At 39.1% G+C, this 126,327-nt stretch overlaps 6 protein-coding genes and 1 long non-coding RNA gene across 13 annotated transcripts; 3 read left to right on the top strand and 4 right to left on the bottom strand.

Annotated features, from left to right (window-relative positions):
- Window positions 1-21,878: 21,878 nt before the first annotated feature.
- LOC131326282 (uncharacterized) lies at window positions 21,879-24,786 on the top strand. 3 transcript variants are annotated; one of them, XM_058359006.1, is made up of 3 exons: window positions 21,879-22,022; window positions 22,253-24,614; window positions 24,705-24,786. In XM_058359006.1, exon 2 carries the CDS (start codon window positions 23,570-23,572, stop codon window positions 24,431-24,433), a length of 864 nt encoding a protein of 287 aa, XP_058214989.1. In that variant the 5' UTR covers window positions 21,879-22,022; window positions 22,253-23,569; the 3' UTR covers window positions 24,434-24,614; window positions 24,705-24,786. The 3 variants fall into 2 exon arrangements, with proteins under 3 accessions (XP_058214989.1, XP_058214991.1, XP_058214990.1); XM_058359007.1 differs by having other exon boundaries at window positions 21,879-24,614.
- A 5,444-nt stretch (window positions 24,787-30,230) lies between these two features.
- On the top strand, window positions 30,231-35,878 carry LOC131326281 (zinc finger CCCH domain-containing protein 5). Of its 5 annotated transcripts, XR_009199960.1 has the most exons (7): window positions 30,231-30,773; window positions 32,387-32,536; window positions 32,636-32,773; window positions 32,899-33,086; window positions 33,637-33,718; window positions 33,973-34,059; window positions 34,135-35,878. XR_009199960.1 is itself a non-coding variant. In XM_058359005.1 (5 exons), exons 1-4 carry the CDS (start codon window positions 30,423-30,425, stop codon window positions 33,079-33,081), a joined length of 822 nt encoding a protein of 273 aa, XP_058214988.1. In that variant the 5' UTR covers window positions 30,231-30,422; the 3' UTR covers window positions 33,082-33,086; window positions 33,973-35,878. The 5 variants fall into 5 exon arrangements, 2 of the variants coding, with proteins under 2 accessions (XP_058214988.1, XP_058214987.1); XR_009199961.1 differs by lacking the exon at window positions 33,637-33,718; XR_009199959.1 differs by having other exon boundaries at window positions 33,973-35,878.
- A 2,834-nt stretch (window positions 35,879-38,712) lies between these two features.
- On the top strand, window positions 38,713-50,178 carry LOC131326279 (uncharacterized). Its single transcript, XM_058359002.1, has 3 exons — window positions 38,713-38,799; window positions 39,014-39,234; window positions 48,728-50,178. Exons 1-3 carry the CDS (start codon window positions 38,728-38,730, stop codon window positions 49,692-49,694), a joined length of 1,260 nt encoding a protein of 419 aa, XP_058214985.1. The 5' UTR covers window positions 38,713-38,727; the 3' UTR covers window positions 49,695-50,178.
- LOC131326280 (uncharacterized) lies at window positions 45,261-47,616 on the bottom strand. The gene is made up of 2 exons (XM_058359003.1): window positions 46,588-47,616; window positions 45,261-46,273 (listed from the first exon to the last, which is right to left on the bottom strand). Exons 1-2 carry the CDS (start codon window positions 47,567-47,569, stop codon window positions 46,239-46,241), a joined length of 1,017 nt encoding a protein of 338 aa, XP_058214986.1. The 5' UTR covers window positions 47,570-47,616; the 3' UTR covers window positions 45,261-46,238.
- A 1,870-nt stretch (window positions 50,179-52,048) lies between the features above and the next one.
- On the bottom strand, window positions 52,049-75,277 carry LOC131326278 (uncharacterized). Its single transcript, XM_058359001.1, has 8 exons — window positions 75,034-75,277; window positions 63,526-63,594; window positions 62,738-62,866; window positions 61,615-61,697; window positions 61,409-61,484; window positions 54,411-54,596; window positions 53,707-53,835; window positions 52,049-52,373 (listed from the first exon to the last, which is right to left on the bottom strand). The coding sequence occupies exons 1-8, from the start codon at window positions 75,106-75,108 to the stop codon at window positions 52,209-52,211; spliced, it is 912 nt and encodes a 303-aa protein (XP_058214984.1). The 5' UTR covers window positions 75,109-75,277; the 3' UTR covers window positions 52,049-52,208.
- A 12,767-nt stretch (window positions 75,278-88,044) lies between these two features.
- Window positions 88,045-89,833, bottom strand: LOC131326277 (uncharacterized). Its single transcript, XR_009199958.1, has 2 exons — window positions 89,422-89,833; window positions 88,045-88,401 (listed from the first exon to the last, which is right to left on the bottom strand). It is a non-coding gene; the product is annotated as an uncharacterized LOC131326277 (long non-coding RNA).
- A 4,382-nt stretch (window positions 89,834-94,215) lies between these two features.
- Window positions 94,216-125,343, bottom strand: LOC131326275 (cullin-associated NEDD8-dissociated protein 1). The gene is made up of 29 exons (XM_058358998.1): window positions 125,066-125,343; window positions 123,477-123,585; window positions 123,145-123,314; window positions 121,753-121,963; window positions 112,560-112,725; window positions 112,271-112,400; window positions 111,340-111,454; window positions 111,086-111,243; window positions 110,851-110,974; window positions 108,548-108,603; window positions 108,286-108,369; window positions 106,038-106,122; window positions 105,848-105,949; window positions 105,624-105,722; window positions 104,275-104,385; window positions 104,118-104,201; window positions 103,907-104,047; window positions 102,439-102,531; window positions 102,211-102,332; window positions 101,878-102,040; window positions 101,537-101,776; window positions 99,266-99,514; window positions 98,989-99,165; window positions 98,742-98,888; window positions 97,161-97,277; window positions 96,225-96,393; window positions 95,664-95,741; window positions 95,446-95,584; window positions 94,216-94,709 (listed from the first exon to the last, which is right to left on the bottom strand). The coding sequence occupies exons 2-29, from the start codon at window positions 123,510-123,512 to the stop codon at window positions 94,613-94,615; spliced, it is 3,663 nt and encodes a 1,220-aa protein (XP_058214981.1). The 5' UTR covers window positions 123,513-123,585; window positions 125,066-125,343; the 3' UTR covers window positions 94,216-94,612.
- Window positions 125,344-126,327: the final 984 nt, after the last annotated feature.

Here is a 126,327-nt window from a genome sequence, read left to right as displayed (position 1 = left end):
TTTTCATTTATTTAGGTTGTTCCACAAGTAAGGAACATGAGGCACATGCTATTTTCATATTTTGAGGACTGGAGCTTTTGCTTTGGGCGTGAGTAGGTCGAGAAGGAAAAAGTTTGAAAGAATAAATTGTTACTTATGGACTTTTGTCGCCTACGTAATGTAACTCAAATAAATAATTATATTTATTTAAAAGTATAATAAGATGTTATATGTTTTGTTTTTTCATTTTCCTCATTTTATGGTACATGAATAAAAAATATATGGTTGCTTTATTCCAAATAAATTCACAATGATGTAGGGATAGTGGTCCAAATAAGTATCTGGAAATTGATTGGATGAAAAAAATGCAAAATGTCCGAAAATAATTGGATGTAATGCCCCTAATTTGGGAAACGTTAAATAGCAATTTTATTGAATATCTAAATAAAGTTTGGCTCATTATTATATCATAACCTCCATAAGAGTACTTTCATTACAAAAGGGAGGGAAATAAGGGTTCCTAACTACAGCTCCGCTTGCTCCTCCCTCCTAGCCAGCTCTTCAACTCCAAAGGCCTCCAACGTGTATAGGTCACCTTGATCATCTACAAAATCTGACACATTATACCAGCGTCGCCACCAGTATAATATGTCAGGGTCACCAAAGGTAACACCATGAGCTACAAGAGCTCAATAGAATAATCCATACCCACTAACTCTTAACTTACAAGCAGTAGATCACAAAATTAACGATTTCTACATAATACAAACATATCTAATTGAAACAGTTAACAATGAAACAGCCACATTCGCTATTCAACAGTCATTGGTGTCCATGATTTATGAGTTTCTCCTATGCGTCATTTCGTAGACCATGTCACTGGTTTCACCTTTCATTTACCAAATCAACATTTTCAAAATCATTTTAACACACCCAACCTCGGTTCCGCCGTTCCGGTCTCCCGAGTATCCTCACAATGGTTCTGTCACACCGAGTTCCCATTGGCACGCAAAACTTTGCATTGGCTCCTCTCCGCGGATAACCAAGTCATATTACCAATGAGACTACCACATCTGGCCCCATTGGCAATCTTCACAATGGGCTACCAAGTCCGGCCACATTGTGGTTTTCACAATCCACGCAATGGGCTACCAAGTCCGGCCACATTGCGAGTTTTCATTCACACAACGGGCTACCAAGTCCGGCCACGTTGCGGTTTCCGCAAATCCACACAATGGCTACCAAGTCCGGCCACATTGCGGGTTTTCTTACACACAATGGGCTACCACATCCGGCCACATTGCGGTTTCAAAACATATCTTGCCATTAACACACCCTAGGTGTCATGTTTCTACTTTCTCAATATTCGTGTCTCGTTTTTATGCAAAGACTCCGCGGCAGGACTTTTCTCATACGTAATCATAAATCATTCATTGTAATCTTGAAACTAAACTAGCAAGATCATCCAACTCTATATTATTCTATCATGCTCATATCACAACTTAAAGCATGACGTCACATGTACGGACGCCTTTGGAGTGGATACCACTTATGCTTTATCACACATCAAACAAGTAATCCAAGTAATCATATATACATGCTCATAACCATCCTTAAGATCAAAATACAAATACTTCCATGCATTTCGATATACAAACAACATACAATATACGTAGAGTAGGTAAGTAGAGGCATTCTACCATTCTTCTTGGCGGTAGGTACGGCTACGAAAAAAGTAAGTACGTCGGACGGAGTAACTTCCTACGGTGAGCTTCCGGTAGCTTCGAAAGAGAAAGGTTTCTCTCGAAACTAGTTCTTGACCAAACTACTTAAACTTTTTGGATCGAAAGGGTGGTCGAGTGGTGGTTTAGTGGCGGCCTAGGATGAGTTTCTTGAAGAACTCAAGAAGAACCTCAAGAACACTAAGAACAAAATAAGAACAAGGCAAAAATACAAGACTATCTAGAGAGAAGTTGAAGAATGGAAGGTGTGAGTTGAATGGTGAGAATGAGGTGCTATTTATAGCAAAATTCTTGGCTATTACCCAAGGAATAAAAATTTTCCTAGCAATTATTGTCCAATGGGTAAAGGGGCAATTATGAAAGGTATGACCTTGAAAGACTAGATTTTGTACTTGGGTTAGATTTTTAGGAAGATTTGATGGAAGAAGAAGTGATGGTTCAAAGATTGGGTTGTAAGGATGTAAGAAAATCATGTAAATGTTGTAGGGAGATATTCCCGAACAAGTACAAAACGAGCCCGAGCACGGTCAAAGAAAAGGTCAACGTGCTATGGACCAGTGACATGAGAAGTCAATGGTCCAAAGAGATTGTACGATTCTCGGTATAGTAACACGAGACGTTATTGGACCAAATACAAGAAAAATGACATGAGATGCCACTGTTCAGGAAATTTGTTCGGCAAGAGAAAGCCGAACAGAAGGAGAACTCCTTAGAAAGGAGATGGTCCAAATCATTTCTAAATGACCAGTTACATGTGAAGTAACTAGTCCAGGCCATCTGTTCGGCCATGAGATGGCCGAACAAAGAGAAAAGACCTGTTAGAGAGAACACTCTAGAAGGGTCCAGAATCACTGGTATTCCGTTAAGGGATGAGATCCCAAGAATATAGGATCTAAGAAAGATACCCAATGAGAATGGGATGTTCGGTTTGTTATGGAAAAGAGTCCTACAAGGATTAAGGAAATAAACTGATAAGGGAACAAGAATCCAAGAGATCCTAGTTTTCCTATACGAGGTAGGAAACCTAGGGCAATATGGATACTTGGGCAGCAAGCATCCATAAATCTATAAATATGAGGTAAACCTAGAGGAAAAAGGTACGCAATACACTGCATTCTTATTGCTTTCCTATTGATAATTAGGGTTTGATCGCTAGTACGAAATACTAACAAAGGCATCGGAGGGCCTTTGCCACGAGAGGCAAAGGTGCACTCACTCCTTGTCTGTTTTGCAGGACAAGGGTTACGTTAACAAATTAGGGTTACGTTCAAGAGGCACGTGAAGCCGCTGCATTCCAGTGCTGTTCAGAGCACAGCTTGAATTTGTCCACCTACAATTGGCGCCGTCTGTGGGAAACGAAAGAGTTCCCTTTGAAATACGACCATGGTGGAAGTAGATCCAGCAACGCCACACGACCCAAAGGATGTGTTAATTGGAGGAGGGGATAAGTCTCCACCCGGGGCTCCAAGAAAGCCCGAAGGAGGGCACAAGAGGACCACGAGTAAGGGCCACCCCCCTACTATCCATGGCAACTCCAGAAATAGAGATGGAGAGACTGCATCGAAGTCCACGAGAAGGACTAAATCCCATCGAGGGGATGAATCGATTGCACACTTCAGAAGTATATACCGTAGCGAAGACGTTCTTGATAAGAAAAGACAAGAAATTGAGTATGCTCGTTTGATCAAAAAACGAGAACATGAAATCAGAGAACTAGAGAGAATCAGAGAACATCCGGAGGATTCTGGACTATCTCGAAGAAATTCTAGAGGCAGTGAATACGCTTTGGTACAGTACCAAAAGGCTCCTTCACGAGGAAGGAGGAGCAGAAGCAGAAGTCTGACCCCGAGGCGACATAAAACTTCACCACGAAAAGGGAGGAGCAAGATCCAGACACCCGAGCGAAGGAGGGTATCTCCAAGAAAGAGGAGAAGCAGAGGTCGAAGCTCTACCCCCGAGGAGGAAGGGAGTAGAAAACATCATAGGGACAGGTACGTGTAACAACGCCTCGAATTTTGGGTACGTTAAGAAGACCATTTATTGATAAAAATCTATAACGCCCTGAATTTTGGGTACGTTAAAAGGACATTTTATTGATAACATCAAATGGAGTCTGGCTCTTATTACAACAAATACTCTTACAAGAGTTCAATATTTACACAATGAAGGGGGGTCCTAAGGTTCCTAACTACAGCTCCTCCTTCTTCTCCATCCTAGCCAGCTCCTCAGCTCCAAAAGCCTCCACGGTGATCTGTTTACCCTGATCATCTACAAAGTCTGACACATTATACCAGCATCGCCACCGATATAATATGTCAGGGTCACCAAAAAGGCAACACCGTGAGCTACAAAGCTCAGCAGAGTAATCCCATACCCGCTAACCCATACTTACAAACAACAGGAAATAACACATCGATTTCCACATGATAGGTATAAACACAGTTTAATCAATGACACATCCACATTCGTTAATCAACTATCGTTGGTGTCCAAGATTTCAGAGTTTCTCCTACGCGACTCATCGTAGACCGTGTCAACATTTTCATTTACAAAACAACCTTTTAAAATCATTAGCATTGGCTCCGTACCGCGGATAACCAAGCCACACACTTTCAAAATCATTTGCATTGGCTCCGTACCGCGGATAACCAAGCTACACACCCAACCTTGGTTCCGCCGCGCCGGGTTCCCATTGGCACACAAAAATATTTGCATTGGCTCCGTACCGCGGATAACCAAGCTACACACCCAACCTTGGTTCCGCCGCGCCGGGTTCCCAAGTATCCTCACAATGGTTCCGCCGCGCCGGGTTCTCATTGGCACACAAAAATATTTGCATTGGCTCCGTACCGCGGATAACCAAGCTACACACCCAACCTTGGTTCCGCCGCGCCGGGTTCCCAAGTATCCTCACAATGGTTCCGCCGCGCCGGGTTCCCATTGGCACACAAAAATATTTGCATTGGCTCCGTACCGCGGATAACCAAGCCATACCTCACCATGGTTCCGCCGCTCCGGGTTCCCATGGGAACGCACACAATCTAAAACCCTCGGTTCCGCCGCTCCGGGTTCCCGAGTATTCCCACAATGATTCCGCCGCTCCGGGTTCTCATTGGGTTTTTCAACACACACCACACAATGGGCTACCATGTCCGGCCACATTGCGGTTTTCAAAACATTTCAAAAACCTTTTTCAAATGTTTCTTTTACACACGCACACAAGTCACATAATGCCACCCAAAACCGGTCATTATGTTGTTTCAAAATATTTCCTTCCTCGGAAAACATTTCTTTTAATTAACCACACCCTAGGTGTCATGTTTCTACTTTCTTGGTTCTCGTGTCTCGTTTACATTCAAAGACTCCGCGGTAGGACATGAATCTTTCTAACAAGATCATCCAATTCTATATTACTTTAACACGCTCAATCACCACTTATAGCATAATGCCACATATACGGACGCCTTTGGAGTGTATCACTTATGCTTTATTCAAAGCACAACGCCACATGTACGGACGTCTTTGGAGTGAAATCACTTATGCTTTATCACGTACCACAAGTAATACAAGCAATTCATATACTCATACTCATAACTATCTTAAAGATCAAAATACGAATACTTCTAAACAAACGATAAGTACGTAAATAAAAATAACCTACTTTATACTTGAGTAAGTAAATACATAGGGAGTAAGTAAGGATTTCCTTACAGTTCTTCTAGGCGGTAGTCAGCTACGGAAAGTACGTCGGTGGTCGGGCGGAGTAACTTCCTACGGTGGTCTCCGGTAGCTTCGAAAGAGAAAGGTTTCTCTCGAAACTTCTACTTGACTAACACTACTCTACTTTTGGATCGAGAGGGTGGTCGAGTGGCGGTTTAGTGGCGGCCTAGGTTGAGTTTCTTGAAGAACTCAAGAACACTCAAGAACAAAGAAAGAACACTAATTTTCTAGAGAGAGAAGTTGCTAGGTGAAGGTGTGAGTTGAATGAGAAGCATGGGGTGCTATTTATAGGCAAAACTCTTGGCTCTCCCCCTCTCTCTATGGCCGGCCCTCTCTCTCTCTATATCTCCCATGGATTTTGCTCCATTAAGTCATCAAATCAACCTTTCAACCAAGTCATAGCTTGTCCAATCCAAATCTTAGGTGTAAGGCTATGTAATCAACTAAGATCTTAGGCTTTTTAGGTGAATCTAGGTAATTATAATCTAGGTTTAGCTTGTAGTCAAGGTCTAAGGCTAATAAAGGCTAGGATTATGTCATGATAGTCCATCATAGGTTGTCATTAGGCATAAAAAGACTTAGGCCTAATATGGTAGCTTGCAAGGCTAGTTTAGTCCTTAGATTGGACTATGGGAGATTTGTTGGAAGGATAGGAGACAATGGTACAAGATTTGGGTACTAAACAAATATGGAAGTACAAATGGGGAGTTAAGTTTGGTTAGGGAAAAGATTCTCCAAGGATTGGAGAAAGATCAAGGAAGGATCATGGAAGGTCAAGAAAGTACAACAAAATCTCTCCCTCTCTCTCTCCTATCTCTCTCTCGGCTCTCTCTCTCCTCTCCCTCTCTCTGGGCCTCTCTCTCCTCTCTTGGTCTCTCTCTCCTCTCTCTTGCAAAGGTACACACACACACACACACACACACACACACACACACACACATATATATATATATATATATATATATACATATATATAAATGCAAGAAAGAATAAGAAAGGTACAAAGGTACAAGATTCTTTCAAATCTAAAAACCAATAAACAAAAATCCAATTAGGCACATGCCCCTTTAAATAAATAAACTAGGGTACTTTGTAATCTAGGTAGATCACACCTCCCATTAAACAAATCCAATTGGGTACAAAACCCCAATACAAAATAATATTAAGGGTACTTAGGAAAACTTAGGTTTTAAGGCTACTAAGTACTAGCATAATAAAATATTTGTACCTCATCCCATGGGGTTTTTGAAAAAGACTAGTTTATTCAACCCATGTACTTGGTGAAAGAATAAATCTATTACCCAATGGATAATAAATCCCCTAACATTTATTGTCCAATGGTCAATAGCTACTAGGAAACTTTTATTAGAAAAAATAATTAAAAGTACTTTTCAAAAATATTTATAAATGTCTATTCAAGTACTTTGCTCAAAACCCCTTTAATATAAAGAATTGAGTTTCTATTATCCAATGGATAATAGTTCCCCTAACTTTTATTGTCCAATGGACAAAGAATAAAACCAAATTAATAAAAAGAAATAAATAAGTAATTTCTAGGGTTGAAAAAGGTTGACTAGTCATATCAACTTTATTGGAAGATTCTCTAGTCACATCGGTACTTTATTTGGTCAAAAGACTCTATTATCCAAGGGTCACTAACTTCCCTAACGGTTATTACCCAATGGATAATAGTTTCCCTTGCGGTTAATAACCATTGGATAAAAGAGTACAAGTACCTTTTATTAAAATAAAATTTTGAAAAGACTACATGTACTTTTTATAATAAAAAGTTTATTATCCAATGGACAAAAATTACCCTTGTGGTTATTATCCAATGGATAATGGAGGGGTGGGAGAATCCCTAATAAACAAAGAATAAATGTACTTTGCTCATGAGTTTATAAACCCATTAAAATACTATATCCTTGTACTTATCAAAATATTTTAAAGGAAAGCCTATTGTCCAATGGACAAAGATTACCATAACCATTATGGACCAATGGGTAAAGGCAAAGGTTCAAAAGGTCCAAAAGGTTCATCTAGTAACTAGGTACGTTGGTTGCTCGGTTCCTCCAAGTAGTCGGTTGGAAACTAACTAAATTGGTCACGTAGGGTTTCTAGTCGAGACCAAAATCTAACTACAACGAAATTTACAAGAAAACATATAGCCACTCAAAAGAAAATAAGTAAATTAAATAAAATTCAAATATTTAATGAAATTTTTATCCAAGAAAGGACCAGAGGATGAAGCCATGACTGCACGAGAAGCAGCACGGAAAGCACTTCAGAATATAGCATCCTCCCCTTTTGCAAAAAAGTTACAGGAGGCTAGATTGCCGACCAGGGTAAAGCACGGAACATTCATCCTCTACGAGACAGATGCTGATCCCGTGGCCCATATACAGCATTACCAGCAAGCAATGTTTATGCATGAAGGGGATGACGCAATCATGTGCAAGATGTTCCCATCGAGTTTAGGGAAGGTTGCTTTGTCGTGGTTCCACAAATTGGGCTCACGCTCTATCCGAACATGGGTGCAGTTGGCCGAGGAATTCACTGCACGGTTCTTGATGAGTAGGAAAGCTCCCAAAACCTTTGAGAGTCTTACTTTTATGAAGCAAGTTGAGGACGAGCCGATCAGGACTTATGCAAAAAAGTACTGGGAAACCTTCAACGAGATTGAAGGATGTAGTGAAGAATACGCAATAGCCACATTCAAAACAGGCTTACCTGTTCGGGGGGAACTGCGTAAGTCTCTAAACATGAGTCCCATGCAGACATTGGCAAAATTGATGGAGAGAATTGAGCAGCACGCCAGGAACGAGGATGACATCCTACGAGAGGATGGAAAGTTGGCTGCCGAGCAAGTAAAGGGGCCTATAAAGAAAGCTGACAAGCCAGAGCCCAAAACTTATCGTGAAAGAAAAGATTATGGGCAGGCGAAGAAGGAGCAGTACAAGGATAAACAAGCCCCGGATCCCAAGTCATTCTTTTCAATAAACACGGTTTGGAAAGAGCCCATTTACAGGATTCTTTATCGAATAAAGAATCAACCATATTTCAAATGGCCCCCAACTCTTGGTGGGAATAAAGATGCAAAACGTGCCACGAATCAGCACTGCAGTTACCATAAGGATTGGGGTCACATGACTGAGGACTGTGAGATGTTTAAACGGCATCTTGATGATTTAGTCTCACGAGGTTATCTCAAAGAATTTATCCAAGAAGATGCCAAGGATAAAGACAAGGCAATGGAGTTGGATTACGAACAAAATCCAAAAGGGGTAATCCATATGATACATGGATTAGCCGAACCTTATACGAGAAATGAGGTGAGATTGCTTCAGAGACAAGTGAAACATGACCAACATGTAATGCAGTTGGGGAAGAAAAGAGGGCGCAACGAGGAGGCAAGCAACGAGGGCATAGTTTTTACGGATGAAATCTGGGAGGAGTCCAGGTACCTCACAATGATGCTTTGGTCATAACCCTACGAGTTGGGGAATATGATATGGAAAGAATCCTGGTGGATTCAGGGAGTTGCACCGAAGTGCTATACTATAATGCATTCAAGAAACTGGGGCTCACACAAGAAGATTTGGTACAATCAGTAACTCCATTGGTCGGATTTGGAGCAGGAGCAGTTTGGCCGTTAGGCAAGGTAACTCTGCCTGTTCGGGCTGGGACAGTGGTGCTACGAACCGACTTCTTAGTGGTGGATGTACCGTCTTCCTATAACGTGATTATAGGGAGAACATGGTTGCACAAGATGAGGGCAGTCTCTTCAACTTTCCATCAGATGGTAAAGTTCCTAGGGTCTAATGGGATTAAGCATATCAAAGGTAACCAAAAGATAGCTCAACAATGTTTGGTATCCATCATAAAAAGAGTCCATAATGCCCACCATGTTAATACTGTGGAAATTCCGGATCTGCCGACCATTGAGGATATTGGAAAAGACCCAACCGAAAGGGTAGTTGAGGATTTGAGGAAAACACTGATCAACGAGACTGATCCAGATAGGTATTTTCTAATTGGGGAATCACTGCCAGAAGAGGAAGAGAATGAACTGATAAGTTTCTTGAAAACTTATGTCGATGTATTTGCTTGGACACCAGAGGAGATGCCTGGGGTAAGTGCAGATGTTATTTGCCATCACTTGAATATAGATCCACAGCATAAACCGGTCATTCAAAAGAAACGAAGGGCAGCCGTACAACACGTTGACGCTGTAATCGAAGAAGTGGATCATTTGTTGGAAGCCAAGGCAATAAGGGAAGTTTATTATCCAGAATGGCTATCAAATACTGTTGTCGTCAAGAAAAAGAACGGAAAATGGCGTGTGTGTGTTGACTTCACAGATTTAAACAAGGCGTGCCCAAAGGATAGTTTCCCTCTTCCAAGGATTGATCAGTTGGTTGTTGCAACAGCGGGATATGGGCGGATGAGTTTTCTCGATGCATATCGAGGATACCATCAAATTGCAATGTTCGGGCCAGATCAGGAGAAGACGTCTTTTATTACACCACGAGGGTTGTACTGTTATAATGTCATGCCTTTTGGGTTGAAGAATGCAGGGGCAACGTATCAGAGACTGGCAACCATCATGTTCGGAAAATTGCTCGGCAAAACTATGGAGGTTTACATAGATGACATGGTGGTAAAAAGTAAAGCTGGGCAAGGCCATATTGCAGATTTGAGAGAAGCTTTTGAGATTTTGAGGAAATACAAGTTAAAACTCAACGCCTCGAAGTGTGCGTTTGGAGTCGGTTCTGGAAAGTTTTTGGGCCATCTTGTAACTCTAAGGGGAATAGAGGCAAATCCTGACCAAATAAAGGCCTTACAAAATCTGGAAAGTCCTCGGACAACGAAAGAAGTCCAACGATTGACCGGGATGGCAGCAGCTCTTAATCGATTTATTAGCCGATCAAGTGACAAGTGCAGACCTTTCTTTCAGCTGTTAAAGAAAAGGGAAGGGTTCGAATGGGGAGCAGAATGTGAACAAGCCTTCCAGAATCTAAAAGGATATTTGGCCTCTCCTCCCCTTCTTTCGACTCCAGAAACAGGTGAGTCTCTAATTTTATACTTAGCTGTTTCTGATCATGCTGTGAGTGCAGTACTTTTAAGAGATAAGGGATCCGAGCAAATCCCAGTTTATTATGTGAGCAAAACTTTGTTAGATGCCGAAACAAAGTATTTGCCCCTCGAAAAACTAGTCCTAGCATTAAGGACAGCAACAAGAAAATTGCCACATTATTTCCAGAGCCATAAAGTTGTGGTTTACACTGAGTTCCCATTAAAATCACTGCTCCGAAAGGCAGACTTCTCGGGAAGGATCTCGACTTGGTCCGTTGAGTTGAGCCAATATGACATCGACTATCAGCCGCGCACAGCAATCAAAGGCCAGGTATTGGCAGATTTTGTGGCAGAATTCTCACCTGCGGTTGCACCTTTGCCTCCTACGAGAAAGGAGTGTGAAGCAAAGTCTCCTGTAACGAAGAAACAGGCATTAGCCGAACAAAATCCCTTGGAATGGAAGCTGTTCGTTGATGGGTCAGCTTGCAATACCGGATCAGGTATAGGGGTAGTTCTTTTTCCCCCTGAAGGATCAATGTTGGAGCTATCAGTTCGGCTTGGGTTCAACGCATCCAATAACGTGGCGGAGTACAAGGCACTTTTAGCTGGTTTGAGAAGTGCAAAAACCCTAAGAGCCGAACATGTTAGGGTATATTGTGATTCACAGCTTGTAGTTCATCAGCTGTCCGGGCAATATGAAACACGGAGCGAGAAGATGGCGGCATATGTACAGGTGACCAGAGATCTGCTTGATACCTTCGAAAAGGTGTATATTGAGCAGATAAGTTCTGGAAAGAATGCTCATGCAGATTCATTGGCATGGTTAGCCGCAACTGTACCATCTGAGTTTAAAAGAAAAATAGCCGTGGAATATCTGACTGAGCCGAGCATTGGGAGAAGTATGGAGATGGTCTTGGACATGAACCAAGGACCAAGTTGGATGGACCCAATAGTGGAGTTTTTACGAGATGAAACACTCCTTTTAGACAAAAAGGAGGCTCATAAAATTAGGACCAAATCTGCTCGGTTCTGGTTATCCCCAAAAGGAAAACTATATAGGAAGTCTTTTACAGGACCATACTTGCTTTGTGTGCATCCTGAGATGGTGCAAAAGTTCCTCCACGAAATTCACGAGGGAACTTGTGGAAGCCATGCTGGTGGTCGGTCCATAGCCCACCGAGCAATCACCCAAGGGTATTGGTGGCCGTACATGCAAGAAGATGCTAAGGTGTACGTAAAAATTTGTGAGAAGTGTCAGAAATTTTCACCTATGATTCGAACACCAGCCGAGGACCTGGTGCCGCTAACAAGTCCCTGGCCGTTTGCTCAATGGGGAATGGACATAGTAGGTCCATTGCACAAAGCAACTGGGAATCGAAAATTCCTACTAGTTGCAACAGATTACTTCACTAAGTGGATCGAGGCAGAGCCATTGGCCAAAATCACTGAACCTATGATAGAAAGGTTCGTGTGGAAGAGCATCATAACTCGCTTTGGGGTACCTTATTCGTTGATTACAGACAATGGGTCACAATTTCAGAAGAAGTTCAAAACTTTCTGTGCCCAGTATGGGATAAAAAATTATTACTCAACTCCAGCCTACCCTCAAAGCAACGGACAAGCAGAGGCTTCAAACAAAACAATTCTTGATGGGATTAAGAAACGTTTGGATAAGGCAAAGGGGAAATGGCCCAATGAATTGCCATTGGTTTTATGGGCATACCGAACAACGCCTAGGAGGTCTACGGGAGAGACCCCCTATTCATTAGCATATAGAACAGAGGCTGTTATTCCGTTGGAAATAGGTCTGCCGACCAACAGGACCACTTTGGTTGAAAGTGGAGGAAATGACAGAGCTTTGGAGATTGAGTTAGACTTTGCCGAGGAACGACGAGAGCGGGCCCTGGTGCACTTGGCCTCATACCAAGAGCAGCTCATCAAAAGTTATAACAAGAATGTACACCCACGAGAGTTTGGTGTTGGAGACCTTGTGCTACGAAAAGTGCTCGGCAATACTAAAGTGGCTAATGAGGGAAAGCTAGGGGTACGAATAACGCCCTCTTGAGTTTTACAGTTTATGAATGAAGTTACTTTTTTAGTATAAACTGCAGTTCTCGTGGTATTTGTTTTAAATACTAATTACGAAATTAGTTTCCCTTATTCGTATTGGGGAGCAGGGTATAAGATATCTATTTAAAGTACGTGACACTTGAACACAAGTTCGAGACACTTGTGTAAAATTCGAACCATTTAAGTACGTGAAACTTAACACAAAAGTTTAAGTACGTGACACTTGAACACAAGTTCGAGATACTTGTGTAAAATTCGAACCATTTAAGTACGTGAAACTTAACACAAAAGTTTAAGTACGTGAAACTTAAACTCAAGTTTAAGTACGTGAAACCTTAAATCACTGCTTATCAACTTGTGAGACTTGAACGCAAGTACGAAACACTTGTGTAAGTACGTGAAACTTAAAGTGTGAAAACACTTGTTTGGAATTTAAGCCATGACATATTCAAAGTACGAGAAACTTAAACCCTTGCGATGCATACGAATACATGCATAGAACATACAAGAATATGCACGAACTTGGCAGCATACGAATATATGCATAAATACGTGAAACCTTCACACGATTAAATACGGGAACTTACAAATCAAAGACAAGTACGAAGTACTAAAGGAGTTTTACGAAACACAATATTCTGATCCACAGGTGGCTAAAACAGATTGTCAAAACACATAAACGATTGACTTTATACGTCTTCTGTGAGATCTTGGACAGCTGCAGGAGTAATTGTAGGAGCTACTGGAGCAGCCAGCTCTTCTGTGGTATTTTCATCTTCAATAGGACCACCACTGACTTCCTTTTGGCCAGGGTTGGTCATATCATTCTGTGGCTCCACTTCAGTAACAGGTTGTTCAGATGCATTCACCACCTGCTCTTCAGCCCTCTCCTCTACAATATCTTCCTCCCAGCCAGCAGCAGCACTCGGTAAATCCATATTGGTCCAAAGGGGAGATGATTCAGGAATCTCTGCTTTTGCAAGGCAAGCAGTCCAGGAAGCCACCCAAACTTGGTCCTGAATTCGAGGCATTTGGCTTGTGTAGCTTTCCGTGGCAACCTTGATTCCTTCATTATACCCTTTCTCAAAAGCAGCTTTGGCTTCAGTCTGGGTCGTCTCAAGCTCCTTCAAAGTTTGTGCAAGACTGTCCTCCGCCCCCTTCAGCTGTCCCTTTAAACCATCCGCTGTCCCTATAGCCAGGTTTCTTTCCCTCTCAAGCCTAATAATAGTACGTTGGAGCTTGGTATTCTCACTGACAAGTTTGGCACGTTGGGGCTCGGATTGGCTGAGTTTTTGAGCCATGGCCACCATTTTTTGCATCACCTGGAATGATCAGAACAGCTATGATTAAACTTAAATATCAAATACTATATACACTACAGTTCGCAAAGAGAAACTTTACCTTAGCGTTATGGGACATAAAAGAACTCAATAGGTTGTCAGGAGACATTGCAACTTCCTTTTGCATGTCCACAGGCAAAAGAAAGGCCTGGGACAATGCAAGTGCAGTCCCTTCAGTCTCAACAGAGTCCCGAGCAGTGATGGCTCGGTTCCCATGAGAGAAAGAGGGAGCCCATGCAGGTGCAGGAGACGAGGAAGAAGGTGGGGGTCTTTCTTGGGATTCCTCCACCCTTTGACGTTTTTCTCTGTGAATGGCTTCAATGTCTTCTGGGGAAAATCCAGGAGGAGCGTCAGTCTGAGTTTGGATGCGGCGGCCACGACCTTGACCCCCTTGGCCCCGAATAGTGCCACGACCTCGACCAGGGATGGTGAGAAGGCTGCCTAAATCAATTGGTCGGTTCATATCAGGAGGTGAGAGGGTGTTGCCGCTAGAAGAAGAATCAGATGTCGAGCTGGAAGCTTCTTCGGCAAGAGGAATAGGTTCGTCGGAGATTGGAGGTGTCCGAGAATGCCTCTCTTCTTGTTCGGGAACTGATCTTGAAGGACCAGCTACTGCAGGATTATCGGCTGCTCGGGTTCGCCGATCAATAAACCCACCGTAAGAAGCTTTGTAGCTGAGAAGTACTTGAGCAGCTCTTGCTCGGCCTGCAAGGTATGTCCCTTCGCCGTTGAATGCAAGTGCTCGTTTGAGATCAGCTACGTAAACTTGTGGGGTTATGATGTTATAACCACGGTTAATATTTGATGCTGAAACAAAGCAAAGCATAAGCAATTAGAAGCACGAAAAAGCTTTTCCTATGAAAAAGGACAACATATATGAAATTAGGGGAGAGCACTAACGTGGACTCCCGAATATGTGAGGGGCATGAAAACCAATCACTTGGTCGTCCTCGTCTCTGGGTTCGAAGTTGCCCGTAACGATCCGAAAGTCGTCGTCATCCCCTCGAGCAGAGTCAGGGAGTTCGAGAACGAGCTTCTTTCTAGAATCCCTACTTTTTAAATAATACGTAAGGGCATCCCCAGTTCTGGAAATGCTATATAGATGGTGGATATCGTACAAGCCTAGGGAGGTCCCTAACATTTGATTTAGGGCATTTATGCCCATAACTACTCGGAAGAAGTTAGCAGAAACCTGCATTGGGGAAAGCCTATAATATGCTAAGACTTGGCGGAGCAGAGGAGCTAAGGGAAACCTAACTCCGCCCTCAACAACAGCTACCACTGGAATGTGAAGAGTATCGAAATCGAAACTCTCACGGATGGCATCCTCAGGAGCCAAAACCATAGCTACGTTGTCAGGAATCCCATATCGAGATCTGAAACTAGCCATGGTTTGAGGAGTATTACAGTGTCTTCGAAATCTTCCCATTACTAGAGAGGTATTTGAGGTTCTTTTGAAGTAAAAAAAAGGGGACGATAAAACCCTAAAACGTGATCCTAAACAATCCACTAGAGAAATGGAGTTGTAAAGAAGAAGAAGTGATGACTTACGAGAATAGTCGATGGAATCCCTAAAAAGCAGAAAAGAAGAGGCCTTGAGATGATGAACAGAGCTTCAATGGCGGGGAAGAGCTTGAACCATTTTTTTTCCTGTAGAAGGAGTCTAAGAGAGAGATTGGGGTTTTTGAAAATGGGACGAAAACCCAAAAATACCCTAAAAATTGGTGGCATACGTGAAACGTCATCCCAGACGCCGTTTGAGCGTTCCGTTTTCCAATAAACACGTCTGTTCGTATTTAATGTAAAGCAATATGATGATTGACACGTGTAAAGGTTAGGGCTAAAAGTCTGTGGCGGCCACAAGAAAGGGTGATTTTTTCTAAAGCAACGTGATGAAACATTGCACCAATATATGAAATAGGGTGCAGAAAACAAAATGAACTTGCTCGGTTAAAAAGCTTTACTCGTCATCTGAGTAATATATAAACGAGCAAAGCTCGGGAGCAATTGTAGGGAGGTATTCCCGAACAAGTACAAAACGAGCCCGAGCACGGTCAAAGAAAAGATCAACGTGCTATGGACCAGTGACATGAGAAGTCAATGGTCCAGAGAGATTGTACGATTCTCGGTATAGTAACACGAGACGTTATTGGACCAAATACAAGAAAAATGACATGAGATGCCACTGTTCAGGAAATTTGTTCGGTAAGAGAAAGCCGAACAGAAGGAGAACTCCTTAGAAAGGAGATGGTCCAAATCATTTCTAAAGGACCAGTTACATGTGAAGTAACTGGTCCAGGCCATCTGTTCGGCCATGAGATGGCCGAACAAAGAGAAAAGACCTGTTAGAGAGAACACTCTAGAAGGGTCCAGAATCACTGGTATTCCGTTAAGGGATGAGATCCCAAGAATATAGGATCTAAGAAAGATACCCAATGAGAATGGGATGTTCGGTTTGTTATGGAAAAGAGTCCTACAAGGATTAAGGAAATAAACTGATAAGGGAACGAGAATCCAAGAGATCCTAGTTTTCCTATACGAGGTAGGAAACCTAGGGCAATATGGATACTTGGGCAGCAAGCATCCATAAATCTATAAATATGAGGTAAACCTAGAGGAAAAAGGTACGCAATACACTGCATTCTTATTGCTTTCCTATTGATAATTAGGGTTTGATCGCTAGTACGAAATACTAACAAAGGCATCGGAGGGCCTTTGCCACGAGAGGCAAAGGTGCACTCATTCCTTGTTTGTTTTGCAGGACAAGGGTTACGTTAACAAATTAGGGTTACGTTCAAGAGGCACGTGAAGCCGCTGCATTCCAGTGCTGTTCAGAGCACAGCTTGAATTTGTCCACCTACAAATGTACTCTCCAAATCTCTCCATCTCTCACTAGTACAAGGTACCTATATATATAACTATTCATATATAAGGATATTTAAGTACTATGTGATCTAGTCTAGGAAAGAGTAAGGCTTTCAAGTGTCAATCTAGAGAAGATATGATCAAGATTCTTAGAAATAAATTAAGCTAAGAAGTACTCATATCTGTAGATAACCATATATGTGTACCTAAAAATCTTAGTACAATATCTTTGGAGGTCAATGGCAAGTCTAGGTTTTCTATTATCCATGGGGTAAAAATTTCCCTAATATTTATTATCCAATGGGCAAAGGTTAGGAGTATGGTCTAGGATTCCTTTAGAAATTTAATAATGGCTATGAGCCTATGAGGTACATATACCTATATATAAATATATAGGTGTACTTAGCAAATCTAGGAAAAATAACTTTATAAGGTACATGTACCTATATATAAAGTTATTTGTGTACCTATGAAATCTAGTAAAATATCTTATAAGGTACATATATCTATGTATGTCCAAGTATATATAGAAGTACACAAGGTACTATGTAATCTAGTAGGATTTTCAAGTATCAAGATTTCCTAATAAAATAGTCCAATAGGCACATGCTCCACTTAGAATACTATATTTGTGCACCTAGTGAATCTATGGTAATAAATTTATATGGTACATATACATATCTTTAAGTATACAAGCACATGGGAAATCTAGGAAGTGACTTATTTAATTTATCCTAGTACTTGTTAGTAAACTAACTTTATTACCCAATGGGTAAAGTTTTCCCTAGCATTTATTGACCAATGGTTAAAGAGGTAAGATAATATATACTTGAATAATACCTAGAAATGACTATAAGTCCTTTAAGCATGCTTATAATAGTCTATGAAGTACATAGGACTATATATAATCTTATATATGTACTTAAACAATCTAGGATGGTACCTGGTGGAAAATCTAGATTTAGGCCTACAAGTCTAGGTTTGTCCAAGGGATAAAAGTTTCCCTAGTAATTATTGACCCAAGGGTAAATAAAGAGAAGAAAAAATAAAAATAAAAAATAAAAAATAAAAAATAAAAAAACACTTGGAAGACATAATGATTTTCTAGTCTAGGGTTGGAAAGGTTCACAATGCTCAAAGATAGTCAAAAGGTCCATCTAGGGTTAGGAGATTGTAACCAGGTGAATTGGTTGTTCGGTTTGTCCACCTAATCGATTGAAAAGCAATTCTACTTGCCAAGAAATAATTTTAACGGACTAAAATCTAATTATGATGGATTTTTAGAATTAAAAAGGAATTTTAAAAGAAACCAAGTAATTTAAAATAAAAATTCAAATATTTAACGAAATTTTTATTTACCAAAAAAAATTAGGGTCTTTACATTGGAAAATGCGCCGTTTGTTTTTTTTTTTTTTCCTTGCAATTCAATAGACAATGTTTTCATCCATGGGTATATTTGGAAATACAATTTGTAATCCTATCCCATGGTATTCCAATCAAACAAGGGATTGAGATTGGTAATCACAATCCCATTATTTAATTCTTACACAATCAAACACCCACTTGGGATTACACTCGGTATTATTAATCTCATTTCCTTTCTTTTTCTTTTCGTTTCCATAAGTTTCAAACGGAGCCTTAAGGCAATGGCTATACTTCCAATTGTTTTCAACCATTGGATTGTATGAGTGGATCTCAACTATTAATTGTCAAAAAATGTCATAGTAAGTGTAGCTATATAAATGTATAGCAAATTGGGCTAAGGTCCAAAAGAATGGATCCAATAAGACATTTAGCCCAAACTTAGTTTTTGAAGGGTGACGGATCCATTAAGGCGTTCTTGTTAGAGTCTAAGGTCCATCAATTGGCAAAACTACCCTTATTTATTTAACCTTCACCACTTTTGGACAAAACTCACACTCTCTCTCATCTGTGATTCAGCCTGATCAACGCTAGCGGCAGTGCGATGGGCGATTCAATCACGGTGGATGTTTCAAAACCTGTCAGAGCTTCGATTGGGGTCACCAAACTTCGAAATATTTAGTAGAATGTGCTATGGAAATGAGAAGTTGTTGAATTGTACAAATTAAGAAAGATCAATGGCTATTGAAGGCATTTTGGTGGTCACCGGAAGTCAAATGGTCTTTGGTGAGGCTTCTGAGCTATCGATAACGGTTGATTTTCATGATTTGTAAGCACCCATGGATCTTCTGCTCTTCACAGCGATTCTCGCTTCTTCAAAGCGCCATTTACTCCTCTTCTACAGACTTGAGATAAAGATGGAAGGGTTTTGGAATTTTGTGCGTGGGTGAACAATGCAATTAATGATCCAAAAGGAAAGGAAAAAAAATACAATAGCTTGATAAGCCTTGTTAGGGATGTCGTTTAACTACTCCATAATTATCCCTATCATTATACTTTTTTCTTTGCATATCTTTGGTACTAAACCAATGTTATTTTAATTCTCTATACTGATCTGTTGAATTTTTTTGGTAATGCAGTGAATGGATTGGACAGATAACCATATCTATTGATTTTATTGTAATTAGGGACGATTATATAAACCACATAGATAACATTGTTTAATGGTCTTTTTGGAGTAATATAGAATATAGATTTGAAAGAATAACCATATGTGTTGGTTTTGTTGTGATTATAAAGAGTACATATTTCGCCGAGATAACCTTAAATGTTCTTTTTGAAATAATATAGAATATAGACAGATAACCATATTGGTTTTATTGCAATTGTACAATGCACATTTTTTGCAGAGATAACATTATCTATTAGTCTTTTTGGGATAATATAGAGAATAAATTTGGACATATAACTACATCTGTTAATTTTATCGCTATTATAAAGAGTGTAGATTTTGCATACATAACCTTATGTTTAAATTCTTTCCACTGGCGGTGGAAAACTCCACTTTTTCATCACCACTTTTTTCAGTTCTACTGTGTTTTATTGTTGATCTGAACCATTCATCTTATAGACCCCACATAGTAGTGTATCCATGAAAAAAATAAACTTGATCAGATATCGATAGGAGTATCAAAAATTAAATTTTGCTTTGTAAAATGGATAGTTTATCTTTATTATTATTGATAGAAATCAGATCATCCATTTTATAAAGTAAAATTCAAAATTTGATATATCTATCGACTTTTGATGAAGTCGATTTTTTGTATGGCTATAATATATTGTGGGTCTTAAAATATGAACAATTCATATCACAATAATAGACACTCGGTGGGACCCATAATAGGCGGTGATGGAAAAGTGGAGTTTTACACCGGCGGTGGATAATTTTTTTTCTCTAACCTTACATGTTGATCTTTTGGACATAATACAGAGTATAGAGTAGGACAAATAACCATATCTATTGATTTCATTACTATTGTAGAGAGCTTGGGATAAGACATAGTGTAAATTCGAACAGATAACTGTATCTCTTGATTTTATTGTTATTATAAAGAGCACAAATTTTACATTGATAACCCTCTTTTTTTTTTTTTGGAATAATGCATAATATGGATTTCAAAAGAGAACCATATATGTACGAGGAATTTTAGGAAAATAGTACGAGGTGTGTTTTAGTTTGGTAAATTGGTACGACACATAAAGAACACATATGAGGTTATATATGTATTTTATGTACCACGCATATAACATTATTTGTGTGTGTTTAATTTTATTTTTAGAATGACATAGAAAAAACACAAAGTTATTTGTATAACTCCAATAAAATATGAAAGAGCCAAGTTACTGAAAGCAAAATCTCCACAATTGCCTATCTCGAGTTAGAATAATACATTAGAATGGTGTGTTTCAATATCTAAAATAACTAAATATTTTTTAAATAAGTATTTAATTTTTGAATTGAAGGTGATGTATTGTGGAAGAATGATTTGTGTTATAAAGTGAAAAATAAGTACTTAAAAAATAAAAACCTTAGCGAAACCGGGCCTGAGATTGTTTTTGCATAAATAAGAGAGAGAGAGAGAGAGAGAGAGAGGAGAGGAGAGGAGAGGAAGGAAAACCAAAAAGCCATCACGTGTCATCCTAAACATCAACTGATAGTATCAGATAGCCACATCTTCCCCTCATCAATTTCTTCATTATCTATCTAATGATCTAATCTCTAATTATATACATACAAACAATATACCTATATATATATATGCTCTGTATCACTCTTTCGTTTAGGATTATTCAATTTGCCGTCGAACCAGAGCCTTAACCTCCTGTCACTGCCGCCGTCTCCATCATTGACCACTGTGCTCGCCCTGGTTCCCGTAAACTCCAGCAAGCGTATGTGGAGTAGGTGATCGGAAGGAATAGCGACACCGAGCTCCATAAGCAGCCGTAGCGAGGGGAGCGACCTAGCGCAACTATTTTGGACGAGATAATTCCACAAATGGTTGGAATCTTAGCGGAGCCACTTTTTCTTCAAGGGTATTTTGGAACGTGGTGGAACAAGGTCCTGTTGCTAGGATGGAAAATGTTTGATGTCCTTATTACATTATTAGACCCTATACTATGGACTCCTGGCCTAAATGCCCAAATGTAGTAATAGCCATATAACATAGTAAAGGGCAAGGGTCTAGTCAAGTTCTCCTCAAACCAGTTTGGTCCAGATTTGGAAGGGCCCACAACAATGATCGGAATCGTTCATTTTTTAGAACTCGTCGAGAACACTGACCACACCAAAAATGACATTGATCGGATGTTGTTTGATATAATTTCTAAGGGTGAATTGCAAAAAAAAACCCTCCATCTACCACTAAAAATCAAGGACCCCCCTCCATCTAACAAATGAATCATTAACCCTCATCCATCTATTTTCGAGTTTCAACGTCCCACTTTTTGAAAATTACAATTAACGGAGAACACGAAAGGTCCAAATTATCCCCTACCCTAAAATCATTTGAGCGAGGAACAACTCTCATTTCTTCCCCCCCCCCCCCCCCCCCCCCCCCCCCCCCCCCCCCAATTAACTCTTGTAACCCTAAAATCCTTATAACCCTAAAATTCCTGAAGTCCTCTCCAATCCTCCTCCCATCGTGAGAAACAAGCTTGTTTCTCTCTCATACGTGATGGAAAAGAAGATATGAGCTCCATACACGACACACTAATGAAGTAGCTGAGAAAGAAATCGCAAGCCCTATTTTTCTCTCATTCTTCTAGAAGAATTGAAAATCCTCTTCCTGAATCTGAAGCTGTCTTCCAGGTAATTAGTGATTAAAAAAAGGTTAAATTCGTAGTATAAAATATTGTGATTTTATGCATGTGTTGGGTTGTGGTATGATATCCCTTTTGGTTTAATAATAATGTATCGATATTCTCCTATTTTTCTATTTACAAAAATTTATAGTGGTCCCCTCATTCTTGTCTGCTTGTATTAAATATGGAGTTGATATGACCTAATTCATTGAACTGGTCCCCTTTGTTCATTTGTAGGTCATAAAAAAATGGTGGAATTGTGGGTTACATTGAATATTCATTTCGGGGGTAGGTTTGTTGATGCACCGCAGAGAAAGTACGTGGGTGGGGTTTAGGTATAAGCAATGTTGACCGAAACCTTTTCACGTATGCTAATCTTATTGATGTTATTGAGGAAATGGGTTGTCCGAGAAACTCTATCATATACCATAAACTACCATATGTTGACTTAGATGGTGGTCTAGTAGGGTTGACTGATGATATTGATTTGTTAGACATGTTTGTAACTCATGAGGGGTTTAATGTCCCAATTGAAGTATATATTGATTCTCCTGGGATGTATAATGGAAGTGAAGATGATGAGGAGGAGTTTAATGTTCCAAGGGAATCAGACCCTGACACTGAACATGAGGGTGATGAGGGAGACAATGAGAGTGGTACTAGTGGGCTTGTAATGTCTAGTGAAGAGAATGAGGAGTATGATGTCCCTATTGAAGAGGAGGTTCATGAGGTTCAAAAAAGGGTTTGTACAGGTTCTAACTGGATGGATGACCTTTCTGATGGTGATAGTAGTGACATTGAGCAGTTAACATTTCCTAGTGAAACACAGGAACATGGTGATGGAATTGAATATACTCAATTTGATGAGGTTAAGGACATGGCTAATCCTGAAGTGGTGAAAGGCATGATGTTCAAGAGTGTGTATGAATTTAGAAATTTTCTTAAAGAGTACCATGTAAAGATAGGGTCTGATTTCACATATGTCAAAAATGACAAAGATAGGGTCACAGTAATATGCAAGGAAAAATGTGGTTTTTGAATTCATGCATCCAATGATGGTGACAGTACTACATTTCAAATTAAAAGTAACATAGGTCCTCATGAATGTGGTAGGAATTATAACAACCCCAAGGTTTCATCTGCATGGTTGGCTACAAAATACATTGATAAGCTAAGTGATGATTCTACACTGGAGGTCAAAGGGATGAAAAACAGTATTAGGAGGGAATGGACGGTTAATGTTTCAAAAATGAAAGTATACAGGGCTAAGAGAAAGGCACTTGAATTAATTCAAGGAAACTATGATGAACAATACCTCAGGTTATGGGACTACTGTGAGATGGTTAGAAGGCATAATCCCGGTAGCACATCGATGATTAAGGTAGAAAGGAATTGGCTTCACCAATTTTCCAGAGGTTGTTTGTAGCTTATGAGGCCCAGGTTGATGGGTTCCTTAATGGATGTAGGCCTTTCATATAGTTAGATGCATGTTTTTTGAAGGGTGCATATGGTGGCCAACTCCTAAGTGCAGTAGCTAGAGATGGGAATAACCAAATGTTTCCTCTTGCAGTTGTTGTTGCAGAATCGGAGAACAAGAGTAGTTGGATATGGTTTCTTGAAAATCTTGTAAGTGCCTTAGGAAGATGTAGTGGGATGGTGTTCATATCTGATAGGCAGAAAGGACTACTTGAGGCAGTGAAGAAGGTCGCCCCAGCCAATGAACATAGATTCTGTATGAGGCATTTCTATGCAAATTTTAAACTGGGGGGTTTCAAAGGTAAAGATGAAAAAGATGCAATATGGGGGGCTGCATGTGCATACACACAACAGGGATTTCAAGAAAAAATGGATGAATTGAAGGCTTTGAATGAAGCAGTTCACAAATGGATGTTAGATCAAAATGCGCAAAACTGGGCAAGGTGGCAATTCAGTGGTTTGGCTAAATCTGCAGTTATTGTTAATAACTTGGCAAAGTCTTTTAATGAAATGATCATGGTTGCTAGGGACAAGCCCATAGTCACAATGTTGGAGATGATTAAGAGGCAATTCATGGTGAGATTTCAAGAGAGACTGCAATACGTTCAAAAGTTTAAGGGTCCCTTATGTCCATCAATTCATAAAAACCTAAGGGGAATAAAAAAATGGGCAAGGGGTTGTCAGTGTCTATACTCTAGAGGGAGGCTATTTGAAGTATTTAATGAGTTAAAGACTTACCTTGTGGATCTAGATAACTGTACCTGCACATGTAGAAGATGGGACTTGAGAGGAATCCCATGCATCCATGGTGTAGCTGCAATTTATACTGACAAAGGGAAGCCTGAAAATTATGTCCATGAATTTTACCATACAGCACCTACCTTAGGGCTTGGGACAGACAGATCTACCTTATTCCTGATAAGTCAATGTGGGTACAAATAGACTATGATCCCATAATGCCTCCTCCGTTGAAGAAGAAGGCTGACAGGCCTAAAAAAGCAAGGAGAAGAGCTGTTGATGAGCCCAAGAACCCAAATGCTATAAGGAAGCAACCTGAGTCTTTGAAGTGTAGAAACTGCAGACAATATGACACAATTCAAGAACATGCAAAAACCCAACACAGGTAAATATAGACTACAATTTTTTTAATCTTTGGCTTCAATTTTTTAATATCTACCTTAATTATTTGTCTAATAAGTATCAATATTTGCAGGTTCAGAAGGGAAATGGAAGGGGTGTTGCTAGAGGAGGTGGAAGAGGAAGGGGTGTAGCTATAGGTGGTGGAAGAGGCAGGGGTGGAGCTGCAAGAGGAAAGGTGTTAGCTGTTGGTGGTGGGAGAGGTAGGGGTGGAGCTAGAGGTGGTGCTGCAAGAGGGAGGGGTGTAGCTGTTGATGGTGGGAGAAGCATGGTGCAATTGTCGGTGGTGGAAGAGGAAGGGGTGTGGCTGAAGTTGGTGGGAGAGGAAGGGGTACAACTGGAGGTGGTGGTGGAAGAGGAAGCAGTGTAGCTGTAGGAGGTGGAAGAGGAAGTGGTACAAATGGAGCTTCACAAGTCACTGCAGCAACCAATGGAAGGAGGAGCACTGGCATTGGTCATTGGCTTGGCATTGGTAGCCAAGCATCTTCATCAGCACCTCATGAGGACGATTTTTGAACCAAGTATCCATATGGGCTACATTTTCAGTTGCTACAACTTTTTGTGTAATGGATGAAACACTTTATTATGAATTAAATTAGTACTATTTTAGGGAGGGATGTTGAGTCATTGCTGCAACTTTTTGTTTAATGGCAGTAGTTAGCTTTTGTGATTAGAATTGGAAAAAACTACGACTGTTGACTTTTGTGATTGGATCTGAATCAGAGAATAATATTATGACTGTTATCTTTTGTTTAATGGTAGCCATTGGCTTTTTAGCTAGTCCTAATATTCCCATAAAGTTTCTGTAGGACTTTTTATGCCTGAATTGCCAAATTAAGGTAACAGAGCTTAATTAAGGGGCACCTATACAGTATGTGTTATTGGAATGCTCTCCTACAGAAAAGTAATGTATTTGTGCACACCATATCCTCTTGTTTCTCTTTTAGTCACAGATTTAATATGTTCTTTGTTTTCTCCTAGTGCTCTGTCTAAACCGCTACGAAACAAATTTGTATCCTCCAAATGATATGCGAGGAATTTGCTAAACTAAAAATGATGTAGACACAGTATAAAAGATAGTCGGGTGCCTGAAAACCACAATGGCATTCCATTTCAATACATAACTAATCAAAAGGTTCATTACATTCTCTCATCTTTTTTTGGTCAAACGGAAATTGAAAACGACCATTACATTCATCTACATAGTTGCATTACATTTGACCTCTCCCTCATGGCAAGAACAATATGTTTCCTTTGTTGTCGCACGAACTCTTCAATTTTTTTGGCCGCAGTCTCATTTGACATGATCAATTCCTCAATTTTCATCACCATTGTTTCATTTCTCCTTAGCAGCTCTTCATTTTTTCAGCCTACAAATTCATCAATTTCCTTGACAGATGCCTTCCATAATCCATTCCTTTAGCACAAGTTGGGGGGGGGGGGGGGGGGGGGGGGGGTGAAACCATCTAAAAAAAGTACAACAATTCAGCTTCTACAGTAATCAAAAACCAAAAATTAGCAATACATATCACTAAAAAAATAGAGGAAAACCCACACCTTTTATCAGTTTTTTTTTTTTTTTTTTTTGGGGGGGGGGGGAGGGGGGGGGGGGGGGGGGGGGGTTTCTTTTGTTCAAAGGTCGTGATTATCAAGAAATGGAGGAAGAAATCAAAGAGTGAAAACACACCTCATAGTTTTTTTGGGGGGTTGTCATCTGTCTTTGATGTAACAAGTGGAGCCCTAATTCCACATGTATAGAACACAATCAGACAAGGGCTCGAACGTTGCTTGCTATTACCGAGCTGCTACTTATCATTGAAGAAGACATGATCAAACAATGGAGGGGAGAGACGTGGAGGAAGAAGATGTGGAGGAAGAGGACTGTGATATGTAGATATAGGAGAATAGATATATTTCTTTCCTTTACCCAAAAAAGAATAATGGGGAGAGGGGCATTTAAGGGAGTTAAAATGTGAAATGATTTTTTTTCGTTAATTTTGTCAACAGGACTGTTAAAATGTGGGACATTGCAAATTGAAAAAAGATGGAGGAGGGTCCTTGATTTTTGGTGGTATATGGATGGGGTTTTTTTGAAATTCACCCAATTTCTAAATGCATTAAGTTTGCAACAAAAAAAAAAATGTGCAACACTGAATTGCAACTTATTTGACTCAATTATCTAAACCAAACAGGTTGGAAGGGAATTTAACTAGACCCTTGCTTCATAGTAACTGTTGCCTTAGTAATGGTATGTAAACTTTGTTTTTATGGTAAGTAGTATTGTGATTTTTTGGCGCAAAAATAGAAAAACCATCTTGTTTTTAGCAAATCCACCTTAATTTCTATGGTTGGTTTTGAACTTCGTGATAACCCAAAATTGAATAATTGGCAGAGTCATGAATTTTTAATATTTTCAATTTCTCTCGTTGAGACTAATCAATAATCCACAAAAGTATGACGCAAAACTAATAAATGCAAAAAAAAAAAAATGAATATGAGCAAAAAAAATTCCAAGTATTTAAAGAAATATTTAAGAAAAAAATTTTTTTTTTTCCTTTCGTTAATCCTAATCTACTCTGTATGTACATCTATATCTATATAATAATAATAATCTTCTATATAATAAGGGAGAACGGTTTTTGAATTTTATGTCCTACATAAATCTTAACCATTAATTTGCCCCATAAATTTTACGGCTCTCCCTCTCCATCTCTCTCTCTCAAACAGTGGTAATTGGACAATTGCCACTAATCAGATCTTACGTTTAAAATTGAGATATCTCTCTCTTTCCTCTTCTTCTTCTACATTCCCGCTCTCCGCTCCCAAAGCCGACACCCCTCCTCAGCCCTGTGATTTTCTTCGAGAATGAATACTCTCTCTAGATCAATTTTGGTCACAAATCCAAGGGTAGATCAGGTTTTCAAGTTTCTACCTTTGATTCTATCCTATGAGTACATTTTCATTTAATGGTTATTTGTAACGTCCTTTCATATAGGGTGAGACATACACATACACGAAATTTATCCCATATGAGATGGAGTTAAAAGCAACCGTTGTATCCAATTTTTTTTTGTTGAAAAAGTGGGTTCTTTTATCCAAAAACAACCAATGTTTGATACTTCATTTGAATTGTGTTTAGAAAGCGTTGCGCTCTCTTCAGGCACGTGCATACTTTGCGTCATGCCTTATGCACTAGTGAAAGTATAAAGAAGGTACCAACTGAATAGAAAAAAGGTTGACTTGTCATATAAGAGAAACTTGAATCCCATCTTTTATGGAATTGACCCCCTTTTACTTAACAAAAATATGTGGAGCTCGAAGAATTTTTATGTATCCCCAGTATACTAGGGGGTTGGTATTATTCTGGGGAGTTTCTAATTTTTCGACTATTTTTCGATCACATTTGGATAATTTGCTCTGTTTATTTTGTAGAGTTCGGTGAGAACCTTAATCATACCGAAAATCTTGTTCATTAGACTTTATTAGATATATGATCGGCACATGTGAAAATTGAAGAAAACCAAAACTGGATCCAAAAAGACACGAAATCAAAACCTTGTTTTGTTTTGTTTGTAATTTTCACGTGTGCCGATCATGTATTTTACTAAAGTTCAATGAACACGATTTTGGTATGATTAATGTTCTTGCCGAACTCTGCAAAATGAACAGAACCGATTATTCAAATGTGATAAAAAAAAATGACCGAAAAATTAGAAACTCGCCGAGAGGATACCATCGGATACATAAAAGTTTCTCGTGGATCTCAGCATATCTGGAAGCACGGTTGCTAATGTATTGTCCCATGTTTAAACCAGAACCTATTACACTGTGTTCCAGAAACACAATAAGAACTTATTTTTTGTGTAATAAGAAGGCTTATTCCGAAAAATAAGAAGGTTGGTACTTATTTTGGAAGAATTTATATAGGTACCGACCGGCCGGGGAGGAAAATCGTACCGGCGGCCACGCCGGGCCGTCTCCGGCCACCGGACGGCCGATCCGAGTCATCCAAAAATTCTATAAAAAAAAACGAGGGGGCCAACGCGGGAATCAACGGCATCCGAGATGTGTATGGTGTTTGATCCGAGCACCCCTTTTCTGTGTAGGGTGCTTGATCATATATACACGAAAAAAGGGTGCTCGGATCAAGCACCCTACACACCTCGGATGCCATTGATTCTCACGTCGGCCCCCTCGGTTTTTTTTTATAGAATTTTTGGACGGCTCGGATCGGCCGTCCGATGGCCGGAGACGGCCCGACGCGGCCGCCGGTACGATTTTCCTCCGTCGGCGCCCATTATCATAGCAACAGTCTTATTTTTTGTATAAGGCAACTTAAACTCAAAAATCATGTGTTTACGCAAATAATTTTTCTACCATTATGGATCTTGTTTGATAGATCTCATTGAGATCCAAAAAAATTGAATTTTTTTTTCATTTACATTATTTTTGAGTTTGAAAATGTAAAAGGAACTTTTTATTTGAGTTTTGTAGAATGACCCTATTTATATTTTTTAATAAAAAGTGGGAAAAATTTTAAAATAGCACCTGACCTTTTACATAAATCACATACAGGCACCTGACCTTTTAAAATTATCAAAAAAACAGCTGACCTATTTAAAAACCCATCAATTTTACACCCGCCGTTAACTTTCCATCCAAAACAAACGGAAATGCTGAAAATGTATATTTTGGCATGAATATAGGCAAAACAAGATTAAGGCTCATTTTTGCAAAACACAATATTATACTCATAAACAAGATTAAGGCTTGATTTGGCTTTAAAAGTCAATTAATAACTTAATTTTTGTCTTTATTCAAAAGAAAAAAAAAGCATTTGTTAGTTTTGTGTCAAGACGAATCAACAAGTCACAAAAATTACTTTAATTTTCAATCCAAATCCACACTAAATAAGGAATCAAGCTTAATTTAATAATTAAATACCCATAACTATACAGCCAAATAAAATTACCTCGTATTAAACAAAAGAAAAGGCAAAAACAAAAAATATAGAATAGTCAAGCTTAATTTAGTAATTAAATACCCATGACTTGTCACTTTTCACACCTACTCAAGACTATTATACGTTTTTTGTTTTTGCCTTTTCCTTTGTTTATTTAATACAGAGTAATCTTATTTGGCTGCATAGTTATGGGTATTTAATTACTAAATTAAGCTTGATTCCTTATTTAGGATGGGTTTGGATTGAAAAATTAAGTAATTTTTGTGACTTATTGATTAGTCTTGACGCAAAACTAACAAATGCGTTTTTTTCTTTTGAATAAAGATAAAAATTAAGTTATTAATTGACTTTGAAAGCCAAATCGAGCCTTAATCTTGTTTATGAGTATAATATTGTGTTTTGTCAAAATGAGCTTTAATATTGTTTTGCCAATATTCGTGCCAAAATTCACATTTTCAAGATTTCCGTTTGTTTTGGATGGAAAGTTTATAGTGGGTGTAAAATTGATGAATTTTTAAATAGGTCAAGTATTTTTTTGATAATTTTAAACGATCAAATGCCTGTATGTAATTTGTACGAAAGATCATATGCTATTTTGAAAGTACTTATAAAAATATAAGAGGTTTCCGGAACGGAGCGTTGTTTTTCTTGAGAAGATCCATCTCAACAACACTGGGTTGAGAAAGCCTAGGGGTCGGACCATCGACTCCCAAGAGAGAGAAACAATCTTTGTGTATTGCTCGCACCGAAATTTAGAGGAACCGAAAAATAAAAAGTACATCTAGTATCGCGTCATAGACACACTCGAGGGTGTGTATAGCCGGTGATATCATGGCAGAAAAAATAGCCGGAGTCGAGCAGCAGTCGGCGGCGGGGAATGTAGCCGGCAGCAGAATAGAGAGGAGGAAGGCGGCGAAGAAGGAGAAGAGGAGGCAGAAGAGGAAGGAGCTGGCGGTGAAGGAGCTGGAAGAGGAGGAGGCCCGGCTGAACGATCCGGAGGAGCAGCGGATGATCCAGCTGGAGGAGGAGAGAGAGAAGGAGAGGGTAGAGAGAGAGAGGAGGGAGTTTGAGGAGCACGAGAGGGTGTTTCTCGAGGCCTTGGCGGCGAAGAGGAAGGCGGACGACGAGGAGGAGGAGGAAGAGAGGAGGAAGGCCCTAGAAGATGAATCTAAACAGAAACAGGTTCGTTACGTATACTTATATATTATATAAACAGTTGTTATGTACACATATCTCAGTATTTCTATTTTTCTACAATTTCGATAGGGAAAATCGTGCTGTTTTATGAAACCATGTGCTGTGGCTCGAATTATCATGAATTAGTAATTGCATCCAATTTCCACTCGATCTCTTCAATCTGCAACAGTCACAATGGTATCATGAAAACTTGCTTGAGACCTTGCCCGTGAAGGAAATCATTGCACCTACACTCCAACCGACGGAAGAAAAAAATGAAAACAACAGAACTTTTGGCCTGCGCATAGCACCAAAGGGACGAGGGGCTTGTGATAAGCTAGTTGGTAGGTGGTTTGCTGCTTAATTTTTTGTGGTTTGTGGAAGTTCATATAAGTTGCACATTATGGAGGTTACTTATTACAGGCATAGATTGGGTAATCACGGTTAGGGGTGGGCATGCCTGACACGAAAAACAAAATAAATTCATATAATTGAGTAAAAATAAACATTTTTTTGGGTAATTTTATACATTGGACATTAGTTTGAAGAACTGTCAACTAAAAAAAATAAAAATTTAGCAAAAAGTAGGACTTTTTGACATGACAACATGACCCGAACATGACACAAAAGATTTGATGCGTTGAAAAATATTGTGGGATTTCATAAATAAGATTTTGATACATAACCCGAAAATGACACGAAATTACCTCTTGCCCACCCCTAATTGCAGTAGTGTGTTTGAGTATTCAACTGAATCAGCTGGTGATTCGTGTATGTTGGCAATTAATTATACTCTCATGAGGCTCTGATTTTTAGAAGATGAGATAGATGTGGAAAATGGGAAATTCATGTAAGGTTACTATGACGTTTGCATATTCGTTATTGAGTATGACTTTTTTTAGGCTGTATTACGTGGTCTTGGATGCGGTCATACGGTTGTGAGGTGCGGGTGTATATCTAGAGGAAGAACCCATAGTTCTATAAGTTCAATTTTTCTTTCTCGCAAAAATGGATATGTTTCTTTGTTGATATGTTTTAACGCATATTTTGGCATAAGAAAGTTTTTTTGTATACCATAGTTTAAAAATGACACTCAGCCTATTGCAACAAGTAGTAAAATATGCAGGTATGACATTGATATATTCAAATTATTCAATTATATGTCCGCAGGAAGTATCTGACGTATCTACACCTATTTCCAAGTGTCATGTTTCTAATACGGTTTTTTTCCCCCTAAAAAGAAGCATGGAACATAGGTTTTGACGTATTGTGCTGCCGTGCTTGAAAACAATGGAGTCTAGTGGATGACCACTGAGAGTTTGGGACTGTGGATATATGAATCGTATGACACCTAGTTCTGTTCATATTTTTCCTCCATGCTCCAGCTCATAACATCAGTATGTAGGTTTGAATAATCACTGGAAATTGATGCTGATTTTGTGGTTAAATTTTTTTAGGGTCTCCTAAATTTTATTGTTTCTGGGCTGATTTCATGGTTGAGTTCTCTGACTTCTCTCCTTTTGCTTTGGGAACTATCTTGCGCCGTCTGTTATGATTTTTTTAGCAGTTCTGACACTTAAGAGCATGGTTTCCCTTGTCTTATTCTGAATTCCTGACAGGTTGGACACAAGGATGAAAAATCAGACGATGATTGGGAATATATAGAAGAGGGGCCTCCGGAGATTATTTGGCAAGGAAATGAGATAATTGTCAAGAAGAAAAAGGTCAGGGTGAAAAGAAAAGATACAGCCCACCAGATAAAAAAAGAGGTACTTTATATGATTATGGCGTACTATTCCATGAACGAAAAATGACATATACTTTAAGTGGCAAGGACTTGAACACTAAGATAATAAGGCTATTTGCAGGATCCAAATAGGCCTACATCAAATCCTCTTCCTCCACAATCTGAAGCCTTTGCTGATTACAGGAATGGATTTGTGGCTTCTGCACAACAGTTATTGGATAATGTTGCTCAACAAACTCCTAACTTTGGTACCGAACAGGTATGCCTTTTGTGTCCTCCTGCATATCTCATTTTCCATTTATGCAACCTTTACGGTAGTTTTATAGATGTGTTAATGTTTATTACACTTCTAGCTTGAACAAGAAGATGTCGTATGTATGACAGGACAAAGATCATTGCCCTTTCCACCTTAAAACTGGGGCTTGCCGATTTGGGTCACGTTGTAACAGAGTTCATTTTTACCCTGATAAATCGTGCACATTGCTTATCAAGAACATGTACAGTGGACCTGGTCTTGCTTGGGAGCAGGATGAAGGGCTTGAGGTCTGTAATGAAGTCATTGCGTGATTCACGTATCCTAATGATTACATTTGGAAATTTGTGCACTTTCTTCGTTGAATCAGTTTAGTCGTTATTGTTAACTGCTCTATGTTAGAGTATCTATTAGTGTTCTCTCTTTCTATGACACAGTTGTTGAGATTCTCCTTTGTCTGCCATGTATTACTGGAATTTTTTAGTTTTCTTTGTCTGCCCTAGGTACCAGACTATGTCATGAAATGGCAGTGTTCCTAATAATTTTTTTGTTCAACGTGTTGTGTGGCTTGTCTTGCCCGTGAATATCACTTTTTTTGCTAAAAGATCAAAGGTTCTTGAACTGATGCCTGATGCAGAAGTGAATTTTAATTTTTCCTCAGAAGGTTTTTTAATTGCTGATTCGGATAAGTTGCAACTTGTTTGTCTAAACGAGTCTTCGCACATGATGTGCAAGTTCTTCATCCTTCTCATTTGTGCGTGTTTTTTTTTAAAATTTATTTCATGTAGTGTGTACTTCTTCCTGAAGTCTGTTATTTGATGTAAAAAATTGTGATAGGGTTGTTATTGTTGTTCTTTGACTCAATTTAGTATCAGACGTGCATGTCGAGATTCACATTGGAGGTTCATTGTTTCAGCCCTGGTTGGGTTGGAGATAAAAGAAGGCAATGTTGTATCCTATACGTTGCAAACTTGATGTTTAGTTTTGATTCTCTTTAGATTGTTTGTTTATATACATTCTTAGTTACATTTTTCAAAGTTGATGATGTGATCTCTAAAAAACTAATACAACTCCAATGGAAACTTGCTAGTCTTTTGGTATGAAAGGACGATGCCAATTTTTTTTCTCATGATACATGGTTTAGGTACCGGTTGCTTTTTTTGTTTGTTTTGCTAATGAATTTAAACACCTTAACGCCTAGTAAGTTCATTGAGTTATATCTTCCTTGTCGCATTGGAGATCTCTGGCTGGTAACTATCCGTACTCAACAAGTTTTTGGCTTGCAAGGACCAGTAAGTACTAGAATGTGGACGCACCGATGCACTCGTCTGCAGAGTTACTAAGAAGATGGACATTTCTTTTGATAGGTAAGGAATAGTATGAAAAGTATCAAAGGGTATGTGGCCAATGTGCAAGGCTAGCCTCTTATAACTTCTACACAATGGAGCAGAGCAAAAGAGAAGGCCTTAAAAATGGGAACCTATGCATCAAATCCACAACATCAACAATTTGATCAATGTAGTCTACAGCTCGACTGTGCAACATTGGGAAAAAAAAGCTTTTCAATCGATGAGCAGGTTCCTCAACACCTTGGAATGTCCTATTGTTGTGTGCCCTCCAAAGAAGACACATCAATCATAGAGGCACAAACGATCATGTCTTACTGTCTCTGTTTTCCAGTGTTGCCCCACCAACCATGCAAGACACAGACAGCATCTTTCTAGAAAACCCAATGCATTCCAAAGCAAGCAAGCACCAAACCCCGTATATTGGATGCCACCTTACAGAGAATAAGATGGTGGTCGACTCTATCTCCATCACACATGCAAATACAAACAAATTCGCAAAAGTATGACGCCTCCTAATAAAGTTTTCAATTGGCAAGCTGACCCATCTCCAATCCTGCACTCTCCTCCTCAAACCTCGTCCCAAAAAAGCCTCTCTTCTTCCCGCCTAGATCTGCCTACGAAGCTTCCTTGTCTGTCGCAATACAAAATGTAACAGTAAATGTCTCCCTGCACCACCTTTAATGCCAAAACATAAAGCCCGTTACCTGCCCATTTTGAGGCTTACCACCTTAGAAAAATTATCCCACGGAACCTAATCGATTTAGGGTTACCATACATTCTTGGGACTCCCTCTGCCCCCTATTGCTTGTCATATACTGAGAACTTCCCATTTCTTAAGGGGACATGCAATTCATGCATGCATCTTTAGAAAGTTTGATTAGAATACCCATTATTCTCTACTTTTGAGACTACTTTTCATCATTAATGAGGGTTAGTTTGTGGAATTTTATGCGCTTTTTGCTTTGACTTTTTAAAGAGGACTAATATTTTGGGACATTCCAAAGAGGAATAGCGGACCAGCAGTATGGGACATGGGAAGTAGTTCTTACTCCTTTCTTTTAAGGACTCTGCCGCTAACTTATGTTTTGGGGGACTCTAATGGAGCAGGGTAATGTCCCAGGAGGGTGTCGTACATTTGATGTAGAGAATTTCATTTGCCTTTGAACTCTAATCCGCTACACTTGCGAACTTAATCCTGAAAAGCCTCATCCAAGTAATGAGGTGCTGTTAAGTCTAATGCATTTATTCCCAGATATACTTATGAGCAAATGCTTCATATTCCTTAATACATACTAACACTTGTATTTGCTGTTCATTTAAATGCTTCATATTCCTTCACACATACTAACACTTGTATTTGTTGTTCATTTCCTTGACTATTAACCTAATTCTAACATTAGATGTTTCGTTAGGCTTATTATCTGTTTACTGGCCATACAATCCCTTTTTGAGAAACAAGATATTGCTAATTATGTGGTGAAGGGTTCTATTTCTCTGGAAAACATATATATGTGTTTGTTTTTGGTGTGGACTTCTCTTGGCTGTTGGTGGTCTATACAGGCATGAATTGAAACAGTGGGATTTCACTCACGGTTGAAGAATATAGCTAATTCTGAAAGATATCTGTGCATGCACATTTAGTTGATCTTCATATGCGACCTTGTTTGGAGCAGTCCTAGATGCAATTATATGCATATCTCGTTTGGGTTGGATTGCTGTTTATCTGTTTGGCAGCTTGAGCCTTTCAAGCTGAAGGTCTCGTCAATTAACATAACTATTTCTGTGCTCCTTTAGTGATATATACTTACGGAGGATGGAAGAATATTACTTTACTGAGGGATGGAAGAAATATTACTTTACTGATATTTTCCTCCATTTTTTTTTTTCAATTCAGTGTACAAGATGGAAGAAGTTTGAACGTTCTATTATGAAGAGTTTACGAGGGATGTGCATACCGAGTTTCATTAAAAGTTTGGGAGAGATCGTAAATTTATGGTGGTTGAGTGCTGCATATCATTCAGTGAATATTTTGCTGTTTTGAAACTTTGTAACCATGTGTGTCATCTCATTGGGAAGATAGTTCTTTAATGACCCAACCTGAAAACAGTCTATTTCTGGATGATAATTAAGCTGGCAATAAGTAGAATTTTCGTGTTTTCTTTACTTATATGCCTCTCAAGTACTTGACAGATGGAAATTCTTTGCATGAGAATATGTATTCGTGTCTTTTTGTAAGACCATGGCAAATCAATATTATTTTAAAGCATGGGTATTTCTTCCAAAATGTTTTGCATTATTGAACTGCCTATCATTTGAATCCATAATCTTTGGAATTTAAATTGTGGCGAATAATATGTTGAAGTTTGCTCCAATCCCAATGAAACATTGTGGAGCGTTTCTTTAATTTACTTGGAGTCTTGAAGCATGAACAACATTATCCTTATGTTTCAGGTGTGCAAAAATGGTTTCAGTCCATTTAAAGGGGCAACGTTACAATATTACAAGTCATTGGATTCAGGCTCTGGCGGCTTAATCAATCTATAAATTGGTCGCTATTTTGCCCTTGGGAAACAGGAACATTATTTTCCTTTCATTCAAGTTATTCCGGTATTTTATAATAGATTTGGCAAATGTTCTGCATTCCGCTGGTTTGCCAGTGAATCTCTTGTGTGAGAATTGAGGGAACAACTCTGCAATACTGACAATGCAATATATTGTTTCATTTTAGCAGTTCATCCTGATTGGAGTAGTTGTCTTGTGCCCAATGCTCGTAGTCAGAAAGTAGTAGTTACTAATATTGTGGATGCATGGGCTCCATGCTTGTTGGCTGTAGAGACGTGGTCCTTCTATTTTCCTCTTGACCTCAAACTATTCTCCTCTTCATCCTTGGTAGCTCAATGCAACCATTTCCTCTCTCATCCTATGTCCTTTTGGTAGCACATGCATTTCATGGTTCATTGGGAGTTTAGCCCTATTGAATTAACGGTCTTTTACTAACATCGCGGGCACTTTGGCAATCACCATCTTGAATCTTCCTAACAAAACCTAGGTGATGAATCTGTTCATAGGTAACAATGTTCTATGTTCTTTCTAATTCAGTAATATTTTTACAGCCCTTTTCCAATTGCATATGAAATAGATAAATCTGACATAGCGTAAAGTGTAATCCTAGAGGGAACTATGAATTCAACGTGTTTGCAAGTGGTACTATGCTAATTTTGGAAACCGCCATGTTAATGTCTCCCGTGTTCATGTCGCATGTCCTATCTGTGTACCTCGGGAACTGATGGACCCATAAGAGTACTAGGGAAATTACAGGAAATCCAATCTAAATGAATCAAATTCTTAGACATCAGCTGAGCTCAGTAAATACATGCATGTGAAACTCACTTACTAATTAAAATGGTTGTGATACATTGTAATTTTTTTAATCAATGTAATAGATACGGTGTGAACTATAAGCTCTCTGGCAGAGATGTTCTAAAAACTCGGCATTTACTCGGGGAGTACTCTCTCGAGTACTCACTACTCGGTGCTTGACCGAGGCGAGGTAGAGCTACTCGGTGGCGGAATTACTTGGCCAGTCGATTACTCCGGCGAGTACCCGGCGAGTTGCCGATTACTTGGTAAATCGGGATACTCGTCCGAGTGGGGTAAGTCGGGGGGAAACATCGCAAATAAACTGAAAAAATCGGGGTAAAAATACATATGGTTAAATTTGAGGGGTCTTATGTATAATGCACAATGGAGAAGGATGTATTATGATCTTGTGAAGGCAACAAATGCGCAAGGATGGATTGTTGAATGTGGTGGACGAAGAAGTTGACCCGGGTATCGGGACTTACATGGGAGTTGATTGAGGAAGCTACGGAGCGGATGTAGTCCCTTCAACCTAGAAGAAGTACTAGAAATGTTGGAGTATGAGAGCTAGATGATGAGATTGTGTCGGGAAGATGATACCGAAGAGGAGGTAGATGAGTGATTTTGAGTTTGAGGTCCGATGGAGACCAAGTTATGGAGGGATATGGAGAAGAAGAGGAGGAATAATTGACTACAGGGACTACTAATTCGTACTTGTTTCCATTTGGTTTGGACGTTGACTTTGTAATTGACTAGTAATTTCGTACTTGGTTTTCATTGGTTTGAACAGTGAACTCTTGTAATGGACTAGTAATTTTTTTTGTACTTGGTTTCTTTTGTTTGAACTATGAACGTTGAACATTGAACTTCTCATTATTGCCATTATGAATATCATTTGGGGAAACATTTAAAATAATATCCGAATTAATGCTACTCGCCGAGTAATCGCCGAGTACTCGGCCTCCAAGGTACAAGGTGCTGGCCGAGGCGGTAGTACTGAGTAGCGAGTTTTAGAACATCTGCACTGGACACAAGGACTGCACACCATTTGTACACGTTATTACTTCTTTGGTCCAATCACACCAGGATCATGATGGATCTCTTACGTATTATGTTTGAGAGTGTTTTATCTTTCCTTGGGACATTCACTTTTGGCGTATTTTTTTATTTTAACACAATCACATATCATTTGCACATGCCCTTTGGTTACTCCTGTATGGCAATGTGATTTCAGTCTTCCTGATAGGTAACATGCGAGTTTATTGGAGGGACCAAATGGAATGTTTGCCATTTGTGGGGAGTATACGAGGTCGAGGGTTTAAGGTACAGTACAATTCTCCAGTGAACCGTATAAATTGAAAACAATGAGCTTTGTGGTGTCAGTCCTCCTTATCTGTTTGAATTGCGATGTATAGTATCGCCTTCAAGGTTACAACAGAAAAGATTGGTGTTCTTTTTCTTATCTTTGATTGTTTTTCTTGAGATTTTGTCTAATAGCCTGTCCTGGCAATTTTACATTCTTTTTCTTCGTGGCCAGACATGTTCTCGTGGGACAAAATGGCAATTTTATCCTATTGTTTCTGCAACCCTGGAGGAGACTATGAATGGGCCCGATTTGGATAGACCCGCCCTCGAAGTATTGGGCGAACACGATTGGGGCTTGCTTTATTTGGTTATTCAGAGGAATAATGGTTATGACAACCATATAGACAAGAAGAGAGGAACTCCCAGCAAGATGAGGACAGCAGATCCAGACAGGTATGTGCTTTTACTTTTAGCAGGAAGATTGCTGAATAGTATCATTTTCTTGGTGAATCTGGAAATTTTCCTCTACTTTGAGCACTTTCTTAGGAGATATTGAGGTTTCATTGAAGTCCTGCCTTGAGCAGAACCAATTAGGCCAAAACCCCTTAACCCAGAGCTCATAAATGTCCGCGCCCCAACCCCACCCCCCCCCCCCCCCCCCCCCCCCCCCCCCCCCCCCCCCCCCCCCCCCCCCCCACCCCCCTCAAGATTCTGCCCACTGTGCATCTGGCATGGCCAATTCAAACTTCAAAGTGTTAAAAACAACGTAACTGGACCACGTTCTCCACTTCATGCTAAAATTTCTTGAACTGGGCTACTATCTTGTTTCGGCGTCATAAACTGTTTCTAGATCCGTGTGTTGGCCAAATGGTAGTTTTCATGTTAAGAGGTGAGCCTGTGTGCTCAAAGGAACAGAATTTTGTGTTGTCTCGATTGGAAATGATCAAAAAAATTCTGTCCCTGGAAAAGCCAAAACGAAACAGTTGTGGAGCCCCAAAATTTCAAGGTTGTCACTGAAACACTATGAAGCATTACTGAAAACATTGAGATGTTTGTGACCAACTATTAGAAATCACACACCAGTGTTTTCCATCCACCCCATAATTTATTTTGATGTTTCCATTGTGTTACCAGATTCTGGTTCCTAGGTAACCAATGTTGTCAGATATGAGAAAAAGTGTATAGGGTGTTAACTAACCCTAATACAGAGATTCATTATTTATATTACGAGATAACTTGATTACAAAGACTTGTTTAACCCAATGTGGGACAAGACTCATAACTACTCAAATATTCCAACACTCCCCCCTCAAGCTGGAGAATAGATATTCACAAAGTCCCAGCTTGTTACATAACGGACTCTAATCGGGGCTTGAACACATGTCAGCTAACTGAGCACTTGTAGACACAAAAGGAGTAGCTATTACACCACTAGCTAACTTCTCACGGCACCAGATGACAATCAACTTCAATATGCTTAGTCCTCTCATGAAATACTGGATTGGATGCAATGTGAATTGTTGCCTGATTATCACAGTACAAATTCATTGGCAATTGCACACCTAAAATCCTATCTCCTCAAGAAAAGATCGCACCCATACAATCTCACATGTCGTTGTGGGCCCTGGCTCTATACTCTGCCTCCGCAACTAGATTGTGCGACCACTGTTTGTTTCTTACTCTTCCAATTGGACAAGTTTCCACCGAGAAAAACACAATATCCTGTAGTGGATCTCCTGTCAAAAGGTTTCTCCCTGCCCAAATTAGAGTCAGTTAAAAGCCTCAATACGTAAGTGATTATTAGCTCGATAAAACAACCACCGTCCTGGATGAGCCTTGAGATACTTTACAATTCTAGAACAGCTCCCAATGTGGAAGACGAGGAGCAGACATAAAACTGGCTTCACAATACTAACTGCAAACGAGATATCTGACGTGTAATAGTAAGATAGTTCAATTTATCAATCAAAGCGACGATATTGGTCAGGGCTAGAAAGCAGCTTCCCCTGATCAACACACAGTTTAGACATTAGGATCCATAGGAGTATCGACAGGCTTCGACCCCAATAAGCCCAGTAACATTTAGAATATCTAGCACATATTTTCTCTGCGATAAACTAAATGCCATTTTAAGATCGTGCAACCTCAATACCCAAAAAAATATCGCAACCTTCCAGATCTTTGGTATGAAACTTTACTTAGCAGAAATTTCTTTCAACTCATCAATACCTTCTTGATCATCGCCCGTAATAATAATAATATCATCCACATAAACAATCAATAATACTTTCCCTCGGTCAGATGTGAGAGAGAAAACCGAATGATCAGACCTGGACAGCGACTCATCCAAATTTCAAAACTTCATCACTAAACTTGCCAAACCAGGCCCGAGGAGGACTGCTTAAGACCATATAGTGTTTTGCGAAGACGACATACCTGATTACGCCTCTCCCTGAGCAACAAACCCAGGTGATTGCTCCATATAAACTTCTCTGAAGATCCCCTTGAAGAAATGCATTTTTACCATCCAACTGGAATAAAGGCCAACCAAGATTGGTTGCAAGGTGAGATAAGAAATGCGGACAGAACCAAGCTTGGCAAACTGGAGAAAAGTCTCAGCATAATCAACATCATAAGTCTGAGTATATCCCTTAGCAACAAGACGAGCTTGTAACGCTCAACAAGACCCATCGGGATGATATTTGACCGTAATACCAACCGACAACCAACAGTAGACCTTTCCTGACAGAGAGGAACCAACCTCCCAAGTGTCATTGTCATGAAGAGTCAGGACATCTTAGCCTCCATAGCTCTCCGCCACTCAGAAATAGATAAGGCCTCCTGAACAGTGTTAGGAACAAAAATGGACGAAACAGAAGTAGTAAAAGCACGAAGGGACGGAGACAGGTGAGCATAGGAAAACAAAACCGATCAATAGGATGGGAAGTGCAAAGAACGAAATTACCTTTGCGAAGAGCTATAGGAAGGCTAGGTGATGATAGAGGTGGAGGTGGTGCTCGCGGAAGTTGTGGAAACTAGATCTTGAGATGGAGGAGGCGCGGCGGAAGGCACTGGTGGGGGCTGTTATTACTTTCTGCCGACGAACATACACCAGCAAGGGTGGCACAGATGGTACACAAATAGGAAACACAGACTCAGTCTCAAGTAGTGTCAAACTGGAGTACGGTGACCCGAGTAAAAGGGTAGTGACTCATTAAACGTGACATCAGCACAAACCAAAATGACGACGTAGAGAAGTTGGTTGAGTAACACTTATACCCTTTTTGAGTGCGCGAGTATCCCAGAAAAATACACCGAATTGATCGTGGATCAAGTTTTATCCCGGTCAGAATCAAGAGTATGAAACATAACAAGTGCACCCGAACACTCGTAGGGGTAATGAGTGAAGAGGCCGACCTAGGGAAATAAAACTGATATGGGGTATCTAAACCGCCTAGGACTCTAGATGGCATACGATTGATCAAATAACATGATTTCTTGGAGGGTTCCAACCTAAAACCAATTGGCAATAGGTGGAGCAGCCTCTAGAATTTATTAACCAAGTTTGGATGGTTTAGATGAGCGATGTGGGACAAGTCTAACACTCCCCCTCACATGCAGCCCGGATGCCCGTGGAGGTGACAGACCAAGAGCGAGCTGACTGACTGACTGACTCGGGCCACGGAGATGACAGAGACTTTCTCACGAGAGATGAGGCCACCCAAGACCTAGTTCTGATACTATGTAGAAACTTTTTTTAGATCAACGCCAACAGATGCCACAATGAACAGTGTCGCGTGAACAGTACTCGATGAATAGTGCGCATAAACAGTACCGATGAACAGTGTCGTTTTAGGGTTTTGATGAGTGTGGGTAGGTTGTTTTAGGATTCCAAAGGGTTTGGGTAGGTCGTTTTAGGGTTTTTTTTTGTTTTTTTTGGTGTCAAGATGATGGCGGAGGTAGCGATGGTGGTGGGTGGCGTAGGGCGGCAGTGGCTATGGTGGTAGGTTAGGGTTAGGCTCTAATACCATGTTGTCAGATATGAGAAAAAGTGTATAAGGTGTTAACTAACCCTAATACAGAGATTCATTATTTATATTACGAGATAACTTGATACAAGACTTGTTTAACCAATGTGGGACAAGACTCATAACTACTCAAATATTCCAACAAAACAATAGATTTGATCCTTGTGTGTGCTATTACGAGATGGGAAGAAAGTTGGAATGGCAGAATTTCCCGTTAGCTTTAGACTTCTTCAGGAAATTAACTTGACACTTTCTTACATAAGTTTCTATAAAATTGGACACCAGAATTGAGATCCAAAAAAGGTTATGGTTATTTTCTCATTACGTTGTACTTATACAAATGTAAACAATAATAACACATTAGACCCTTATCTTCTAATCTACTTACACAAGAGATTAAATGTAAAATACAACTAATTACATACAAACCCATAACTTAACACTCCCCTTCAAGTTGGTGCGAAGATATCAATCAAGCCCAACTTGAACATAATGGGATGGAAACTCTTGCTACCAAGTCCTTTTGTGAATATGTCAGCTAGTTGATCTTCAGATCTCATAAAAGGCATACATATCAAACCCTCGCTCAGCTTCTCCTTAATAAAGTGCCTATCAATCTCTATATGCTTCGTTCTGTCATATTGAACAGGATTATGAGCAATGTTGATGGCAGCTTTATTGTCACAGTAGAGTTTCATAGGACCATTATCAGCAATTCCCAAATCACGTAACACAGTTTGGAGCCACAAGAGCTCACAAACGCCATGAGCCATAGCTCTGTACTCGGCTTCTGCACTAGACCTGGCGACCACTGATTGCTTCTTACTTCGCCAAGTAACCAAATTTCCCCCAATGAAAGTACAATAACTAGAAGTAGAGCGTCTATCATCCACAGAACCACCCCAGTCAGCATCAGTAAATGTCTCCAATCGCAGGTGACCATGATTAGAGAACAGAATTCCCTTTCCTGGAGCTGATTTGAGATACCTCAAGATACGATAAACTGCATCCAGATGCGAAGCACGAGGATCATGCATAAACTAACTTACAACGCTCACTGCATAAGTAACATCTGGTCGAGTGTGAGCTATAAGTATATCAGTCGACCCCAAGTCACTGATATCTCTCTTTGTCAGTGCACTCCCCCACATTGCCACTAAGATGGTGATTCGCCTCAATAGGAGAATTTTCAGGTCTACAGCCCAACATACCTGTTTCTTCCAAAAGATCAAGTATATACTTCCGTTGGGAGATAAAAATACCTCTATCAGACCTTGCCACTTCCATGCCAAGAAAGGATCTTAGTGATCCCAAATTCTTAATCTCGAATTCTTGAGTCAGACTAGATTTGAGATTAAGAATTTCATTCACATCATTGCCTGTCATTATTATATCATCAACATACACAATAAGGACAACAATCTTACCAGCACCTCCCTTGATTAACATAGTATGATCTGCATGACTCTGTTTGTATCCAAACCCTAACATAGCCTTGAAAAATCTGTCAAACCACGCTCTAGGTGATTGCTTCAGCCCATATAGAGCCTTCTTCAATCTACACACCTTCCCTTCAGCCTCAGAGGAAGAGGTTTAGAAACCTGGTGGTACGTCCATATACACCTCCTCTTCTAACTCACCATGGAGGAATGCATTTTTCACATCAAACTGGTCAATGGGCCAATTCAAATTGGCAGCACAAGAAAGCAGAACTCGCACAGTGTTCATCTTTGCTACTGGTGCAAATATCTCCTCATAGTCAATACCATAGGTTTGAGTAAAACCCTTGGCAACAAGTCGCGCCTTGTATCTCTCAATTGTGCCATCAGCATTCTACTTAACAGTGAAAACCCACTTGCATCCTACTGATTTCTTTCCTCCTGGAAGTGATACTAGCTCCCAAGTGCCATTCTTTTTCAAAGCTGTTATCTCTTCTACCATAGTTGTTTTCCACTTAGGTATTATGAATGCATCCTGCCAATTCTGTGGAATACATATAGAAGAAAGAGACGAAACAAAGGCATGGTACGAAGGAAATAATCGATCATAAGAGACAAATTGAGAGATAGGATGTTGAGTACATGATCTAACACCTTTTCGAAGAGCAATAGGAAGATTATCAGACTCAATGAAGGGAGGTTCAATAGGAGAAGATTCATTACAAGATAAGTCAGCTGAGGAATCCGGAACTGGAGCAGGGGATTGTAATTGACAAGGTGGTATTACACATGAGGACTTTCCTTTCTTATGTCTAATGTAGGTCTTTAAGTTAGACCCTTTCAGCCGTTGTGGTAGTTCCTTAATGTTGTCACCAATGTCATGAGTTTCGTTTTCAGCAGATATTGGTTCATCTCTAAATTGTTTCCTTTCCCCCTCACCATGATTATAAAAGGAAGTAAACATCTTTTCCTCCCTCATCTCTTCCTGTCGATACTCTCCCTGAAGGGATGGAGTGGAGGGAAAGTAAAAGGACACTGTTTCCCAAAAAGTAACATCCATAGAGACATAAAACTTTCTAGAGTAAGGATCGTAACATTTATAGCCATTCTGGGTAGGAGAGTACCCAATAAAGACACACTTATGGGCTTTAGGACCTACTTGCCCCCAGTGGGATGAGGGGCATGAACAAAACACACACAACCAAACACCCTTGGTGGGAGAGTGGTGAGACGAGAACTGTGAGGAAGACACTCAATAGGTGTTTTGAACTGGAGAACACTAGATGGCATACGGTTGATAAGATAAGCAGCAGTTAAAATTGCCTCTTCCCAAAAAATTTTGGGAACATTCATGGTGAATAAAAGAGAGCGAGCTACCTCAGCAAGATGATGATTCTTGCGTTCAGCAACTCCATTTTGTTGTCGAGTGTCAACACAAGTTGTCTGACAAAAAATGCCATTTTCTTCTAGGAATGCCCTAAAATTCCTATCTATATACTCGGTTCCATTGTCACTACTGAGAATTTTAATATTCGTATCATATTTTGAGTGCGTACCATAGTATAAAAAGATTTAAAACAAAAAAAGACGTCACTTTTTGACTTAAGTGAATACACCCAAGTAACACGAGAATAACAGTCAATAAAAGTGACAAACCACCGAAAACCTTTAAGAGATGTAACAGGGGAAGGACCCCAAACATCAGAATGGATAATTGTAAAAGGAGACGCATTCCGTTTATTAATAGGTGCATAAGAAGAATGTTTATGTTTTCCAAACTCACATGCTTCACAAAAAAAATTGACTCCTAGGACAATGCCTTATTAAATTAGGAAAAAGTTTCTCTAAAATTCCAAAGGAGGGATGACCCAATCTACGGTGCCACTGATGTAACATATTAAGAGGTGCACCAGTATCTGCTTGCAGAGCAAGACCACATGATATGGGTGGACGAGGTGCAGACTCCAAAAAGTAAAGGCCACCATGTGATTTACCACTGCCAATCACCTTTCCTGTATCCAGTTCCTGAAAGACACAATGAGTAGGAAAAAAGGTCATGGAACAATTTGCAGAACGAGTTAGGCTACTAACAGACATGAGATTAGTGGCAAAGTTGGGAATATGTAAAACTGAAGAGAGAGAAATAGATGGAGAATAGCGAACGGAACCCTTCCCTGAGATAGCAGAGAATGACCCATCAGCTATTCGGACCTTATCCTTGCCAGAACAAGTAGAGTAAGAATCAAACATAGAGGAACATCCAGTCATATGATCTGAGGCACCAGAATCTATAATCCAATGAATAGTAGAAGAGGTAGTAAATGCACTAGCCGAGATACCTGCGTGAGCAAAATAGGATGAAGTAGGAGCTACTGTGGAAGAGGAAGCTATGGTAGATGGAGAATCAGCCCGAGCCATAAGGCGCCTGAGAGTTTGTATCTCCCCCTGAGAGAAACCACCAACATGATCAGATGACGCCTGAATCCCAGAACTGAACCCAGAATCAGGCAAGGTGCTAACTGTAGACTCTGAAACATGGGCCTGGGCCCGAGAACGCACCAGACCACGACCATGGCCATTGCGTCCACCCCCTCGCCCACGAGAGGGCTTGCCATGTAGCTTCCAACAAAAATCTTTAGTATGACCAATGTTGTGGCAATAATCACACTGGAGTGACGCACGATCAGGAGGCCCGCTGCTAGTACCAGACTGGGACTTGTTACCCTGGAGAATAGGCCCGCTATCAGAACCAAAATGACCCTGAGGAGTAGCGATCAGGACAGAACGATTAGAAATAGGAGGGTGCAACATAGCACCCCTCCTACTCTTCTCCTGCTGAACAATAGAATAGGCCTCTCCCAAGGATGGAAACGGAACACGACCCAACACCTGCACTCTAATCGGATCAAGCTCCAAATCAAGACCAGCAAGGAAGTCATAAACGCGCTCTTTCTCCATTCTTTTTAGCCAATTAGCAGCATCCACAGCACAAACAGTCTGAAAACCCTGATAGTAATCAAACTCCCCCCAAGCTTCACTCAAGTCAGCAAAATACACAGCAACAAAACGATGATTTTGCTCCAATGTACGGAGCCTCTTCCTCAACTCAAAACATTGTGCATCATTACCTTGCTGAAAATAGGTCTGGACTGCAGTAGTCCAAATCTGATTTGGAGTATCAAGCAGCAGGAAAGTATGGCGAACATCAGCTCTCATAGAGTTAAACAACCAGGTCATGACTAACGATTTCCGAGATTTAAACTTCTTGAGTTCAACTGCCTCAACAGATTGAGTAACAGGGCCCTCAATGAACTCTGACATCCCTTTGGCCTCAATAGCCAAGGTAAAAGTACGAGCATCCAACTTAATATGGCAAATATCCAGAGAAAAATTATCTAGAGTCCCTGCACGACTCAATTCATCATTTGTACTAGCGGAAACCTTTGTTTATCCTCCGACATTGCAACAAACCCAAATTATGACAAACGATGGAGGACCACAAAAAATTCTACCAGAGAATGGACCACAAACTGACTGAAACCCAGAAAATACCTCCAAAGGTTCCAAAAAAAAATGCAGAAAGGAGCTCCAACTAAGCAAGTCTCATCAATTTTAATCGTGAACTGTTCAGTCCAGTAGAAGTTCGAAATCACAGATCCAGTCTCTGAAACTCCAAAAAAAACAACCTTAGACAATCCAAAACCCTGAAACACACCTGTACGTGATTACCCAGTGGATGTTGGAAGGAAACTGAAGTCGTACGAGGTCAGAAAGAGGTCGCCGGCGAGATTCGATCGTGTTCGTGGTCAGAGAAGAGCCCGTCTAGCAAGAACAAGGCCTGTCGTACGTCGTACGGCTTCGTCAGAGGCAATAGGGCCTGTCGGTAGGTTGTATAGCAGCGGAAGAGATCGGAAAGAGGTTCAACCAGCAAGGGTTTGCTGGTTTGAAACAGCCGTTCAAGATCGGTGCATGTAAAATTGGACACCAGAATTGAGATCCAAAAAAGGTTAGGGTTATTTTCTCATTACGTTGTACTTATACAAATGTAAACAATAATAACACATTAGACCCTTGTCTTCTAATCTACTTACATAAGAGATTAAATGTAAAATACAACTAATTACATACAAACCCATAACATAACAGTTTCAATAAAAAATAATGCAGATCAATGTTCTATTTTTCTTAAATATATGTTCCTATGAATTGAATTGCCAACATTCTTGCTTGGTTTTGTTTGGTTTGTTTTTGTATAGCAATTATGCCAGTACTAATGCTTTGATGTTTGATGAAAAATTTGCACGGAAGGTGTTTTTTTATTAGGTTCCCTTTTTTCTGTCTTTGATTCAAATCGATTTAGAAGTTATGTTTTGTTTTAGTTAGTAAGAGTTCTCCAAACACATCCTCGCTTGATGGGATGCTTGGTTTTGTTTTAACTCTTATTTTCCTGTGCATCCTTTTCATCTTTATTTGCTGCAGTTACTATAGAAGATATCAGTCGAGGGAAAGGGATTCTTCTAGAAGCCGCTACAAAGAGTATGATGCTCGAAGCAGCAGACACTTCAATGGGCGCCACAGTGGAAGTAGAATAGCAATAGAAGTTCTCAATGAGAAAAATCGTGGAGAAATGAATACTAAAAACAGCCATGAAAGCAACAATAGGAGGACCCACGATTCTGATTCAGAGGGAGATTGGCCTTCTAAGGACGGAGGTGAAGACAGACACCAAAGCAACAAGAGGAAAAACATGAGAAACTGGATTGAAGTGTTGGAGACCCAAGATTTTCGTGTCGACAGAGATAGAAGAGACCGGCACCATATTAGCACAAGGGACAGCTCAAAGCATCATAACAAAGTGCTGTCTCCGGATAAAAGTAAGGAGAAGAGAGACCATGATAATGATTGCAGGGAAGAGGACAAAAATAGGCATCATAGGCAGATGAGGAAACGGTCAAGGCATTCCAGTGAAGGGCTAGGGTCCATTGATGAGTATGCCAATTCCGTGAGGAAGTCGAAAGATGAAAATAACCGTAAGGAATCTGACTTCGAAAAAGTTGAGCCACCAAAAGTGAAGAAACAGCATAGGTCTAGTAGAGGGGATCGTTCAAGCATGGAGCCAAGTGAAACTAATGCTTCTGCTGAAGGGTTGAAATCTGATGGGTATAATGAAACCATCAGTTCCGGCCATGGCGAGAGGACTAAATCGCGTGAAATAGCAAACATGAATGAGGTGGGTCATAAAAAATTGAGAGAGAGATATTCCTTGAGGCATCAGACCTCTTGCAGAGATTCTTCCAGTGATGAAAGTAGTAACGAGACTCAGAGCAGCCGTCTGTATAGTCTGAGAAGTAAATCACATGATTCTGCATATTATTCTAATGAAGATTTGGACAAACAAAGTCGCTGGGAATCTGATAAAACTGATCTGGAAAAGCATCGAGTCTGAAAGAAAAACTAGTAGTGGTGATTTTGACTGATACACAGGGAATTCTAACTCGCAAGACCCAGATTCTGACGAGTGTTACAGAGGTAGGAGATCGAGAGGTAGTGGGTGGTCAAGTGGTCGGAAAAGCTCAGATGTGTTGGAGGAGGTTGATTCAGCTGAGTGCAAAGAATATAAAGAGAAACAGAAAAAACATCGGAGAAAGCATCGAACTCATAGTCACAAACAGCATCATAAGAAAACCACTTAAAACAATAGTTTTCCTGTTTTGATTAGGTAGATTTTGGTTGTTGGAAAGATGATGAGTGTTTTGGTGCAACATTCCTAGGAATGTGGGATAGAGTATTGTTCTGTGGAGTTGATCATGAAGCTAGTCATGGTTACAACCGTTCATTGCGAGTGGAGTTTTGTGAATATGTACTTGATCACATGCCATCATTTTCTTCGTGTTCTTAGCATGTCTAATTTGAGCCTGGCTTTTCTAGAAGTTTGTCTCATGTCATTTTAGTGAATCATCTCTTTTTCTTCGTGTTCTTAGCGTGTCTAATTTGAGCCTGGCTTTTCTCGAAGTTTATGTCTCACGTGATTTTAGTGACTCATCTCTCTCTCTCTCTCTCTCTCTCTCTCTCTCTCTCTCTCTCTCTCTCTCTCTCTCTCTCTGTGTCTATATATATATATATATATATATACACACACATACGGGGCGGTTCCGGGGACACCCAAAAAAACACCTCATTATTCCCGATCAAATTTTGATGATACGAGCCGCTCAATGTGATCAAAACGTGATTTTAAGGGTACTCGTGAGGAATCAACCAAAAAAATGATCGGGAAGGGTTTGATCTAAACAGTTTCGAACAGTTTTTTATTGAACGGTTTAAATAAAAACTGCTCAAATCAAGCCTTTCTCGGTCATTTTTTTGCTAATTTCTCGCGGGCACCCTTAAAATCTCATCCTGCACACATTGAACGGTTCGGGAACTATGAGATTGAGATTTGGGGTATTTTTTTGGGTGTTCCTTGAGAGAGAGAGAGAGCGCTTTTATTATGGGTGTGATACAAAATGGATGAGGTGAAACCACCTGATGGAAAGTGTTTGGCTTTGGTTTACTTTTTGGCATTTTGGAGTATGTGTTAAAAGTCAGAAAAGCAATAGGATTTTGGGATCCAAGAAGAGAAAAGGGGACTTGATGCTCAGTCCGAATCCAAAGCTAAAATGCAGCTCAAAAAAATAATCCAAAGCTAATATGGCAGGAAAATGTGTTTGGCTTTGGTTTACTTTTTGGCATTTTGGAGTATGTGTTAGAAAGTCAGAAAAGCAATGGGATCCAAGAAGAGAAAAGGGGACTTGTTGATCAGTCCAAATCCAAAGCTAAAATGCAGCTCAAAAAAATAACCCAAAGCTAATATCGCAATTTATTAACAAGCTGAATTTTCAAATCTCTTGACTGCTACCTTCCCATTAACCTATCTTTGTTCTTAATCAAAAGATCATAAGCTACGAGCAAAACTGCTTCTATTTCCTCTTTTCCAGCTTCCCAACGAATTCCGGCAACTATTATGGTTTTAGGGACAAACTTACGGGGTAATATGTCTAGAAAAGCCCCAACGTAAAGAAAGCTGAGTTTAGCTTATTCTGCAGTTTCGCATCTAACAATTTAACATATATCCCTCAACTTGTGTTTGGAATCTCTGAAAAAAATCAGTTTTCTACTATTATTTTTTTTAGTGAATAATTTGGCTTTTTCTGTTTTTCTCACCAACCTACTAGAGTCTTTTGATTGATTTCGTCCTATCATGCAAAGACAACTCGAAAAAAATTGGACTTAAAACCTTAACAAGTTGAGGAAAAACGAGCACAGCTGTTTTAAGATCGGCCAAACTTAAGCTAATAGTGCAACTTAACCATACGAGAGAGAGAGAGAGAGAGAGAGAGAGAGAGAGAGGCGGGCAGGCGGTGGCCCAAATGTAGTGCACAATATTGACAGAAAACCTAGCCTAAGACATCGAATAGGCTTTCAACCATCTCCAATGATTCCAAATCTTTGGATATCTAAACCTTTTCTATTTTTTTTCTTTGCAAAGCAAGTTACAATGTGAAAAAAAACAGACGATATTAATTCAAGAAAACAAAAGCAAAAACTCATGCGATTTTCCCATCCAAAGTCACCACTTGCAGTCCCCACCCACTTCCATAATAGGCTTGAATAAACGGCCATACTTGATGATTATAACTGAACTTATGGCCCAGCATAAGTGCCCCATTAAGAAAACCCAGAGCAAAAGCTGGAATCGTTTCATCCGATGGAAATGATTAAGGAGGATGATGAAGATGTACACAAACTACGACCAAGGAGGAAACCAGAAAATAAGAAATCCACTTCTGAAGTCCAGTAATCCTCACGGTGTACAATGCACTTCCCGTAATTACTATTCCCTGCTAAATTACTTAACCAGTTCAGACTCAATAAGCAGATACATAATAACGTAAGCCAGTACTCCGACCGACTGAATTATCTAATCGTCGCTACTCTCAGCATTTACGCCCTTCAGATGCAAGTGCTTCTCCCTCCTCTGGAAATCCGTCAAACCTTTCCCACTTCCGGTTACACCAACTTTCCCAGTTGGGTCATCTGGGGACTTAAAGATGCTCTCCCGCTTGCGTCCAGAGAAGAAACCAATCTAAGGATTCAGAAACAAATTAGCCATAGCAGTCGAAAATAGAAAGTGAAAAACAGTACCATAAAAAATTTAGTAATTTGTGAAAGTATCTGCTTAATGCCACATCGAAAACTTGCTAGCCATTCCATAACACAGTGAAAGGACTATCTGGACACACGCACAGTGAGAGCAGAGACTACGTAATTTCCCCATGTACAGATTACGAAACTTGGAATTCTATTTGAATTACATGCCACCATATTGACATCAGAGCCTCCTAAATGATGATCCACAGGTTGATTCAAGATCTGGCTTATTTACCCCGTTTAACTGGCACGAATTTAACCCGGGATATGGCCAAGCAACAACCATAAAAGGTGCACAGGCAATAAAACTACGGATACTTGCAATGAATCAATCAGAAAATAAGAGCTCTAATCTAACAATGACTTTTTAATTTATCTAAAAGTTGTAATCCACGAAGGTGTACAAGGATTACAAAACCAATCCAGTAAAAAATGCCCGAGTCTAGGATCAACAAAATTCCACATTGCCTAGAATATGTAAACTTCCCAAAGTAATCAAATCTGGATTCTCGGATTTTTGGAACAAAATGGATTTGAATTCTGATTGAAATTTTGATTCAATTGAGTGAAAAACAAAGAGGAAGCCTATTTCTTTTTCTTTTGGGTTCTAAGTCCCTTAGATCTACTAGGGGTGGACTCTGTTCTTTTCTTTTTAAATAGCTTTTCAATATTAGGAAAAATAACCAAGATAAAATACGAGCTTTTTTAAAAGCAATAGTAATCAATCGTCGTTGTTTCAAAGTCAATCTATTCACTCGTTTAGATATTATTTTCCCTTGTTGACTAGTAAACCGACTAATTAAACTCACGTTTCTATAATCAATTCGATCTTGAAGATATCAAGATTAAAACATCATTTCGTACTTCAGAATGATTTATTCACATTCATTCTGGAGTACAAACCACACCAAAGAATTTACTCTTAACAAGCTATTTCCCCCCACAAATATAGGAAAACTGAATATCAATAAACTTCAAAAGTGAGAGATGAGCTATCTACCATTCAGTTCTTCAATACAAAAACCAAACAGGGCAAAAAACGGGTCGGACAAAGCCATGGTGCACAATCGTAACGACGCATTGTAATTACATGCACTGCTGTGTTATGAAATTTTAGTTGGAAGATTTAATAACATCTAAATCTATACTCCTAAAAGTCTGCCCGTAAATGGTATTTTCTAACACATGAGTAGTTAATACGACCGACATAACAAACTGAAGGGTCAATCGAATAGTTAAATTGCAAGTTCAAAAGGGTAAAAGTTTACCTTCTTAGCACGGCCTTTGGATGTCTGGAATTGCTGCCAGGCATTTTGTCTTTTATTCTGAGTGACTTCAAGTTGTTCCATCCTCATCTTTGACTTAAAAGCATGTATCTTTTTGCGTTTGGTAGCTTTCTGGAATAGTAAGAGTAAGAAAACATAAAACTTGCACTAAAAACAGAACCACAAACTCGAGAAACCAAGTAACGTCTGCTGCTCGAGGTTGCATTCGCGCAGCACGAAAAGAAAAAAAACTCCTGCCCTTCGACGTGAATCCATGCTTCTTACGCTAACTCGAGCGACAGCAGCCGTCAACCGAACAGATTTATTTATGGAGAATCCTTGTTGAAAGTCGATTAGAACATAACATACTTAGTTTTTCTAACTCTCATTATAGGCTCCTCTCCTTCTATAGGTTCTATATTATAATCCAACAGCAGAGCGGACGGAAAGAGGAGGCCTTTGCTTTTTTTTAAAATGACAAAATTCGATTCCCAGAGCGATGCATTCTATCAACCAGAAAGGTAATACAGTAAAATGTTTACTAGCTTAAAGTGTGAGTATCTTGGAAAGCCGAAATACAAGATACAATCAATTATTCTGAATGACGACATTAAAGAACAAGTGAGACTCTTAATGCATTTGAGAATGTAGTGGGTAATATTGTCAAAACTGCAACCAGGCAACCTAGTGAAAATAAACATACTTACCACATCTTCAGGGTCGTTGGGATCTATACGAAGCTTTTCTGGTAAAGTTCGTGACTGGAAGTCAACAACGGCAGCTTGTGCAATCTTCCGCTTGATAGCTTGTTTGGTAGCCTCAGCTTCCTTCTCAGCTTCCAGCAAAGCATTAACAACCCCTTCTTGAATTGCTCTAACATTATCAGGATCCACCTGGAATTAGCAGCAGTCAGCAGCATAACATGCTACCAATGATTCATACAGAATATAAATTAGCGAATGTGTGTTCGTAGAATCAACGTGGGGAAAAAAATGCAGCATATCCTAAAGGCCAAGGGACAGCATGTCACAGGCAGTAGCAACAAGGGCGGGGCTAGTGATTGAATTTCTAAGGTTTCTGGTTTTAGCAAGGACTAGCCACATTGGGGAATGAGCAAAGAGAGGTGATGATAACAGGGAAATGAAGGAATGACAGAAACCATGGAGCAAAGTGATTGCTGTAGTGACAACATGTAAATAGACGGTTAAGACGGAAGCCGAAAAGAACTCTGCTGGTCAGGGAAACAATGATGCAACTTCAGCAAATCCCGTTAAGAAAGCTGAAGACATGGGTTTAGTTGAAGCTGGTAAACGAGAACCACAGCCTCGTCTCATAAATTCTTCATTGGAATTACATTCTATAGAAACATTTACCAGCAATATCTGTACAATTACCTAGTCTCAACTTGTCAATTTTGATAAATTCTCTTGAGCTTTGACTTCAATAAGTTTTGTATTTAGTACGCTTAGTTTGTGTTAGAATAAGAGTTTAGACTTAGTCCCACATTGGTTTGTTATGTAATTAGTTCTCACGTAATATAAATAAAGCTCTCTTGTGTTAGGGTTATTTAACACCCTAAACACTTCTCTCTATCCCTAATATCATGGTATCAGAGCAGGATCTTAACCCTAATCCTAAACCACCACTGTAACCACCACTTTCCGTACGTCGTTACCATTTTCTAGCCCAACCATCAATCGAAACCCTAAATCATCCTTACAGTGTTCGAAACACAAAACCGACAGCCCTACCACCCTTTAATCCTTCAATCGGCACCCCCCCAGTCCTTGAAATCCTAAAACGACCCTCAAAACTCCAACAAAACCCTAACCCATCATCCTACCGTCCTATACGCCTGCCGACATAGCTAAACCACCATCCTATACCCCTGCCGAAACCCTAATCCACCATCAACCTTCTGCCGCCTCTAAACCCAGTCCCTAATCAACTATTTTATGGCTCGAAATCCTTTAATCGAATAAAAAATCTGCATGTAAACCCCTTACCTGGTCCTGACAGCCCACTATCTGTGTAACCCAGTGACTCAAATCTCTCAGAACCCTTATCCAGTGACTGGCGATCATCATCCAGTGACCAGCAACCATTGCCCAGCCATCGCCGACCCTCTGGCAACCCTTGCAAGTCTTCGGCGACACTCCTAGTTGCTGATTCTTCTGATTTTGTGACTCCTTTGTGGCTCTCTGGCCCTAAACATGAAGTGATCGTGTTTCTATGATCAATTTGTGGTTCTCCAAGCAGGTTGTGTTCGATCTGGGTTTCAGCTCCGTATTTTTCTTTTTGTGATACGAGTTCTGGTAATGTTCAACTTATGCTCACTGATTTGGTAAAGGTTGTTTCTCGTTGGGTTATTATATTTGGTGGTTTATGGATCGTAATTCTTGGATCAGCTACGTTAGCATTGAATTTTTGGGTCGATTCCTTATGTTACTTGTACTTCCTTATGTTTCTTGTACTGTTGAGGATGTTGGGTGCTTGTTTGGTCTGGTGAATTACTTGGTAGTTGGTAGTAGCTGATTCTATTGGTTAAACTGCGTTAGTTCTGTTGATTGGTTGTTTGGTGCAATGACTGAGTCAAAGTCTAGTTCTGATGTCGCTTCTAGTTCTACTAATAGTGTGGCTCATTCTTCTCGATTTCGGGAGAGGTTGTCTATTACCTCTACACTTTTGAATGGCAAAAATTATGCTGTTTGGGCCAAAGCAGTTGAGGTCTATTATTTGGTTGAGACACTGTATCATATTTTGACTGATGACCCCCCTCATGGTTTTGGTCGTGGTTCTGGTGGTCGTAACTCTGGTTTTGGTACTTGTGGGGGTCGCATATCTGGGGGTGGTAGCCGTGGTCACAGCCGTGATTCCAAGTTTTGTACTCATTGTCGGGGAACTAATCATACAGTGGAGTTCTGTTATGATCTTCAAGGTTTCCCTCAGGCTCATCAGGTTGCTATCTCTCAAGATGTCGGACAACTTACTCATTCTTCTGCCGACAATGCGGTGACTATGTCTGCAGAGGAGTACCAGCGCCTTGTGTCATTTCAGTCTCCCATTGCGAGTTCTTCCTCCACTGCTACGCTTGCTCAGAAAGGTCTATCTGTTGCTTGTGTTGCATCTTCTCTTACTTCTACTCCTTGGGTTATCGATTCTGGTGCCTTTGATCATATGACTGGTACTTCAGCTTTGTTTACTAGTCGCCAGTTGGTAAACCATCTCATGTCACCTTAGCAGATGGCTCTACCACAAAACTTCCTGATTTGGGTTTTGTTCTTGTCACTTCATCTCTTACTTTGAACTCTGTGTTACATGTTCCTCATTTTCCTTTTAATCTTATATCTGTTAGTAAGCTTACAAAGTCCTTAAATTGCTCGGTCACATTTCTTCCTCATTGTTGTGTGTTTCAGGATCTAAAGACAGGAGGAAGATTGGTGGGCGTACTGAACGTGGCGGCCTATATTACTTTACCGATGACATTTGTCCTGCGTCTATTGCTCTTCAGTCATCTGTGTCTCCCTATCAACAACATTGTCGTCTGGGCCATCCCTCACTTCAGAATTTGAAGCGTCTGGTGCCATCATTTAGTAATGTTAAGGACTTGAAATGTGAAGTCTGTGAGTTTAGTAAACACCGTCGAGTGTCTTTTTATCCTCGGGTTGAGTGTCGTGTGTCGCGTCCTTTCCAGTTAGTACATTCGGATATTTGGGGTCCTATTCATGTTCCCACTTTAGCTGGTTTTCAGTATTATATTATTTTTGTCGATAATTTCGCTCGTGTTACATATCTTTATCTTATGAAAACGATATCAGAGTTGTCTTCTGTCTTTAAGTCATTTTATGCAGAAATAAAGACTCAGTTTGATACTTGCATTCGTATTTTTCCTTCCGATAATGCACATGAATATTTTCATAATGCTCTTTCTCGCTTTTTTGATGATCATGAGATAATTCACCATTCTTCTTACGCTCGGACTCCACCAGACTCCACAACAAAATGGTGTTGCCAAACACAAGATCCGACACTTATCTGAAGTTATGCGTGCCACGTTAATCCAAATGCAGGTCCCTAAGTCTTACTGGAGAGATGCTGTCCTTACAGCCTGTTGATTAACCGTATGCCCTCCACTGTTCTTGGTGGTCAGATACCTCACAAGGTTTTATTTTCTGGCTGACCTCTCCACTCATTACCCCCTCGAGTATTCAGGTGCACGTGCTATGTGCATGCACTAGATCCTGACCGGGACAAACTTGATCCTCATTCGATCAGATGTGTCTTTCTCGGTTATTCGCGCACTCATAAAGGGTATAAGTGCTACCCTCTCTTCGTCGTCACTTTGTGTGTGTGCTGATGTCACCTTTAATGAGTCATTGCCTTTCTTTTCGGGGACCCCTGAGTCCGAGTATGTCTTTTCTGAGTCTGAGTATGTTATTCCTATAGATGTTCCTCCTGTTCCTGTGCCACCCTTGCAGGTATATGTTCGTAAACGGAAAAGATTAAGAGCCCCACCAGTGCTTGCAGCTGCGCCTCCTCCGTCCCAAGATCCCGCTTCACCACCTCCACCTCCCCCGTCACCTGGTCTTCCTATTGATCTTCGCAAAGGTATTTGGTCTTCCACTACTCATCCTATTGCTTAGTTTGTTTCTTATAATCATCTGTCTCCGTCCCTTCGTGCTTTTACTACTTCTGTTTCGTCCATTTTTATTCCTAACATTGTTCAAGAGGCCTTATCCGTTTCTGAGTAGCGGACAGCTATGGAGACTGAAATGTCTGCTCTCCATGACAATGGCACTTGGGAGTTGGTTTCTCTTCCGCCAGGAAAGTCTACCGTTGGATGTCGGTGGGTATTTACTGTCAAGTATCATCCAGATGGCACTGTCGAACGGTACAAGGCCCGTCTTGTGGCCAAAGGCTATACCCAGACATATGGAGTTGATTATGCCGAGACTTTCTGTCCGATGGCCAAGATTAACTCTGTTCGCATTCTTATTTCTCTGGCCGCCAATCTTGGTTGGCCCTTGCTTCAATTGGATGTCAAGAATGCATTTCTACACGGTGACCTGCTCAAGGAGGTGTATATGGAGCAACCTCCTGGGTTTGTTGCTCAAGGGGAGCGTTCTCAGGTGTGTCGTCTTCGCAAAGCCCTCTATGGTCTTAAGTAGTCACCTCGAGCTTGGTTTGGCAGGTTTAGTGATGTTGTGTTGCAGTTTGGTATGCGTCGCTCCCATTCTGATCATTCTGTCTTCTCTATTCAGTCAAATCGGGGGAAAGTAGTGTTCATTGTGTATGTAGATGATATCATTATTATTGGGGATGATCAGAAAGGTATTGATGAGTTAAAACAGTTTTTACAGCGTTAGTTTCACGCCAAAGATTTGGGTAAGCTTAGATATTTCTTGGGTATTGCGGTAGCAAGATCCAAGGATTAGTTTGTCCCAAAGAAAGTATGCACTAGATATTCCAGAAGAGACTGGTTTATTGGGAGCAAAGCCTGTAGAGACCCCTATGGATCCAAACGTCAAATTGTGTATTGATCAGGGGGAGATATTTCCTCATCCAGACCGTTATCGTCGCTTGGTAGAAAAGCTGAATTATCTCACCAATACACACGGCCTGATATCTCATTTGCTGTCAATATGGTAAGTCAGTTCATGTCAGTCCCTCGTCTTCCACATTGGGAAGCTTGTCTCCGTATTGTGAAGTATCTCAAGGCTCATCCTGAACGCGGCCTCTTTTATCGTTCAAATGGTCATTTGCGTGTTGAGGCCTTTACCGATGCTGATTGGGCGGGATCACCAACTGATAGACGGTCCACAACTGGGTACTGTACTTTTGTTGGTGGAAATTTAGTTACCTGGAAGAGCAAGAAACAAACTGTGGTTGCTCGGTCCAGTGCTGAAGCAAAGTATCGTGCCATGGCTCATACTACTTGCGAGGTTGTATGGTTGAGAGCTTTGCTCAAAGAGTTGGGGTTTGGCGTACAATTACCTATTCCTATGTATTGTGATAATCAAGCAGCAATACATATCGCTTCGAATCCGGTATTTCATGAGAGAACCAAACATATCAAGGTAGATTGTCATATTGTTCGGGAGAAGATAGATAGTGGCATGTTGGCTACCCCTTTCGTGTCTACAGGAGCTCAGTTGGCATCTTCACCAAACCGTTATTTAAACCACGTTTAGAGTTGTTATGTAACAAGCTGGATTTTGCGATATATATTCTCCAGCTTGCGGGGAAGTGTTAGAATAAGAGTTTAGACTTAGTCCCACATTGGTTTGTTATGTTATGTAATTAGCTCTCACGTAATATAAATAAAGCTGTCTTGTGTTAGGGTTAGTTAACACCCTAAACACTTCTCTCTATCTCAATATCAGTTTGATTGGATGAGTTTACGCAAATGACTTCTCACTTCTCAGAGTTTCTAACCCACCAGGGTAGCCCAACTATTTAATGATATCACCAGGCCCATCCATAAACTCCGAGAAGTTCAACTCCCGAAGGAAACACCTTGAATATATCGAGGGTTTCTCAGTTGAGGTAGGCTGTTTGTTTTTTTTGAAAATGAGGCAGGCTGTTAGAGGCTCAAGAAAAAAAGCAAATATAAAGACGGTGCCAAAAAAAATGAAATTGGTATGATTTCAAGATGGGACCTAAAGGAAGCATAGTCAAACATATAGCCGTAGACTACATCTTATAATCGCTATTATAGGATTAGTACGTTGCTGATCGATTTTAAATAGTACATGCTTTAGGGGTCTCTTTGTAATTTTTGTGTCAATTTATTAATTTGGTCTAATTACCAGCCTTATTCTGTAGCGTCTAGGTTTTAGAAGTCTAAGGAATCAGTAGTTTCCTTCTCTCAAAACTCATTGTTTTGGTTGTTCTAGGAAGCTCTAGTCTATACCATCTACAAAGGATGTTATGCCTCAATAGTAATGGAGATCGAAGATTATAGAAAATTCAGAGATTTGAAGCCTCTTTGATAGTTGTGTGACGCAATCAAACCCTAGGTGGGTTGCCTAGACCTATCTTCTATTCTTCTTTCTTTTCTTGTTTTCTGCTTGCAATCAGCCACTTTCACAGCTCGTGAGGTACTATTCTCAGCTCTAAACGACAAAATTGTCCTTGAATGTTGCCAAATTGTGGTCCCAAAACCTTACCACTTTGTAACCCCGTTGAAACCCTACAATCCTTTACTTGTCCTACATCACCACCTTCATTACTTCCCCTCGTTGCCTTTTCTTCCTTTAGCGGCTTAGCCATTATGCACGAAGAATACTCCTCCATTTGCATTATCTCTACCACGGGCATAAGAGCATCTCCTACAATGCAACAAACATGGAAGGCTTTCACGTTTTGCTGGAACCCACTTGTCTCCACATGGGTGGGCAAGACTATCACACCCAAGAAATCTTTCATGCTACATAAATTCAATGATATGTTTGCGATAAAACTAGATATACTCAGCCTTATAAATATCCTACGCCAAATTTATGCAGCTATCTTTTAATTTGTTGTGTATAATAGAATGAATGTCAACTTGTACAAAAAGGGTCTCATTATTCTTTCTTTTCTTCTCCAGTCAAATTAGTGTCAGCAAATAATTATAACTCGAACAAAATTAACGAAGCAAATCCGCCAAGTAAAATATCTACAGAGCATGCACTTAGTAGTTAGAATGAGAGAAAAGGCATACCTCTTCCTTGTTACCCCACCCATCATAGCGAACAAAATACCCATTTGGAGTTATTGCCTCAATTGTTCCATCATACCTGAACATTCAACTAATCAAACATAGAAAACAAAAAGGACGAAGGTAAAATATATGAAAATGGGAGGAAATAAACAAGACATGAGTCAAAGTTGCATATATCTCTTTGTATGGTTTGCACGGTAACGTACCATTCCCCATCTTCACTCCAGACTGCCTGAACTTTGGTACCAACTGGAAACTTGTCAGAAAGGTCAGACATGTTTCTTGGTTCCTGATTGGTCCAAGAGGGGAAAAATTAACATCATATGAGCTCAAATACATGTGCCCTAGTAACGGGGTTGGTCATATATTAAGTACCGTCTTCAAACCAACCATATTACACAACTGAAAAGCAACTTAAATCAACAAGAGAAGGAAGGGGGAGGAGCTTGCTGTGAGATGATGGTTCAAAGGAGCTCGTGAAATAACAGACATTATAGGCAGAGAAAAGGTGCTGACAAATGCAAATAGAAACAACAATAGCAGAAAATAAACAGCATCAATAGTATCATTACCACATACATTTATCATGGACCAGCAACATGACCAATTGTAACATCACCTCACATGGTGCACATCGAAATTTTCACTATACACGAGCAAATGAAAAGGAGGATGGGAAAGTTAAGAGTATACAATTGACATTCGAAACTTGAGATATCACTCAAGGTTCCCCAAAATACCAACTATAGTTTACTTTCACAACCAAAGAAGGCTTGTTTCAGGGCTTCGAGTTTGTCTTAGGAGATTTTCCTACTGCCTTTTTGTTTGAGATTGATTTCTTTTCGCTAAAGAAGTTTCCACATCAGCCCCCACCCAACACCACACCACCTGTGCGCACGCGGCATCTCTGATCATCGTTGTCAAATTCTCCTATCAAAAGAGAAAGCTTCCATCTGTGTGTGCCAAGAAAGTGAGAGGTGGGAAATAGGTGAATCTCTTATTCACAATTTATGCCGCTGAAACGCCAGCGAATATGAAAGAGCCTAACAATGCTTCACCTAAGCCCTAAATAAACCTATCCAAACTTGCACCGTCTATTTCAAACTTTTTCTCTCTATCTAATAGCTAGAGAACCATTCCTCAGTAAAGCTATTCAAACTCCTGTCTACTGGGAGTCTAACTAAACATACATTCCAAAATCCAAATATGTATCACATGACTTATACGCTTCTCATCAAATAAGTTATTTTTCTTACTGGAGCAATAACCCCGGAAATCAAAATTAATAAAACTTGAAGTGACAATTTATAAATACTTTGCAAGACTTACATTATCAAGCTGAGAATCAAGCCTTGCATGCTTGAAACTAGGAGAGGCATCAAGACTTGTCAAGATATCTAATCCAGCATTCTCACTTTGTCTTGCTGTTTCTAAGAGTTCTTTGGTCAACGAAATCACCTGCAAGCCCACGAATTCAGCCAAGTCCATAGACCACAACTATTTACATCACAACAATAGAATATAGGTAAAATTCAAACTTAGAATCTCAATGTGAACATCTGAAATCAGGATAAAGTATAGGCTGGCCCTTCATGACACATAGCACACCTGCACAGAAACCAAGATAAAAGTGATGGACATCTTGATAAGGTACCCATGTCAAATAATTTGTAAACTTTCCATCAAGTTCCCATCTCTGGATATATTGGATTCCATTTTTGAAAAAGAGCACCATTGCCTTTTCACTCAAGAATAGAGCAATCCTCTCAAGTCATGGGCAAATGTTTGGAAAGGAAGAAAAAAAAATTGTAAGAAAGAGAAGGCAATGGAAGAAAAAAGTTGCACTGAGAAGTTAGACTACCAATCAGCTACAGTCAAATCCGAGATCCCTTATATGCCAGAAGCAAGTGAACTCTGTTTCCCAAAAACAGCCATACACAGATGATCATAAACAACTCCACAAGAAAACTCTAGAGGCACAGTCCTACACATTTCAGGTGATTGAAGGCACTAAAAGAAATACCAAGGAAGACATGTCTTCAAGAGGAAGTAAGTGGGAAAGGAGACAGAGAAAAGGGCTGTGGGTATTGAAATGAGAATAATAGAACAAGGATCACCTCTACAAGCTCTTTCTCCATGTCTGCATATTCAGAATTTCCAGGGTCATCATCCAACAGCTTTCTGACCTGATTCATAGACAAGAAAGGATATATTGTGAAAACATATAAATCGATTTCAGTCTTCCAGAACAACATAAACCATTCCATCTCGAATTGCAAAACAAGGTGACATTAGAGTTAAAAAGTTCGAATTATGCACATTAGAAGTTACGAACTTGCATGTTCATGCCATAGGAGTTCAAACTCAAACCCAACACTTCGACAAAGGACCACAAGAACAAAAAATTGGATCTCCATGCCACTTTGTTTGGTAATTTCGCCCAACATATCGGGTACAGTGGCACCAGTTACACTACACGTGTTCTATTTAACTACTGCTAACAAAAAAATATAAACCAACAAGCCCATTGCCACCTGAATGTCATTTACAAAGACTATGTTAACCAAGGTAATAAAATTTTCGGAAAAAAGGAGAATTCTGCCGTGCCAGAGCGTTCTGGAAATTTGGCACTATATCTAGCACGGTGGCACCAGTTACACTAAGATGCTTTCCAAAGTCAACAGAACATGGTTTACTATTGATACTACCAGTCTTTTTTCTATATATCGAACAAAAGAATAAAATCAAGCCCTTCCATGCTTTAATGAGAGCACTATATTATATAAACAGGAAAGACTGCTCACAGTTTATTGTGGCACAAATTATCTATTAAATAGAACACATAAAATTGCCAGGATGAATGTAGAGCCCCAAACGAGTAGACTAATTCTTCTAGGAAATAGAGTTCAACCCCATTTTGTTTGACATCACTAAAAGATTGAATTGAGTCCCATTTCAACCCAAGTCTCTCCGATATTGGTTCCCCTATGATTCGATCCACGTGTCACAATCAATTGGGGTCGGCAGTTTGAATCATTTATTGTCATTCCGCTCTATAAAGAGCTATACGTTCAGTACTATCTCGAAACGCATTGACAAGAGATTTGGCTCTGTCCTAAGGCACAGACATCCTCCTTCCTATGAGATTGAGACTGGTTCTGAAAAACATAAGACTCTAAGCATGACATGGGCAGACTAATAAGAACATTATATGATGAAAATACAGGTGCCATGTCCAGGAAGTACTAACTAGAATGACGAACATACATGGATGACAATGTATCCGTTATGAGATTTCTCCTCTCGATAAGTTAAACTTTAAAGGGGAGAATGAAGCATAACAACGTAGAAACAAGTAGAGTACGACAACTAAGCGGTGCAAGCTGCAAATGCATTTGCATTTTGGAAACGTCACTATAGAAGTTTTTAGGGACAGATTTGAACTTTCTATCAAATAAACTTGGTTTCCCCGACTCCAAGGCGATTTTCCGAGAGAGGCGATTTCTCCACTCGTTGCAGCTTCTCTTCTCACCGTCTCCTCCCGTTCACATCTGCGAACGCTCCCCCGCTCCTTCACGTTTACGATTGCCGCAGTTGTGAACACCAACACGATGAGAAAAGAGAGGCGATTCTAAGGCGAATCTGAGGCGACTTCTCAGGTTTTGGTTTCTTCGTGATTCTCTTTCCTTTCCAATGGCGATCTACATTTCCTAGTTCGTTTTTGTTCCTGTTTTAGTATGATGGATCAATTTCCTTCTTTACGTTCTGGTAAAAGCCCTAAAAATCCAAAAAATCTCAAAAACTCTAACTCATCACCTCTGATGAATGTACCACATGTGTTCTCCCCTAAGGCTGATACTGGGGTTAATTATGTTAAACTGCTGGATTATTTGGAGGAGGTTTTGTCCCCTGTGGTACCAATTCCGGCTCCAGCGGATGGCCCTTGTCCAGAGTCCAGTAAACCCAAATGGGTTGATGTTGTAGCGCTTTCTCTGTGTGCTTCTGCTTCATCTCGTATGAATCTATCTTACTTTCCCCCTCAACTTCGTGATTCGAAAGTTGTGGTCTGCCCCCCTCAGGATGTAGTTGATCAGGGATCTGATCTTTGGACTGATTGTATAGTCGGGTATTTTCTTGATAAAAAGGGTTCCCTTTCCTACTGTTAAGAACATTGTTATGAGGATATGAGAAAAGTTTGGAATTTATGATGTTCGTGCAAATGATCAAGCGTTTTTCTTCTTTAAATTTTCTAAGGTTGATGCTTATCGTTCTCTTATGGAGACGGGGCCTTGTCATATTGCTGGGAAACTTATGATACTCAAGCAATGGGAACCCCAAATGGTGTTAACTAAGGAGAAACTGAGCACTATTCCTAGATGGGTGCAGTTTTCTAATATCCCCTTGGAATTCTGGACTGAACGAGGGCTTAGTTATATTGCTAGTTGTGTAGGTAAACCCCTTTGTGCAGATGATTTGACAGAGAAAGGGCAGCGACTCAGCTTTGCAAAAATATGTGAGGAAGTTACTGTTGATTCTCCTCTACCGGATGTGGTTGAAGTGGAATATGCTAATGGCACCTTTGCTTTTGTGGTTGCTAAATACCCATGGAAACCTTCTCGATGTTCTGAGTGTCGTGTCTTTGGGCACACTGAGGCTCGTCATAAGGTGTATGTTGTTGAGGCTGGTGCTATAGTTCCCCCTCCTGTTTTGTCATCTCTAGGGCAGGTAGTTGGGCTTCCTTCTGATGAATCTATTGACCAGGCTATGGTAAGTTCTGTTGAACCAGTGCTGAATGCTTCTGAATCTCTCGGGCAAGTTCCCTTTTCTACAAAGCCGCTTCGATCTCCTTCTGTGGGTATTCTGCTGGCTCAAGGTAATACAGTTGTTATGACTGATGGGGTTGCTTCTGATTTGTCTGTTAGTGGCAGAGGTCTGGTTGAAATGGCTCCCCACGCTGCTATTTGATCTCAAGGGTCTCCTGTTGACAAGGCCTCTCGTGTTACTCAGGGGCTTGGCATGAACAGGTGCTCTAATATTTTTTCAATCTTGGATACTACTCTTCCGGATGATACTGCATTTCAGAAGGAACTTTTGCAACAAGGAGGTAAGCTGCTTGTTGATGAGGGTTCTGGGAATGCCGTTCAGGCTGTTGAGGCTTTGGTTCAACATGATTCTCCAAATGCCAGTGGCTTGGTCGTGACCCCCCCTCAGGCTGCTAAGAAGAAGGGCAGAGGCAGGGGTGGTGGGGGTGCTAAGAAACATTAGGAGGTTGTTCGTCTCTTGTAGGTTTTAATGCTGAAAATAGCTTCGTGGAATATCCGAGGGCTCAATAACCCCTTGAAGCAAAAAGAGGTGTACTCTTTTGTCTCTTCCCAGAAACTTCAGTTGATGGGTATTCTTGAAACTAAGGTCACGGCAAATAACATCAGTTCTACCTGTGGTAAATGTTTTCCAGCTCATTGGTCCCACTCTCATAATTTGGGTTCTTCCAGTGTAGAAAGGATTGTGGTTGCTTGGGACCCTCAGTGTTTGACTGTTGATGTTCTTCAGTCTTCTGCTCAAATGATTTGTACTAAAGTTCAGATTATTGCTTCTCAAAAGATTTTTTACTTGTCTTTTGTGTATGGTTTCAATAGTTTGGTTGATCGTAGGAGCCTTTGGGCAGAAATAAGAACCTTTAACTCTGCCTATGGAGGTTTTTCCTGGATGATGTGTGGGGATTATAATATAGTTAGGGCTAGGGCTGAGAGATTGGAAGGGTTTGATAGCAATGCTGTTGGTGAGTTTAATAATTGCTTAGATGATTTGGAGATGGAAGATTTGCCTTCAAAAGGATTCTGGTTTTCTTGGTCAAACAAAAGGGGAGTTGCGGGGGATAATAAAAGTAAACTTGATAGAGCCTTGATTAACCCTTCTTGGCTGGATGAGTTCCCAAATTCAGAGGCAGTGTTGCTTGCTCCAGGTGTGTCAGATCATTGCTCCTTAATAGTTACCATTCTGCTTGAAATTAGGTGTAACAAACCTTTTAAGTTTTTCAACTTTTGGATGAGACATTCCTCTTCCAAAGACTTACTTGCTCAATCTTGGTCTGAACCTATGGGAGGGTCTTCTCTGATGTTACAATTCAGTCTTAAATTGAGAAGGCTTAAGTTTGTTCTTAAGGATTTGAACTTACGGCACTTTTCTAACATCTTTGCAATAGTGGAGCAGGCTCGAGAGGAGTTATATCAAGTTCAGTCGTTGTGCTTCTCTAACCCTTTTGATGCTGCTTTATGTGCTAAAGAGAACGAAGTTCTGAGGACTTTTATGGAACTTAGTTTAGCTGAGGACTTTAAAAAGCAGAATCAAGAGTTCAATGGCTCTCTTTAGGTGATCATAACACCAGATTTTTTCATCAGAAAATGACTTCTCACAGGGTTAGAAATAAGATTTTGAGCATTACAGATGCTAGGGGAGTACGACTTGAGGATCCTAGAGATGTTCAAAAGGAACTAGTGGGCTATTTCCACGGCCTGTTGGGTACTGCTTTCTCCTCTTCTGGGAATTTTTCTTCAGAACTTAGAACTGCTCTTCAGAATAAAGTTTCTACTGAGATGCAGGGGTCTCTTATTCAAGATGTCACTGCTTTGAAGATCAAAAATGCTTTGTTTTCTATTAAAGGTGATAAGGCTCCTGGGCCAGATGGGTACAATGCTAAATTCTATCAGTCTAACTGGGAAGTGATTGGCTCAGATCTTATCTTGGCTGTCCAGCAATTCTTTAGGACTGGATTTATGCTTCGGGAGTGAAATTCTACTGCTATTTCCCTTGTTCCCAAGGTTAGTGCTCCTTGTACTGCTAAAGATTTTCGTCCTATATCTTCCTGCAATGTTGTGTATAAGTGTGTGTCCAAAATCTTGGTTTCTAGACTGCAGCCCCTCCTTCCTTCTCTTATTCATCCCAATCAGTCAGCTTTTATAAAGGGGAGATCTATTGTTGACAATATTCTTCTTATGCAAGAATTGGTTCATAATTACCATAAGAATGAAGGCATTCCTAGATGTGCCATGAAGCTGGATTTGATGAAAGCTTATGACTCAAGTCTCTTGGGATTTTCTGTTTGAAGTCATGACTGTTATGGAGTTTCCCCCTCAGTTTATTCGTTGGGTTAGTCAGTGTGTTTCTACAGCCATGTACTCTGTAGTGATAAATGGGGGTTTGGAGGGGTACTTTCCTGGGAAGAGAGGGTTGAGACAGGGTGACCCCATCTCACCTTACTTGTTTCTTTTTGTTATGGAGCTTTTTCAGCTCTGTTGGATTACAGGATTACTAGTGGTACCTTTTCTTACCATCCAAAATGTCAGAGTCTTGGCATTTCTCACTTGATCTTTGCTGATGATTTGTTTCTGCTATGTGGGGCTGATTCTCAGCCTTTTCAATTAGTTCATGGTCTATTAAGGGATTTCCATTTTTACTCTGGGCTCCAGCCTAACTTTAGGAAGAGTTCTGTTTTCTTTGCTGGGGTATCTCTTGAGATGAAGACTCATTTGCAGGGCATTCTCCCTATCTCTGAGGGTACCTTACCAGTCAAGTATCTTGGAGTTCCTCTTATTACTTCCAGACTTCTTGCTTCTGATTGTCAGATATTAGTTTCCAAAATTATAGATAGAGTTCTTTCTTGGTCCAATAAACTCCTTTCATATGGTGGCAGAGCTGAACTTGTTTCCTCGGTTTTATTTAGTATCCAACGTTATTGGAGCTCTATCTTTGTTCTGCCTAAAAAAGTGCTGAAAGAAATAGAGAGAATCCTTAGATCTTTCTTTTGGACAGGGCCTGATTTGAAGTCTTCTGGGGCTAAGGTCAGCTGGGACTCAGTTTGTCTTCCTAAATCTGAAGGAGGTCTTGGATCTTTAAGATTAAAGGACTGGAATGCTGCTTGCTATGTCGAGATATATATGGGCCCTAGCAAATAAAGAGGATACTCTTTGGATCAAATGGGTTCATACATTTGTAATTAAAACTAAATGTCTGTGGAATATGAAGGCTCCAGCCTCTTCTTCATGGACAATCAAGAAAATTTTTAAGCTTCCGTCCATGGTTCAGCCTTGGATTAAATGTCTTGTGGGCAATGGGTCTAGCACTTTTCTTTGGTGGGACAATTGGCATCCGGTTGGCCTTTTATTCCAACGTTTTGGTGATCGATTAGGTGATACTTTGCGCAAAGCCTCCACTGCTAAGGTTTCCTCTATTATTGTTGGGAATCACTGGAGATGGCAGTATGGTAGATTTGCTGTTGTCAGGGCAATTGAGAGGGCTACCCCGAACTCTTTTTTGCCTAATGTGTTGTGTGAAGATTCCATTCGTTGGCTTTTGTCTCCCTCTGGGATTTTTTCAATCAAGACAGCTTGGAATGCTTTTCTCTTTAGTGCTCCTGAAGTTGACTGGCATAAGGTTGTTTGGTTTAAACATCATGTTCCGCGATGGGCTATAGTCCAGTGGCTGTGTATTTTGGGGAGATTGGCCACTAGGGATCGATTGCATAGATGGGGAGTTATTGATTGTGCTACTTGTGTGCTTTGTACCTACTTTGATAAGTCACATGAGCACTTGTTCTTTGGTTACCCGTTCTCCACTTCTATATGGCAATATTTCTTGGTGAAAAATAGCATCCACAGGCCTTGCTTGCCTTTGCTTAATGAGATCCAGTGGATCAATGTTCATAGGGGTGGTGCTAACCTCCAAACTCTTTTGGTGAAGCTGTCTTGTGCTGCAGTTGTTTACCACTTGTGGCGGGAGAGGAATAGGCGCATTTTTCAAGGCTTGAATTCTACTCCAGCTCAGATTATTAGTGTAGTTGCTTCTGATATACGTGGCTATGTGAGCTCTTGGAGTAATATTAGGAAGTCTGATGTGAATAGGCTAATTTGCTTGACTTGGAACATTTCAGGTAGGGTTTTTGTCAACTCTTAATTTCTATATGTAATCCTATGTGTACCGACCATTTTTGGACCGAAACCGTACCGACGGCCGCGCGCGGCCGTCTCCGGCCACCGGACGGCCGATCCGAGCCGTCCAAAAATTTTAAAAAAAAAAACCGAGGGGCCCTACGCGGGAATCAACGTCATCCGATGTGTGTAGGGTGCTTGATCTAAACACCCTATTTTTCGTGTATACATATATACACGAAAAATAGGGTGTTTAGATCAAGCACCCTACACACATCGGATGACGTTGATTCCCGCGTTGGGCCCCTCGGTTTTTTTTTTTAAAATTTTTGGACGGCTCGGATCGGCCGTACGGTGGCCGGAGACGGCCGCGCGCGGCCGTCGGTACGGTTTCGGTCCAAAATGGTCGGTGTATATAGCAGTGCTCTTTTTTTGGGGAATGTCCCTTAGGTCTTGGTTGTTTTGTTGGTTAGGGGTATGCCCCTATTGTGTAATGTGGGTTTCTAATAAAATTTTACCTTAACCCGAAAAAAAAACTTGGTTTCCCATACATAAATTATGGTCCTTAAAAAAAAGAAAATTTCATCCTTATTCCCTAGTTCCATTGCTAAAAAGACATTTTAGCAACCATATGCAGTCCCAAAAAGTAAATTTTGAAACCAAAAATTCACACCCCTAAAGACAGAAAGGAATGGGGGAAACAACTACATGCAATATAGTTGAAGTGGCCCAAGTTCGTTGGAATGTGGAAATAAATTCCAGAACTTTCTCTACGGCTAAGATAAAAACAAAAAGGAAAAAAAGAAGCGCCCAATCACAAAGAGAATTTAAAGCAAAGAATTGAAGGAAGTACAGAATTGAACTGCACTTAAAATAGCTGGAATACACTACACCAGGTAACTCGGTCATTGCAATTTGCACATCTAGTCAACATCAGCTAACTTCGTCATCTTCTGCAATCTACCAATCAGTTCTAGCTATCAAATGAGTATAAGCCCAAAAGAACACAAACAGTTCCATCATCAAGTTATGGTCCTATGGAGCTATAGATGCAACAAAAGGTCGTCTCAAGAAAGCAAAAGACCAGACCAATAAGAACACCTTTTAGATTTTAAAGTTCAGAAGAGCATAGATCTAAATCACCGGGATGTTAAATTTAGTAATACCAGTTAAGCAACCAGCAAATAATGCTTTACTCATTTGTTTGAGTTGGTTGTATAAAACCAGGTGTCACATTATTAACTATTATTTTTTATGATTGCTATTTTTGAGTTTTAGCTCTTAACCAATGGTTAGGTGCTTAAAACTGGGCCTGCCAACCATGAGGTAAAGGGTGGCCACTGGCTAGACACTTTGCACGAATGCCCTGTGCCGAGTCATTATCCCCCAAAAATGGAACCGTAGGGAACAACTATCTACTAGGTTGAAACGTTAATTCCATTTAGCAGTGTTTTAAAAAGCGCGCAAAGCGCAGCGAAGCGAGAGGCATGCGCTTCGAAGATGTGGGCTGAAGATGTGGACTATAGCGCGGAACCCTAAGGCGCGCGAAAGGCGCTGAAGCGCGCGCCATGGCACAAAGCGCTGAGGCGCGCGCTTTTCGTCTGTGAGCCAAAAATCAGATCTGACGGCTCTCATCCATACATAACATGTTCGCAATGCACTGAATAATTCTTTCTTTTAAGTCGATTTCAACCCTAATCGATCATACCCAGCAGAGCAGCTTTAACGACAGCTGCTTTTGCTCCTTTTCTTCTCCTCCTGTTCGATCGAGAGATAGCAACTCCAGGTAAGCTCCTCCTCCTTCTTCTTCTTCTTCTCACGTCCCTGTTCTTTCTTTTTTTCTTTTTTTCTTCTTCTTCTTCTTCTTCTTCTTCTCATCACGTCTCTGTTTTTTTTTTTTGCTTCTTCTTCTTCTTCTCGCGTCTCTGGTTTTTATTCTTCTTCTTCTCGCGTCTCTGTTTTTTTTTCTTCTCCTTCCTCTTCTTCTTCTTCGTCTCCCACATCTCTGTTTTTTTTGTTTTTTTTTGTTTTTTAATTCCTTCCATAACAGAAAATCAATATTTCAAATTAGTTAGACTGTAGAAAATTGAAGTTTCTGTCTCTTCCACGTCTCTGTATGCCTCTAGATTTTATAGCCTTTAATCCTTATGTTATGTCACTAGGGCTAAACATTATTATGTAAGCTTTTCATGGGTAATATGTTATGTTTAGTGTTTTGTACTTTCGTTTAACCATTGACATGTTATGTTTTATGACATTTGAAAGTTTTACAAGTGTTTGTGTTGAAAACTTATTCTAATAAAATTTGCCTCGTTGCGAAGAAAAAAAAAAATTTGCGCTTCGCGTCAATAAAGCGCGCGCCGCGCCTCGCGCTAAAGCCCCAGGGGACCGTTGCGCCTCGATGCGCCTTTCGCCATTTAAAACACTGCCATTTAGTAATGGTAATCATTCGTTATCATAGGGATGAAAGTTTTAACCCAAAAACCAAACCAACTGATCGAACCGATTAAATTTTTGCAATTTTGGTCGGTTTCAGTGGTAAGTCGGTTCGGTTTCAAATTTTGAAGAAATTTAAGGTTCGGTTTCTGGGTGAAAAAGACCGAAATGAACCGAACCGATATATAATACTTAAGCGTTTTTTCATCCAAGCCATTCATTCCAAAACATATCATGTGCTTACCATGCGTACCCCATATCAAAAAATAATTCTCTCATTTAACAACTGTACCCAACTGGCACATCTCGTCCTCTTTGTCCGCAATACATCGGAATCTCATCGGAAAGCCTCTCTCTCTCTCTCTCTCTCTCTCTCTCTCCATTACTGATATGCACCGATCAGAGAGCCCCTCTCTCTCGACTCTCACTCCATGTCTCATCTGAAGATTAATCTCGACCGCGTATTCCACAAAGAAGAAGACAAACACAACGGACTGGTGCAGCGGCCATTGGCAGTTAAGTTCGTCCTTAAATCTTCTTCTTGTTGCTGGCAACATCCCCAAGTCGGCAAAACCGAAGGAACCGACCCCGAAACGATTTAACCACCACCGAACTGAACGGTTTTCTCCCTTAATCGGTCGGTGTCGGTTTGAAATTTTCAAAAAACGACTTGGTCGGTTCGGTGCGGAAATCGGCAAAAACCCAACCAAACCGAACCGATTTCATCCCCACGTTATCACTTTCTAAGAGTATGGAACAGGTGCGCTTGAGGTGGTGGACCATCATTCAGTGAAGACTAATGAGTAATGAGAGACACCCAAGATCCACAAGAATATTTACCCAAAAAAAAGATCCACAAGAATTGTATGCACAAATATGGAGCATAGAAAGGAGTTGTGGCCTTGCTTCACCGCTTGTAACCTCGCTTAATACTACAACAGAAGCTCAATTCCAGAGGCTACAAGCGCGCAAAGACGCAAATCTTGTAACCAAAACGCAAACCCCAAGGATTGGCAAAAGATTGTTCTGCACCAAACCATTAGATTGAGACTGCCAGCTTATTCTGGGATTATTCGAGTACGGAACTAATATAAATATCCAACCGACAAGTGGTAATGCCAAAGGTTAGATACTTAGATCCATACCCAATCTTCCCTTCCCAAACCCCTATCAATGTGGACTAAACGGGGTGTACTTTTTCCTCTTTTATAGAGCTAGTGTCAATAACAAAAATAGGTGACGCACCTAGAGTTTCATGAGTAGTGTGGGAGCCCATAGGAAAGCCAAAGATCGGAGGACCTTCATCCTAGATCAAGATAGGAGCACTATTTTCAGCATCGTTCACTTAGCCAATCTCCGAGCACTATTTTCAGCCATGTAGGGCTGCAAAACGAACCAAGCTACTCAAGTTCAAGTTTGTGTTCGCTCATTCAAGATTGGTTTATTGCATGAACAAGCCAAACATGAACATTTCTTGAAGCTCGTTCAAGTGTCAAACCAAGCTCAAACAAGCTACTAATTGGCTTGTTCAACTTTTCATGTATAAAAAATTGAAGCTACTCATCGGCTCATGTGCAGCTCGATCAATGCTCGTTTGAGATCGTCTCGTCTCACAAACAAACTAAGCTTAAATATATTTTTTTGAAGCTTGTTAAGGTTTCAAACCAAGCTTGATTAACTATTTGGCTCGTTTATCAACCCTTCAGCAATGTTAACAAATATCTCCGATCACCATTTTCAGCCATGTTAGCTTAGCAAATCCCTATTTTTCCTTCTCTGGTTTCAACCAAATCCAAGAAGTAGTCTTTACCAATTTCTAGTAGCAAGTACACTCATGAGGATAATGCAGCTAACGACTAGAATCAACTAGGAAGCGAACGCATTAGTATGCAGCGTAATTAGAACAGCAAGGTTTCACTGGGGTAGAGCAAGGTCAAAATCAGCTTGTCTGAAGAATTGAAGCAAAATCAGCTAAAGGTTTCCCAACTTTAATTGCACGGGGATTTGTCCCAAACAAACCCTCTTATTTGAATTGAAATACTTCAATAGGTTCCCAATTTCCTTACTTTTACGAGTTCAAAAAAGATATATCCCCAGAATAACGAAGAGGCCAAGGGTATATGCAAATACAAAAAGCTCCAGGTATGTATCTACCTACATAATCAACACAAATAAATACCTGGATATACATATATACATATATGAGAGAGAGAGAGAGAGAGAGAGAGAGAGAGAGAGAGAGAGAGAGAGAGAGAGAGCCATGACCTGTTGAAGCTGCTCTTGGTAAGTAGAGAGATTTGAAGCGAGCTCTTCTATGCTAAGCTCTTCACCACCGCTCATGCTCGATTCACTGAACGAATTTATACGTAATTTTTATTGTTCGATGATCTGTGTAAAAGGAGAACACAAATCTCTGCGCGCGCGGGGGGGGGGGGGGGGGCACTGAAGAAACCCTTTAGCGGAGAGAGAGAAAAGGGGGATTTTCTTTTGTTAGGGAAAAGTTTTTAGTAATTGCCATTGAGTACCTTTTACTTGTACTTTATTTCAGAAACTTCCCATGTCTTTCGATCTTGGAGAATTGCATTTCAATGGAGAGTGGGGCAAAAAATGCCCAACTCATGGACCATGTTTTTAGAATTGCTTAATCATGAGAAGGAAAACAATAATTCCCAAGACATGGAATTGAAAACAAAAATACCCCTCCCTTCTGTCATGAATCAGGGGCAACTTAGGTTCATACACGGGGCAATTTAAATTCATACACGGGGCAATTTAAATTCATACACGGGGCAACTTAGGTTCATATATGGGGCAACTTAAAGGGCAACTTAGGCTCATATATTGGGCAATTTAGATTCATACGTGCGACAACTTAGAAGGCAACTTAGATTTATACATGGGGCAATTTAGATTCATACACGGAGCAACTTAGATGACAATTTAGGTTCATACATAGAGCAACTTAGAGGGCAACTTAGGTTCATACATAGGGCAATTTAAATTCATACATGGGACAACTTAGAGGGCAACTTAAGCTTATACATGGGGCAACTTAGATTCATACACGGGGCAATTTAGATTCATACACGAGGCAACTGAGAGGACAACTTAGGTTCATACACGGGTCAACTTAGATTCATACATGGGGCAATTTAGATTCATACACAGGGCAACTTAGAGGACAACTTAGGTTCATACACGGGGCAACTTAGATTCATACATGGGACAACTTAAATTAACACACCTTGATACCTTGATACAAGGTGCATCTTATTTTCATAACATCTTTGCACCGGCTCAAACGGATTAAAAATTGAAACACTTATTTTTTAATATGTATATAGCAAAAAAAAAGAGAAAAAAAACAATCGGATTCATTAGAGGCAATACTTACACCTCATGCTTAGAGTGTTGATTCGTGTGCCAAAAATGTTATTTCTGGAGGCTATAAAAGGAGGACTTTGTGTTTCAACTATATTTTTTAACTAAAAAATTGAAATACATAATTTTTAACTACTCCCTCCGTCCCATATTATTTGGACTTTTTCGATATTTGTGTCAGTTTTCAATCGTTTGTATCTTCCAATATGAATCTCCAACAATATGCAATATGGATCTTGTTTGATAGTTCTCGATTAGATCTATAATACAAAGTTTTCAAAATTATAAAAAATATCATAAATTTGGAGATATAAGAGTTTAAAGAACGGCGCGAATATCGAAAAATACCGAATATTTTGGGACGGAGGGAGTATATTTTTAATATATAAATGGTAAAAAAAAATGTTTCAAATTTCAATCCGTTTGAACCGGTACAAAGATATTATTTTTCTGATCATTTCATCCTAAATGGTCGTAGTAAATTTTTGGATCTAAGACCTTTCAACGAACACCCTAAGATTCCTTATTTAGTTTTAGAGTTCTCTTAAGGTGCACATTGAAAGGCCTTAGAGCGAAAAATTTATTACGACCATTAGGATGAAATGATAAAAAAATAATATCTTTGCATCGGTTCAAACAGATTGAAAATTGAAACACTTATTTTTGTAACTATATTTTTTAATCTGTAAAGGACAAAAAAAAGGAAAAAAACAGTCGGATAGAAAGAGAGAAAAGGAAATAAAGAGAAAAAAAACGAAAAAAGAAGAAGATTCAAATTGGAAAGAAAGAAAAGGAAATAAAGAGAAGAAAAAAAAGGAAAAAATTTCAAACAGGAAAGAAAGAAAAGGAAATAAAGAGAAAAAAAAACAATCAAATTGGAAGGGGGGGGGGGGTTTAAATGTGGAAATGGGGTTGTGGGGTCGGGGTGAAGCGTCAGGGAAAAAAACACAAAGTAAGAACTTAATTTTTAGGGTTTCAAATATGTATGGGTATATTAGTCCTTTTACATAGCATTTTCCATGCATTGCGAATTACTTTTCTCCTTTTCATATTTAGATGAATTTTCAAAAAAGTGGTCCATGAGTTGGGCATTTTTTGCCCCTCTTTCCACTGAAATGTAGTTCTCCCTTCGATCTTTCTACCAAAGCTTATCTGTCACTCTCCCTCTTTGTATATGTGTAGAGCAGTTCCGCTAACGCCTAAAATGACACTTACAATAACACTTTTTAAAATTTAGAGTCCCAATAAATAATCAGAACCATTCAATTTATTTAAAATATATTTTTAAGAACTCCCATTAAAAATTAGCTCATTCTAATATCGGTAAGATCTTGATCCGTATTTATCCCTAATTCTAACAGGATAAAATGAATGTGTTGATGCCTTAACGATATCAGAATAAGCTAAATTTTTATGGAAACTCTTAAAAATATGTTTAAAACAAATTGAACGGCTTCGATCATTTGATGGGACTCTAAAAACAAAAAAGTGTTATTTTACGTGTTAACGGAACTGCCATCATATATTAGTTTTACGCAACGTTCTTTGCAAGTAACCGTGTGCTCATTGGCATTGATATTGCGAATGGTTTTGTGTTTTGATATTCTGGTTGTATAATTGAGTTATAAAATGACAAGAAGATTATGAAATTCATGAGTAGGAATGTAGGGGGTGTTTGAAAAATTTGTATAATGTTGTAGAAGCACTCAGCATTTTTCAATATATGATATGGTAGGCTTAAAAATTTTAGGAAGTTTGGCAGTTCGCCAGGGTAGCTGATTTGAAAAAAAAATGGTTTGTTCATATGTATAATATATATATTACAGGGCGGTTCGGGGGACCCTTAAAAAAACCTCTAAAAAAACCAAATCTTAATCTCATAGTTTCCAATCAAATTTTGATAATCCGAGCCGCTCAATGTGTTCAAAACGTGATTTTAAGGGTGCCCCCAAGAAATTGGCAAAAAAAATAACCGGGAAAGGCTTTGTAACGCCCCGAATTTTGAGTACGTTAAAAAGACATTTTATTCATAAAATCAAATGGAGTCTGGGCGTTAAATAAGTAATTTTATTGAAAATAAACTGAGTCAAGCTCTTTATTACAACAGAAACTTAAAAGGAGTACTTTTATTACAAACGGAAGGGAACTAAGGTTCCTAACTACAGCTCCGCCTGCTCCTCCATCTGAGCCAGCTCTTCAGCTCCAAATGCCTCCAAGGTGTAAAGTTCACCCTGTTCATCTACAAGGTCTGACACATTATACCAGCGTCGCCACCGATATAATATGTCAGGATCACCGAAAAGGCAACACCGTGAGCTACGAAAGCTCAATAGAAAAAATCCTATACCCGCTAACCCATAACTAACAAACAACAGGTTATAACGTCACATCGATTTCCACATGATATGTGTATACACAGCTACAAAAGATAACATTAATAATACATCCGCAATTGCTATATAACTATCGTTGGTGTCCAAGATTCTCCGAGTTTCTCCTACGCAACTCATCGTAGACCGTGTCAACATTTTCACATACCAATTCATCTTTTCAAAAACCATTTGTTTAACTCACACAATTTGCATTGGCTCCGTACCGCGGATAACCAAGCTACACACCCAACCTCGGTTCCGCCGTTCCGGACTCCCGAGTATCCTCACAATGGTTCCACCGTTCCGGGTTCCCATTGGCACACAAAACTTGCATTGGCTCCTCTCCGTGGATAACCAAGCCATATTACCAATGAGGCTACCACGTTCGGCCGCATTGGCAATCTTCACAATGGGCTACCAAGTCCGGCCACATTGTGGTTTTCACAATCCACGCAATGGGCTACCAAGTCCGGCCACATTACGAGTTTTCATACACACAACGGGCTACCAAGTCCAGCCACGTTGCGGTTTTCACAATCCACACGATGGGCTACCACGTCCGGCCACATCGCGGGTTTCCATACTCACAATGGGCTACCAAGTCCGGCCACATTGCGGTTTCAAAACGCATCTCATCATTATCCACACCCTAGGTGTCATGTCTCTACTTTCTTGGTTCTCATGTCACGTTATCATGCATAGACTCCGCGGCGGGACTTTTTCACATACGATATCATTCATTGTACTATTCAATCCAACAAGATCATCCATTTTAAAACTACTTGACATGCTTGAATCATTAATAACAAACATCACGCATTTCATATACTTTCAACAAAAGATAACATTATCTACTTTAAATGACATGATTAAAGTTTCTTCCTAACGAACTTATAATTGGGTACAAGACTATATTTGGGAAAATAGGTAAAGATAACTACTTGGGATGGAAGTTAAGGATATCCTACCTTGCTTCTTGGCGGTAGTCGGCTACGGAAAGTTAGTTGGCGGTCAGACGGAGTAACTTCCTACGGTATGCCTTCGGGAGCTTCGAAAGAGAAAGGTTTCTCTCGAAACTTCTACTTGACTATTACTACTACTACTTTTGGATCGAGGGGGTGGTCGAGTGGCGGTTTAGTGGCGGCCTAGGTTGAGTTTCTTGAAGAACTCAAGAACTACTCAAGAATATGAAGAACAAAAAGAAAGAACAAGAAAGAACACAATTTTTCTAGAGAGAGAAGTTGCTAGGTGAAGGTGTGAGTTGAATGAGAAACATGGGGTGCTATTTATAGGCAAAAATCTTGGCTCTCCCCCTCTCTCTATGGCCGACCCTCTCTCTCTCTAAATCCTCCATGGATTTGCTCCATTAAGTCATCAAATCACTTCACATGTCAAGCCATGCCTTGTCCAATCCAAATCTTAGGTGTAAGGCTATGTAATCAACTTAAGATCAATAGGCTTTTTAGGTGAATCTAGGTAATGAAAACCTAGGTCTAGCTTGTAGTCAAATCTTAGGCTAATAAAGGCTAGGATTATGGCCCATCATAGGTTGTCATTAGGCAAAATAGACTTGGGTCTAATGTGGTAGCTTACAAGGCTAGTTTAGTCCTTGGATTGGACTATGGGAGATTTGTTGGAAAGGAGGAGACAATGGTACAAGATTCTTGTGTTAAACAAATGAAAGATGTACAAAGGAGGACAATGGAATTAAGATTTGGCTAGGAAGAATAACCACCAAAGATTTGAAGTACATGGGAGATCAATGTCAAGGCTCACACATCAAATCCTTCTTCTTTCTCCTCCTCTCTCTCTCCCTCTCTCTCCCTCTCGGCTCCTCTCTCCTCTCTCCCTCTCTCTCTCATGGTACATATACACATATATATATATACTACTAATGCAAGACAACAAATAAAATAATAGATACTTTTTGTACTAAAGATCAAAGAAGTTTAAAAGACTAAGATTTTCTCAATAAACAAATAAATGGGTACAAGTGTACTAAGGCAAATTACATCATCCAAGTACTTATATACATATATACATATGTACAAATATATACTAGGGCTAAAAAGGGTCAAGATTCTCCCAATAAACAATTAAAAGGTACAAGTACTTTAATTAATAGAATAATGTACTTTTGTACTCCCGGGAATCTTAACAAAATATTATTTTAATGGGATAAGTACTTAGTTGGAAGATGAGCCTATTACCCAATGGATAATAAAATCCCTAACGGTTATTATCCAAAGGATAATAAGGTACGGGTACTTTAAATACTAAACTAAGTTTTTGGAAAAGTCTACATGTCCTTTTTGAAGATACACATGTGATATATATATATATGTACTTACCAAATAAAATAAAGAAAAGGCTTTTGTCCAATGGGTAAAGATTACCCTAATGGTTATTGTCCAATGGACCATAGCTACAAGGGTACTTTTATTGGTAAAATAATTGAAAAGTACTTTTAAAGTAATTATAAAAGTCTACTTCCAAAAGATTATAGTACTTGGTTTAAATCTTTCAAAATCCTTTTAATATAAAGAATTGGGTTTCTATTATCCAATGGATAATAGTTCCCCTAACATTTATCGTCCAAAGGATAAAGAATAAAATCAAAACAATAAAAGAAAATAATTAAACAATTCTAGTCTAGGGTTTGAAAAGGTTCAAAAGGTTCAAGATGGGCAAAACGGTCCATCTACGGTTAGGGAAAATAACTAGGTGACTTTCTAGTTTGGTTACTCCATCAAGCCGGTTAGAAGCTAAATAGGCTTGCTAGGTAGGGCTTAAAGTTCAAGAAACGATCCTTGAGGGGCTAAAGTGCAATTAGGGTTTTTAGTCGAGGAATACGGTGATACGGTGTTCAATTGCTTGAATACGAACTACTAGGAATCAAATAAGAAAATCATCAAGAAATTAAGAAATTTCGAATAACGACGAGATTTTTATTGAATGAAAAATCGGAGTTGTTACACCAAAAAGTCTAACTATGACGAAAGCAAGAAATCAAATAGTCACTCAAGAGAAAATAAGTAATTTAAATAAAATTCAAATATTTAACGAAAATTTTTATTGACCAAAATTGAGGGGCGTTACAGGCTTGATTTGAGCAGTTTTTTGTTGAACCGTTCAATAAAAAACTGTTCGGATGAAGCCCTTCCCGATCATTTTTTTTTGTTGATTTCACAAGAGTACCCTTAAAATCACGTTTTGATTATATTGAGCGGCTCGGATCATCAAAATTCAATCGGGAACTTGGAGGGATTTTTTTAGAGGTTTTTTTAAAGGTCTCCGGAACCGCCCCGTATTACATCGGGTTATATACGTAGTTATAAATCTAGACCCTTCCTTTCTAAATCCTACGGTTAGCAAGTGTTAAGAATTTCTCTAAATCTAGACCATCCATATTTTGTTACCAACGGCTAGGATTAATTTCCCAAACAATTATACTTATCTAAAAGGAATGATTTTGGACTCATTTTATTTGTTATAGAAGTAGAACATATATATGGTAGTCGACACAACCATATTGACTTTATATGTTATGGAAGTAAAACTCATATATGGTGGAACTTTAATTAAGCGTTCGAATAGTGCCTTCAGGCACGGGCATGTACTAGTATATGATGGTAAGCGAGAAATAACATACTCCACATAAATTTGACATGAGATCCTATGTTATAATTAAAGAAGGAAAAAAATAGTTTGGTCTTTGCTCTTTGTTGGTGTGTCTTCTTTATTGTAATGGCGACAGTACAATTGTATTTTTCTCCCTATTATTATTAATGCATTTCTTGTTCTTCCACCCCAAAAAAAAAAAATAAAGTTATTTCATAGGAGGCCGCTATTCACAACTCACTATTTACTCCACACAACCCAATAAATTTTTCAAAACACCCAAACATACCCCTCCTCTTAAATTCCTCAACTACCACCACCACCACAACATCCATAACCACCACCACCACCACATCCTCCTTCACCACCACGTTCTCCATGACCACCACCACCACGACCTCCACCACAACCAACAATAGTATTGTAGTTGTGCTGGAGACGTTTTCTATCGTGTCTCAAAATATTGTGTATTCTAGTGCCACTGCTATTGATCGGGAAAGGAACGGAAATTTAATCTCTGAGGGAAAAATTGTTGATTGTAGCCAAATCAAGAATCTCGGTATCGGAACTTAACTTCCGAAAACTGCTACCCAAATTGGAACTTAACTTACAAAATAATCAAAAGAATTCGGAAGTTATGTTCCGAATCTTGTTCAGAACTTAAGTCCTGAAAACCGCCACTAGAATCGAAAGTTAAAATCCAATTTTAGATAGGGGGCGACTATTCGCAGCCCCCTATTTCTCCCATAGCCCGTTAAAAATTTGTAACTAATTACAACATGACCCCCTAATGTAAAATGACCTACTTACCCTTATACCTATACATGAAATGACTTATATGCCCTTATAACCAAAATCCCTAAATTATCCACTACCCCCTTCCCCTCAAAATCATCATTCACGTTTGAAAAGAAAAAAAGCACACACAAACCTCCTGTTATTCATTCTCGGCTTTCTACTGTTCATCTTCTCTTCTCCTCTCTCTCTAAATCATCACTCTTTTTTCCTCTCTCTCAAATTTTTCAATGGAGGAGGAGTAAGGACCAAATATTGTATTCCATTGATCCATTTTTTGACCCATTTGTAGGATTGAATTTTGAAATTGAATCAAATTCTATTGGCAATCATATGATGGCAGAGGAAAAGAAAGATATTGTGATGGACATTGTATCTTGGAAGTCGTGTGAGGAGGTAAGTTTTTCCATTTACAATGCCTCTGTTTTGTTGTTGTGGCGTCTGGGTTTTGTAAACCCAGTTTTTCGAGGGTTTTGTCGATGTTTCAGGTTAGAACAGAATGAAAAGAATAAAGTAAGTAATTTCGGTAGCTAACCACTGTAAAATATTACCATACTCGACAGTTAATTACCGAAATTGAGATACATTTTTAGCATCCAATTGCCAAAATATATGTTTATTGTTTTTGTTGTATGCATTTCCGACATGTAATTACCGAAATATTATATTATTTTCAACAGCTAGTTACCGAAATGTATGTATGATTTTCCTATCTAGTATTATGTTCAGCAGTTGTTTACTGAAGATTGAACATATTTTCGACATGTATTTACCGAAATATTAGCTTTTCTTCAACAGCAATTTACCGAAATATATGTATATTTTCGGCAGTTGTTTATTGAAGTTTGAACATATTTTCGACGTGTTATTTTTTCAACAGTTATTTACCGAAATGTATATATGATTTCGTATATTGGTTCGGCAGTTGGTTACCGAAATTTGAACATATTTTCGACGTTTAGTTACCGAAATATAATCTTGTTTTCAATTGCTACTTATCGAAATGTTATGTATAATTTTCATATACATAGTTCGGCAGTTGGTTACCGAATTTCTTATATATTTTTGACATGTGGTTACCGAAAGTGATATTTATGTTCAACAGTTATATACCGAATTCTATGTATTTTCGACATTCACTTACCGAAACAGATCCGGAGAGGGGTAGAAAACTTGTTTTAATGGACTTTTGAATTTTTTATACTTTCTTCAGGGTGATGCTTCAACGCACGGCAGCCACATAGGTCCAGTGACCATAGCACCAGAGTTTACGACGGAGAATGTGAGTGCGCACGGCAGCCACATAGGTCCAGTGGCCCTATATGATTTGACACGGGAGTTTACAACGGAGAATGTGAGTGTTTTCAAACAGATGGATGATTCAATGGTTCTTTTGATCTTGTTTGTTTACTGCTATTAAATGTTTTTGTTGAATCATGTTTGTAGGTTTTTCTATCTGAAGATATGTTGAGAGATTGGATAACATCTACTGGCAAGGAAAATGGGTTTGTGATTATCATAAAGTCGTCAGAGAGAATGGCAAAGAACCGAAGGCCAAGGATGCGGTTTGCATGTGAACGGGGTGGAAAGTTTAGACCGTTTATCAACAAGGCAAAGGACAAAGGAGGTAATGTGAAGGAGAATGGCAAAGAAGATAGCACGCGTCACAGGAACTAAGAAATGCGAATGCCCGTTTGAACTGAGATGTGTATGCTGAAACATGCTTTTTTTAGAAGAAACAGTTAGGTGGGCTCTATGAGGCTATCGTGTTCCACGGATTTATTGCCTTGCTCACCTAAACAAATGCCCAAAAACAACAAAGTGTCATTGATTACAAGAATCTTTTTTCCCAAATATGAGTACCACAATTTACAAAAAAAATTGTGCCTATTACAGAAACAACAAGGTATGTCCTCGACGAAATCATGTGCCTCTTCCTCACGATGCACTTCAGCCTGGCCCTGGCCCCGATCTCGGCCTCCTTAAGTTCGAACTTGAGGCAGTGGACGCATAACCTACACGTATATGAGTACCACAATTTACAAGTTATTCTTAAAACAGGAAGTTTTGTCGTCAATCTCCAATTACTAATAGCTAGCTCAATTCGTCACAATAAAAAAATATTGAAAGCAATTTTAACATCTGCTTGTCGAAATAAGTATAACATGTCAGATACTGATTACTGAAAATGATAAACAAATTTCGATTTTTGGTTACCGAAAGCACATGTTAAAATGAAACCAAAAAAGAATTTTGTTTCACAAGTCACAACATTTGATCTCCAATAAAGCAAGAGGCACAACACTGTTGCTTACAAACAGTTAATGCCTGAGACATAAACTTCCCCTATTCACACCCTTAAACTCCATTACCAGAAAAAATGTTGCACAAAAAACTACTACTAACAAAGTTCTTTGTTTTTCTCCAGCTAAACATAGCCACTTCACTCAGATGCTTTCAACAAAATATTTTCAATACAGTTCTTATTTATCAATTTCGTGGATTATGCCCGCATCCATTATAAACAAACATCAAACATACTTCAACGTGGCTCAAACATACTTTAAATAGGGAACGATACCCTCTTATCCCTCTTATGGATGAGTCATAACAAGGAATGCTACACATCAACTAGCATCAAACATTCATGATAAAAAGATCCGAGGTATGTGATAAAAAGATCAATTGGTTAAACATGAGACAATACGAAGGAAGATGGCAGAATTTGTCTATGACAAAGACTTAAGCTATTGTACATCTTGTTCCAAAGAAGGTCATGCAATGTCAAACTTCGTTCGAAAAATCAACTATTGAAAGCTGTTTACCTCAGCAGCCTCAGACTCGTCGTGGAGGACACCTCGGCCCCGAGCCCGACCTTGGCCTCGAACTCCACACGGTGGACGCATAATAACCTGCATATAATAATAATAATACAAATTTAGAAGTCCGAAAAGGCAACAAAAATTAAGAATGCCAATAAGACCTTGTGGAAATGGTAAATAACTGAACAAACATAGTCTTAAAGCAACTACCCAACGTGACACACAAAATAACAAGAACGAAAAAAGGAAGACAATTAGGGTTGGGTCAGCTTGCTCTAGCTGCAAAACAAAAAACTCAGCACCCTTGGGAAAAAATATTAATCCTCCCAAAACAATCCTCAAGATATTAAATTCCATTTCATAACAAGGGATGACAATGAAAAATTATTATAATAAAACAAGAAAAATGGCCGGCTACTGCTAATTTTGGTACTCAATTAATGAGAAGGTTGCATCATTTTGATCATGAAAATATTGAGATATAAATGTTAGCCTGCTAACACTTGGCAATATGAGCAACCAAAACGAGACCAAGCATTTAAGAAGGTCAACAAATAAGATTTTTACCTTGAGTTGATCCTCGCCCAAGAGAAATGTTGAATCACATTATCCTCTAATTACAAAGGCCACACCCAACACTGATTAATGCAACAAAAAATGTTTCCCCACAGACCTTTTAACTAAACATAAGACGTCATCGAGTGACAAAAAAACTGCTACTTACCAGCTAGCAAGTTTCTTATGAGTTATGAATAAGCAAAATCATAGGCTGAACTTTCTTATGAACAAGCCATACCATCGGCTGAAGTCCATAACTTGCACCCATTCATATGATAGTATTCCTGACATTACCTTTGACAATTGCGTGAAAGCACAAACTTACGCTAGAGCCCCTTAGATTGGCCAGATTAGACATGAGATCAAATTAAGAATTGGCGAGGACCGCAATTCTGGCATCAAGATGCAACAACTAGTCGAGAGATTAATAATTCGTCATGAATACAATACCAAAGGAATTTGATGTTAGTAATCCCCTTGCTAACCCACCATTAGTCCATTTGTCCTATTGAACTGCATATCCACACTATTAGTTTGACCAATGAAACATGGCCATAGTTAAGTAAGAAGCTTTCTCTCATAAAAATATACGTAGCTCTACAACTACAGCCTACCAGCCTACCAGTGCATTAACTTAGAAAGCTACATAAGTGCAATATGCAGGGAAGGATAAGAATCTGTTTTTAGTGTAGTGTGTCATCTATTGCGGATTCATCCTAATTTAAACCAGATTTTTTTGGAAACCCTTTTAATCTCCATGAACAATTCAAAAGTCAATTCACCAATACAGGATACAAAAAAAAAATCCTAGCATCCCACATATAAGCTTACAGATCTCAACATTCACCATTTTTGGCTACTAATTTCGGGATCTAATTACCAAAATTTCTAAACAAATACGAGATCTAATTACCAAAATCTCTACACAAATACGGGATCTAATTACCGAAATCTCTACACAAATACTAGTATGTAAATGGGTGGGCTGGGGTGGCGGTGGTGAAGAAGAGAGAGAGAGAGAGAGAGAGAGAGAGAGAGAGAAGAACAGAGTGAGAGAGGAGAGAGAGAGAAAGAGAGAGAGAACGGCACCTGAGGCGGTGGTGCGGCGGCAGGAGTGGCGGGGCTGTGGTGGTGGCCATGGAGGTGGAGGTCGTGGGAGACGGAAATGGCGTGGAAGACGTAAATGGGTGGGCTGGCTTAGGGTTTCTATTTGGATGGATGGGTGGAGGAGTTAAAGTTTAATTTTTGAGAAGGGAAGGGTATAATGGGAAGATCAGGTCCATTTAATGGGTTATATGGAGAAAATTTTATTTTTTAAAATATTGGAAATGGGCTATGTGAAGTAACGGGCTACGGGAGAAAATAGAGGGCTGCGAATAATCGCGCGCCCCCCCCCCCCCCCCCCCCTAGATAAGTTTATCAGAAGTTGGTTTCCAAAAATTATGAACAGAAAATTTCAAAATGTCCCACAAACTTTAACCTCAATGTTGAATAGACACCAAACTTTCTTAAACTTCAATTTTACTCTTAAACTATTGCTTCATTATTCAATTATACCCCTACCATCCAAGTCCAAATCCGTCAAGTTGCTAACGGATTTACTGACTTCGGCCATTATCTCTGTAAGAGGGGTTGTATAAGGTGACCTGGCCTAATTTGGAAAGAAAAAACATTAACAAAGACTAAATCAAACCCCATGAAACAAATTAAAAGTGTTACGCCCTCTATTTTAAACATAAATATAGATAACTTTCATAAATAAAAAGCCTCACTTTAATTACATAATATCCCAAGAGAGTTTAATATGCTCATCTCAACCAACTGTAGTTCCGACCTCTAAACTTCCAAAAGTTTACTATTTAAGGCACCACGACCCAATGTTACATAAATACGAAATTAGAAAGAAAATTAAGTGTTATACAACTTCCCAATAATCCGTTGACTAAAAAATATGATCAAAATTACAATTACATCTTCAAAATATGAGGTACAAAAGATGTCAACGTAATTCTTCAAGATTCGCTTTCAAAAGTTCGTCCACACATGCATGCCAAGCACCCAATGCTATTGCCTCTGGTTCATACCTGAAAAGTGAAGAGTTGAGCTACACTAACTCAGTAAAAAAATACTACCAACTCTATATGTATATGAGATGACATGTATGAATGTGAAATAGAAGGTAACAAAGATATTTTATAAAGATAGGTGCAATCGCAAACAAGACTATCTATTACCCATGTGAATACTCATTACTCTTAGGGCAATGACTTTATCACTCATCGAATCTTTTCCTTTCAAGTTTCTAATTACAACCAACCAGATCGTCTATTCTATCCATTTTTATCCACTTTCCACTACAAATTCCAATCCATCATTATGTGATGGATCGCCGAGCATTTAGGACCTTGCACTATCTCCTATCGAGCGTTCGGGACCTCGCAGTATCCCATGTCGAGCATTCGGGACCTTGCAATATCCCTTGCCGAGCATTTGGGACCTTGCAATATCGCATACCGAGCATTCAGGACCTCACAATCTATTTATTGTATGAGTATATGTCAAGCAATCTTCCACGATCTCTATAACATGTAAATACATCGAAACAATCCAATGGAAACGAATTACGGCCTTAGAATGCAGCCAACCAATTAACAACATGCAAGTGAGGATAATAGAAAGACAATACTCTCAAAAGAATGTAAGAAATATGTTCAATCAAGGCTACCGAAGTTCAAGTTTCATTCAATATGAATCCTTGGATCACGGGTGTTTAAAGGGTTATTGGGATATGTATCTAAATATCGTGGTGTGGTTTGGAGGCATTGAGAATGTATTAGAAGTGATTTAGGGTTCAGAACAAACCATGCCCAGCGAATATAAATATGTCCATCTCGAAGACCTAAAAGTGCACCAAATCATACGTGAAGTTCGAACACAACATGATGTCCAAAATCGGTATGAATCTAATAACCAGCCTGTCTTATTTTGGCTATAACTTCTTATAGGTTTAGAATTAGATCATAAGACCACTACCGTTAGAAAGTAGACTTTTAGTACATCAATTTTGATATACAATTTGCCTTAAACAGAATTCGAATGATCACCTGTCCGAGTGGTGCCGGTACTAAAAAAAGTGGTATCGGTACCAAAAGCACATAACCAGATTCCAGAGATTTGGGTACCGGTACCGAGAAAAAGGTAGTACAGCAGCATGCGATTTCAACTTTTCAAGGGTTTCTCCGGGAACCAAAAACAACGATCAAACACAAATTTTAGGTACCAAATCTACTCATAAACACATAAAGATAGCGAGAAATCCCTGCCTCAAAGATCGGAAGTCCAAACTCCAAGATCAAGCAAGCCTAAGTTGTTTTCTTTGAAGAACACCAAGAACGAGCTCCTCCAAACCCAAACCAACATTTTGCAAGACCTAGATCGCGATTAGGTTGGGAATTGGTGGTTGATTCTCGTGGGTTTCGAGTATAAGGGTGAGATTTGAGAGGGAGAGTGAGGGATTGAGAGAGAAAGAGAGATGGGGGGGGGGGGGGGGGGTTGGGGTAATGTGTCATCTCCCCTCACACGCGCGCGCGCACACACACACACTTACATATGCAACAAACATATCACATTCACACCCTTTCACTTATGACTACACTACACCAACCTTCAAAGACTAAACAAATTAAAGACTAAAAAAGAAAATTCAAAAAAACAGAGAAAAAAACACCAAGACCGATGACTACACTACACACACTGACACACACACACACACACACTTACATATGCAACAAGCATATCACATTCACTGATTCACACCCTTTCACTTATGACTACACTACACTAACTTCCAAACTTCCTCATCCTTACACATTAAACCTCCAAACACATTTTCATATCATATTTCATTTTTTTTTAACAACTCTAGCATTTATAAAACGGAAAGTGCTACAATACACACCCCTTATTTGGGTGTGTATCATATGCACCCTCATTAAAACACACTAAAATGTTATGATTCTCAAAATGTTATGAATGTATTACTCAAAAGTTACGAATCATATGACGAAAAGTTTCGAATTTTTAGTATAAAAGTTACGATACAAAATAAAATGTTATGAATTATCGGTCCTACAAGTAATTTTTTTATAAGGTGGTACAATGTGAACCACACAATAGATGCATATGGTACACACCTTAAAGAGGTGTGTATTGAAGACTTTTCCTTATAAAACATTAAAATTATTAAAGTTTAACATGGGTCTCTAAAAAAAGACTCAACCACACCTAATTCAAGTAGGTTAGAACTTCAAAGACTAAACAAATTAAAGACTAAAAAAGAAAATTCAAAAAAACAGAGAAAAAAACACCAAGACTAATAAATCTTCCCAGAGATCCAAAATTCCTCCTCTATTCAATCACTTATTCTTAATTGCCATGCTTCCTGAATTCCCACTCTTTGAACGAAAGTCAACCAAAGCATGCCCATGAACCAAAAAATTGAAAGAATGATAGGTTCAATTTCGTTTCCCCAAACGAAGAATTTGGTTTCGATTTCTGGATACCGACTGGGAATCCGATTTCTTGATAACCGAGGATAAATACGAGTCCAATTATGATTTTCCAACGTGAAAAATAAAAAAAGTTCAATGACCCTTCAAAGCGGCCCCTGTTCTTAAAACTAGGAAAATCGCACCTTCAATTTGCAATTTCGGAAAATCATAAAATCAAATGTAGACCTACATATATGTGTACGTATTCTATATACAAATACAAATTATACAAATTATACATATAGGAATTTGAAGTGCGTTTTAGACACTATAGAAAGGATCTGTCTCTATCGTAAGTATCCCAAAAAATTCCAACAAAATAGGTTATATGAGGCATATACCGTGTATTCATCTCAGTGAATTGGATGCAATGATGATAAATGTAAAAATTAGCAACAAAAATTAAGTTCAACTTACCAAACAATGATTGGGTTTGTGGGATTCTGATTGATTCAATTAAACTCGATAGATAAATCGGATTTAGAGAGAGAAGGCAGCAACACCCATTACCGAAACCCCCTTCGCCATGCTTGCTGGTAGCGAGCTCTTTTCCTTCAAGATGTCCCAACAAAAGCCCTACTGTAGGCGTCTCGAAAAACAATCGGAGTCAAATTCAAGGGAGGGACAGAGGTGAGCGGGGTCGGCGGGAGCAGTGTTGAAGATGTTTGGGATTTTAGCGAAAGCAAACCAAAGCCAAGATTCGAAAATGAATAATTCACACCGACAACGAATAAATGACGATGAAAAAGAAGTCAAATGAGGGACACACAAGAATTTACATGGTTTGGCCAAAAACAACCTACATTCAGGGAGAGAGATTTATTCTTCCTTATGGGATAGTAAATAGTACAAGAATTTAGTTAAATCTCATAACCCATAATTTCCTAAACACCCACTCTCACCACCCAAAGAATAACTCACAATAGGACAAAACCCACCCTATTAACTCTCACCAGAATACAAGTATTCTCTTTTTCCTTCTCTTCTAATATGCTTAGCTACTCCATCCAACTCTGTATAGATGCAAACAAGCATCAACTCGATACAAACTTCCAAATACAATAAATGATCCAAATCCTAATACATTAGACAAGTCATTATCATTTATCTGATACAGTGAAATGTAAAACACATTTGTAATCCAAAGCTTTCCAAGGGCAGGAAATCCTCATCACATTTAGACACCAACTTTGACTTTTCCAAAATTAAGCCAAAGTGCAACAATCTCCACCATGACACATATTTGAAGAAAATGTCAAGCACGAACAACTCCACGAGTGCTCCACCAGTACCCAAAACTGGTACCAGCAATAAAACAATGGCCAAAAAATATATCTCAGCTACACAAATTCAAATTAAAAATATGTGGTCCAACTCCTTTATTCTATACCACGGCCAATGCATGTGTAGCTGACCCGAACTAACTTTGCTAGTTAATTCTAGAGTAGGGTCTCGGTTTGCCCTCTCCACCAGCAGGAATTACCACCTCACAATCATGTGCCACCTGAAAATCTGTCATGTGCGTCTTCGCTCCACCAGCAAAAGAAACACGACGTATATACATATTTTCCCGTGCACCTCTTTTTTAGCTACTAACCGAGTTTTTAGGAGTCACTGTGCTCCCAACGCTTTTTCTCATTCATAAGGATCAATCCATCGCATGTGACTATCATAGCTCCACCAGTTGTAAAAACTTCACAGCTCAAGGAGTCCAACCGGCCCAGAGAAATAAGATTCTTACGCATTTTTGGGACATAAGCCACGCCACCCAAAATGCGAACTGCTCCATTGAACATTTTAATGTTTACGGTTCCAACATCCATAATTTTACAAGGAGACCCATCGCCCAAAGACAACAGTCCAACACTCCTTTCTTCAAAATTATCAAAATATTCTTTCTTGGAACATACATGCATAGTGCACCCGGAATCTAATATTCACTCTTTACTAGAAAAAGTGTTAATACCTTCGGAGACTATGAGGGCATCTCCAAAATCATCTGCTATGTCAAAAGATAAATTACCAACCCCACCATCAACTTGCTTATTACGAAGAGCATAATCTTTCTTCACGTGGCCGAACTCTTTGCAACCATAGCACTAAACACCCTTTCCTCTGACGTTAGATTTCAACCTGCTGCTTTGAGATCTACCACAGACCTTCCTCGATTGTCACCTTGAACTGCAAGTGCAGAGGTTTCTCTAAACTCACTTTTTTTGAGTACAATGAGAAACTAATGTCGCCTGCACCAGACTCACTGTATCTTTTCCGTACAAAAGAGTCATCACCAAAGTATCGTACGAATCTGGAAGAGATGTAAGAAGTAAAAGGGCTTTATCTTCTTCATCAACTTTTCACAATTGATCCAACTAGCCAATAAACACTTTCATGTTCTCCATGAGGTTCCCGCCTTCCTCCATCTTTAGCCGATAGAGTTGCCGCTTGAGATGCACCTCTTTGCAAGCTAGAGTTTTTCCAATTTCTCCCACAAAGTAGAAATGGACTCTGCATCCATCACATTATTGATAATGTTATCAGCAATACAGAGTCGAATTGTGCTTACACACCGCAACTCCAACTCCTCCCATTCATCAGCTTTCATCACCTCCGGCTTAACATCATTTCCTTTCAACGCTTTTGACAAGCCTTGTTGAACAAGGATATCCTTTACCCTTAATTGCCAAACAGTAAATCTATCATTTCTGTCAAACTTCTCAATTGAGAACTGAGAGTTGATAGCTACCTTCACAGTGAATTATTGGACACTCAAATCTCAAAGAAAGAAAAAACACCCAAAGAAATCGAGCTGGACTCTGATACCAATTTGTTGGGAATTTAGCGGAAGCAAACCAAAGCAGAGATTCGAAAATGAATAATTCACACCGACAACAAATAAATGACGATAAAAAGAACTCAAATGAGGGACACAAAAGAGTTTACGTGATTCGGCCAAAATACATTACTTTCCCATTTATCGGATTCTCATGCTTCATTTCATTGCAGAAGAGAAAAGACTCGGACACAAGAAGTTATTAGCAGACAAGCTAGGACTTGATGCAGATCACGATTTATCCAACCACCAAGATTAGTAGATTTGCGGGTTTAGACACCAAGTTGGGCTTCGTTTGTGCTTTGTTCTTGTTTTCTTGAACTTGCTAGACCTGTGTCCTTCGTATTTGTTGAGTTATCAATATACGTTTCTGTTTTCTTAAGTAAAAAAAAGTAAATCAACAAAAAACCAATGGAGAAACAGATAGATTACCAGTTGAGGTACCAATTAGCCAACTTAGGGTGAAACGAGCACATTATAACTCAAAAGCATCAAAAGAGCAAGTGTGAAGAGTTAAATGTCACAACACCACATTTGAGTATTAAGTACTCAAGAATCAGAACCAATATGCTGCATCTAAATCCAAAGTAACACATTGACTGGCGAAAGAAGAGTGACAAAAAACCACAGCAGGAAGGATAGTGGCATGAGTCCACAAAAATAGATTTACGGACACAGTGAGGGTGAAAAAGTTTCGGATGTAACCCTATACAATGGGAAAAGACCACTCTTAAGAATCCACGTAGACTATTCCCTAATGTATTACCCCCTTCAAGCCGCATTTTCGATTCACTGCCACTTTTGTGGATGACTATAACCCTTTTCTGACTAGTTTAACCTTTCTATCTTTGGGTAACACCCCCTTTTTTCTTTCGTTACAAGGCATTTGAGAAGAGCCAAGATCAAACACAGTTATCACTCGTTTCGGATGGAACAGTACTTCTCCCACAACGTTTGAGATTTTGCTATTTCGCTCATGAGGTTCTTGAACTTAAGACTGCAATCTCCTCCACTGCAAAATCGAAACAACTAATGAATGAACAGAAATAACAAAACATCAACCAAAAGATTGGGGAGGATGTGGGTTCAGTGTGAGTACAGGGACGCAGATGTCAAGGCTCGACCAGAGAAATGAGAACGTAACCATTGTTTTAGGAAAACTAATAATTGTCAAACATGATTCTATTTACAGTTAAAATTATTAGAAGGAAAAAATTACTACTACAACAACAACAGAACCCTTGTAGTCTCCAATCATTGGGGGTATGGGTGGGGGAAGATTGGAGACAGACCTAACCTTTGGCAATATGCACAAAGTGGCTGCTCTCAGATTACCACTGAAACAGCGGCCCCCCAATACCTGTTTCGCTAATGTAATTTTGCTTTAACTTAAACAAAGGGGGAACGTCTTTTCACTTTTTTTTCCACAAAGACAACAGAAGAAACATGTTTGGTAGACATACATTGCTCAATAGAGGTGATTGTTATATAATAATTGCTCGCATAAGCCCCATCTTTTTGGTAATCAAAACAACAATGGGACTTGAGTCAATGACATCAAGATTGAGATACCAATCAGTCACCAACGCCAGTTTGTCCACATCAAGGAGAAGAGGATCACTAGCAATTTATCAAAATAAGGGTATATGCTAACTTTATACTACTCACCAATGCCTGTTTGCAAATTAAGGAGAAGAGGATCACTTGCAATTCAATTTGCAAAATTTACATGAAAGTAAAAGCCTCACCTTATCCGATTGAGGGATGCAATTGCTCGAAGAGCACTCCGAATCATGTCTTCATTACGATCCACTTCTTGCTTAACAGCATCTTGCTTTGGCCTAAAATTTATAGTTTTCTGGAGAGGATCCACCAACGAGTCTAATACTGGATAAACCAATTTGGTATGAGAAGCACGTGTTGCAGATATGGACCAAAACAGAAGTAAAACTAATGATAAACTAACCTGCCAATACAGCCGAGGGACATTTATCCGCAAGTTTTGAAAGGATCAAATGGCAAGGCATTTTAACATCATAATGATCTGAAGAAACCAAAATCTACATTTAGTCCCAAAGGAATGTTGCTTACAAAATCTCCAAGCAATTATTCTTCCAAAACCAACATCAAAAGTGAAGTAATTTCACACATTCCACTTGTCAGCTTGTAGAGACTAAGAAGCCAACACAAAAGCAGGCAACTTCCATGAAGATGGGAAAAAACTATGTGCACAGATTGAGGGGAGGAATATTATATATATATATATATATATATATATATATATAGAGAGAGAGAGAGAGAGAGAGAGAGAGAGAGAGAGAGAGAGAGAGAGAGAGAGAGACATGCCTAAGAGCCCGCGCGCACACATGTGCACACACACAGAGAGAGAGAAGGGGGGATTGATGTCAATGGCCAATTCTCAGAGCCAAAGAGGAGAAAGCGACTTGCTCCATATAAGGATATAAGTGGATTTCAAACATTATTCCAAACTAGGAGCGTGGAAATGATAATAGACCAAGCAACTCACCATCCAGACCGGATTTGAGGAAGGGAACAATGAAAGTTGAAGGGTTCACTTGATCGAGACAACCGTCCAACAATGTGTCCACACATTCAAAAGCTGCTTTCCTCAGCTCAAGCCCATCGTCCACTATATGCTTGAAAGGACCAAGATCAACAGTTCTTATCAATTCTTGCTGCAACGGAAACGCATACAGAATTATGTGACCACTAACCAGAGAAAAAATGACCAGAGAAAAAAATAACCAGGGAAAAGACTAAAAAGATAGAAATTGAAAGAATAAAATCAATAAACACCAAATCTCAGCCTCTTGGTGTAATTCAACTCTCCAGGGGCCACTTAACCACTACAAGATGGAAAGGGAGAAGCAAGCAAAAACTTCTTTCGATCAAAGTCGATGACAGCTTGGTTACACGATTTGGTAGTCGAAACTGGCTGTTTTCAGCTGAATTGTGTTGCCTTGATTTCAGCAGAACAGTGTTCCTGATTCTCGATAAGGTTGAACTCCTGATTCTTGATGATGTAGGACTTACCTTGAGGCATTGGCTATACTTTTTCCCTTCTACTTTTTTTCCCAAGGTGCTTCCTAGACTCTCAACAATGTGTTTGGCGGGAGAGAACTTCCTACACTCCCTCCCTCTCACTCCCAAATAACAATTGCCATGGTGATCAAGTTTACAACGATTAGTAAGTAGGTTGATGTCTTCTATCATGAGTCATCAATGAGTTGCAAAATCTTTTACTACTACAGTAACATAAATATGCAACAATAACACCACCAAAATATGAAGCACCAAAACATTAAAGTACAATTGACATGCATCAAATCGCAACTCATTCAAGCATTTTATGTAAGAGAAATTTGATTATTAGAGAATACACTATACATGCATCAAAGGAAAGTCAACTGCTCAGAAACGCGGCTTCAAAGGCTAAAGTTACCTTGACAATGGTCTGATCATAAAGAAGTGGCAATAATTCAGGAAGCAGACCCTTAATGAGGTTTGGCTTATTGTGAGCTGCAGTACTTAAAGCCAGGACCGCTGCACGTCTAACATGCTGAACAACCAATAAAAAACCAAACAGTGAAACAAAATGATAACTATCTCATAGCATAGCAATAATAATACATATAAAAGAATCCACGGCAATATTACAAACACCAAACCACCCCATTGTATCCACGTAACCAACTTTACTACTCAAAATAGCACTATATGGAGGGCCTCCCAAATGATCTATATCCATGCTTGCTTGTCTGAAGGAGAATTGGCCTTGTTTTGGCATGTAAGTGACGACCAGCCTTTTTGGGTTGGTTCTCCGAAAATGCCCCCTTAGGTCTTCCTTTAGTGATTGTTCGTGGGGGAGGATTGAAGGGGGCATTTTGGTCGTTACGCAGCTTTTGGGTGGTGTCCCACAAGTACTGTTCATGTACTGTAGCACGTTTTTAAAATTTACTTTAGTGGGTTTTCGTACTTTTCAACATTTTCCTGTCCTTTTCTCCTTCTTAGTTTCTTGATTTTTTGTCCTTTGCAAAGGGTTTCTTTGCTAAAATCAGTTGGCCCAAATCTGGCGTAGTTCCTTCTTCCCCAACCACTGGGTGATACCCTCACAGAGAATCCTTAGAAAATCTTCATAAATCAGAATCAGAATCTTTCCAAGATTTTCTCCCCAAACTCCTACATGTGAGATCGTGTGTGCGTGCGCGTGTGAGAGACTGGGTTTTGTGAGGGCGAGAGAGAGAGGGGGAGGAATCAGAATCATCCAAAAATCTTGTAGATTATGGTTTTCCCCCCACATGCGTAATTCAAACCAACAGTGAGAGAGAGAGAGAGAGAGAGAGAGAGAGAGAGAGAGAGAGAGAGAGAGAGAGAGGGAGGCACAGAGAGAGTAGTGACTAGTGAGCATTAAAGAGAGAATTTTCTCCCCAAACTCCTACATGTGAGATCGTGTGTGTGTGTGTGAGGGGGGGGGGGGGGTTGGGTGAGGAATCATAATCATATCAAAATCAGAATCATCCAAAAATCTTGTAGAGAATCAAATAAAGATTAGAATCTGATTATGGTTCTTCACCCCACATTCCTAATTCAAACCAACAGTGAGAAGGAGAGAGAGAGAGAACTAGAGGCATAGAGAGAGTAGTGAGCATTGAAGAGAGAGAGAGGCAGAGATAGTGAATCAACCAAGGATTTGATTCTGATTCTTATTCTGGATCCAATGGTGAAGAAAGAATGTGAGAACTTGAGCCAGCTGAAAGCAGGTGAATTGTGAGGGATCCAATGAGCAACAATACAAAGAGTAATGAGCACAGACGAAAGAGTGCCATACACTGTATTCGCATTTTGAGTTGAGCGGGAGGAAGAATCCAAAAAGAAGGTAATACTTAGAATAGTTTTGTACATAGTTTCACTCACAAAACACAAGTCTAGGTGAAGTACAGTACCAAAAAGTTATAGAAAGAATAGTAAGATAAAGCAGAGGTTACAATTTCAGGAAAACATTTCTTAGTAATACAAAAATTACCCGATCATGATCCTTAATAAGCATCAGAAAAGATGAGATCTCAGGGTATATTATCTCGTCTATCTTCTCTGGCCGCTCAACCATTGAATATTTTACAGCAATGACAACTGTTGCTCTAGTGAATGCAGCCTGATTGGTCGTACGTTCCTGCAAGAATATAAACAAAGAATCATAACCCTGAGGTCCTCGACAATGAAATTGACAAGAGTCAGTATGCAAAAGTCACAAAGTCAACTGTACACAATACCTTCAGCGCAGGAACAAGTTTTGCAGGTTCAATAAGGGCAATTTTACCCAGACACTCAGCTACCACATTGCGGACGCCCTCTTCCTCACTTTCACAGTGGTTGAAAAGCAAATTAAGAATCTTCTCAACACTTGAAACCTGAAACTCTGCTTTATCCACAGACTGCCTCACTATAACCTGCAAGAATGTGGATGTGTCTCATGAGAGGGAGATGAAGCTACTGAATCAGATATTAAAGATAGAACTCTGTAGTAATCTTAATATTGAATGAACAGACCTCTTTCAAAGAATGAAGGAGTAGATATTGCTTCTTTTGCTGGTTATCAATTTGGTCCAAAATAAACGGTAAATACTTTGACAGATTACCAACAGCAATATTTCCAAGAGCATAAGATGCAGCAGACTTGATCTCTTCAAAAGGTGATTGGAAGGACTCGATAACAATGTTCTCAATATTTGCATGTGAACTTAGATCTTTCCTTCTCCCAATCTCTCCCAAGCATAGCAAAGAAAGGTGTTGCTTAGACTGAATCCAATGATGAGTCACAAGGAACACTATTAGGAAGAAAGTAGCTAAGATGGCAAGATACTAAGAATAACGAGAAAGTAACTAATACCACGTTCCTTGGCATATAAATACTAGGTGACGCCATATAAAGCATTTGGAAAGAAATATGCTTGACCGTAAAATGAGGTCTATAAATCCAAATGCATTTTTCATTCCAATGCCTGAAGATGCTATATGTCAAATAATCAAGATACAAGAACAAGGACACCTGAGATGACGCATAGCTAATTGAAGACTATCAACGCCAATGCTGTTTGACAACAAGAACCTAAAAAAATTGAGGTGAAATCTTTTTGCCAAATCCTAGAGCATAAGACAAATGAGCAGAACCGAAGGATCCATTTCTCATGAAAGTCATGAAGAATTATAAGAACATACAGATCCTAACAACATTATGAGTCTTATGACTTACCGACTGTAATTAGAAGGGTTTAAAAAATAGTCCCACGTGTTCAGAATATAGGGGCAAAATGCAGAAAGAAAAAGCGGTTTGCTAAGGACAGAAAGATATAGAGACGGGTGCAATACGGGACACGACAGTTCTACAAAAATGGTTACACACATACCAATACAACAGAAATATTATTTAAATCGTATAGCACATTTAGTTTTTTTTTCATATGAATGTCGTATCCGGAAACAGCCTAAACTGGTTAGTGGTTATATAGTTTGCAATTATTACCTCTCTTTTTTTTGATAATTAAATAATTATATTTAACAAAGGGAATGCCACCCATATACAAAAAGAGGCCACAATACAAAAAGGCCCTATACAAGCAAATCCCTGGTTTAAATTGTTTTTTCAACTGTTGCCTTCATATTCTGTAAGTGTCAAAATTTTAACATTTAAAGGTGACCCGGCCATGTACCCCCGCGCATTTTAACTTAAGACGAGCGTGTCTGCAACCATGTCCCTGCTTAAAAATGAAGAAAATTAATTGGAGATGCCACGTCATTTTCTGTTTTTGGCTTTCCAGTGAGTGGATTGGTATTTCATATCCATACCATTCGCAAACGATCAGAGATTGCCATGTGTCTTTTCTTTCTCGCTAGTGCTGTTAATTTCTAATTATTTAGAACTGAACACGCTTCGGATTTACTGGACACACATGTCCATCACTCAAAGGAAATGCACCACAAGCTAGGGGAAAAAGTACTTGGAATACAAGGATAATAAAAGAACTAAGACATATTGATCCCTTAACAATTAGGCACTACAATTACACGAATCTTTGTCAGAAAATGTACTGCAATGATGATTTATCAATTGATCAAAATATGTTTTAAATGATTTACGGTTTATTTATCCTTATTGATGAAATAGCTCAACTGAAATTGAATACTCCCTCCATCCTATTTTAAGTGTCCTCTATGGGAAATCAAGCTTTTTAAGGGTTAAAAATTATTACTCTAATTTTCCAAAATTAACCTTCAACATTGTGAAGTTAATTAAATGTATTTAAATTGTTTCTCTCTCTCAATGTGGATCTCAACAAATATGTAATATAGATCTTATTTGATAGATCTCAATTAGCTTTGCTGTACAAAGTTTTTAAAATCATGAAAAATATTATAAATTTAAATGTGTAGTCAGTCTAAAAATGACACAAATATCAATAGTGGTCAAACCAATTGAGACGGAAAGAGAGCTTTTTAAGGGTAAAATTGGAAGTTTGGCATATTTTGATAGTTATTTTTGGAAGTGGAACACTTATTTTGGGACATCCCAAAATAGAAACATGGACACTTAATAAAATGGAAAAGAGGGAGTACTAATTTCCGTTACATATGACTCTTACTACACCTAGAATAGAAAAGCCACATTTGACATATAATGAATATGAGCCAGTCTACGTCAATAATTCCCAAGCATGTAGTTTCAAATTGATGTCTCAGTAGTGTATAGGAGTCCTGTATACCCATTGAAGCAATGAGAAACAGCTTATGCAGTCCAAAAAGCAATGAAAGTGAAAACCTCACCGAATTGGCAGCGCTATCGTCTTTTAGGATGTCTGTGAGCATTTTCACTGTGGCTGAACATTTCTGATCCCCAGCAGCAAGGCAAAGAACAGCTACACATTGAGCTATAGAAAATAATGCCTGTTTTGCAACACCTCCAGACTGGGGGGATGGTTTAGCAGTTGAAAGAAGAGAGTCTAGCAATTTATCAAAACTTGTGTTTGCCGAATAAACCAAAGCAGCAAAAAAGTTTTGTAGAGCCTGCAGTGCCATGAAAAAGAAAAAAAAGAAGAGGTTGCATATAAAGCAAAGTAGCAAACAACATTGACAAATCAAATTCCAAATTAAGGCAAAAGTAATACCGAAAGAGCTTGCCCTTGAAGCAGTGAGCTTCTTATTAATATTAATGCTTGGGGAAGAACTTTATTTCTAACAGTCGAACCGACATTTGGGATTGACCTCCTGTCAGCCATCAAGGTGCAGCAAAGTTCTAGGGACAGCGCTGTCATGTGCAAGTCTGAATCACTGATATGCATATGATGTATTAGCATAGAGATGGCGCTAAGAACGTATTTCAGAAAGACAATGTAACTCTTAAGATCAGATAGCAAACTATGCAAGGAGATGCCAACAATAGGACACTGAAGAAGTCAGTAGAATAGGAAAATTAGAAGAAAAACGCCAGTAAGAAAAACCTTATCAAAGTTGAAAGCTCCACAATAATGACTTCATAGGCAACTGAACCAATTTTATCACCATAAGCAACAATTAGAGAATTCAGAGTCCCCAACGTTGCCTGTCTCAATGCTCGATTTGCCTGTTCTTGACAAGACACGCCAATTTAGAAGAACGGTCCACTAATATGAAATAAGACAGAGAATAACTTTCTCAACCAACAATTGGAGACTAATAGTCACACATACTTTCCGCAAGAAGGCAGTTAACTCAGTAATAACATGCTCAAGAACACATGATAGGTCAATCCGCAGTGGAGAAGCAGCAATAACAGCAAAAGCCTGGAAGCAAACATCTGGGTTTAGCAGTCTTTCAGCAATAAATCCATAATGCACCCACATTAAGTACCCAACATAAAAAGTTCGCGCCCAATAAGATAAGCACAAAACACAGGTTCTGCATAAACAAGTAGGGAAAATCTTATTTGGTACCTTTTTACAAACTAATATGCAAATATCACAATGGGAAGGGGTTTTGTCATCAAATTCTGAAGAAAAAGACAAGGTTCAGCTTTTATCAAGAAGAGATTCAGCTGTTATCAACAACGTTGTAGACTACCGGAAGTGAATAAGGCCCCGTTCCGCTTTCTTTCTAAACCTTCTTTTTCAAAAAGAAGGTAATTTCAAATTCAAATATAACGAAAATGAAAAATAATATTTCAATTTTTTTGCACCGTTTAAAAGCACCGTTTAAAAGATCTCAATGAGATCTATCAAACAAGATTCATATTGGTAGGAAAACTATTTGCGTAAACACATGATTTTTGAGCTTGAAATTACCTTCCTTTTTCTAAAAGTTCTTTTTTGAGAAACTGGAACGCCCCCTAAGAAGGCAACCGCGGAAGCATGATATCCGGAGGTGAAACTTCAAAAACCAGAAAGCAACAAAACTTTTTCATCCAACTGAATTTTACTAGCTTATTTATGCAGACGAAGGGCAAAATTCGGTAGGAAACAACATATTTGACTATGATTCATATTAATCCCATGTTTGTTCATGGCACTGTTTGTTTTAGTAGGCTGATGTTGACTGGGTTGTTCCAGCTTCGTGTATCCATATGCTAGTTGTTAACTAAAGATGTTTTGGCACACAAAAAAGGCTCCCTTAAAATAGCTTTATTTGTGACGTGCTTCGGGTTATTGGGACGGAAAGGAAAGCAAGAATTCGAAGATAAGATTGAATAAGTTCATGATCAGAGAAAGTTTGGATTTGACAAACAACTAGACTCCACTAACCGAAAAATAAGTCTCAGAAAATGGTTGCTTTCCTTTCATGACTTGCATGACTTGAAATTCGGGAGTAAAGGAAAAGTGTCGTCAGTTATTTTATTTCCACTTTTGTTCTCACCTCCCTTTAAGGGGGTTCCTTTGTTTATGATTGCAAGGATTGGAAAGTTGTTTGTCTCTTGCATCGTCGTTTTTCATCTTAATTTTCTTTGCTTGTTGGAGGACATCTGGCCTCCTTGATCCCCTTTCTATTCCTTAGTTTTTACTAAATTGCAAAAACAAGATGTATAAACATCACAGCATGAAACAAATAAGAACAAGATATAAGCAGCCAACTTCTAGCATAGCAACAAAAAGACTAATTTTAGGGTCGACTAGAAAAAATCATTCCCAAGAACTGAGACTCCTAAGTAAGACCTTTCAGACCAACCTTCACAGCCGTAAGTCGGGTAATTTCATTACCCATCCGATCAACTAGAACAGGAAGGCATGTCGGTAGTTCCACTTTCAGGTTATCACCAAATGCTGAAACCACAAGTCCCATGCAAGAAATTGCACACTCCTTAACCTCCTGTAAGAGACACATTGTAAGAAAGTCCAAATGGAGAAGGTACTAACTTTCTATTCGCAACTCCATTAACCTGATCTTGATCTTGATTCGTCAAGCGCGACATGATGGCATTATATATGGGATGAACATAGGGCTTGAAATCAAAACCGTAACCCTGGGCAACAAAATCATTAGCATGTTGGAAAATTCTCAGGTAGCATCTCAATGTAAGAAAAGAAGCAACTCACCTCAATATTTGGCCGTATGACGCGAACAAGTTCTCCACACACTCTTAATGCCTCAGCTGTAACTTTGTAATAGCGCTCACCAACAGCAGATAAAACAGGAGAAGAAAGAGCCTGGAAACATCAAGTTATAAATAATCATTACAGAAAATGGAGAATAGATGAAGATATTCCATATGAATACTGAAAACTAAAGAAGATCAAGCCAAATCAAAGCACTGGATACAAGAGGTAAAAATAATATTTATGGTGGGTATTATAATTGGAAGATGACCTGCCAAGGGGATATTTGGTAACCTCCAGGTCTTCATATATTTGGCTATACAGATATAGAATTTGTAATATAATTTTTTGGAAACATTTTCAGGGAAAATTGTATTCATTTCTAGGATATTCCAATTTCTTTTCGACATAACTTTCTACGTATTTCCTTGTGTTATCCAATGGGAGTGTGGTCTTTTAAGGGGGGCTTTATTCACCCAAGAATTTACTGGGTAAGCAAATAAATCACTTGCACCTAAAAACACAAGACAAAGTGGGATTATACATGCAGAGTTCATGAGGACTTCAAATTCTCCATCTCAAGAAGTAAAATCCAACTGTATTTCACCCAAAAGAGTCCAAGACATTGTTCTTCACTTATTCTTCCCTCAAACCAATCAAAGAAATATTCTTCTAAGGTAAACCTATAAATAATTGTCCCAAGATTATTCAAAACTCCAGACCAACAACTTCACACACAGATATGTCACGTTCACCAAGCAATTCTCCAAGTTCAATAAACTAAAAAAAGCGTATAAGATTTGATTTACCGGACATTAAATTTGTGGTTCCCATAGGCCATAATTCTATATTAATTTGTAGTACTCAGAACCAAATGGTGATATAGTCATTTCAAATGACATCTAGGAGATACACATGACTCCCTCTTTGCTATATAGTGTAGAAGATAATGTCTCAAGCAGGATACTGTACAGGTGGAAGATGCTTTGTAAAACATGTCTAGCTGGTCATAGACCAAACACAACTAGTAATTTAGAATAGCACAAGATAAAGACCCACCCCCCCCCCCCCCCCCCCCCCCCCCCAAAAAAAATAATAATAATAATAATAATAAATAAAATAAATAAATAAATAAAAAGCACCAAATAACTCATTTTATTCAGAGAACACGTTTTCCAACCTAAAGAATGAAAGAAGATTATTGATAACCTTTCAGAATTACAGAAAATGGCCTACTCACATGGGCCACACCCACAATTCCACAGACCACAAACATGAAGGCAGAAGCACTTACATAAATGCACGTATCCTTCCTTAAGATACTACAATGAAAAGTGAGCAACTATTACCTTAATATAAGGGTGAAAAACAGAAGGTGAATGGGAAGCTAACACTAGCCTTGTAAATACAAGAGCCTCAATCTTCAAATTTGATGTCGCAGATTTATCCTGATAAAGATAACAGTAAAAAGAGAATGGTGAAACCCATAGCATTAGCACACACAAAGGAAATACACAGAAGAAAGACTTCACACGAGTTATTACTATTTCTTCTAACACAAGATTTTACTCACACACAATGCCTTTTCAATTCCAGGAATGAGTGATCCAATGTGATCTGCCAGGCAATCAGGCAAGACAACAACAAGTTCTTTCAGAACTGAAAAAGCACCCACCTGCAGACAACGAAGGCGTGCAAAATTGTGTAAAAATACAAAATTGGACATCAGAAGTACCATGTCCATAGTGTGTTCACATTCCAACCTTTGTCTTAATAGATTTCTCACGTAACTGCCTCGTGATTGATCTAACAATCTTGGGTACTTCTTGTTTTAGTAACCATCTTGGACTGCCAAAGAAGCGAAGAAACTGGAGTTACTTCAAGTGAATCAGCAGTAAAACAGATGAAGCTGCCATCAGAAAACAAGTTGCAACAAACAAGGGCATATGCAATGAGTTCTATCCTGGACGACCAGGAACCTCCCTCCCTCTCTCTCGTGCATACGCAATGAGTTCTATCCTGGACAATGAGGAACTGAAAAAGAGTGTTCCAGGATCCAGGAACTCTCTCTCTCTCTCTCTATTTATATATTTGTACAACGTACACATGTGCGCTCCCAATCTACTTGGCCTCATCTCTCTCTCTCTCTCTCTCTCTCTCTCTCTCTCTCTCAATTTATATATTCGTACAATGTACACGTGCGTGCTCCCAATCTACTCCAACCTCATTGTTCTCTCCTCTGACTCTTTTCGTTACCACTCTTCGCTCGTCTCCTTGTCTCCTCCAAATTTCTGTGTCCATATTTCTACTCTCTTTACGTAACTATATTCTCTCCAAATTACTCCACTTCTCTATACTGCTCTTTTCAGAAAAGACCACCAGAAGTGGCGTCGACATACTTAAGAAGTTTTATTCCATGGTATCAACAAGTCACGCCCCTTAACACAGGTTACACACTTGAAACACATAATAATAGGAGCCATATGTAATGCTCCTCATAAAGATGATGAGCACACAAAGTGTTCAACCTTTCTCATCTTCTCTCCTTTTCAAGAGGTTATGATGTTGCATACATGTGCATTACTAGTAAAGCATCCAATGGAGATTTCTTAACACAATGCCAAAATGTATGAAAGGGAATATTGTAGGGACATGAGTAGAAGTGGTTAACAAAATACTACAATAATTACACGAGACTGTATATCTTTTGAAGGATACAAATCTAGAAAACAAACCTAAGCTATTTGTAGACAAATACGTAACTACTCTGCACACACACAACTATTGGTAGACCAGTTTTTTTCATCTGATACACAAGCGTATAAGAATAAATCAAAGACAACCAAGGGAATGCCACCCATACACCTCCACCGGGGGGGGGGGGGGGTGGGGGGGAAGAAACAGAAACGAAAACTACGTTAGAATCTTGAAAGAATCCATCAATACAAAAAAAAAATCTAGTTAGCCTACACATAGGTTCTGCATTCAATACAAAAAAAAAATCTAGTTAGCCTACACATAGGTTCTGCATATCCACAAGAAGTCTTGTACCGCTCACCCTAGAAGATTCCTGTAGGTTCTGCATATCCACAACAAGTCTCATTGCGCTCACCCTCCACATCAAAAGACTTTATCAAGCCTTCCTCTCCATACCACAGCTCGTCTTATTGTGCTCACCCTAAATGATCCACATGGACATAAAAGGACCAAAGATCAAGCCTTCCTCTCCCTACTAAATCAAGCCCTCCCAACAGAAAATAAATTAAAGAACTAAAAAATGCCACGACCATCACAAGACATGAAAAAGAAATTGGTTACTTTGGTAGGCAACTTCAAATCCATCCCAAAAGAACACGCCTCCTCAAAATCAGTAAAAGGAACTTTTGCTTCTTCATGCATACACCGCCATGAAGCCCCTTATGTCTGACAAAAACGAAGAGAGGAGGAAATTCTCCCAGGGTTTGCTCTCCAACCATCTAAACCTCTACTATCATACCCACATCCTACTTCCAGCACTCAATTTGCCGACAGTTGGCAACTTGGCATAACATTTTCCAAGCCCCCCTGAATCCCATTCCATAACCTCCTAATCCACAAAGGTGGTATTTGAACTCCTCACCTATACCACTCCAGAGGTAATGTTGGCGCCATCTTCCCAATATATCTAACCACTGCAGTGGAAAGGTAAACAATGACATGTAGTACGTAGGCAAACTCAGGAAAGTGCTTTTACTTAAGTCCATCTCCAAATGTCTCCTACGCCCAGTCAATCTCCTTGGAAACTGCTTGATCACCCATCCAATTTGCGATGGAATTGAAGGTATATTTTCCACCACAGAAATACTGTACAATTCACAGAAAATTAGCTAGGTTTTTCTTCAACTAGAGAGCACACATTATTTTAACAGCATAGCATACAGTAGTAAGTAATAACCAAAATGGAAGAAATGAATAAGGACACAAACTTCTAATATGATCTACAAGATTTGGACAGAAAAACAGAAAACTTACCTCGTTTCAGTTATACCAATCTGCCCTTTTGTCACGTTTCCTGTCTGACGAAGTAACTCAATGAATGTATTGAACACATCCAATCTGCAGCAACAAAAAATAAAAACACATAATGAATGTTATTAACTTATTACCAAGCAAGAACCCCCATTCCCCGTGAAAAAATAAAATAAAATAAGAAAGATAAGAAAGAAAGAAAAGGAGAACAAAATAGTTGAAGGTGAGTTTTTAAATAAATGTCACTAAAAAGCATCATTTTAGCCTTACCTTAACATTTTCTTCCCTTTCTTTAAACCTGTCTATCAGCTTTGGACAAGCCTGCACAAAGATAAATTCCACTTCTAAGAGCATGTACAACAGAGTAGGGAAAGTGCATTTTAGAGAGTCAAACACAAAAAAACACCCCTGCAGCAGCCTGCAGGGGGCGTAGATATATGCCCAGGTGCAGCTTAGACATAAATACCGAAGAACTATTTACTAGTTTTGATTATTTTATTCTTTTTGTGGTCCTTTGAACTTTCTCTCTCTTCTCTTATTTGTTCTCTTATTTTTTATTTCTTGTATTTCACCATCATAATGAACTAATAATATTATATTCAAGGATAGGTAAAATAGAGAGTACTGGTATAATATTGAAAGAGATGTGAGTAGGTAAATGTAAAATTAGTACTGTTCATTAGCATTTTTTGCCAACCACTGATGTACCTTGCTCCAATAACATAAAGAACACTTGTAAGGGGAATCAATTTTGCTTCTTCGAACCTGCCCTATACAGCACCGACACACCTACACGCTAATTTTCAAAAAATAGAGGACATAACACGCAGGGAAAATTGTTAACTTTTTAATTCTTTCTCTCTCTCTCTCTCTCTCTCTCTCTCTCTCTCTCTCTCTACATATATATATATATATATATATGTCACTTTTGATATATTGCTCTCTATTTTGACTGATGGTTTGTTTGAATTAGCAAGAGGCTTGCTTGATTGTTTTAATTGGTATTGAATCAATTTTGACCGGTAGTTTCATTCACCACCTCGGGGACTCTTTAGTGCTTTAGATTATTTCAGCATTCTATCAGCTCCATCCCTGATTGAAAAATAAATAAATAAATAAATATATATATATATATATATATCTATATGTATATATTGTATATCATTGAGATGAGGGATCCCTCATTTTTCCTACAGTGCCGACCTTTCATTTCCGGTTATATTTTGATGATCCAAACCGTTCAACTTAAAGGTATTAGTGAGAAATCAGCTCAAAATATGATCGGAAAGTGCTTGATCCGAACAGTTTTTCATAAAGCTTGACATGAACTGTTTTGTGAAAAACTGTTTGGATCGAACACTTACCGATATTCTTTTATCATAAAAAAATGTATATAAGCAAAATGATAACATTTGATTTTATCATAACATATGTACTCTGTTTTTTACCATTATTTTTATTTCATGTTTCACAATTATGGTGCCCACAAAAATATTCAACGTTAGTACATGTATTCTCGCTGAAATAAAATAGACAATAGGAGGTGAGAGAGAGAGAGAGAGTTGAATAGAGACGAGGAGAGAGAGAGACCCCAACTTTATGTTAATTATTTTTTCACTGCACATAAAACTTGTGATTCTTAATGTTTTTATAATTGCATTTTTGTCCCCAAGTGTCCAAACCAAAAGTATCCATAGGATGTTCTTGGGGTGCCCAAGGAGGTTGGGAGAGTGTCCAACTATAAATAAAGCAAAAAAAAGTTCGGACACTTTGTACTCGAGTGTCAGACACGAGTCCATAGCGTGTCCCGAGCATGTCCGACCAATTCAGAAGAGTGTCCAATACAAAACTATCTGGGCACTTTGAAATTACGTGTCGGACATGTGTCCAGGGAGTGTCCGACCGGTACGTTGTCTTCAACCAATGTCCATGCTACATAGATGATAGAATCTACCTAACACAATCTTGGGGGGTTGGGACGGTTAGACATATCGGTGTCGGTCGCCATAACGGTATCAGTTGTGAAGGGTTTCGGGGAGTAACAGTCGTAGCATAATGATAGCGGTAACCAGAGACGTGAATTTTTTACAAAAACCGTTACCGTAACGGCCATATTAAGCTCGCGAAAGCCCCAATTTTAGCTAACCGTCCGTTACTGTCATTACGTAAGGACCAATACCGTCATGTAACACTGTTACATACGCGATTTTCCTTCACACCATGGAGGCCATAACAGGACTTGGGACCTACCAATCCTGTTACACATCATCCGTTACTGTTACATATCCCTGGTACTTCAAACCATAATACTCCTCAATCCAAAAACATAAAGCATTTCGTAAGGGCATTAATTATTCAACGCTTGAGTGAACGAAGGACATAAAGTAATTACAGTGGCCCTTGAGTAAAGGAAATAAAATAAGAGGGTACCAAGACGTCCACTTTCATTCATTCATTCATTGTTAAGATAAACCTATCTCTATCTTACATTAAGCTCGGAAATGAACAAAGGATAAATCCGGCAAGAGGATATACACACTCAATAGCACTTGCAAGTTGCAAACATACCTCCTCATAGAGCTTTGAAAGCATCTCAGGACGGGAAACAATCAACGCAGCTAAGCACTTAGCTGCAGCTCTTCTAACTTTCCAGCTAATATCCTCATCGTCTGTATATTCATTCGCACTCTCACTACAAGGTCGTCAAGCATTTAGACATCAGTGGAACATCATTATTTGCCAATAATATCATTTTTAGCATGCTAGGTCTAATCTAATAAAAAAAAAGGTAGGAACGACATACTCATCCTCCTCCTCCTCATGGCTCTCATCGTTAGTATCTTCGTCCATGTTATCAGTGAAATTAGGATCATAACTAAGATATTCTAGGGTAAGATGAAGAATCTGATTGCAGTACGAATATATATCTCTGGGGCACCTGAGGAGGAAGCTCTCCAAAGCCTGCATTCCAAATAAGCACATGTGCCAGTTGGAAGATGAAAAACACAAGGAAATATAACCAGAAGAATCAAAAGAGTAAGTTCATAAACATAATACCTGGAAACTATACTCACGAAGCTCCTCATCATTCTCTGATGCACTCGTGCAATAGTTAAACAGTACTGGAACTGTATCTCCAAGATGGGGACCAAAACGGTATCCAACAGCACGGCTAAGACACAACAGTCCCATAACTTATCAATATCATCGTAGTTAAAAAAAATAACAAGTACATAAATAAATAAATAAACACCATCAAAGGTAAACAAAGAACGGAAGGGAAGGGCAATGCAGCGGAACTCAAATAGTAGGTTAACAACATAATACAAATGGAAACAATTTCTGGGTTCTATCCCTGCTTTTCTGAAAAATAAAATGGCAATGACAGCAATTTTACAGTCAGGTCGTTAATTGTCAAGAATGGTAAGAAAATATAAGTTTATAGGTACCCTCATCTACGGGAGGGGACCCAGGTCTCATAAGATGTGGTGGTAACTGGTAACCTATTCGATTACTTTAAAACAGAATGAGAAAACGTGAGAAACTATCCATAGACAAGAGACTAACTCAACCGTCTGTATAGTCTTGCTACTGCTACCCACCATGAAGAATGAACAGACTTTCCAAGGAGGCTTAGGAGGTTAAAGTTTTAGGACACATAATTAAGCATTCAACAACAGAGTGACCAACAACTTTTGATGCAAGAAGGCTATGTTCGATGTTTACTAAGACTTTTAGAGAATAGAAGATGGTCGTTCATCATCGTCTCAACTCATAGGGTCAAGTTACCTCCTAGATGATGAAAAGTACATTGTCAAGGACAAATTTCAACTCTATTGAGACAAACAGTAGATTTACATTTTCAAAGGGTGTATGGTACACGGAGATTCCAAGCCAATGAAACCGACAATCAAAAGGAACCTCTTCACCAATCATACTGTGTATGTCTCTGTGTGTGTGCGTGCACTGTGTATGTTAGAGAACTAACCTAAGAGCACCAATCATCTGAATGTTTGTACGGGTCATTTCACTTTTTTTGCCCTTAGTTTTCAAAAGCCGAACAACTTCAATGGTTGACTTCGCCAACAAATCATCGGACAAACTTGAAGCCAGAGATGCTGAAAAAAGAAGAAAAAACATCAGCAAAATTATTGTTATCGCCCATCTAAAATATAAATCCAAGACTTGAGATTAAGTGTTCAACTCCCTCCCTTTTTGGAAGAGTACCAGCATCTAACATAAATGATTGCACTAGAATTTCATAACCTTAGCCTTACCAAGACATGAAACAGCCTTCTTTCGAACACTAGCTTGGTTGGAACTCAACTGGGGCAACAATGCACCTAATAGCACCTCATGGTCTGATGCCATCAGATTCCCATATTTGTGAAGAGCATCGCATAAAATATCAAGGCATTCACACTTTATCTCTGCACTCATTCCCTGTAAAAGAAAAACTAGTAGTAATTGTTAGCAGCTATGACACACCGACACTCCAAAAGGGTGCCGTATCCACATGTCGGACACGGGGACACGGTGGGGGACATGCCCAAATACGTATTGGACATGCCACGAGGCATGTTCCTTAATTTTTGTTATTTTTTGATAGGGGACACGGCAGGGGTCAAACTGTAATGTTTTTAATTTTCAGGGGTTAATATGAAATTACTCAAAATATTTGGGTTACACTATAATTATACCTTTATAACTTAAAATTCTACATCGACTACACCAGCACTCATCGTTCCAAACCCTGGGTCGACACTAGAGGAGCTCTCTCGTCCATAGTTGTCAAGGGCGAAAGGCGCACCAAGCTGCAAGGTCCTATTGGGCCCAAGGCAAGGCGCACGCCTTTTTGAAGCGAGGAGCACCTATGCCGAAAAAATAGGAAAAATAGCATACACTAATATTTCACATAATAAGCACTAAGCCAATGAGTTTACCCTCCAAAAGATACATTAAAACATCCATCACATGTCAAATAGACTAAACGTCAAAAAAAAATTGGTTGAAAATCCCAGAACTTGTTTTTATATATGAACTATGAAGTTATACGCATGCAAATAGAGGGAAGAGAGGAAGAATACATTGATAATTGATGAGGAGAGAAGACCGAGAGAGATGAGCAGAGACGATTGAGAAGGATGAGAGGAGATGAGGGACAGAGGAGATAGATGGAGATGAGAGGAGAGACGACTAATCGACGGCCCTTTTGTTTTCGATCGGCTGTTATCGACTGAGGAAAGCCCCTATTTTTTTCGATTTGCCCTTATGTTTCATTTGTAATCGACGGCCGAAGGTAAAATTTTAACCTAGACAACATAATTCTAGGGTTGTGATCAATTTTGAAAGAGAAGCGCGCCTTTTTGCGCTACGTCGCCTTGGTCGCCTAGTTTGCGCCTTGTTCAAGTCGCCTAGCTTGGGGTCATACAAGGCGAAAGGGGTGCACCTCGCTTAGGCGCGTGCCTATTTGCACCTTTGACAACTACTCTCTCTCTCTCTGATGTGGACTATAAATGGCTTGGTCGCCGGAGGAAGATTTTTGTCCAAGAAATATAATTATTGTTCTTTTAATTAGTAGTAATAGGAAGCACTTAATATTTAATTAGGTTATTTTTAATGTTTCCTTTTATTTCCGTTAGGGTTTTTAGTCTATTAGGTTATGTTTAATGTTTCATGTTATTTCCATTAGGGTTTTGAGTCTATAAATAAGACGTTCAACAATGTAATCGTCTGACTTGATGAATGAGATTTTGAGAATTAGGGTTTTGACCCTTGTGTGTGCCTCTCTCATCTTCTCCCTCTTTCTTGTCCGGCGTCTCTCTCTCTCTCTCTCTCTCTCTCTCTCTCTCTCTCTCTCTCTCTCTCTATATATATATATATATATATATTATATATATAATATATGGGGCGGTTCCGGGGACCCTTAAAAAACCCTCCAAATCTTAATCTCATAGTTCCTGATCAAATTTTGATGATCCGAGCCACTCAATGTATTCAGAGCGTGATTTTAAGGGTGATCGCGAGAAATGGGCAAAAAAAATAACCGGGAAGGGCTTGATTTGAGCAATTTTTTATTGAACCGTTCAATAAAGTTCAATAAAAAACCGTTCGGATGAAGCCCTTCCCGGTCATTTTTTTTTTGTTGATTTCTCATGGGTAAACTTAATTAAAATCACGTTCTGATTACATTGAGCGGCTCGGATTATCAAAATTCGATCGGGAACTATGAGATTAAGATTTTGAGGGGTTTTTTAGGGGTCACTATGGATGGGCTTGTATGCATATGTTATTCTGCGTGTCACTATGGATGTTTCTCCTTCGATTGCATTGTATTTAGGACTGCAAACGAGCCGAGCCGAGCTTCACCATGTGTGCGCAACACGTGAAAAAGAAATAGAGCTAGACTCTTTCTTTATACTGGTTCAATGGGTGCGAGTTCTCAAGAACTTCCGATGTGGGACTCATTTTTTTCCACTCACAACGAAAAGCCTACCTCAAGACTTGTCCCACATCAGTGAAAGATGTGCAAGGGTATGCACTCCTCCCCTATAAAACTAAGCAGTAGACATACGTACGTGTGTGGTTGCCCAGCTAGGTGTGGTTGCATAAGCCACGTGCTAACACATGGAAAGTAAAACCCAAAGTTGTCTATTTTCAAAATGTATACATATAATAATAATAATATATATTATATTATAAATATATACATATAATAATTTATATCATATATATGTATACGTACCAGCTTGGAGCTCATCCGAGCCGAGCATCAAGTGGCTCGAGCTCATTCGTTTATTTGACGAACCAAGTTCAGACGAGCCATTAGCGAGCCAAGTTTCGAACTAACCCTAATTGTATTAAATCTATGACCATGGATGTTTTGTTTTGCTTTAATGGTAACGGTACGCATCTATTATGTTAAAACTACTAATGGTTAGTGTTTATGGTGAAATGTGAATGTTAAGTTGTTTAATGTTTACATTTTTTAATTTAAGCATGGAAGAAAAGACTATATATATATATATACACACACACACACACACACACACACACACACACACACACGCACGCACATACAAAACTTCCAGTAAAGGCGCTCTTACCATATTAAGGACGTCCCTTTCCCGACCAATTTGCAATGATCTGTGCCGCTCAATATGTTCAGAACGTAATTTTAAGGGTACCCACGAGTAATCAGCTAAAAAAAAGACCGAAAAGGACTTGATCCAAGCAGTTTTTGTTTGTATTTTATCGAACAATTCAAATAAAAACTGCTCAAATCAAGCCCTTCTCGGCCTCTCTTTTTTTTTTGCTAATTTCTTGCAGGTACTCTTAAAATCACATTCTGAACACATTGAGCGACTCGGATCATCGAAATTTGATCGGAAAATGGGACATCCGCATTTTATTTAAAATGAGGACGCCCTTACCTGAAGGGAAAACTCTCTCTCTCTCTCTCTCTCTCTCTCTCTCTCTCTCTCTCTCTATATATATATATATATATATATATATATATATATATAAAGTTTCAAATGAGGACCTCTTAAAATGCGGACCCCCCTTCGCGATTGAATTTCGATGATCTGAGCTGCCCAATGTGTTCAGAACATGATTTGAAGGGTACCCGCAAGAAATTGACAAAAAAAATGATCGGGAAGGGCTTGATTTGAGCAGTTTTTTATTGAATTCAATAAAAAACTGTTCGAATGAAGCCCTTCCCGGTTTTTTTTTCTTTCTGATTTCTTGCGGGTACCTTTAAAATCACATTCTGATCGCATGGAGCGGCTTGGATCATCGAAATTCAATCGGGAAATGAGAAAAATGAGGAGGTTCGCATTTTAACTAAAATGAGGACCCCCTCATGGGAAACGGACTCACATATATACATGTAGGGGCTGTTCCAGGGACACCTAAAAAAACATCCAAAATCTCAATCTCATAGTTTCCGATCAAATTTTTATGATCTGAACCGTTCAATGTGTGCAGAATGTGATTTTTAAGGATGCCCACGAGAAATTAGCAAAAAAAATGATCGGTAAGGAGGGCTGTTAGCCGAGACCGGAAAATCGATCGAAACAGGAAAAACCAGACCAGACCAAATTTTTTAAACCGGTTGAATAATTTCAATCCGGTCCCGGTTTATAAGATTTTATAAACCGAAAAAATAGTTTCGATCCGGTTTATGTGTTTTAAAAACCGGTCGAAATTGGACCAATTATATATATGTATAATAGTGTGTGTATATATATATATATAAACATAGGGGAGGGGTTGAATTATGGGTTTTTGGTTGATATTTTGTGATGTATATTGGTCTAATAAATATATTTATTATATAAAATCAATCATATATATATATAAACAGTTTTTATGGGGTTTTTTTTTTATAGAAAATTAGAAGTCGCCCCTGTTTTTTAGGTTTTGTTTGAACCCAACCCTGAAATATTTTACCGAAGCTGAAAGGCTCGGATATATTGCATACTGACTTTTGTGCCCCTCACCCTCACACTCTCTCTATTGTGCTCCTTTCAACCCACCTTGTAGAGAGAGAGAGACGTGAAAGCAGTGGACTTCAAGCCGCAGGACGAGTCGGACGACGATCTAATGGACGAGGACGGCGCCGTCGACGCGCTCTCTCTCTCTCTCTCTCTAAACCACTCCGAGCAACTTCCTGATCGACGGCTGTCCACGGCCACAGCAGTCGTTTTTTCCAGCGACGACCGCGACCGGTGTATCAGATCACTAATCGTACCTTTCTTCTCCAGCAGATCACCATCTCTGTCATCACTCTCTCCTGCCATCCGACGACGACGAGCTCCACCTCAGTATACTCTCTCTCTCGGCTTTCAACCTTCTCGCCGACACCGACATTAGATCCACTGGTCCGTTCCTTGACGACGTCCACTTCATCCATGTCACCAACATCGTCCTCTTAATGTGGCCTCCCACAAATACCATGGTGATTCGTTTGAAGATCTCTGATGCTTTTAAATTTGTTTTTTCCTGCTCGAGTTAGATGGATCTATTACGATTGGTAGGACTGATAGATACAAGTTTGAATCTATGTGTCTGTTTGTGTGTATAGTTTGTTACAGTTTTGGTTGAATCTAGTTATTGACTACGGCAATATCAAACTCCATGACGGCGAAATCGATCTCGACGATGACGACGGAAAAATCGAACTTGAGTGCCATGGAATATTCGAACTGCTAGATGACGACAAAATCGAACTCGACGACGATGAAATCGAACTTGTTGATGATGAAATCGAACTCAACGACGGTAGAAACAAGCTCCGATTTTTAGTGCTGAGAATCAATCTCAGATGCCGTTACCACCGATGCTGTGGTTGTTTCTTTGAGAATCAATCTTAGGTGCCTTTATCGAGTTTTTTCCTTTGATTTTTCTTTTATGTTTTCATTTTATTTTTTGTGATGGTAAAGTATATATATAAATGGATTTTGGAAATTGGAATATCTTTTTGTGATGGTAAAGTTGTTTTGGTGTGGAGTGAGACTATGTGAATCGTATATTTTTGTTTATGTGAACTGTATAATGGGCTATATCAACTATGTGTTGTGGGGTTATGTGAACTATGTATTTTTCTATGAGAATTGTGTATTTTTCTATGAGAACTGTTTATGAGGATTGTGTATTTTCTATGAAAATTGTGTATTTTATATAAAAACTGTGTATTTTCTATGAGAACTGTGTATTGTCCATGTGAACTGTTTATGAGAACTATGTTTTTTCTATGGAAACTGTGTATTTTTCTATGAGAATTGTATATTTTTCTATGAGAACTGTGTTTTTTCCATAGGAATTGTATATTTTCTATGAGAACTGTGTATTTTTCTATGAGAATTGTGTATTTTATGTGAAAACTGTCTATGAGAACTGTGTATTTTTCTATGAGAACTACGTATTTTTTATGAAAACTGTTTATTTTAATGTATGGTAAGACTATGTGAACTATGTGATCTGTGTATTTTTTAGTTCTCATAGTTCAGTTCTCAAAACCAGTTCACAAAGCCAGTTCTCATAGAACTGATTATGAGAATTGGCGGTTTACATAGCCAGTTCTCATAGCTTAATTCACATAGTCACTTCTCATAGTCAATTCTATAAGAATTAACTATGAAAATTGACAGTTCTCATAGAACTGACTATGAGAATTGGCAGTTCACATAGCCAGTTCTCATGGCTTAAAATACACAATTGTCATAGTGGCTCATAGCTTAAAATACACAGTTGTCATAGAACTGACTATGAGAATTGTGTATTTTATGTGAAAACTGTCTATGAGAATTGTATATTTTCTATGAGAACTGTGTATTTTCTATGAGAACTGTATATTTTATGTGAAAACTGTTTATGAAAACTGTGTATTTTTCTATGAGAACTGCATATTTTTTATGAGAACTGTGTATTGTTCATGAAAACTATCTATTAGAACCGTGTATTTCCTATGAGAACTATATATTTTTTGTGAGAACTGTGTATTTTACATAGTTCACATAGCTAGTTCACGTAGTTCAATTCTCATAACCAGTTCACAAAGCTAGTTCTCTATGAGAACAATCACTTCTCATAGCCAATTCTCATAGAACTGACTATGAAAACTAGCAGTTCTCATAGAACTGACTATGAGAATTGGCAGTTCACATAGCCAATTCTCATAGCTCAGTTCACGTAACAAGTTCTCTATGAGAACTGAGCGGTTCTCATAGAACTGACTATGAGACTCGGCAGTTCTCATAGCCATTTCACATAGCCGAGGGTATTTTTCTCCGAAATAATATGATTCAGGAATTGATTCTAAAAATATAGCTCTCATAGCCCCAGTTCTCATAGCCATAGTTCAGGGGTATTTTTGTCCAAAATAATATGTTAACTTGGGCTATGTGAACTGGCGGGGATATTTTTGTCTGAAATATTATATTAACTAGCTATGAGAATTGGCAGTTCTCATAGTTAGTTCACATAGCCAAGGGTATTTTTGTCCGAAATAATGTGTCAGGAGTTGATTCTAAAAATATAAATTTTACTAAAAATGGACATGTACACAAAAAATTAAGAAGAATGGGCAAAATAGTAAAAATGCATGAAAAGTAAAAAAAAAGGACTGAAATAAAGAAGGAATATTTTTGTCAGGACTAAAGTAAGTCCGAACCTACTTTTTGGGGCCGGCCTAAAAATTCCCTTTTTTTTATGTATTAGGCTCAAAATTGATCCTTTTTTGTTGGGCCCAAAAAAAAGGGTTGAATTATGAATTTCTGGTTGATATTTTGTGGGTTGAATTGTGAATTTTTTGATGTGTTAGGCCCAAAATATGGCCCACGAATGAAAACCGGACCGAAACCGATTGAGTCGGTCGAAACCGGACCGACTTATCTCAACCGGTCCTGGTTTCTATAAATCTCAAACCGAATAACTGGTTTCGACCGAAAAATCTGCCCAATGTCAATGTCATAGTTCCCGATCAAATTTTTATGATCCGAACCCTTCAATGTGTGCAGAATGTGATTTTAAGGGTGCCCACGAGAAAATATATATATATATATATATGAGGACGGTTCAAGGGACACCCAAAAAAAGACCTAAAAAAATACCCCAAATCTCAATGTCATAGTTCCCGATCAAATTTTTATGATCCGAACCCTTCAATGTGTGTAGAATGTGATTTTAAGGATGCCCACGAGAAATTAGCAAAAAAACTGACCATATAATGCTTTGATTTGAGCAGTTTTTATTTGAACCATTCAATAAAAAATTGTTCGAAACTGCTCAGATCAAGCCCTTCCCGGTCATTTTTTTTACTGATTTCTCACGAGTATCCTTAAAATCACGTTCTAATCACATTGAGCTGCTCGGATCATCAAAATTTGATTGGGAACTATGAGGTATTTTTTTGGGTGTCCCAGGAACCGCCGATATATATATATATATATATATATATATATATATATAGAGGAATTTTCAAGTGAGGGATCCCTCATTTTGTTAAAATGAGGGACTTTCATTTCCCAATCAAATTTTGAAAATCCGAACCGTTCAATGTGTGCAGAACGTAATTTTAAGGGTTCCCGCAAGAAATCAGCAAAAAAAATGACCGGAAAATGCGTCATCCGAGCAGTTTTTTTTGAACCGTTCAATGAAAACTGCTCGGATGAAGTCCTTCCCGGTCATTTTTTTTGCTGATTTCTCACGGGGACCCTTAAAATCACGTTCTGATCACTTTGAGCGGCTTGGATCATCGAAATTCAATCGGAAAGGGGAGTCCCGCATTTTAATAAAATGAGGGATCCCTCACCGGAACCTAACTCTATATATATATATATATATATATATATATATATATATATATATATATATATATATATATATATACGTGGTGTATCCCCACCGTGTTCGTATCCCCATTTTTTTTAGAATTGACGTGTCCGTGTTTCATAGGTTAGCAGCACGAACCCGAAAGGCAATATCCGTTAACCATAAGGGACAGTTTAAAAACTACAAAACTCTAATGGCAGTAATAGAACAGCTTATCAAGGGATTTTCGTGCTCTTTCAATGGAAGCCCTTCGGCAATTGTTCAACAGAACACAAGACGGTGTCATAATTAATTTGCTTAGACAAACCAATAACCCTGGCTACAAGATGGACATCCAATGGGACCTCTAAGCAAAACCCTTGTCTACAAGCAACCATGGACCATTAATACGCAGACGCGCGCTACATACTTGCATTCACAATTTCCTAGGCAAAGAAATGACAGAACCCAAGGAAAAGAGAAAAATAAAGTATATTATGGCTCCACGCATCAACCACAAATAGAGCCAACTAACAATACACACCTTCTGTTCTCTCATAAAAAGAAAATAAGCTCGGGGCTTTTTTTTTGTTTTGTCCTTATTCAAAAAAAAATTGCATTTAAAAATGTTAAAACTTGGATATTTCCACGAAAAAAATTGTGTTAAAGTCATAATTTTTTACTTTTTCAATTCCCCTTGTCGAGACAAACCAAATGTTTGACGAAAAAGTAAAAACTAACAAATGCGATTTTTTTTTTTGAACAAGGACAACACAAAAAAAAAAGCCCCTAACTTATTTTGGGAAACTAGGCCTACAAGTACTTCAAAACGTACCAAGAGGATTTTCTAAAATGCAATTATTTTTCACTTTTAAGTTCTAACCCACTGTTTAGAGCACATGGATCCATAAGAAGGTTCCACCCATCATTTTCGCATTGGATATCTGCAGCATGCTCTGATTTGATCATTGAAGTTCAAGCCAAGAGTATAGTGGACAGCTAATTCAAGCACATCAATGTTCGTTAACTGGTAGACAGTAGATTAGCCACCCATGAGGCAATCAGTCATCCATATCAGTTTTCAACCCTAGCTCGCCTCAATCTGAGCACTCCTATGTATTCCTATGAATTCAGTATAAAGGTTCGAAAACTCACCGGGCCAGTTATTCCTTTTATCAGTTGTGGAGAGATGGAAACAAGAACGGATTGTGCAACAGAGGAACTAGGGACCTCAGAAATAATTGTCTTCAAAGCGATGCTCGCAATGTCACGATGCTGGTCTTTTCCGTCAAGTAATTTATCACAAAGCTTAGCAGTCATCTCTACAACTTGTTGCTCCCGTACTTTCTTCACCAATGGAGCAAGACTGAAATGTCACGGAAAGATAAACAACAAAAATCAGAGAGGAGAATAATGGATTACACATAGTTACTATCGCCAACTTCCCAGGATTCAATTAGAACGATAACTGCTTTGAACAAGCAAAGTCCTTCTTATCCATGAGGTGAAAAACAGAACAAAAACAAATATGAGCACTAATATGACAAGAGTAACAAAACCACAAAACCATAGTAAAGGGCTTGTCCAATATTTTTCTTGATCAGCAAAGAAATATCTCATTAAAAGCATATGAAAGGAGAACAAAGAGTCCGTTGAAAATGAGGCCAAATCACTACTAATAAAAAAACAACCACTTCCCTTTGAAGGAGACAATGAAACCCAAAAAGAAGCTAGGTATTATTCAGAAACTCACTGTTCTCAAGGAAAACACCTTCGAGCCAAGTACGCATACAGCCTAATACACCACACATTTTGTGCTTCATCATTTGGTCAAATCCACTAAAATATATGCATAACAAGTAGTCTCAACAAAGTGGAATCATCCTATTAACCTCAATGTAATGAAATACTCTCCAGATGAGCTTAATGCTCTCCCAACCCCCTGTTTTGAGGTGCACACAATATCCCTATCGACCAAATTGCCAACATGGGAAGTAAAGATCACAGTTTTCCCACACTGTATGCCATCAGTTCACGAGCCCAATGCGGTTTTTGGACAAGGATATGTAGTGAATCCAATGGTTGGATAAAAAGGTTCACAAGTTTGGAGGGAGTTAGTTATCAAAGGGAGGATCACATGTGAGACGTTGGATTCCAAACCGTCACTCCACTCATCTATATTTTATTTTACTGCACGCCAATTGATTGCTAAGTGCAAGAGCGAAATAACTTAACAACATAATTTACTCAGCAGGCCACAAGAAATGTCTAAGAATAAGTAACAAACCAAAAATACAAACATTTACAAAATCATCTGGGAAATTTGAGCCCTTTTAAGGTTTATTCCAACAGAAGAACATTCCTATATAGCAAAAAAAAAAAACCTTACCTAAAGAGTGGATGCATTTCCTGTCAATAGGCAGACTAAATTGAGGGGGGGGGGGGGGGGGGGGGGAAGGGAGAGAGAGAGAATTCTTTGGTAACATAAGAAGTCACAAAATCCCTTTTCAGCCAAGCAAGGGAAACAACAAAGGAACAGGGCCAAACCATTTTACAGCTAATCCAGATACGTCGCCAGCTGCATCATCCAGCTGCTGTAGGACAATGTTTGACAACTTCACCTCGAGATCGGCATCTGGTCTAAAACCCTCTTTGTTTAACTCATTTAGCAAATCAGAAGTTGCCATATATCTGTAATCCTTATCTTTGCCCGTCATCTGCACAGTAAAATGAATTAAGTCGACATATAATAGCCAGCAGCCTTCCCATTGTACACCAGAGAAAAGACATCGACCCAAGATTTTCCTGTGCACGTGTCAAGAAAGGGGAGAGGTTTTCCATGCCTTGACAATGAAAATAAAAACCACTTGATATCTTACCTTTTCCAGTATACCAGTCATGGTTAAATTTGCCATCTCCTGCAGCTGTATGATTAATGATGTTTCCAAATAAAACTCACTGAATGGGAATGCTCTGTTAACTTAATGCCTGCACAAGAAAAAGATCACAGAAAGAAAATTCAGTCCTCAAACAGGGAATTTGGTAAGACTTTTCAACTGACGAACAACAAAAGTCAATTTTTTTTTTTTTTTTTGATAGGCAAAAAGTTTATTAAGAAACTTGATAAAGGGTGCATAATACACATCGATAGGACACTCAAACATAAGTTTCTGTGATGGAAAAATGCGATAAATTGCAGGGTTCACCTCGTGGCGCATGTTTTTGTGGATTTAGTTAAAAACTTAGAATCAACTCCATGACCCAGAGGAGACTGCCTAAACCTAGCTCGAGTTAAGCTAAATTTGACTATTAGAATGGACGGAATGAAAGGTAAAGAGAGGTTTCCCTAGACTAATGAATTGATTAATTAAACAACCATACATAATATTAGCCATACATGTTATCTAATAATATTAGACTTATACGTATAAAAGTGTTGCTATGAGTTTTATTAACAAAAGAAATCAAGAGCCATAACCATAACTAAAATGGCAAAAGTAGATCACACTAGGACGACAATAAGTCATATACAGATTGGGTCATTTTCACACACAGATATACATTATAACACTTCTAGGTTAAGGATGGTTGGACATTAGTTCCTCATTAGAGGCATGTGACATAAGCTGCGGGTGTTCCATAGTCTCACATGAACATATAAATGGCTTTAGTTAGCAACTCAGAACCAACTGGATGACCCAATAAAGACTGCCTAAACTTAGCTTGAGTTCAGCTAAATTTGACCAACAAAATGGACTGACACGTAGGTCAAGAGTAACTTCTAATAGAACCTAGATACAGACACACCAAAAAAGACAATGCTAAAAAACTCCTAAGTAGTTAAATACACTTATTGGTTCATGTTCAATTATACTTGTCAGGTACATATGCCATATCCTGCCCAAAACAAAACGCAGGTACCACACACCATTAAGCCATCCATGTGACGAAATAGCCATAGGATAACTTCAAGCACTCAATATCAAGACCTAGAGGCAACTGCGCATTGGCTACGTAATCATTTCAATCATATGAACTCTGCATTCTCATGTTCTTCACAACCCCATCTATTAAGATTGCCTCGCTCGAAGGGTTTATTATACGACTATAACTATAACCTTACAAGGCATAAAAGAATTTTAACTTCAGTATTCAACCACTAAAGCTCGAGATTGCTCCCCTAAAACAATTGCAAAGCATTTACATGTCAAGAAAGCTAACACTGCCACGATGTACAAGTAACAGTCCATGATACTGAGAAACCCTAGATGAGTGTATCGAATACGTGTAGCAATTTGGATGGATTACAAAATACTCAACCCTAGCCGATTTAGAAAGATTATTAGTAAAAGAAATAACCACAATCGTCCGAAAGGAACTGTAGCTACACAGATAAAAAGTGTGCCTCGCAGAATGATCGAACAAATATGGCGAAGAAAGGCATATCCAATTCGAGAGAGAGACTAACCCTAACAATCTGCAGTAGACAAAACACACACACGCACTCTCTCTCTCTCTCTCTCTCTCTCTCTCTCTCTACATACATGTGGATGTATATTCGATCTGTGGTGTTTTAGTTGTTGATCACTGAAAGAAGGCCGAGCGCTGTTCTTCGTTGAGTGACGCAATTGGTATAATAGTGGCAAAAACCAGAGAGCGTGTGGGGGGGGGGGGGGGGGGGATTGCGCAGACGGTGGATTAGGAGAACACCTGATTTTTATACGAGGTGTTAATCGGACTCGGACCGTTCTGCTTTGAGGTTTAACCCTACCCGCACCTAACCCGGCTTCTGCCGTACTGCGTGGTCTTTTTTCCTTTTTCTTTTTTCTTTTTTTCTGCGGGCCGTCTGGTCTAAATCAGGTCCGCGGATCGGTTTTGAGTGGATCGGATTGGGAAATGGGAACCGATCCAGCCGCAGCGGATTATCGTTTTTCTATCCACCATCCGGCCGTGAGTGTTGTTCAGTTGAATCGATTTGGATGTGATTTAGGCACATCGATTTAGGCGGTTTAGACAAATTTGACCCTAGAATTTATTTTTGGAGTTTTTAAATATTCATCCTAATTAGTCACACAACGTAAGTATTCATCTCTCCCACAATTCATGCTTATGTCATCATCTTTCTAATGTGTGAATTACCCTTACTATCCTTTTATAATATTATATATATATATATATATATAAAGTTTCAAATGAAGACCTCTTAAAATACAGACTCCTCTTTTGTAATCGAATTTCAATGATCTAAGTCGTTCAATATGTTCAGAACATGATTTTAAAGGTTTTCATGAGAAAATCGGCAAAAAAAATGATCTGGAATGGCTTGATTTAAGCAGTTTTTTATTGAACCGTTCAATAAAAAATTATTCGGATCAAATCCTTCCTGGTCAATTTTTTTTTTGGTTTCTCTTAGTTACCTTTAAAATCATGTTTTAATCACATTGAGCGGTTTAGATCATCAAAATTCGATCCAAAAATTGAAAAAAATAGGGACGTCCACATTTTAACTAAAATGAGGACCACCTCATGTGAAATGAACTATGTATACACTACAAGAAATTTGGAATCTTTCAACAATTTTTTTAGCAACGCTTGAAAAAACCGTCGGTATAGATGGTGTATAGTAACGGTTTGCAAAACATTACTAGAAACAAGACTATAGCGACTGTTTTTCATGCGACTGTTACTAGATTATAAGACTATAGCAACGGTTTTTAATAACTGTTACTA

Source organism: Rhododendron vialii, chromosome 5a, assembly GCF_030253575.1.
Source record: "Rhododendron vialii isolate Sample 1 chromosome 5a, ASM3025357v1".
Taxonomy (NCBI): Eukaryota; Viridiplantae; Streptophyta; class Magnoliopsida; order Ericales; family Ericaceae; genus Rhododendron; species Rhododendron vialii.
Note: the sequence above shows the minus strand (reverse complement) of the source record. Positions and strands in the feature narration are given on the sequence as shown.

What these genes read in the sequence shown, in the direction of transcription:
- LOC131326280 (XM_058359003.1), bottom strand. Translation starts at nt 47,569, where the DNA reads ATGTCAGAGTTCATTGAGGGCCCTGTTACTCAATCTGTTGAGGCAGTT. An exon ending in ATCCTATTTTGCTCACGCAG is followed by an intron (nt 46,274 to 46,587) that starts GTATCTCGGCTA and finishes TGTGTCTTTCAG; the next exon opens with GAACTGGATACAGGAAAGGT.
- LOC131326281 (XM_058359005.1), top strand. Translation starts at nt 30,423, where the DNA reads ATGGCAGAAAAAATAGCCGGAGTCGAGCAGCAGTCGGCGGCGGGGAAT. An exon ending in ATGAATCTAAACAGAAACAG is followed by an intron (nt 30,774 to 32,386) that starts GTTCGTTACGTA and finishes AATTCCTGACAG; the next exon opens with GTTGGACACAAGGATGAAAA. An exon ending in CTAACTTTGGTACCGAACAG is followed by an intron (nt 32,774 to 32,898) that starts GTATGCCTTTTG and finishes TATGTATGACAG; the next exon opens with GACAAAGATCATTGCCCTTT.
- LOC131326275 (XM_058358998.1), bottom strand. Translation starts at nt 123,512, where the DNA reads ATGGCAAATTTAACCATGACTGGTATACTGGAAAAG. An exon ending in TCTGGATTAGCTGTAAAATG is followed by an intron (nt 121,964 to 123,144) that starts GTTTGGCCCTGT and finishes GTGACATTTCAG; the next exon opens with TCTTGCTCCATTGGTGAAGA. An exon ending in CATGAGGAGGAGGAGGATGA is followed by an intron (nt 110,975 to 111,085) that starts GTATGTCGTTCC and finishes ACGACCTTGTAG; the next exon opens with TGAGAGTGCGAATGAATATA.
- LOC131326278 (XM_058359001.1), bottom strand. Translation starts at nt 75,108, where the DNA reads ATGAGCGGTGGTGAAGAGCTTAGCATAGAAGAGCTCGCTTCAAATCTC. An exon ending in GGTGGGGTAACAAGGAAGAG is followed by an intron (nt 54,597 to 61,408) that starts GTATGCCTTTTC and finishes TGCTAATTCCAG; the next exon opens with GTGGATCCTGATAATGTTAG. An exon ending in CCAACGACCCTGAAGATGTG is followed by an intron (nt 53,836 to 54,410) that starts GTAAGTATGTTT and finishes TTACTATTCCAG; the next exon opens with AAAGCTACCAAACGCAAAAA.
- LOC131326282 (XM_058359006.1), top strand. Translation starts at nt 23,570, where the DNA reads ATGTTTCCTCTTGCAGTTGTTGTTGCAGAATCGGAGAACAAGAGTAGT.
- LOC131326279 (XM_058359002.1), top strand. Translation starts at nt 38,728, where the DNA reads ATGCGAGTTTATTGGAGGGACCAAATGGAATGTTTGCCATTTGTGGGG. An exon ending in TACGAGGTCGAGGGTTTAAG is followed by an intron (nt 38,800 to 39,013) that starts GTACAGTACAAT and finishes CTTCGTGGCCAG; the next exon opens with ACATGTTCTCGTGGGACAAA. An exon ending in AGGACAGCAGATCCAGACAG is followed by an intron (nt 39,235 to 48,727) that starts GTATGTGCTTTT and finishes TATTTGCTGCAG; the next exon opens with TTACTATAGAAGATATCAGT.